The 144,179-nt window shown below is 38.0% G+C and overlaps 2 protein-coding genes across 5 annotated transcripts; one reads left to right on the forward strand and one right to left on the reverse strand.

Annotated features, from left to right (window-relative positions):
• Window positions 1-5,956: 5,956 nt before the first annotated feature.
• LOC139742078 (serine/threonine-protein kinase PAK 1-like) lies at window positions 5,957-86,647 on the reverse strand. 4 transcript variants are annotated; one of them, XM_071652641.1, is made up of 14 exons: window positions 86,576-86,647; window positions 37,590-37,805; window positions 35,747-35,835; window positions 27,568-27,739; window positions 23,176-23,228; window positions 21,583-21,684; window positions 21,056-21,221; window positions 18,400-18,512; window positions 16,548-16,685; window positions 15,590-15,682; window positions 14,899-14,998; window positions 11,233-11,429; window positions 8,524-8,661; window positions 5,957-7,568 (listed from the first exon to the last, which is right to left on the reverse strand). In XM_071652641.1, exons 2-14 carry the CDS (start codon window positions 37,792-37,794, stop codon window positions 7,488-7,490), a joined length of 1,647 nt encoding a protein of 548 aa, XP_071508742.1. In that variant the 5' UTR covers window positions 37,795-37,805; window positions 86,576-86,647; the 3' UTR covers window positions 5,957-7,487. The 4 variants fall into 4 exon arrangements, with proteins under 4 accessions (XP_071508742.1, XP_071508743.1, XP_071508740.1 ...); XM_071652642.1 differs by lacking the exon at window positions 86,576-86,647 and adding an exon at window positions 64,527-64,567; XM_071652639.1 differs by lacking the exon at window positions 86,576-86,647 and adding an exon at window positions 49,932-50,732.
• An 18,044-nt stretch (window positions 86,648-104,691) lies between these two features.
• LOC139742081 (monocarboxylate transporter 3-like) lies at window positions 104,692-118,897 on the forward strand. Its single transcript, XM_071652645.1, has 3 exons — window positions 104,692-104,911; window positions 117,353-118,216; window positions 118,776-118,897. Exons 1-3 carry the CDS (start codon window positions 104,692-104,694, stop codon window positions 118,895-118,897), a joined length of 1,206 nt encoding a protein of 401 aa, XP_071508746.1.
• The last annotated feature ends 25,282 nt before the right edge of the window (window positions 118,898-144,179 follow it).

Here is a 144,179-nt window from a genome sequence, read left to right on the forward strand (position 1 = left end):
GTGACTCCATTTATCACATGATACACATAAAATAGCGTTTTGATCCCATTTCACATCTCTGCGGCAACTTATACATGGGTATTTGACATTATAAGGCATATTATATATATTACTATACATTTGATACACAAGAGATACTAACGATCAGTCTCACATATTTTCGATGTCCAGTGCAGATGAGATTCAGACTCGCTTGGCGTCTTTGTTGAGGGCGAAAATGATGCCGTCTTGTGTCCAGCAGGTCTTCGCCTTTCTGCTATTGACAAGCTTCCTGTAAAGTGCGGCTCGGCTAGCAGTTAGGTCCTCTCTGATGAAGATCTTGGGTCCTTGTATGTCCCTCAGTCGAGTGCGGGCTTTGTAGACATCGCTTCTCGCGTTGTAGCGGCTGAACTTGATGATAATTATAATTATTAATATTAATGTATTATTATACTCCAAACACACACACACACACACACAACACACACACACACACACACACACACACTCACACACACATACGCATAACTTACCAGTCATGCCCATCCCACCAAAGCTTAACACCGGAGGAACCACCCCGAGCCCGGGGCGACAATCCTTGACGGGGCGACAATTATCCGTGTCGCAACAATTTTTTGCCATTGCATCACGGATTGTCGCCTTCGAGGTCAAAAACTGGGAACTGCACAAGCGTCACGGATTGTCGCCAGACGACAATCCGTGTCGGGGGCGACAATCCGTGCCGCCAACTCCGTCACGGATTGTCGCGCCGAGCCGGGGGCGACAATCCGTGTAGGGGCGACAATCCGTGTCGCAACAAACGACTTTTCAACAGGATAAGCGCCCAGGAAATCAATGATTTCTTTGGCATAGTTGCCTTCAATATCCTTTATATAAAATACCTTTTCTACATTCAGCACCTCATGATGCACATCCCCTCCTTTTTAACTACATGTATTTCTTCAAATCTGTAATCATTATGTCAGACAGGAAAAAGACTATTTTAGATGCTCGGTTTACGCATAATTTCTGTGACGAAATTTCCTGAATGACGCAATGAGTTAATTCAAGAAAACCTTTGGGTAAAAATCAAGAAAGAAGAACGAGACAGAAAAAAGGAAGAGTGGTTCCGTTCTTAGCATGGAACGAATCAAATCTCATAATCATCAAATATCAACCTCAGATGGTACCATGTACATGAACTTATATCCAGACATCGCGAAGGCATTTGCTGGACGGTCACAAGACATAAACCCAGACTGTCTTCAGCGAAAACGAAATATCACTCTCAGGTTCATGCTGACTGTAATCGATAAAACAGATTGAAATAACACGAGGGTTATCAATGATCGGAAACGAAGTTCGAGGAGTTAAATTCCGCATCAATATTTGTCATTACTATATAAAGCACAAATGATATGCAAAAAGATGGGGCAATGATATCTATTGTTTCCTTATTATTATTATTTGGTTGTTGTTGCAAATATGTGTATATAAAATGATTATCATCTCTCTATCTCTCCTCTAAACATGATTGGGAATAAAAAGAAATATTTGTATTCCGTTTACTTGAAGGGATGGTATGATATTGGTTGAGGTAAGGATTCAGCTATTAACTCTTCCGCGAGATACCTATAAACCACTTTATGAATTGTTAAAGAGCATACAGTTCTAAAAGGAATTCAAAGTCTATTAGATGAAAAACGTCTCGGTTTTGAAATGGCCGAGATATCCAAAAACATAATAAAACAAAAAGATCCTAATAAAGACGGGTCTCACCTTTTATTAGGATCGCTTTATTTTGGATAACTCGAGCCATTTCAAAGCCATGGCACATCAAATAAACTTTGTATTTGTCTTAGAATTATTCGCTCTTTCACATTTCAAAAGAGGTTTCTCATTATCTAAAAAAAATTATTACAAAAAGAAAGAAATTAAAGAAAAAACACCCTCAACTCAACCGAAACTGTACCATCCCTCTGAATGTCTGTAAATTCTTGCTTCCTATAGACGGTATACCCTAACCCTAATCTTACCACTAACTAGTATTCAGCCGAGGGTAATTGCCCTGATACGGTAGTAGAGATCACCAACTTTGTGTCATTTGTGAACACGATCACTGCAATTTGAGAACACATGAAGCTTGAAAAAACAGACGACTGTCTCATTCTACGTATGATTGTCACAATAGAGGGCTTTATATTTTTGCGACGTGGACGTTCAGAGCAAAAAATACCTCTTTTACGGTTATCGAAATCGCTTATCAAAATCGATCTATCACTACGCTTTTTTTGCAAGCGCTCAATTCAACAACGCAGAGAGCTGTTAGTATTTGATGTCATATGGGGGCGCCATTTCACTTTTTATATGTTACGTCTCTGCGTAATCTAAAGCTGCTTTTCAATACGACGCAGGGAAAGAGGGGAGGAACAGCCAACGCAATCGTCTCAACGTCCGCGTCGTAAATCTAAAGCTCCCCAATAGTGCTCCTGCGGCCCGAATGCGTGCTATCACAACCATCAATCAACACCAACAGGATATGGAGGCAAAATACACACTCCAAGTGGGAAAATATCATGGGAAAAGACAAGGAGACCATTCCAAAAGGTTGAGGGAAGACCATTTTTTATTCAAGTAACTCAGTTTTAATCTCATAATGCTATTTGCTGGTGACACAATCGACGAATGACCTAAGTTTCATGAGCTCTCTAAGTACAGATTGCATTTCTTCTTTTTTTTTTTGTCTTTACAGTGCAAATGTTATCTGGTATTCTGTTTAAAAAGAAACAGAAAGAAATGGTGAATTCAATATATTCAAAATCAGAGACAAATACTGTCCATATATAGCATCATGGGACAGTTGGACAGAGTATGTTTTGTTTTGTTTTGTTTCAATCAGCAAGAGAGCAGTTACTTTTAACTTTATCTCTTTGTCCAAAGCATAGGTACATTTTCATATCCATATCTATCACACTGCTTGCATGATATGAAACTTTGGTGACCGAAGTCAATGCGCACCTATTTGAAAGTATCTGACGGAATTGCAAATATACCCAACTTGATAACAACTCAGGCCGGATGAATACAAAAAATAGTTAGATTCATACACAAAGCAATGTCATGGTCAATTTTTCTCTCCTTTTTTCAGTTTTTTTTCTCGAAGTTCATATGAATGCATCAAAAACCTTGATGCTTTTTCGTTGTTTACATGACACAATGGCTGTATTCATAGTTACACAATACGATCTCCTATGGCATAATATACACTTAACATTCATATAATATACCCAATATGAAAAATAGTTCCATACATCATTCATATTACAATACACCTCAGGAATTCATGATCATCAGTCTTTTGTTTTATAAAGTGGCTTCTGACTCTTCAACATATTTGTCAAATATGAACACTACCAGTATGCAAAGTCCACATATGAACTTTATTCAGCATCGTAATTGGGAATATTCTCATAAGGTTTCCAATACCAGTTTTTTGAAATTTCTCTCTCTCTCTCACACTCCAAATCTTACAAACTTCCTCCAATATTACATTCTTTTTCTCTCTTTCTATCTCTCCCTCTCACTCTCTCTCTCTCTCTTTCTCTCACAATTTTGCTGATAATGATTTGTGAAACCTTGCAACACAATTAATCAATATATGAAGTAAAATCAGTGTATATAAATAAAGTATACACTATCTAGCCTTCACCATCTGTTTGATATAAATGTGTCCTGGTATAACTTTACCAGTGTTCAAGTCATTTTTTTTTCATATTTATTCTTTTGTTCATTTTATACATCATCTCACCTTCTACATCTCTGTAAGTATACACATGCTAATTAATAAAGAATAGAATTAATACATACATAGAGAATCTAGCAGATCCAGACTTCACATGAATATTGTATGATGAATCGCCTGCACTGTTATGTCTGCTGCCGATGAAGTTCGGCAGGAGCGCTTGCGACGAGCAACGGCGAAGTAACACAACCAATTTTGCAAATTGCTTAGCGTTTTTTTTTTCCTTCCCCTCAGACAGCCTTGCAAATTGTTGTTCACAACGTGGTCACAATCTAAAGTTATTACAAAGTGATGAATTTGCTCAGGACTGAAAGTTATAAAACATATATAGCATGATTCTGAGTTCAGCTCAAAAACATGTTATTACACACGCTTTGGAGCTTTTGGCCCGGATGTTCATTTTCGTTGTCATTTACACATGCTCGTAAATTTGTATGAACAGAAAATATTATCTGTAATTTCTTCAGTAAGTAAGGGCATTTTGCCACTTTACAATGTTACTTGCATATGTACGTAAGTCAGTGTGCATACATTGTAATAGCTGGTACCCACAATGCATTTCACCAGAGATTTGAGACACCTCATCATGTGCCAATGATATCAGATTTCACTTCAGTCTTTGCCACATTCTAAAACTTGACAGAACTTTAAAAGAAAATCTCCTTGGAGAAGTGAATGAAGAACCTCTCAGTTGGATGCAAAAATAAAACGCCATGGTCATTGTCCCCTTTTTGTTTCAATAAGCTCGAGCAATTTAACAGAAAGGGAGGAGTTATACGTGTATTACCTGAAATACTTGTCAGACAAAAAGCAACACTTGGGGAGATGTACTACCATACAAGGTAAAGTGGTATTCTTCCATGCAATAGTGTTTTGCTCAACAAAAAAAAAAAAAAAAAAAAATCAAAAAGAGGCATCCCCTCAAATAAAAAAAAATACCAGTAAAAGCCTGTATAATAAGGCCAACTCTGCCAACGCAATCATTCACTTTTCCTTATTCGGAGCATATAACATCTTGAGACAAAGGTTGAACCTCTGTTGAGTTAGTCTCCTCTAGCCAGGATTTATCTTGAGTCATGTTAGCCATTACACACAAAATATTTCACAGCCTGGACACCAGGCTACACGTAACCACCGCTTGTCATCCGCGCATAGATTTATGAATACAGTGAGATGGGCAAACGGACAAGGGACGGTAGTACAGAACCACACATGACTTTCAAGACCGGTTGCATACAAAAAAAAAAAAATACATTTGATATCAAACATGAAAATCAAATTCAAGCTCCAAGATGCAGGATCCTGTAAGATTGTTGACTGCCAAGTGGCATTTAACTTTTTTTTGTATTTGATTTTTAACAGAACATTTTTTGTGAATGGGCTTTGCTGAAATTTGTGTAATTATCTCTTGCCGCCTTAAACACAGTAAAACTTTTTTTTTTCCATGCTCAAAAGAGTTAGATGGCCTGAGGATGCCCTCAATCATCTTAAGATGATTTTTAGACTCTCTCTAAACGTTTTCCCCTGAAAAAAGAAGTATCTGACAGTATGAGGTCCAAATCTCTTGTAACTCCACCTAAACAAAGACAAGGGGCACTACAAATTTCTGAAAGTCTACGACCCGCTTATCGACCGTCACATGATCAAGGTGTAAGTCGGGTTATTCTGCAGATCACTGAAGGCTGTAAGGGTTGAGAGCTGAAAATTTCGGAGGCAAATAGTGTGTACTGAGATAAAAATTTGAACACCAATTTCAAACACTGATGTTGCTTTCTGAGGTGTGGAGGGCACAGGGGATGGGTATAAAACATTCTCCCAAGTCATACAGGTGAAAAACAGGAACGCAGCATATACATATAAAACAAGTTGATTGCAACGTGCAACAAATCATGGATGGTAAAAAGCAATGCATATATTAAATGACAACAAAAGTATGGTACATGTACAGTAATATGAGCCTTTGTAGAGCTCAGTATGGGGCTCCCTCTACAGTCAAGTATTAACTAAGAAAGCTTTGGGCGAATAATAAGGCACGGCGGGAAAATGAACACATCGTGAAACACGCGTGGCAAATATAGTGAAACTGGACGAAGGGAAGAAAGTAACGTAATATAACATTATCATTCAAGGATCATTTTTGCCCCATATTCACCTCTTTTTTTTTTTTTGGTGCAAGGTTCAAGTAAGTCCTCGATTCAGGTCTGGGATAGCTTGAGGTATATGAAGGATATTTATAATAGCAAGGTATATGTAGTGGTCTTAACCCTTTAAAAGAGAAAAGAACCCCAAAACCAGACAAAAAAAAAAAAACAACAAACAAAAACAAAAACAAAACAAGATTGTTGCATAAAGATGCAATAAATGATATGGACACAGAAACAACACAGGAGCATTCTGAACTTGAAATTTCATTCATACAATTTATCCAGCAAACAGAAGAACATCACTTCTGTTTCAAATAAAATATCTCAACCAGTTTCAACTGCCCATGATTAATCAGGTCTGGAAGAAAATTTACATTAAGGACATTAAGGACTTGGTCCTGAAATTCACAATCCAAAATAACTCGAGCCCTGGATGTTGATCAGAGTTGGTAGCAGAGCAGATATGCAGCTCACACTAGCACACATTGCCAACAACCTCACCTACACCAAGCCCATAGAAACCTTGCCACGGGAACAAATAAAAAGTGTCATACAATCTGCTGTACCGTTGCTACGGAAACGGACGGGATCTACATCCTACCGACAGGAAGGGGCTTGTGTTTGCGCTCTGCATGTGCAGCTTGTGCGAGACGGAAAGCGAGACAGAAAGCATGAGAGAAAGACCGGGGATACAAAGTCAGAAGGTCTAATTTTCGATGATGAACTTTGATACTTCTCACTTATTCGTTTCTAACAACCAATGCAACCATGCTTGTCTAAGTATCCACAATCCCTCTGACATACAAAGTGTATGAGTGACATGCAGAGGTATGTACAATGTATGTTCCAAAGTTGACGCTCTTTGATGTGCACAACCCCAGCCAAAGTACCAAGTACACGTATAGGCCTACAGAACATCTTGAACACGACTGACACAATCAAAAAGAAAAAAGGCAAGGTAAAAAAAGCTCAAGAATTAATCTTGATACAAACTTACAGAAAGTGGGCAAATAATAACACATTTACAGAACAGAACAAACTGCACATGTTTAAGGGATAAAATATATATCAAACTCTGGCTTAAAGGACAAAACTTCTCAAACTTTTATTTTCTAAGAGAATCAAATAAGCTGATCATCTCGAAAAACAAGAATAAAACAAAACAGAAATGTACACCTAAAATCCATCATAACTGATATTCAAACACATTGAAATGCACAGGCACAACAAAGGCATAGACTGAGTTCAATTGCTAAATTGTAGTTTCAAAACTGTCGTTTCAAATTCTATTCCTTTTCCTCTATGATTTACGTGATGACAACTAGGCAGAGCTAAAATGCTGGCGAGCATCCTAGTTTTGTTTTGCAAAAGTTTGAGCTAAAAAACTAATCTCCTGGTAAAACTTGCCCCCCCCCCCCTTTCCAAAAAGGGGTTATTCAAATGAAGATAAGATGGGAGAGGGCAATTTCTTTGTTCCCCTTGCAACATGGGTACAGGAATAATGTTTGAATCACACAATATCGGCTCTCTGTCTTGCCGCGTCAACGAGGGCGCTGGTCCCTTTAACGTTTCTGGACGTCCTTCGCGGCAGCAATAAGAGGCCTCAGAGAGCTGAGTGGTTTCGCCATGCTCAGGAATGGGTGCTGTAAATAGCAAAAAAAGAAAAGAAGAAATGAAAAAGTCACATACAACAGATCTCACTAGGAATCCTGCTCTGCATTAAACCACTGCACAGAAAACAAGCCATTTTACCTTCATTACTTCAACAGAATTTGCTTTAAAGATAGTGATCGTTTTCCTTATGAGAAGACAAAACACATCATATCTAACCAAACATATCTCAACTAATTATTTCAGAGCATTGATCTGTATTTTACGGTGAATGGAGAAACCTCAGCAATGAAAATAATTTTCTTGTAAGGGACTCTTGGAAATGAGCATCATTAAAATCAAAACAAAATTGTGTCTCAAGCCTGTGTTTCAACAGAACCTTTCAAACTAGAGTTACCAGAATGATGACAATGTCAGGCCCTGGTTGCATCTGGGTAATCTTTTTTTTACCCTGCCTGATATAACATTCCCCGATAAATGTTGCTTGGACATTGTCGCAGTAACTTTTGTATTTCGCTTTTGTAATCTCCTGTTGTTTTACTGTCCGAGGCGATGAATTTTGTTCTCTGGATGTTGTTGTGATATTGCCGCAGTAAGGTCTGTTAAAACAGGGCTTCACATATCTAAGAATAAAAGTAATTCTTGGTTAAATAGCCTGACCATAAAGCACAAATAAAACATTCAAAATATCTATTCATCCATCCATTCATTAATTAATCTCTCTATCTATCTATTCATCCATCAATCTATATATTCATCTATCAATCAATCCATCTATCAATCCATCAATCTATTCATCTATCTATTTATCCATCTATTCATCTATCTAACCATCCATCTATCCATCCATCCATTAGCTGTCTATCAATCCTTTTATCCATCCATGTATCCATCTATCTATCTAACTTTCCACTCATCCATCTATTGTTTCATCTATTTATCTACTCCACTTGCTCACTCTTTCTCTCTCATCCCCTCCAAGTTTACCTTGAGCAGCGTCTGACCATCTGCCCGCTTGTCCACGTCCGTCTCAAGGCACTGGGAGAGGAAATCTCGGAAGACTGCTGACAACCTCTCCGGGTTGTGGATCTCTGGCGTGCCGTTGGTGGCAATCAGGTACAGAGCCTGGCGGGGGATAAGGTGATGACAAACCACATGGTTAATTGTGACCACAAAGAACTGCTGTACAATGTTTCGCATCAATAGCTTAAAGGGATTGTATACTTTTGGTTGAGACCTAACTTCAGGTTTCTAACATTTTTCTTTTTTTGTGAGATAATGAGAAACCTCTTATGAAATATAAAAGAGCATGTGACTCAATGAATTCAGGGTTTATTTGACAAAAATTGGTTTTGAAATGGCTGAGATATCCAAAACAGAGTGATCCTAATAAAAGGTGGGACCCACCTTTTATTACGACCGTTTTGTTTTTGTTTTTGGATGTCTCAGCAATTCCAAAACTGATTTTCATCAAATAAACTTTGAATACCTCTTAGAATGGTATCCTCCGTACTATTTCATAAGTGGTGTCTTGGTATCTCACAAAAAGTTATAAGCCCAATTCTCATCTCCACCAATACTGTACCATCCCTTTAACAACATGTGATGTCATAGCCATTCATCGCCATGGAAACTGCTTCCACACAATCTCACCTGGAACAAGTGATAATACCCACACCCGGTTCAAACCCGAGCTATGACAAAAGACAGTGACATGTCACATCATCACTTTGGTGCTCTATGATTAGTAGCAGAATCAGGGGAAAAATCCAAATTGCTTGCTTACTCACAAAATGACTTATATTATGCAGCATTCAAGAATCTCATAGAAATGATCTTATTCATGCATATAAAGAAAAGACAAAACATGAATACATCTACTACAATTTCTGAAGGTTGAGTCCCCGGAACATCTGCAGAATACATGCTTACCTGGCTCCTATACCACATAAAGATATAAATTGAGCTTGAGATGGAGGCATATGTTTGACCTTCAAAACTGCCTTTACATATTCACAACTTCAAGATCGGCCTTAGCTGATGGAAGATGTTTACAAATGATGATGTCAATGACGTCAACATTTATTTTTGTCTCTTCAAAAGGATAAAGAATAATCCTCAAGATGTCTGAATGCTACACATCACATAAGGAATGGCCAGCAGCTATATTACCAATCTACTTCCACAGCTTTTCTTTTTTTAATTTTCTTTTTTTTTTGCACTCTATTTCAGAGTAAATTACATCATGTTCATGCATACAGTGTATCTGCAATGGCAGAAGAATAGAATTCTCTGAAACGAATTCCCGATTAAGCACATTGTCAGTTTCTGTCCATTCCACACATTAATACGTGGCAGTGTTACACAGGCAAGATAATATCACATGACCAAAACAGATACTTTGCAGAGATCAAAGTACGCTATATTGATTGATGTCTGAAACTAAAACATGACAGTCTTTTCATTATGCCCAGGTTTTAGCAAATGTGCCCGGATTTGTTGCCTTTGTATCATTCATGTTTTTGGAAATACGGCAATCAATTCGGGGTAATCTCAACTCAAGTTTGGTGTCTATTGAAATCAACCACCCGGCTTTGCCAATAATGGTCTGTAAATTTCGGTATCTGCACAACTGTAACCTTTTATCACTGATTATGAAAAAAAAAAATAGACACACTGTTTGGTCGATTTCTGTAATACATAAAATATTCATCTACAATAAAAGTGGAAGTTTTGTGCATTTGTGCAACATGAAACGAGCGCAAATATATTAAAGGTGTGTGAATTTGTTAGTTGTTATCATGTGAACATCGTTTTATAACTTTGATCTCGACATAGGTACATACATGTATATATTGTAAGGATATAACTGATATATATATTTTTTTCGTGGCTTTCTTCACTTCCTCTAGCATGAGTAACTTTGCTGCTGTATGTGCGGCAAAAACCCTCTTAAATTGCTTGCTAAGTTGTCGCAACTGCCCTTGACATCAAATACGTGCAAAATTTATCTCACCCAGCAAAAGTACACAAAATAAGGCAAGAAAATTTCCACTTTTACAGCATCACATTCGTGTGGAGGGGAAGATCAGAAAACAGACACAATAGCATATCATTCCTGGGGTGACAAGACCTGGTATCTAGACTGGCATCTATTAAAAATCCTCATAAGTTTTGAATATCATAAATACTGATTTTAGTTTTAAAACAGAACATTATAAATGTAATCCAAAACAATGTTCCTACATTATTTGACGTCACTGCTGATGTTTTTTTCAGCACATGTTGCGAAAATGGACATATTATTTTTTTGCTCTCTTAAAAATTCATGACTTTTGAAATATGAGGTCTTGTCACTTTGTGGAAGATATGACACATAACTCGAGTGGGAACAAAGGAAGAGTTTAAATGCAGAAACAGATAATTCCATTTTTATCAATTTGAGGTATATGAGATTAAATCTGCTGAAAATCATGAAAAAATCAAAACATATGTGACAATTTTCAGAGTACCTTCAAAATATTTTTCATTTCTGTAACGAGCGCAATATGATGGAAAGATTTCATTTTTTAAATAATTTTTATCAACGACCTAAGGTGAATATTGAAAATGGCATTAATTGATTTTTGCACTCAAACTCTTCAAGTGAACACATGTAAATCTTTCTGGAAGGTCTCGGCTATGGCCATCACCTACCCTGAGGGGATTCTCGTTCAGGTATGGTGGCTCTCCCTCGATCATCTCTATCGCCATGATCCCCAGCGACCAGATGTCCACCTTTGGGCCGTACTGCTTCCTGGTCACGACCTCCGGAGCCATCCAGTAGGGTGTGCCCACCATGGTGGTTCGCTTGCTCTGCTCCGGGGTGATCTGGGCGCAGAAGCCGAAATCAGCTGCAAGACAGATGAGGAGGGGGTGAGGTGAATGAAAGAACGTACGTGCAGTGACCTGGGGCCTGTTCGTTTTTTTTCTCTGAGTGCCTTTAATGCCCCCAAACGAGATTCTTTTCGCCCGTCGACAGAGAGGCACACAGGTTGGTAATCCAGCTGTGTGAAGGCAGTCAAGCGGTTCTACGGTCCCCCTTTCTACGGTTAACTACATGTGCCCGTGAACAATGGAAATATCGATCGGGTGCGAGGTATGAATAGAGCGTGTGCTGATGAGCTCTCAGAATCTTTTGTTCTACACAAAACCAGGTACCTGAATGAGGTGACTGGGGTCAGCGAACCCGCATTTCTAACTGATCTCAGCCTTGATCATTATGTACATGTTCGTACGAGTTTACTGCAGAACAAGCAAAAACCTAAATCAGGAAAAGGTACATAATACTGTAAAACCCCCTTTATATAAACAGCAGGAGAACAAATCCTGATAGAATAAACTCTGATCTTTTTATCAAACCCACTTTTCTGAGCATTTTAACACAAAGAAACATGAAATTTGGCCACTGAAGCAGGCACCCTTATCTTCATTTTGGGAACCTGGTAAACCAGATTCCCGTATATCAGTTGCTCCCACGGGAACCTGGTAAACCAGGTTCCCGTAAGGAACGGGTTAACTCTACAATCAATCCTCAGTCTAAAGGTCCTGTTTACCTTTGGGAGCAATGATTTGAAAATGTTCAATATATCAATTTTAATGCATAAATGTGTACATCAGTTGTACCACAAAACATCCTACCATATAACATTTTTGCAATAAAGCCTAAAATATAAGGAGATATCACTATTTTTCTCATTAAACCATAACTGTAGATGGTTTAGTCTAGAAATATTTTCATTATAAGTTCTATTGTTCACATTTTGTATATTTAACAATACTTAACATCAAATTTTTACATTAGTTTTTCCTATCCCTAACTCATATTTTAGAACTATTTTGAAGCACAAATGCTGAGTGTTTGTTTCATCTGCAAATGGTAAATTATGTCTTTAATTCAACTGATCTTGGGAAGAATTTGGGATCAAACTGTCCTCACAAGTTAGGAATTGTTTCACCATACAAAGTCATTTGGGAACAAAATCTTGTGCTCACATTGCCATATCCTAGAATACATTGTACAGTTTTAAGGTCTATATACGTATCCTTCCCAGCTAGATCTGGGACCCATTTCATAAAAAGTTGATATGATAGCAAGTCTTGCAGTAATGGCAATTGTCATGGTAATGACAAGAATCCAGCTTCCTGATTGGCTGTTGCTACTGCCTATGGGAAGTTGTCATTCCAGCAAGAGTTGCTGTCCTAACATCTTTTATGGAATGGGACCCAGATCTGGATCTGTCCCAACTTTGGGTTCATTGTTTGGCTCGATGATAGTTCCCTGATCTCTGATTCTTTCTCATACTCTCAATACCATATCATCAGCTGAGAACAAGAAGGGCACTATCACATTCTAAGATTTGAGTATGAATAAAACAGAAGCAATCAATTTTCATGACATAAAAAGTTTACTTAATCAAAAGTGGGTAGATTTATAAGCATCGCTGCAAAATAGCGGGTAAAATAGTGCCCTTGTGATTTAGATGTGTAACATGTTAATGAAAATGAAAATATTCTAAAATTGACATCATAATGTAGAGGAGATGGAGCGCTACAACATGATACCAATAACTCAATACTCCCCAAAATTGCGATAACACCCTTCTGGTTCTGAGCTGACGATGTACACAATCATTTCTTTGGTTTGGGGCTGTATCTTCAATTATCATTTTTCCTATTTATTGTGAGTGTTTCGTACGGTAGTTAAAAAAAGAACTCTTCCAATCGAGCCTTTTCTTATTCAGATGTAATTGTTATATCATTTTTACTATTCACTGTGAGTGTTTCATAAGGTAGTTAAATAAAAAAAGAACTCTTCCATTCGAGCCTTTCCCCATTCAGATGTGATTGTTTGTTATATCATTTTTACTATTTATTGTGAGTGTTTCGTAAGGTAGTTACAAAAAGATCTCTTCCATTTGAGCCTTTTCTGATTCAGATGTAATAATTGTTTGTTTGTTTCGATGGCAACATTTTCAAAAGTCACTTCTTCACCAATTCAAAACTGAATCTGAAAGTGGCAACACAATGTAGAAGACCAAAGTCCCTATTTTTTTCCCTCTCAAATGAGCAAATAGGCAAGATTCCAATGTCATCATCAAGCCAGGCTGAGAGGCAAAAACTGCATATGGGGGCCCCCATATGCATGGGCAAGCATGTAAGCATTACATCCAATGTCCCATGATAGGCAGGGTGGTACATGGTATGCGTACTGTGCACTAGCAATATGCGGTTAATACACATAGAATTTGTTTTTGCCCCTCAGCAATGCAACAATTGATATCACAGAACCTCCTCTAGAGTTGTGAATTCTTTTTCGCCTGATTTTGTGTTGCCAATCTAATGATAATAAGATGATGATTTCTGCACCAACGTTCCCTCTAAGTTGATGAGTTAACTCGTTCACTACCATTTCAAACCAGTTTGAATACACAGTCAGATCATACTTTCAGACCATGGGGGCCAATTGGTCAATGTGGCTAATAGTTACTGAACTCTTGCCAACAGGTTGTAAACATTGCAAGAATGTATACGGAGCAGGAATGCCAACCTTGCAAACAGTGTCACAGAAATGTGAGGGCTGAAAGACTGTATTTTTCTTTTGAGGAAAATGTATTTTTACCTTTCCTGCACTTTGGGAAAAACAGTATTTTCCATGAAACCTATGGTAAAATGTTTGGCAAATAAAAAGAAAGAATAAAATAATGCACAAGAGTGAAAATTGACCTCTTCGACAGTAGCATGCACGGAAAATAAATTGTAGAATAAACTGCACAGTGCACTGTAATGACACAGGCTCTGAAAATTGTTGTAGAGCATTCAGAGTTGACAATGTCCCTGAACCGAGTATCATCAACATTTTACATGGCCTTCACAAAATGCTCTAGGCTCAAATTCATGTCTCATTTGATTTTTTTTTTCTTCTCAAAGGATGACAGGCTGCCTGGCAACACTGATGCTGGCAGTGACATACTGAGTTTAACTGTGCCCTCCATCCTAGGAGATTTTTTTTTTTAAAATCTTGCTTCGTTTTATTTTATTTTGTTTATAAGGATGACAGGTTGCCTGGCAACACTGATGCTGGTAGTGACTCACTGAGTTTAACATAGCCCTCCATCCCAGGGAGGATGTTTTGTTTTTAATCTTGTTTTGTTTTGCCTCGTTCTGTGTTTAAGGATGACAGGTTGCCTAGCAACACTGATGCTGGAAGTGACTCACTGAATTTAACTTTGCTCTCAATTCTAAGGAGGATTTTGTTTTGTTTTGTTTTGTTTTTTTAAGTTGATTGGTTGCCTAGCAACACTGATGCTGGAAGCGACTTACTGAGTTTAACGTTGCCTTCCATCCCAAGGAGGATGTTGTCACTCTTGATGTCTCGATGGATGACATGTCTTTGATGAAGGAACTGCAAGGCTTGAAGACACTGTGAGTAAAAAGAATCCACGAACAAAAACATTATCTTGAGAAGACCAGTAAATTGCAAGCTCTCTTTGGGACATCATTAACCTGTTGAGGACAGGCTGATGTTACTACAACACGCATTTCCAACAGACACACCTGCCCAAGTATACTTGGGACTCGTCCTCAACGGGTTAAGGGCAAAACAGTTTTCACAGGGGCTCTCAATTCATCTTCCACCATTTGACATTTGACATTTGCTTGCAATACATCAAAAAGATCCGGAAGAAACTTGTCTGGATGATGCGATTTACCAGGATAATGAGTAGTTTGGGAGTATTTTCAGATCAAAAGTGTTAAATAAAAAAAGTCGGCGTACCCTACATATCATTCCTGAAGAGTCCTCCTGTTCAGTAGTGGTATGTAGAATGCTGTGTGATGATTGATCATGCCCTAGCAATCATATTTACAAACAGCTGCATGCCATTCACTCTAGTACAGAAGACCATAATCATGACAATTTTGGAAGGAGCTACATCCTTGCCAGAGAAGTCTGAAGAGATTTATGGGGGGAGGGGGAGGGGGAGGGGGAGGGGAAGGAACAAGATAGACTCACCTCTCTACACACACTGGCTATTTGGCCTTCGTCCATGCATGTTTCCGTGACAACGTCAGTTAGCGAGCCTCCTGCTAAGAATTCCATGACCACCTGCACAAGGATTCAATCATGACTTGTTAATGATACAATTCCCAAAAAAAAATGGAGAACTTAATGACCATTCCCACTATTGACCGATTCTGTGACGCGCTATGTGTATTTTTAGCATAGGCGCAGCCATACTGGGTGTATCATCCGACCCCCCCTCCACACTCCCCCACCCCTCTCCCTACATTAGCACGCGCGCAGAATGAAAAACTGCTTTAGCCAATGGGCGTCTCGTACTGAGTGCGCAAATGCTTGCTAGTGCGCGAACCTTTGTTACAAGTGCGTGATAAACATGTTGCCCGGGGGTGGGGGAGAGCAGGGGGGGTCGGCTGATACACACCGATACACCCACTATGGCTGCGCCCTGTGCCGTAAAATGTCTGCTGCCCTCAACGAACCCGAATCGGTCAATAGATACAGAGAAAGAGAAAAAAATGGATAGGCACTTGATGCAATGGAAGAACTATTCAGACCAAATCTCCAAATGATTCATCATTGAAAAAGCCTGTAGACAGAGGAAAGGTAAATGCTTGCTAAATTTTTATCCATACTTCATTGATGTTCCACAAGAATTTGTTATGGAGGCATATACACCCTTTAAGAATTATTTGATCTGATAGAGGCATAAACCTTTAGGGCTGTTAGCAGTCAACTAGCCACTTCAATACAACCTCTTATCAAGATCAGCTACACTGTAAACGATACAGTGCACACCATCGTGATCCACTTTCCAAACGTTAAAGGAAATGGGAACTAGATCAAGCGTTCAAAATAATGTCACCCATAATCACTTCCAATCCTAAGAGAGTTTATTATACCTGCTCTTGAAAAATGGGGGGCATTAGAAAAAAAAGCGAGAAATTTTTACCCAGAGTTCATCTTGGACGAGATAGCTGTCCAGGTAGTTGACGATGTTGAGATGTTTGTTCTCACGCATGACGAGGATCTCATTGATAATCAGCTCCTTCTTCGGCTGCTGCTGCAGGTTCATTTGCTTGATGGCCACCTACAGACGGACAGACAAATGGACAGACAGATTGATAAACAGACACCACAGCAGACAGACAGATAGATATTCAAACAAACAGGACAGACACGAAAGATAGACAGATGAAAGAACAAACAGACAGATAGTGGGATAGAAGGACAGACAAATAGACACAAAAGTAGACAGCCAATCAATACACAGGATAGACAGAAAGACAGACATACAGATGAATAAAATGAGCACAGACAAGAATAGACAGACATGTGAAAGAAAGACACAAAGTTAGGACAGATAGACAGACAATCAAACAAACAGCACAGACAGACAGCAGACAAACAGATGAAACAACAGACAGACAAAGACAAAGGGGTTAGACAAACAGGCACAGAGGCAGACACACAAAGAAAGACAGACAAACAGATGGAAAAAGGACAGATGGATAGACGGAACAGAGAGACAGATGAACAGACACAGAGGGAGAAAGACAATCACACAAACAAACACACACACACACATACATACATAGGGAGAAAGAGAGCATGACAGGAGGATGAGATAAGAAGAGGGACACAAAAGAAAAAAAAGAAAAGAGAGATACTGAGTTAAAAAGGTAATTATATCATCATCATTCCATCACTCTATCATTTGTGTACCAATCACAGCATTCAATCCTAGACAAAAGACCGGTAGAACACTTGAAAAGACAAGCCAAAAGAGTACGTAGTAGAAATAATACAAATAAGAAGCTCTGCAAAGTCAATCATAAAGCTCCCAAGGCCCCCCCCCAACCCACAGTGGCTCAATGTAGAAAATGAATCCCGAAAAATCACTGGAATAGAGGGTCTCTTCAGTATTTTGCCCTGAAATATTTATGATTACAGGTACTTTTCAGATCTTTCCCAAACAATCCTAAAATAGGGTTCTGAAGAGATTAATTTCAAACCCCTGAAAAATTCTGAAATAGGGTTGTTGGGGCTTCTCAGTGTTTGCCCTGATTCTCCTAAATGTGCTCTACTGTGCATGCTTTGCTGAGAATCATGCCAGGTTGGGCCTTCTTCTTGCAGGACATTTCGCCACAGTGCACTGCAGTACATCACGCTATTTTGCTAGCTTTCCTTCCAAAATCCTGTGAGAGGAGGCAATTTTGCTGGCTTCCCTACCAAAAGCCCAGTCATGGAATGACATAATTTGTATAACCTAACTAATTCGTCTCATTTAATAAATGTTACTATAAGAAACTGATGTTGCTTTGATGTTGCTCCATAACAAGTAGTGTGACTTTACAGACAGACATGAGCCCCCATCAGCAAGACCGAATATTCAAATCAATTCAAGTCAATTTGATAGTTTGTTTTAATAGTTCCACCATCAAAAAAGAAGAAGAAAACACAATTCAAAGCAGTACAAGTTGTCGATTTGTTCTTTATTCATCTGGTAAGAACAGTTTCTTTTTTAATGCAATATAAAGTATATGCACGAGTGATGTCATAAAAAAGGAACAATGCACTTTGTCATGGTAACAAAAACAAAGAGTAATCATAACGACGAATAAGGAAGTTCTGTGACGCACAACGAAAGTAAAACACAGTGGGTTTGAATGAAATGTTTCCAGAATGAATGGAACCTACATTGTATATATGTGATGTCAACATATTGGGGGGGGGGGGGGGGGGGGAGGGGTGGGGAAAGTTATCATAAAAACAAAGTGATGGTCAAATAGTTGTGTCCTTACCTCTTGTCCCGTTGCAACCTCAATAGCTGTGTACACCACGCCCGACGCTCCCTGTCCAATCTTCTCGAACTTGCTGTACTTCTTCTTGGGGTCACCTACACTCACAATGGAACCTACATGAAACAGCAAGATGTAAAAACATAAACAAACATACTAACATAAAATCTAACATTATGTCTCAGCAAATCTCAGGATAGATTCACACAAACTAAACACAATTTGATATCTCTTTCTCTCTCTCTCTTACACTATCTTTGAAACCTTGACTAAATATATCTCCCAGATTCAAAAACATTTATTGTCTGATTGAAATACAGAAATTTGCCCTCCACTAGCATACATAATACAAACATAAAATGACGACAAACAGTCAACAAAACATGAATCCGCATAAGACTCCTTCAAAGGTTTAACCTGTGGGTTTTTTTTTCTCCCCTATCACACAAGATTATGCTTCAAACACAGACAGATCACTGCACTCTAAATCTCAAAATCTGTGGCTCTCAGTTCCCGAGCATGACACACACAAATCCATATGCCTGCAACTAAAACTTCTAGAACTTTCCATAAGTACTAAATCTGCAGCTCTCAGTACCCTAGCATTACACACACAATCCACATGCCTGCAACTAAAACTTCTAGAACTTTCCATAAGTACTAAATCTGCAGCTCTCAGTACCCTAGCATTACACACACAATCCACATGCCTGCAACTAAAACTTCTAGAACTTTCCATAAGTACTAAATCTGCAGCTCTCAGTACCCTAGCATTACACACACAATCCACATGCCTGCAACTAAAACTTCTAGAACTTTCCATAAGTACCAAATCTGTAGCTCTCAGTTCCCTAGCATTACACATACAATACATATGTTTGCAACTGAAACTTCTAGAACTGTCCATAAGTATATTATGCAGGGATGCCAGTGGCAAATTGCTCTTGGGCGGAAATTTTTTTTTTGTGAACGAAATTGATGTGCGCGAGCGCGAAGTCCCTTCGGCCGGGGTCCAGGGCCCGCTCAAGGGCCCTGGAAGCTCTGGGGTTCTTAGATGCTCTCTGGTGCAATCTGAGCATTTCTGAGGGCTCTTCTTCCCTCAAATCGAATCCAGAGAAATGAATTTGTAGCAAAAATAAAGAAGTCCTAGTGCCGTAAACTCCGTAGTTTTGCTTCGTTCAGCTGACTCGATCGACTCACCATACTCTCTCAGCGCTGTAGCTATAGCGAGAGCGCAGCATGATCCATGCACCGCACATATAGTACATCGCCTAGAAACACCACATGTTGTTCGATCGCGATCGCACGTGCTGGTATAATGCTTTCCAGACAATAATGTGGTCGTATTCTAGAAAAAAAAAGGAATTTGTAGCAAAAATAAAGAAGTCCTAGTGCCGTAAAATCTGTAGTTTTGCTTCGTTCAGCTGACTCAATCGACTCACCACACCGTCTCAGCGCTGCAGCTATAGCGAGAGCGCAGTATGATTCATGCACCGCGACCGCACATAGTACATCGCATAGAAACACCACACACTGTTCGCAATCGATCGCTATCATCGCACGTGTTGCATAGTCCCAGCTAGCAGCAGCAACATCGCACTAGTTTTGCATGACAGTCGTTTTGTGATATTCTCATGCCGAAGTATATGCGAAACATACTACGGAAATCGTGAAAGTGAATGTCCCCCGTAAGTTTAGATGATCATATTTTTTCGTTTTTCTTTCTTTCTTTCTTTGTTTCTTTCTCGTGTTTTCCGACTTTCCCACACAGACGGAAATAATATCACGAAGCCGGAAATTGGACACCAAAATATGAAAAAGCCGGAATTCCGGCTATTGCCGGAAAACTGGCATCCCTGATTATGCCATAATATGTGACCCGCTACAACAAAAGGATCCTAAAGTCGCTGACGGGTGAGCCGAGAAAATCGAGTTTGAAGTCAGATCATCAAAATCCGTCAAAACGTTCGGATTTCTGTTTTTGACATAATTTTGTAGTCTAATGTATCTTCTATCATCTGCCGAAATTTCGAAGCTACAAACTGTAAATGATCAAAGGAAAGCCAAGGAATCAGCATTTTTCTGGGCCATGATTTTCCGACTTTCACCGTAACAGAAACGTGTCCGAAGATTTGGATTTAGCGTCGCAGCTAGACTCCGCCCCTAGCAACAAGGGAGTGATCTTATTGGTCAATGCGTGGCATCCTGATTACTGATTAGTCGTGCGTAGACCGCTGGTGCTAAGCTTGAATGAACATCGCGGAGGTCAAAGCGGTGAAAAGTGTTTCGCCTCCCCTTGATTATGATAGCATTGGAAGGAAGACTTTGAAGACGTTTTTCTCGAAACAATGATTTCCTCAGTCACTTGACATGCGCTAATAAAATCATCAATATCTCCGCAACCAAGTACTTTTATGAGGTGTGCTGTATTAAACTAGAAGAGTAAGGGAATAATGTCATGCCATTTTCAGAAAATTGTCCTCCCCGACTTTCGGATCCTTCTGTTGTAGCGGGTCACGTATAGTCTCTCACATTCCTTGTTGACTTGCCATTGTGGACATAAAAGAGGAGAGAAAGCAAGAGAGAAAGAAAAAGAGAGAGAGAGAGAGAGAAAAGACAGACAGACAGACAGACAAAGAGACAGAGAAGTGTAACTCACGCAATCTCTCCAGAATCTCTTCGTCCGACATCTTCTTCTTGTTCTTCTTGTCCCTCCTTTCTGCTGCCTGTGTGTTGGCATTGGTGGCGTTGGTAGTGTTGGTCTGAGGCGGGGTCGGGCTCGGAGGGGGTGGTTCCTGGGGTGCTGCTTCTATTCTTGAGTAATACTGTTACAACCCGGTGAAAGAAACAAATCATTGGTTTGTGGTTCGCAAAAACCTCATGAATTGAGGAACACTAGCTGTGGCTAGCTATACATGTACCATTCAGATTAGTCTTCTTTCACTAGTATTTTAAAGTACCTAAATGTTATCACAAGACCAAAATTTGAGTGAGAGAATACCAAGCACCTGTATGTTAATTTAAACCAATACGGATATTGATGTGATAACTGGAGGGTTTGGTCAAAGTGAACTCCAACTGCTTTGGTTATTACCTATCTTTGATTTCCATAATTGCTCTTTTACTCTTACATATAACTTGAAAATATGATAAGCATCTCATGGTAGACATGGAAACAAAGCTCACCCTTGATTGTGAATGGGCGGGGCGGGGTGCTATTGCGGGAGGTGGGGCATCGTCGTCTTCATCGTCATAATCGTCATCTGGTTTAGGTACTGCAGCTGGTTTCTGTGGAAACAATGTATCAAATCAGCCAACATAGTATCAGTGTATTCACTATCAAATATTTGTTGTTGTTGTTACTGCTGCTGTTGTTGTCGTTGATAAAAGGTAATTCTGGACCTGATTACAGTTAGTCTGAAAATGAAAAGTACAATTTTTCATGCACTACAGCAAAAATTTGATCAAAATTGGACAAAAAATCATGGAGTTTTACTAATTTTTATGAAGCGGTTCTGGAAGATTTCACGAATAAGCAATGTGAATTGATGATGTCACTGCCTCATAATTTGCTGTATAGTTTGTACATAAAATCTTGAAATTTCCAGATATCTTGTTGAAATGTAATGATATCCCAGTCTCGAATCCTCATCCTGATACATCGGTCGCTCACTATTTTGAAGTTATTCAGCTAGGGATAACACATGTTTTACACTTTTATAGCAGAAGAATTGAATTTTCTTCATCTTTAATATTTTTCTTTTCTTTTGAGATGATCAATGGAAACTCTGAAGGTGATAACATCATCAGCTGACTAATTTGCACATTCACAGAGTATTAACTGTTTGAGAACTGCTTTGCAAAAATTTACAATTTCTTATGATTTCACAACTTACTTAATTTCTATCTGATTTTGATCAAATTTTCACCGTCATACTTGTTGAAATTGTTTTCTCGTTTCAGACTAACTTTTATAATGGGTCTGGAATTCCCATTTAAGAAAAGAAAAACTCGCTTCTAAATTCTTATCATGAATGTGGGTGACAGAAAAGGCAAAAGAGGAAGGAAAGAGAGACAAAGATGTGCTACTTTTTTCACTTTCAATCACAACCGATGTGTTGGCTCAGTGAGTAGAGCGGCTGCCCTCACAATTGGGAGGTCGTGGGTTCAAACCCCGGCCGCATCATACCAAAAGACGTTAAAAGATGGGAGTTGCTGCTACCTTGTTTGCCGTTCAACAGTTGAAAAGGTTAGAGCAACGTCGATCTGGCGCTGCTCAGTGGCTGCCGGGCCCACGATCAATTGGGCAAAATGAATTTCCTTTCTTGGACAATAAAATTTGGAGTTTATATCCAAAACAATTATTATGGAGTTTATAGTTTATTATTATATCCCTGGTGAGTCATTTATTCAAAAGATTGGAAAAAATCATTCCCAATCAACTGCACCCAAATTCAGATTTGATACTGAACCAAACGATTTGCTATGAAAATCCATATTTATGCACATTTTTGGCTATGAAAACATAATTTCTCCAGCAAAATTCCCTTGAGACTAAACAGGTTAGCAGAATATGATATGGAATTGAAATTAAATGAAATCTTTTACCAAACAATAATATTTTAATATAACAAACATGAAATAGTCAAAATTTTAAGAATACTGCAGTTGGTTAAAAAAGAACCATCAATAGCAAGCAGGCTAGTTGAGGCCAGTCCTTTTAACAATACAATTATATTACATAATTGCAATATTTACAGTTAGAGAATTCTGTCTTACCGGTGTGATGACTGCTTGGTTTTCAAACGAGTCTTCAAATGGAACTTTATTACCTGCAGAAAGTAACATATATATGCAGAAAGTGGGAAAAATGGACATTATTCGCACACGTCAGAAAAATCCGCAAAAAGAAAACCTTATCAACAGCACACTCAAACAAATGGATTTAATAGAACAAACTAGTATAACAGATGAAAAGAAAAGAAAGAATTGAATACTAATTAGGACACGACACAGAGTAGATACTTGAAATTATCAAATTTGCCAGTCGACTGACTTGGGTATGTATTCTATGCATTACAGCAGCACTCGGAATGTAAGTGGACTATCTCACGTAGCATGTAGGCAAGAGAGAGTTTACAAGCTCAGTCTTTCCCTTCACTGGAATCACCTAAATGTGCATGACACATGTGGCATTTGAACAAATGAAGTCGCTCCCACACATACAATGTACGGTCCAAATCTTGACGTATCACATACAAAATATGTTTGATAGCAAAGTGCTTGGGGGCAAAGGGTTGGTTATGAACAGAAGAGCAAGAGAAACAGAGGAAGCCACGCAAGATTTTGTCGCCAGAGAGCTCGACTGCGAAATGAATTTTAAACTGAAATCTGAACAGAATCCTACATGGCCTGACGACAGATCTAATTGGGGACTGTCTGTAAAAACCGTTGTCTTGTAATGCCTGTTTCTTATCGGACGACATTTCCGAAGCTTGCAATTACACATTTGGCTGGGAAATGATAAAACCCTGGCCATTTTTTGTCGTCATGGCGGCAGATTGTTTCCTCCAAGTCGATTTCAGCTTGGCACATGGCGTTTCCATTCTTGGTTAGGTACAAAATGTACAACTCAAAGAGGGAGGACATCATAACATTTTGAGAGCCTGAAAATATCAGGAGCTACATGTAGAACCATTATGTGCATTAATCTTGAGATTACAACCACGACAGTGAGTTCCTACCTGACATTTGCTCCTGCGACAATTTTTTCTGGTCTTATTTTCTCCTCAGGACTTGGGGTTAGGGTTGTGATAGGGTTTTAGGTTTAGTTTGATGTCAGGATTAGGATTAGAGTTAGGGCTATGTTTTGTGGGTAGGTTTTATGTTGGGTTTAGCTTGCAAATATTCCATGGGAGCAACTGTCAACGGAACAAATGTCATGGATCTACAATGTATATGTACCACAAAGAAACTAGTTTAATACTTCGCATAATTGAATGGTGGAATATTTTGCAGTGTAAACATTTATTTTTTCTTTCTTTCACTCAACTTAATCAAAAGAGTGCAAACCTATGAATGCCATGACATATCGGGGAGATAACAAGATATGTACAAAATACTCTACTCTGTAAAATCCTATTAAAACAAGCAATTCTCACTAAACTTGGTCTACGAGAAATGCGAAGCATCAGAGGAGTGATGAGATATGATTCTCATGTTTGAGCTGTGATTCCTGGCAAGATTTCAAGCTGTACATTATTCTCTCTACAAATGTGCAGTGGTATTTTCAAATTAATGAGACTTTCAGGTGTGCATCTGCATGGTGCACAAAGAACTATAAAACCTCAACATGCTATAAAAAGCTGAAACCTGTCGAATCTGTGCAAATTTGATAACGGTCAGAATTAACCAAGACGAAGTATAGAGTACTATCCATAAACCAAATTATGTGCCAGAACAATAGTTTTAACTGCCTTTGATGCTGCAACATTTAATTATTATTCATACTATTCATTGCTATGGTTTCATGAGGTACAGTGATGAAAATGCTCTTCATCATTGCACTCTGTCATTGAGATAAAGTAAAAGTGTTTGTTTCAGCTGCAGATTTAAAAAAAAAAATCAACAACTTTTTAACTACCATACTACAAAATGTTACTTGACTGAAGTTCCTGCTTTTCTCTATCAAATCATCAAACTTCTGCAAATGTCCTCTTGACATTTGTATACTTAATGAATTTAAAAAAAATATATTCTCACTTTTATCCAATACAGGATACAAGGAGAAATTTGGAGGTTCAAATTCAATGATGGTAAGATGCCAATTTCTGCAGCAAATATTCCCCCTGAATAAGACAGGTGAATAGTCGAAGCAAGGCTAACAATGTAGTACTGTGTTACACTGTTTCTCTTTTAAAGAGTGTCCCAAAAATGTGCCCTCGAGATGAGATTATGTCATTCCAAGCCTTTGAAAAGATTACAGGGTATTCCGGGGCAAAGAAGGGGACTCTGAGATAAGCCCACGTGTTGTTTTTCTTTAGTTGTCATAATTCATTAAAACTAACTGATCGGAGATTCCTTGTTTGTATAGCTCTTACAAAATAAACTGTCTGTAGTTACAAGATGGCACTCAAAATACCAAGACGTGAAAAAATTTGTGTTCATTGTTCCTGCTGTCAGACTAAGGTCACATGCCATTACTTGTAAACGCTCATGTGATCATTTGTAAATAAGCGATCAAGAAGTATTTTGGGAGATACTCTAGATCTAATGTTTTGAAATTCAATTCATGCTTTATAGCTCTGATATGGGATATTTGTGAAAGGTGGCAAAATTTTGTGAGGAAAGTGTAACAATTGTACTCAAAATCAAAAGGTTATGTTCATCATTATGAATATCTGAGACAAAACTTGTCATACAGTGTACTCCCATTATAACGAATACTGTATGATTATAATGAAATTCTGGTTACAATGAAGTAAATTTCATGCCACTACATTATCCGCTCTATGTCTTTTATTGTTTATTTGTTCGGTTATAAGGAAATTTTGACATAAGGAAAGAAAAGTGCCGGTCCCGAAGACTTTGTTATAACGGGAGTCCACTGTACACCATTACAGATTTCCACTAGCCTTCATGATAATGTATCATTAATGAATTCATACTCCATGCAGTACGATGCACACTCGTGGCCAGGCTTGAGATGTGGCACATTCTGTAGTATGGCACGGTGGGCTCCTGGCGGGCTGTGGACCGCATTTTCAGGGGGCTGGGTTCATTATGGTATGGAACCAATTGGAACCATCAACATGCTCTCAAGGAACATTTGTGACAGTGACACGACATTTGCTCCTGCAAAAATTGCTCCGGTCTTATTTTCTGCAAGGACTTGGGGTTAGGGTTGGGGTTGTGATAGGGTTTTAGATTTACTTGTAATTTGATGTGAGGATTGGGATTAGGGCTAGGTTTATGTTTGTTGGTAGAATATGTGCTTGGCTATAGAGAGCAGATATTTCATAGGAGCAATTGTCGCAATGAGTACATAAGTCATGGAGCCATTTCTGACACCATACAGCAAGCTATAAAATTGAGTCTGAACACACTTTATAATTTTGTTTATAGAATTCATTTTCATTTGTTTTGCAAGCATGAGGAAAGGGTAGCAAAGGTTCCTCAAGCACAAGCTCTTGAACAAACATAACATGTGACCGCCAGCTAAAAACCCACAAAAAGTGGCAGATCAGGATTTTCTGTAATGGACCAAAATGTGTCATTTGGGTTTACCAACTCAAATTTTAAAGTTTGTTAAACCTGAGAGAGTAATCTTTTCACTGCTGAATGCCAAAATTTTGAAGCTCAAAGGGATGGTACAGTATTGGTGGAGATGAGAATTGGGCTTTTAACTTTTTGCAAGATACCCAGAAAACACTTAAGAAATAGTACAGTGCATATAATTATAGGAGGAATTCAAAGTTTATTTGATGAAAATCGGGTTTGGAGTGACTGAAACATCCAAAAACAAAGTAAAACAAAGCGATCGTAATAAAATGTGGGTCCCACACTTTACTAGAATCGCTCTGTTTTGGATATCTCAGCCATTTCAAAACCAATTTTCATCAAATAAACGCTGAATTCCTCGTGGAATTACATGCTCTTTCATATTTCACAAGAAGTTTCTCATTATCTCACCAAAAAATGTTAGAAACCTGAAACTAGGTCTCAACCAAAACTATACTGTAATCCCTTCAAAACGAAGCCAAAATCGAGATATGTACTCATGTTTTTTAGGGTTTTTTTCTGGCCCATAACTTTTTTTCATTGATACGTCTGCACAGCACGCCCGAGTAATCTTCAAATCATACTTTCCTCCGTTTTCTACAAAACTGTACCTTCTAACTCTTTCTAATTTTGATCACTCTTTGAATGGGTTAGGATGGTCCAATTTTAGCAAGTTATTTAAATCGTTTCTAGGCTTAGAGCTTACTTTTTGATAAACTATGCAGAAAAGTGAGAATTCATTTTGGCCTAATTTTTGTGGGTTTTGAGCTGGGCGGTCACATATGGACTATATAGAGGTCGCACTGGCTTGGTCGTACGGTTGAACTTGTACGAACCACAAATGTACCTTCTCCATCCCGAACAACCACTGACACTTGCCATGACACTCACCCGAACTTAACATAACCTTGTGCTGCGTCATGAATTTGTCGTTGCCAGACTGCGTCATCTGCGAGTCGTCATAGAACTTGAGGGCGTCGAGAACGGCCTGCGGGTTGTTCTGCTGCTCCATCTTGGAGATCTGTGAGGTGGAGAGCAGCTTGGCCCAGTGCTCGGGCATGCCCTGTTTTTGAAGAGGGGTAGGAAAGATGAAGTCAAACATGGAATGAGATGGATGGGACTAATAGCTTGACACATGTACATAGATTAGATTTCATATTACTTGCTGACTGTTCTGTATGATGAAGGTCAAATGGATGGAAACACACTTGAGAATATTAAAATGGAGTTTCTAAAAAGTAATTGCCACTTTCAAGATATATCCAGGAACAATGTTACAATGCAAATAAAAAGTTTTGAGATGGTTTATTCCAACATCTTTCTACACAAAAGTTGAGGTGTGGTGAGAGTGTGGTGCATCCTATCACCCACAGATTTCTCCATTTTTGAAGCACTGAAAAATGATTTTCACAATTTTTTTGTTTTGTTTTGTTTTTATAAACTTAATTTCTATGTGATGCCTCAGACACTATTATGTAGTACTAACAATTAAAGGGATAGTACAGTATTGGTGGAGATGAGAATTGGGCTTTTAACTTTTTGCGAGATACCAAGAAAACATTTACGAAATAGTACAGAGCATACCATTTTAAGAGGAATTCAAAGTTTATTTGATGAAAATTGGGTTTGGAATGACTGAAACATCCAAAAACAAAGTAAAACAAACCGAACGTAATAAAATGTGGGTCCCACACTTTACTAGAATCGCTCTGTTTCAGATATCTCAGCCATTTAAAAACCAATTTTCATCAAATAAATGTTGAATTCCTCATGGAAGTACGTGCTCTTTCATATTTCATAGGAGGTTTCTCATTATCTCACCAAAAAATGTTAGAAACCTGAAATTAGGTCTCAACCAAAACTATGCGATCCCTTTAATTACAACTAAGCAGCTCAGACTTCTGACGCTGTACACAAGTACACAAGTCACATTGTTTTAACAGTGTCTTGGATTGATGAATTTTATAACCACATTACATCTGAAATCTTACTGCAATCTGCTATCACAACAATTACTGAATAAAATCATGGCCAAGCAATCAGCGTGTGGCTTCAATCTATGTATGCTTCATGGAAGTTGTAGCATTAGTTAAAACAGTATTATGTTTCAGGTGTATAATTAGTATTGTCCATAAAACATGCATCTTTGTTTTTTCCCACAAGGCAGACACTACAAACTTTGTGTCACAGATTCTTGTAGGTAGGTATGAGGGTTTTTATTTTGACTTTTATGTTGACATTATCTTGCAATGCATTGATTTTTTAAAGGTTGTTACCTCAGCTTCACATTTGCACTAGTTATTAATTCTCTACAATCAGAAATTCATAAAATTTATGTTCAAATGAGTGTATGAAATTATCTAGATATGTTACAAATATTGACATTCATACTGTAATAGTGTTAAAAAATGCCTGTGTTTATTATATTTTATGTATATAATTACATCCCTTTACTTTGGAAGTTTTTATTCTTGGGTACATACAATGGAACATAGCAAATTAAAATACGAGCTGGTATCTTGAATTGATGAAGACGTGTACATGTGCATGTGCTGCAAATCTTACCTACCAACAAGGTACTGAATGTTGTTGTTGATAAACTACACTGATGAGGCTAACATATATTATACGAGTTAAAAATTTAAAAGAATTATCTTCTAGAATACCATGTTCTCTACTTTAAATGCCATGAATTTTTATCATATAAATGCACAGCATATTGTACGGTGGTTCAACTTTAAGGCAGTACATATGTACGATGTAAAATGCCCAAATTAATTCTGGCAAATAATACAAGTCAGCTTATGTATGATGCAGATGTGGGCATTGTGGTTTTGCTAAGAAATGGACCCCCAAGAGATTAGCGGGAGTCCACGTACAGAATCAGGAAGTCACATTACAGAAAATGTGCTACGTTGTATGCTGAGTGGGAGGAGTATAGGCTGCATGAGAGATGTACACGATGTATATGCTGCAGAGAATGCACACATAAATTTCAGTGGCACAGTACAGTAGGGCATTGTGTCTAGGGCCGAAGGATGAAGGGGGGGGGAGGGAAAGATTTGCTTGATTGATTGCGGATGTGCAGGAATGACTGTCGCTCCGTTCGAGATGGAACATTTCCCCTTGTTCTGGGATGATTCCCCTCCTCTAACCCCCCTCCCCCACAATAACAACCACCCAACATCCCCCTCCCCCCTCCTTCTCCAAGTGTGTTCATACATGATGGCCTAGGATGAGTCATCCTCACTGTAGGTTGGGTACACACACTGTGTAGTGACTCACGGCAAACGTTCACCAAGACTTACAGTCTACACACACACTTTCTTCTCTCGCTCTCTCACACGGACAAACACACACAGACACACACACACAATCTTATACAATAAAATAGATGTGTCCCTCCCTACTATACAAAAGGCAGTAGGCTTCTATAGCAGGGCTACCCTCTTTCTGGTTGGCAAGCAAAATTACATTTGGCAGACACGACAAAACAGCAATTCCCCTGTGCATTTTTGCCCACTGCATCCATTAGACACAACTTGGATTGTTTGTGTTGAATTTGCATCCCTCACATTTCAATAAAGCTGTATGTACAGGAATGGAAATCAGTCCTGAATTGGTGCATTGTGAGAGTAATTTCAATCACCCACAAAACAACAACAACAATTATGCACATTACATTTTACTTTCTGCCAAGTGAGAGCAAGAATGGCAATAACGCTAAATGAGAAGGGAATTCTTTCTGTGGAGAGACTAGTGTAGGCACAGAAGGTTGTTTGATTGGTTGGTTAACTAACATTACAATGTATGTTCTTGTCTGCTGTTTGAGTAGCACAACAAATGTGGCCAGTTTTGTGCCCCTTGAATGTTTTTTAATGTAGAAAACTTTCATATTTGTATCTTACACTCTTCTGGCACTAACACACCCAAACAAATCACACAAACAACTTTTGATTGTTCTGCATTTGTGGCGTACTACACAGCAGAATCAAAGTAATAAATGTGAACTGCTTCAAAAAGCAAGATTTTTGCTGGTAAGCTTTTATTTCTGTCTTTCTTGATATCATCAACGAAAGTTCTATGAAAACTGATCTTGCAAATCATTCTACACCACTAGAATGTGAGTTTTAGGCTTTGTGGACCTTGCCATTACAAATGCATTATTGCATTGGATTTTTATGTATTTATCATTCATGACCATTATCCTGTATATGTATTATAAAATATGAACGTTTAACCCATTGAGGACGGACTGATTTGCCACAACATGCATTTCCCACACACACATGCCCAAGTATACTTGGGACTAGTCCTCAACGGGTTAAGGCAAAAAATATCATATGTGCAGTATATTTATGTCTAGTATGTATGTGCATGTGTATTGGTGTGTCACATGTAGGAGTGTACGAGTGTGTAATGTGAAGAAAATTTTGTGAAGACTTATAACGTACATGTACAGAGTAACGCAAGCCTTGCGGGGTAATGATACACTGTAATCTGCATATGAGGTCTTTTAAATATTACTATAATATTGCTAAAACGTGGAATTTAGAATTCTCCCTATCGCATGAAAATGTAAAAACTCAAACTGTGGTGGCGCTATTTAATTCTATAATGTGTTGACAGCACTGTGCTGGTGCAGAGTGCCAGCTCTATTTGGTTGTACATGAAAAGCTTCAAACACTTTCTCTATTTCCAAACTACCATCATAGTTTTGAAGATTTCTTCACCAGCTGTTACATGTCGGGAAAAGGAATGCTTTAGCTCCAAAAGTATATATGTCTAGTATTATGAGGAAACAAAGTTTTAGTCATGATAAAAGGAGAAACATTAGCTGTGATTTATGCATTTTAGTACACTCTGAGAGTGCATTCAGCACAGTAACTCTGCATTACCAGTAGTGCACAAATAAAACACTGAAATGGAGTGTGTCCCCACTTGACCTCCACATGTTGCGTATGGGTGGGTATCATAAAGATCAACTCATTTATTTGTACAAAGCGTCCAGACTTAACAGCTAGAGACTAAAATTTTTACATCTACATATGATAGAGAGAATTCCACATTTTTCTCCTAGTTTTTAATGTTTTTTATTACCTCTGTTTAATTTTACTTTTTTAAGATACAGTAAATTTTAACATGGTGGGTAATTGGGCTTTAAGCTGGGACAGTTTAACATCCTAAATAAAACAACGGTCAATTTCTTCTGCCTTGACCCCAGGCTATTTGACTGAAACAAGAGCAAAGTGGGAAAAAAAAAGACCATATAGGCATATCAAGTTCCTTATAAGGCAACCTCTCTCATTTTAAGTGGCTCTACTTCCGCCTCAGCCTGGTGGTTTTACCGACAAATATGGTCGATGACAAACGTACACTCATAACGAGAGGGGGCTGCCATTCATAAAACTGCTACGTAAAAGCAAAAGCGGGCAGGGTTCGGCCAGTTCACGAGGAGTTTTGGTTTCACAAGCTTGAAGTCCAATGCAAGAATGACATGTACATGTGTACCACAAGGAATCCCAGTTCACTGAGAGGGTGCTACACTAGGTTTGGCTTGGACTGTGACACTACCACCTCCAGCTTCTGAATTCCTCCTGCTCTAAGAAATATAATCTCAACTAATTGCCTTCACATACCATACAGTAGAAAACACATTGGTATTCATTGCGCATACTAAAGTGTACATGGCATTGGTAGCTTTTTTTTTCGTTATTGTTTTGCATCATCTAACTTGTGTAGTGTAAGTTGCAAATGTTTTCAAACACCTACTGTTTGATTTCAACTTTATGCCACTTTCGTGTGTAGAAAGACAGAAATAGAGGCAAGATGTCACATGTACATGCACATCTTTGCATTCTCCTGTCTTTTTGGTGTGGTGAAATGACTGATTACATTCTATTTCTTATTACAATGTAGTGTACATATCTGTCCTTGACATGGTAAAGTTTTTTTTTATGAAACTACATTTCAGGAGCATCTACTTCTTTGTATTTCAACTGCTCAACTGTGATCTGGAATCTTCCGTACAGCATGTAAAAAAGTAAAGCCAGCTAACATGTTGCTTTATTCAAATTCATGAAATTCTTCCATCGAGGTGTTTTTATTGCAACTAATTGGCAAATTTCCCTACATCGATGTAAATAATTATTTGAATAATTACACAGTACCCGCTGCATGCTGTAAGGATTAGAAACAACACTTGCTGTCGGGCGGAAGCTCGGTGGTCTAGTGGAGATCGTAGGTTCGTAGGTTCGAATCCTGCTTGAGTACGTACGCCCATGATTTTTTTACCATGGCTACTACTAAAACACTGATCAATTTAGTGCTTATTTACACGTACGTCGATGTAGGGCAATTTGTCAATCAGTTGAAACATGTTGCTTTGTTTTGAAGGACATATTAAACTTTGATCTTATTTTTTTTTCAAATAAAGAACATGGCACTTACAATATATTGCAGAAATTTCATCATAACTGAGAAAGATGATTGATCAGACTTCACACTTTCCAATGACAAAAGCCCTTGTACGTTATGAAATAATAAACTAAACAGAAAAATGTGGGGTAGGTCTGTTTTTTAATCATCACCTAAATTCACGCCAAAGCACAGCAAAAGTAGGTACACTTAGGTGGGCATGAATTTTTAAGTTAATCTCAGTGTTGCTAATTGTTGCCAAGTCCCAGCACAACATTTTAACCGCAAGTCTTCATCAATCTTCTAAATTTAGGCCGCACTCCCACGTTAGCTTCCCTTCCCAGAGACGTCACTGCACGTACGTTGCGGGGGAGAGACTCTAATCACCTCACAGTCACCATGGCAACCAGTAAATCACCCTCATCATGATTGGGAACGCATCAATGATCACCTAGGCATAGCGTTATCGCCGGGCAAGTTAGTTGGCAGCCAGGGAGGAACAAAATTATTGAGATTTCCTTTTCAAGCATTCACTTTTATTGCTAAAGCACTCATTTCTAGACTTATCTGCAAGGGTCAGAAAGTTCTTTTCCCCCTCATATTCTCATACTACAGTTTTCAGAAAGATAAAGAGGTCATACTTTCTAGCTTGAACCACACCCGTGAAGGTGATATTTCTAATGTATATTTGCACATAAATACATTTCTGATTTGCACCATCTATGGAGAAATACATCAAAGCATACTGTAAAAGTGGTTTCTTTCGCGTACAGATACTTTCGTGGTTTCCATCGGTGCTGACTTTTTCATGTGTGTTTAAATTCGCGGTCGGCAAAATCTGTGAATTCTCAGTTGGCAAAAACTGTTTTATTTTGCACATGAAAACCCAAACTATAATCCAATTATTCTTTTATTTATTAAATGGAAATTAAAATCAAATGCAGGCTTACCTGAAATCCCGTCTCTCGAGTACTTTATAACATATGTACAGACCGCACGTGTGGGGCACGCGTACAGGAGTTGACCTACATTGCGCGGTATCGCTGTGTGTTGACCATCAATACACTCAATGCGTGGAATCTTCGTGTGTGCATGAGCGCAATAGCGTTGTAACAAGCGGCGAGTTCAAAACATTTCCTTGCGTGGTTAATTTCGCGCGACTTTTCAAAACATTTTCGCGTGATGTTAAATTCGCGGTTCAACCTCAAAGCGTGAAAATGAAACCACCGCCAAAGAAACCACTTTTACGGCATTCTTTTCTTTCATTCTTGTTCTACTGAAATGTACTTTGCCTCCTTTCTTCGTCTACTTTGTATCTCCTCTCCATTCTCCTAGCATGAAAATATACCTCAAAGGAACACAGGTCTGGATCTGAAAGGCAATGAAACTCTAACCCCAGTAATATGCACCATTGCCATTTTCTCTTTTTTTAAAGGGACAGTACAGTATTGGTGGATAGAGGATTAGGCTGTTTACTTTGTGCAAGATACCAAGAATCCACTTATGAACTAATAAAGCGCATACCATAACCAAGATGAAATCAAAGTTAATTTGATGAAAATTGGTTTTGGAATGGCTGAGACGTCCAAAAACAGAGTAAACAAAGTGATCGTAATAAAAGGTGGGTCCCACCTTTTATTAGGATCACTCTGTTTTGGATATCTCAGCCATTACAAAACCAATTTTAATCAAATATATGCGGAATTCCTCTTAAAGGGGAAGGTTAGTAACTGATCAGTGGGAATCAGTGGAAGTGCTGGAGATGATTGTTCCAATCCTTCTGGGATTCATTCAAGAGTTCATTGTATATCTATTGTTGTGTGAAAATGATTTGCTTCAGAACGGTCTCATATTCAAGTAATGTGCAGATTAATGCTCCGTCACTGACCAGGGACGCTAACCTGGAAGCATTAAACTGCACATTACTTGAATATGAGACCATTCTGAAGCAAATCATTTTCACACAACAATAGATATACAATGAACTCTTGAATGAATCCCATAAGGATTGGAACAATCATCTCCCAGCATTTCCACTGATTCCCACTGATCAGTTACTAGCCTTCCCCTTTAAAATTAGATGCTCTTTCAAACTGCATTTGTTTCTCATTATCTCACCAAAAATGTTAGAAACCTGAAGCTAGGTCTCAACCAAAACTATACGATCCCTTTAAGCACTTTGACAGAGACCTTGCTAAATGTACATGTATGACGCCTCTATAGAAGAGTGGTTGTTCCGTAATTATCAATTACCATCATGATTATCATTATCATTATTATTGTCATTACTGTTATCATTCTCATTTTCATTATTATCAACATTACTTCTAACATCATCATCACGATCATTAATTATCATCATTATAATTATCTTTATTATTATGATTAGCTGTAGTAGAAGTTGCAGCATCACCAGCAGTAGTTCCTTTTCGTAGTACCTATCATTATCCTCATTCACAGCATTGCAAAAATACTGCTCCTTCTTGCCCCAAGGTAACTTTACCTTTCCCTAGATATTGAAGTGGGCTAGTGGGTTTATAGCACCCTGCAAGGGTCATATTGATTGTTGGAAGTGCCATAAACAGTTCAACAGATTGGCAAACATTAACTCATGATTGATATTTACAATGCTGCACTGCGAATTTCCTCTTACCGTGAATTCTCCCGTGACATTGTCGAAACCGACGTGGACCGTGTGCTCAAACTTGGTGGGAAGGGAAATCTCTGGTCGCGTCCTCTGTCCTATTGTGGGGAAAATGGGGAGGGGTGGTGAAGCAAGAAATACAAATGATGTACAAAGTAAATACATAAATATGTATTTATAATAATATATACTTCAATGTGAGATACATAGCTACACTCAGGAAACTATCATCATAAAAATTATGATGTTCACAGTTAATGTTTTTTTTTTTCTGCAGTATTCTGTCTTCAGAAAAAATTGAAGAACACGAAGAATGAAAAAAGTGGATGTATGCCACAATGGCAAATTCTACATGAAACTCACGATATTGGATAGATCTGCCACACACACAATGTCTACCAAGCACACAATAATCCTACTTGCTCAGCCAAGTTTAGTTTGTGACTCATCATAATACCCACACACAATCACACACACAAAATACCTTTAATAGCACGAAAACCCCATTAAAAAAAACATGTGACAGCACAGAATTACCAATTTCACCCAAAGCATTCATAGAAGCCCTACACTCTTTGTTCCATATCACAACTAACTGTTGCTCCCATTTGCAATTTACCTGTGTGCCAATGCACAAAATTATCTGTAGTACACAAGCATGTTTTCATAGTGATCCAACCCACAAAATGTTTTTTACATCACTCGTTACACAAAATCAGTGCTGAAATCAAACCAAAATAAAACAGGAGATTCCCATGATGAATTTGCATCATATACAACCGAAATGACGAATACTAGGCAGCTTCAAATCTGCGATGCTATAAATCTTATGATGCTATTAAAGTCCTACGACACACCTTTCAGGCAAAACATGTTGTTCTACGTATACATGAAACAGCTGTTTCTAATCAATCTGCATGTCAGCTATTAAAAAGTTTTTTTTTTTTTCATGTCGCCATTTTAGGGCATTCAAAGATTTGTCACCAATGTGGCTTTGGTCACGTACATGTAGACTGCATATTCTGTTCTGACGTTTCATTTACCATCTGCTTTTGTATGACGCATGACGCAATAGCCTGACTTGCCAAAATGTGACGTCACAATCGAAACTATTTCACATGTTACTCTATTCTTGCATAGGCTGCATCTCTGCGAAATCTAAAGCTACTTTGCAATGCGATACGGGGAGAGAGGAGAACAGACAAGAACGCCGCCTGGGAGGAGGTGCTACATCATCCCACTACACTGCAAAAAGTCCAGTGTTAAATATGAAACACCGAGCTGGTGTTAAATTTCTGGTGCTCATTTGTGGTGTTAGAATAACACCTCCGGGTGTCACTTCAAAATATAAAACTGTTTGTTGAATAGTTTCTTAGTTACTGTTCTTCATGTTAATTTTGAACTTCAACAAGTCCATCAAGAATTTTCTGATAAAGTATTTGATTTTTGTAAAGAAGGTGTGAACACATTTACACCACAGTAACATCAGTTGGTGTGGTCTACTATTAGAAGCTGCACGGGTGTTATACCATTGACACTAACACCAGCAATATCAAATCAACACCTTGTGGTGTCATTGTTGAATTTACATAAACACCAGCACAGTGTCAAAAATATTACCAGCTGCAGTGTCAAATTAACACCATGAAGTGCCAGGTGAACACTTTTGAACACCATCACAACATACTTTCTACACCTGTGGGTGTGGTCCTCTATTTACATGTACACTTGATCAGTGTCAGATTTAACACCCATGGTGTTAAATCTAACACCGATGTTATTACAGTGTAGCATCACGAATCTAAAGCTGCCTTTTATTTTCAAGCAGGGAACATTTCGCAGATGGATGTACCTTTCTCATCATTCTTCTTGCCCGTGAGGATGTTCTTCATCCACTTCGTTCCCTTCTTCTGCTCCTCTGGGGGCGTGTTCGGGAGGGGTTTCGAGCCGGGGTTCATACTATCGTAGCGGTTCTCACGGTCTTTGCTGCTGGAAAATCGTACTGGTGGTGCGGGGGGACTTTCTGTGTTACTCTGGGAGTCGGACCAAGAGCTCATCTTCGGTGGACCTGTGACAAGAATAGGAAGGATCGAAAATGCAAAGAAATTTTCATTACATTGGTTGAGGTATTTTGGATTGTTGAACAATGTCATTTGTTTCTTTTGCTTTGTCTATATATGTTTCTCATCTGTTGTTCCAGTGTTGTTTGTGTTGTACAGTATAGATGGGCTTCTCTTTGAATGTGCCAACTCACTTGTGAGAGGCATTCCTTCAATGGAATCAATGGAGTATCGATTCAAGGTATTGTCATAATGTCACTTTAATGCATTTATTTAACAAACTGTACACACACACACACACATAAACAGACTTACACACAGACATACACACATGATGCATAAGCTACACACCAGCAATAACTTTCCCCACACATCTTTAGCGAAGTGTGACTTGTTGCGACGTAAGAGACTCGAGGTCGCAAGCGATACGATGGCACACCACACTATTCAGCGTGATCACCATAGCGATGTCAGAAGTTCACACCCTTCTAAGGCCTTCCATTATTCACTTACCATGATGGTGATGATGATGATGGTGGTGATACATGATGGACAGCAAGGTCAAAGGTCATTCACACACACACATGCACCTAGACTTTGGAACGCAGTGAGAACCGTTTTGGCAACTGCCGGCGCTACGGAGTTACACTGAAAAAACTCTATCTAGCACATACAGTTGTACAGATATAATTAGACGTTCATTCCTTTCCACTTCAAATGTCGCAAGGCGTCAAGCACTGCCCTGACTGGCTCGAATCCTGCTCTGAAGACGAGTTTGTTTTGTTTTGCGGTGATGGCCGGTCAATGCGTTCTAGGGTACACAAAGCCTGCTTCCTACATCAACAAAGTACTTTCAAATGCTTCACTTCCTGGTTTAACTTCCATATAAGGACAGTGCGTGTAATTCCTGGCTTGCAGTATACCTCACTGTCCATATACATGTACAGTGAGAGTATCCATATTCAATATCACATCATTCAGTGCAATATTGCATTTAATAGAACAGTAAAAGGAGCAAATTGTGCGTTCTCTTGCTTGCTTTTCCACAGGCTTAGGAGGCCATTAGGTAACAGGTATTCGACACTGGACGAGATGAAATGTAAACCGGCATAATGAAGTGTTACTGTTATGAGAGTACTTTCCATAGGAAAGTGTACAGCTGTAGGTCCTACAATAGAGTTATAGCAGACAAGCATGTACTATCCACTGGCGGTCCATTTGAAACAAATTTACACACTGCAAGCATGCACTCGTCAGATTTGTCATTCAAACGTGAGGCAAGCACCGCTGTCTGGGTGATCCAGAATCCATGCTTATTGTCAACGAAGGAGGGAAAAACAGGAAAAATAATCATTCCAAAGCGAATCCTGTAGAATATGTGATGCTCAGTGATGTAACATACTGATCAAAAATAACACAATGAGTCATAATCTTTGGGAATTACATGTACACACACAGACATGACACACACACACTTTTGGGCCGGAAGTGATCAAATATGATAACATTTCGTCGCGCCAGAAATGATATCGAGTGCATGCATGGTGCGTGAAAATCTCTGCAGCAAACGCCGAGGGAGAACACTTTAATGATGCACTGTAGAAAACCACTGCCACACACTGCCTTGGCTAGGCATCTCTAGCTGGTGTTTAGAGAATGGGAAGACAGACACAATATTGCCCACACGAGGGCAGCGTACAACACAAATGCATACTGAGGTATATCTTGCTCTGAAGCCTGGCGGGCAGACACCAGTGTGTGTCTGAATTGACCCATCAAAGCTTCCTCCTCTTCCTATACTGCTTACTATTCTCCCCCTAACCCCCCCCCCCCCCTTCCTCCTCCTCCGTTTCTCGCTGCCTGCGTGATCATGGCCCAGACTAATCAGCAGCCATGTACAGTCATTATGACTGGGTATGCACACATCACTGATGAATGAAAGCGGGGAAAAAAGAACTACAATGTAGAAGCTGTGGGGAGAGAGTTCTAGGGTAAAGGGGGGGGGGGGATAGAGTAGGGAAGAAAACTATGGATTCTCAAGAGAGAAAATAAAGAAAGATTGAGAAAAACACCTACACACACACACACACACACACACACACACACACACACACACAAATAGTAAATATGAATATTATGCAAATTAATGAAATTCTTGTGTAAGTTGTTTTTACTACTGTATTTTAAACTGACTGACAAATTTTCCTACATTGACATCATATGATGACAAACTGTGGATCAGATGCAGTATGACTTCTGTATAAAGCTGTTATTTTCGCATACAGATATTTTCGCTAATGAGGAGATCATGGACATTTTTCATGAGATGCTGTTTTTGCGAACTGACACCAATGCTATCGGAAGTGCACTACTACTCAATGACTGGTGACGTTTTCCCGTGTTGTTAAATTCGCGGTCCAACAGCGATTCGCGAAATCACAATGTTGCTAACGGGAAAAGGGCCCAATCGGCACTTTGACAAAGATAGGGAAAAAGAAAAGAAATAAGAATAAATAAAAATCGGAGTGACAAAAAATTCTAATATTTTGCAGCTCTAGGGCATATGTGTGAAATATATGAAGTACAAATGTAGCCAATATAATACTCAGGTATCAGTACACTTTAAATGAATGAATCCAGTCCAAAGTCCTTTACTTGCACACCTTGTACATGAGGGTGGAAAGGGAAGGTTGGGAATGCTTTTTCTGGCATTTTTTTATTTAAACTTCCTGCTTTCGTTTTTCCTCCAGCTTTCCTCAATCCGTTCTTTCTATAAAAGGTAATGCTGGATCCTGGTTATACAATGAAAAACAAAAACCACAAACACCTCAGAGACAGTTTTACGAAATCTAAAAATATATGCCTACCTATTATCATACACTATCACTCACAGGTCAATAGCTACAGGAACTCAGCTCGACTAAATGCAGGGTGTGGATGGGGTATTGTAGGCCCTATGTTTGTGCAGGTAAACTGCAAGTTGATCCATTAGTATACATGAAGTAGGGTATTCCCCATGATCCAGACACGCGTTAAGAACAAATACACTGAAGATAAAACCCATACACACCCACACACATACAGAATGTGGTATCACCTGAAGAAACAAAATGGCTGTACATCCTTTGTGGTGTTTTTTTATTTTTTTATCATATCATTCTTGGTCACATGACCGTATTCTTCTATTCATGTGGACAAACAAACTTCCATATAGCTACACAGGTATTATAATGGTGTTGCATTGCTACATTTTTTTAAAATGTGTTTTATTGGAATCAAAAGCAAATCAATACATACATGAACGTGTGAATTAGAACAATCATCGGGAAAAAGAGAGAGAGAAAAAAAAAAGCAGCACTACCCATGCAATAGCAAATAGGTCTAGATGTGCTTTAAAGCAGTCACTTTGTCTCATACAAAATATTATCTATGTATATTCTTAAAGAAAATTAAAAGTAGATAATACAAATATAACATAGATTATAAGTTTGTGTTACGTGCAATTGATAAAAGGAAAATAATTATAACATTTCTGATGTGAGCCTCCTACCCATATAATGCATTCTTATGATGAGCCCCCACTCATGCATTCTCATGGTGAGGCTGCTGCCTTGTTCAGCATAATTTGTTTGGGTTTTCAGAGTATTGGTTTCGCTGCTCAAGGACTACTACAATCAATTCCATAAATTTAAACATGGAGCTGTCAATTTATGTATGATATGATGTGAAATTATGAAAACTGCCTGGACTTCCCCTTTAACTCTACTTGTCACTATCAAACTGCTATGAATGAAAACATACAACGTAGGGTACATATTTCATACAAGCACCAAACATCCCCCCCCCCCCCAAGTCATGTCAATGTTGCTGAGCTCTGGGAATCCCCGGTGCTATTCAAAAGATTGTCGCCTGAATTCACGATAAAATTTGTGCTGGTGGCAGACAGAAGGCTGTTAAGTCCTTCTGTGCCAGGACACCTTTGACAGTGTATACAATGTTATGGAGCGTTCTGTGCCAATCAGAAATCAAAGCACACTAAGGTTTATTGAACTCCCAAAACTTCACATTGAACTGCAACCCTCTATTTAACATTTGTCCAATGAAACATGTGTATTCACTTCACCTGTAAAGAATGTTGGCAGGGAAAAGATCTACATTCATTTTTTTTGTTGTTTTTGTTTGGGGGGGATTATTTTTTCGCTTTAATAAGGATCTCTCCCTTGATTTCTTAGAATGATCAGTCCAATGGACTTTGCATGAAAAAAAAAAGAAGAAAAAAAAAACACTCTGAAATCAGCCTAATTGCATAGTTAATGAGGTTGTCTCACTTAAACAAATCCAAGTGACTTATTAACCCTAAAAGTTTGCTCAAAAGAGAGTGGTCAATATTTTCTCTGTCACTTTAGGTATCCAGCTGATAAAGAGCTCTGATACAAATAATTAAGTTTGAAGCACATTTCATACTTAGTGATTTTGTTGTTATGTGTTTGTTTGCCCTTAATGCAGATTTTTATAGAATATTGTAGGCACAAATTGTGTGGTCTTTTTAATAGCATTTAATCATAATTCTTGCCCATCCTTTTGTCCCACCCTTTTATGGTTGTTCTTGATATGTCTTGGTTCCTTCCTTTTGGATATTCTTTTCTTGTCCCTATTTATTGCAAATCCGGTTCTTTTTTATGTGATTTGTGATTTATAAAACAGTGTATAACGACATACAGGGTCAGTTTTAATTTTTATATTTGCTCATGGGATCAGCCTCGAAAGGCCAATGGCCTACTGCTGATTTCCTGCACCATTTATTTCAATTGTTATGTCAATCTTGAACACACACTTTTTAACTTTTAACTGTGATTATGTACTTACCCAAAATAATGTTTGCTTTGTATATGTATATGTTTCATTTGATTGATTGTATATTTATATGTTTTTTAACTGAACTTGTGGAAATAAACTAAACTGATACTAAACTGAGACTGAAATATAGAACTCTGGATCCAGCTTCAGGGAGACATTGGTAGATAGGCAATATCAGCAGTAAAGCATGAGATTGAATAGGATTTTTAGATGTAGTTGATACGTTAAGAAGCCACAATTGCCCCCAAAGGCCGCATATCTCCTTAATAAATGATGAGCATATATGTCTCCATAAAGCTGGATACATACATATAAGTATCATGAAGTATGTCTTGTAGCTCTATTTCTAATTCAAAAAATGATGAAAAGAAATCAAATTTCTCCCGAAGTGTGGTTATGGTGTACGTCTTCTCTAGTGGGATTTTTCTTTTCTCCTTTGCTGGAAAGGATGTTACTTTAAATGGTCATAGTCTGTTTTTGCTTTAATATGAACATAAAGCTTAATGTATGACATGTTGCAATCTCTAGCCCTGCATGGGTTTTGTTTTGAATCACATTACTGTCCTAATATCAAGCAATCATACATGTGCACTACATAAATCTCTCATATACAGGTACCAAAGGTACACTTATTGTAGCTGGTACCAATATACGTACATGTACACATAACGACAACACGTCAGTCCGTCTAACGTTACTAATCACCGTCCTATCCTGGACGAGAAATATCATGGTTTGCCCCATATCCTGCTCAATAGGAAAATGCACCTACCTACTTCCCACTCAACCCCACGTGGGGAGCCGAGATAGCGTTCAATGCATACTAGAAGGTGAAAAGGGTAAAAAGGAAGCTGTACAATGTACACAAAATTACTGCTGAAGTAAAAATGCAATAGTGCCATATATATGTTTCTCTATGACTACAGAGCAGCAATTACCTCATTCTCTCTATCTCTGAGCCAATTTAGTCTTACACTGCAACCAGCCACAATATCCTGTACTCTAAAAAGCCTATTCCAGATGTCAGGGCAGAGCACATTGTAGGCTTAAAATATATTTGTGTCCATGAGTATCTCAAGTTGAAGATATAGAATGATGGGTGGGAAGGGAAATCAAACTCAGAGCACATATCATTGGGAAAAGGGAGCAGATCTTATATAAGATGATACTAAAAGATATAAACAGATACATAGATCTCTAGGTAGCAACATAGATAGATGAATGAATAGATAGATAGATGGATAGAAAGACAGATAGATAGATAGATAGATGAATGAATAGATAGATAGATAGATAGATAGATAGACAGACAGATAGGGAGATAGATTGATAGACATAGATTGATAGATAGATAGATGGATAGAAAGACAGACAGATAGATAGATAGATTGATAGACAGATAGATAGATTGATAGATTGATAGATGGATAGAAAGATAGATAGACAGATAGGGAGATAGATTGATAGACAGATAGATAGATAGAAGATAGACAGATAGATAGATAGAAGATAGACAGATAGAAAGACAAATAGATAGACAGATAGGGAGATAGATTGATAGATAGATAGATTGATAGATAGATAGATGGATAGAAAGACAGATAGATAGATAGCCTGATAGACAGATAGGAAAATTATTATATAGATAGATAGAAAGGGAGATAGATACAACTGTAGATAGATAGATAGATAGATAGATAGAAAGAGAGATAGATAGATAGACAGATAGGGAGATAGATAGATAGACAGATAGATAGATAGATAGATAGACAGATAGGTAGATAGATAGATAGATAGACAGATAGGGAGATAGATAGGTAGATAGATTGATAGGTAGATAGAAAGATTAGATAGATAGGTATAAAATAGGTAGGTAAGTATATAGACAGATAGAAACTGTAGATAGATAGAGAGATGAATATAGATAATATAGATAGATAGATAGAAAGAAAGATAGATAGATAGATAGATAGATATAAAGATATAAAGATAGATAGATAGAAAAGATAGACAAAGATGCATGGATATAGACAGATATAGATAGGCAGATAGATAGATGGACAGATACATAGATGGATAGATAGGCAGAATGATAGCTAGACAGATAGATATAGATGGATATAGATATACTGTAAAAGTGGAAATTTTTGCGGTGTTGAAATTTTCACGCATATCGCGCAACCTGAAACTAGCACGAAAATAAAAGCATGCAAATATTTTTGTTTACCATATGTTCCAGTAGTCGATCTCTTGATTCCGTGGAATTAAAAACATGCGAAACTCTTCTTACCCCACCGAGCGCGAAAAATTAGTCACAAGAAAATATACACTTTTACTGTAGATAGACAGACAGACTGCCTCTTCAGAACATGGGAAAAATTGCAAACAGCCAAATAAACATTAGAGTGAAAATGGTACTTTTAAACTCATTGAAGACTAGTCCTGAGCATACATGTACTTGGGCATGTGTCTATAGCAAATGCATGTTAAAGCAAAACAGGTCCTTTTGCTTGATATTAAAGCACTCATTTTTAATTTCCTACTTCAGAAATGAGTCATTTTCTCTTATGTCCAGTTATGACATAAATAAGAGTGCATAAAACAGTAAAGGAGCTCAAAAAAAGAAAAGAAAAAAGGATTGAACTTTATACATTTCTGTTGAACATTACACTATTCAAAGTCATGAAAACCTTTAACTAAACGCATGCCTCATCACAAGTTCGCTGTACTTTCATCTGAAAAACAGGAATATCAGCTTGTTATCTGAAGAACTAGTTTCAAACAAGCACACACAGAAAGAAAACAAAAACACAGAGATTGAAAATAGCAATGCCAACAGAGAAGGCATGTACAGTGTACTATTGTGTCCATAAAAAGGAGTGAGAGGGATAAATCTATTGGTAAAAGAAAAAAAAAATATGAAAGGAATAAAACATAACATACTTCTGCCCAGCATGTGTGCTTATTTCAAATCTTGTTCACTGGCTTGCAAGCTTTGATTTTGAAGAAAGGGAGCCTATCAACATTCACTGATCATTTTCTGAATAACAGAAAAAGATCCATTCCCAGACTTTTCCTCTGAGAGACTGGCCAATGTGTAAAAAAGACCTTTGATGCATTCGTGCCATAAATGTGCACATTGCACGCGTCAATCCAGGCCGTGTTTTTGAAACCAAAACTCTCTTGAGAGTCTCTCTCAGTTCTCGTCTCATGACGAGACCCCCCGCGCACCCCCGTATTGGCGAGACGCATCACCGCAATGAATCAACGCATCATGTGATAACAGCGCACATTCTCCGCGCTGACTCACATTGAATAATCTCCCCATTTCTCTTCGCCTCTACAGCTCCTCATCAATCGCACGATACTCAGGGCACTCTCAATATTCCTGCCGCCCTATTGCATTAAACAACAGGATTTGGCCATTATGCCATTGATGACATTCAAAGAACACATTACATGTGTGGGAAACCTGTGTCTGTAAATGTATTCTAGTATTGTGCAACACTATGGCAAAATGCAAAAGTACTTTAGTATATCACGTGGAGTTTGGCTCACTCACAGATCCAGAGGACTCAATTAGAAATTTAATAAACATGTAAAGAAAAAACATGAAGAAATGTGCTACTACAGTAGGTACAATGTAAATGTTGTAGCTGGTTTTAACTTAACCCGTTCAAGACTAGTCTTAAGTGTACTAGGGCAGGTGTCTAAGGGAAATGTGTGTTTTAGCAAAATCAGTCTGTCCTCGACGGGTTAAGGTGTGTAAAATGTGACTGAGTCAGTATTGCTAAGCATCATTCAATTTTTCAACATACACTACATACTGTAGTCCACAGAAAAAAATAAAAAAAACCTCTCAAAAACCCTGAAAAAAGTAACAATGCCCCCCCCCCCCCCCCCCCCCAATTGAAAAAAGCAAAAGAACTCATTAGAAGGCCAGGTGATGTACCAACATGCTCTGTATTATGAACTTCAACCTTTCAGCCGAGCCCATGTTCCTGAATGGTTGTGAGTGATTTTTGGTATAAATATACCTGTCAATCATAATGTATAATTAGCACAAACTGGTCGGTTCTAATTCTGCACACATCTGCTTTAAATATATATCCACTCACAAACCTGATGCAGAAAGCTATCTTTCATGTCTATCAGTGTAAAGTACAGTCTGATGTATCATAGAAGAGGCACTATTTTTTTTTAACCTCCTTTTTGGTGGCATACAAAGCTGTAAAGAGGCCAAGCCTATGGGGGGGGGGGGGGGGGGAGGGATGCTAACAACAGCCTTGCAGTATGAGGAAGGCATGCAAATTTACTTGTAATATATATCTTGGCAGGTTGAATACCATTTGCAGACAAAATAGTGTGATGTCGATCGCAATCCAAATACTGAGACTTTTGCACCCATTTAGATGGACAGAAATATCCTGCTAATTGTTGATCGTCAACCAAACTGCGCATGCCCAAAACCTACAGAAATGGTGTGACCCCTGCCCTCTAAGTGTGCTTAAGTGCTGTTTTAATCTGTATTTTGAATGATGCTGAAAAAAAAATTGACATTATTTGTTACAGCATTTACACTCTTAACATAGTGCAATTTCTCAAATTAATGCAGTAGTTGTGAAATAATCGCAAGATTTCTTGGGATTTGAATTGCCATGCTGATCGCACTGTTTAATGAGATTTTTATGTCCACACTGGCCAAAATCCTATAGGACAAGTTCACCTTCATAGACATGTGGATTGAGTAAATGCAGCAATATCAATTGAACACAACAGCAATAGTTTGAGGAAAATTGGACAGTCCGTTTAAAAGTTATGAATTTTGAAGAAGTTTCTGCTCAGTCACTGCTGGATGAGAAGCCTACTACAGCTTGTGATGTCACATGTGTACAAAAATATAAAGAAAATATAAAGAAAATTCAAGATATCTTCACTTTTCTCGCATAATAAAAGTACACTTGACTTCCCTCTTTCAAAAGGCAAGGGGGAATAATATTACCCTTCACATACGTCAGTGACGAGTCGTGACATACGTCAGTGACGAGTCGAGGAAATGAGCACTTTTTTCAAAAAGTAAAATTTTGTGAAATTCTCTTTATATTCTCCTTATATCGTTGTACGCATCTGACATCATACACTGTACTAGTCTTCTCATCCAGCAGTGACTGTGCAGATACTTTAAAAATTCATAACTTTTGAACGGATTGTCCGATTTTCCCCAAACTCTCACTGATGTGTTCTACTTATTTTGCTGCATTCACTCAATCCACATGTCAGCATATGAAGGTGAACTTGTCCTTTAAAGGACAAAAGTACAAGCTATAGCAGTCTTCTCATCCAGCAGTGACTGCGCAGAAACTTATTGTCTCCTTTTGATATTGCTGCATTCTCTCAATACTGTGAACTTGTCCTTTAAAGGTAATGTTTACCTTTGGGAGCAGTGATTTTAAAAATGTTCAAGACATCACTTTTGATGCTTACATGTATGTGTACATGTACAGTAGGTCAGTTGTATCACAAAACATCCTATCATATACAATTTTTGCAATGAAGACTAAAGTATAAGAAGATATCACTATTTTCTCATGAAACCATAACTGTAGACAGTTTAAGTCTGGAAACAGTTTTATTATAACTATTGCTCACATTTTGTATATTTAACAATATTTAGCATCGACTACACTGGTTCAAATTTTGACATTAGTTGTTTCTATCCCTATAACACATTTTAGAGCTATTTTGAAGAACTAATGCTGGGGTTTTTGTTTCATCTGCAATTTATGGTAAATTATGCCTTCAAGGCTTGGATCATCATGCAAATCCCGATTTGTATCCCGAGATTTGTATCCTGCTAATTCGCATCAGTGTGAATCCTACCATTGACTTTGTTTTACCAGGTCAACTTTCAGGCACACATACTGTATACCCAGGGTACGCCAAGCGTGTTCCTCAGTGCACACATTGTGAAAGGCTATACCTCTCTTAGTTTGCATTCTTTGGAGGTTTCCATGGCAACAGAACGTGAAATCACCCACCATTAAACTTTCTTGTAGGACCACGAGCTCTAATCCAAGATGTCCTCTAGTGTCATCTCGGCTACATCTAAATTTTAATGAGTATCATTTTTTCTCCTACCAATCTTTCTCTCATAATCACTTGAGAAAATGAAATTACTTCGGTGTTGGTAGAATAAATAAAACCATAAGGTGATGTTTTGATATCAAAATCTGGGGGGGGGGTCCATCTTATTCATCTTGTTAAGCGCAAACAATTGAGAGGAACTGAAAGCACTGTTGAACTTGTAATAGACGGTAATGTGTAGTACATTATGTGATTTATCATTTACAACACTTGCACATGGATATTGGAACGTACCACATAAAAGGTGAAGTGATATCAAATGACTTTCTAACAGCTACACCTAGAATTATTCCCTCCATCAAATCCCATTATAGTGTTGAGTCATCTAAGCTTTATTCTAAATTTCAACTGAAGATCTAAAGATGATCTTTCTTATTTAATGACAAGGTCAAGAGTTTAAGATAGCTCTACGATTTTATCTGGTATTTCGTTATGCTTTGTTTTGTTTCATTCTAATAAATCATGCATCAAATTACACTTTCCTGACATGACGTACATTTCTCAGTAGTGTACACTGTAATACTATCCGACAAAATCCAGAGCTTGGGGGCTTGCCAAAAAGCTACAAGTATTTCTCATGAGCTCAATAATGTTCGGAGAGTTCAGCATGTGGCATTGGGTTTCCCTTCAAATGGTTTTTGTATCAATGATCAGCAAACAGCATTTCCTCAAAAAAACTGCATGCTGTGCACTGCCCACGGTTACCCATTACTTCCTTAATAGCATACAGACTAAATGAATGCAGTTAACTTCACTGAATGCACCAGATTGATTCAACACGCAAGTGCAGAGCGTATTATGTCTAGTGAGTCACATTTGGCACACAAGAAGAAAAAAATAGGCGGCAAAGACAAATGGGCAGCATTAAAATGATACAAGATGGGGAAAAAGAGCCACTGAATTTCCACGTTCAGCACACCAGAATGAAACAACTCATGCAGGGCATGAGCAGTAAATTGAATGATGAATCATGTTCTAACATACAATATGGTCCGAAGCTGGGATCAAGCTGCACTTACAATGTGTACACACGAAATAAGACAGTCGACAACCGGTACTACATTGATCACCCGTTGAGACGGCTAAGGGTAGGGACATATAACCGTCTATCGGTGGGAAGGGGAAAGGCTTACCGTTCGGACTTGAGGGCGTTTGCGTGAAAAGCTTCCTCAGCGCTTTCTCGATACTCAAACGATGATCCATACTCCTCTGGCACAAGGCTACGTCCAGAGGAAGGTACGGCAAGACAGTATATTCTCTCCGCCAAGGATATGATAGACTCCACTAGATATCTTCCTATAAGAGAGAGCCAGCACTGCTGGGATCAGCTGCAGAAATACTCGCAATAAAAGCCTCTTCCCTCCAAAAAAAATGAGCAGGCTGAAGAGGTTTGGTAGTCCGCTAAGAAAGGAAGGGCAAAACAGGACACGGTGTCTTAATCAGATGGAAATATATTCCAACTCTACTGGAGCTCTGGTGGTGAATAATTCCCCCATTAGCAATTTCGTTTCCCTTCCCCTCTCGCCGTGAGTGTGGAGGGGGAAAAAAACTGTGACTCGTGGCGTCGAAAATGCATTCAATATTCATGTGTTTGTCCCGATTTTCCAGACGGCGATCACCTCAGCTGTTTCCACTCGGGGTTGATTCTTATCAAAGTGATACGATGTGAAACACTCTCCTCAACATGCAAGGTGTGTAAATATGACAGATTCTGGCACATCCGCTAGCCAACGGCGGCGATGAATTTTTCTCACGAAGACATGGATATCCAAACGAGCAATGTTGCTCACAGATTCATAATTATGGACAGTATCAATCGTCGTTTGGAATCCCCATGGGAATCAGCCATCCATTGCCCGTGGCAAACACGTACGTTCTCTGGCTGCCGTGTCTGGGTTGAGAGCTGGGAGGCAGGCGGGAGTCTGCAAATTCGATTTTACGCCACCTTGACCGCGGCGGAGAGAACGCAGGTGAAGCGCGGCAGTGTTTGCGTGGGGACGACTAGACACAGAGTGCACACAGATAAGATAGTTAATAATCGGAACCCCTGCGGACAGACCGATTGAATCTAAAATGAGGCTGTTCAATGTTCTGCATACTATTAGAGGAACCTCTCCCCAACGGGTAAGCTAGGCATCTGAGCAGGAAAGTGGAGTAAAAAGTACAACGCGGGAAAGAGAAGATCAGAGTGAGGGAAACTAACTGCTAAAGGATATCCAACAAGTAGCATCCTCGGTAGATGGGGATCCACCAAAAGTTAGCTCGACACGGGGCCCAGGTGTTTTTTTCTGCGCTAATAGCACTGAAAATAGCAGCACTACCCCCGTTTTTGCGACCGTGTCATTTAACGCTCCTGGGTGCCACGAGTTTTCATTCCAGGCACAGCTTTGGATGCTCCTCTCCATCAAATGATGATTCAAGTTCAAAATGAAACACACACACACACACATGCATGCACACTGTCATGTGCAAGTGAGAGTGATCTGTTGGCACATACCAATGCACACACACAGACCCGGATAGAGAGATAACGTGTGTACACACACACACACACACACACACACACACACACACACACACAACCACTATGAGCCCACTTATCTGGCTGGACTAATCACTGGGAATCATGTAGCAACACACACACACACACACACTCGTCTCTTCTCTGACGTTCTTCCTCTTTCCTGCATAACAGAAGACACGCTTTATATTTCACCAAGTTGCTAGTTTTGCTCTGATCATTTTTTGACCGCATTTGGAACCAGATCGACACGCAACACAGATAAATCCTGCTTTATATCAAATCCTGTCCCAGAAGCATACAGAGGGAGAGAGAGCAAGAAAGAGTGAGAGGGAGCGGGAGAGAGGAAGTGAGAGTAATATATAAAGATAAGAGAAGAACATATATCTATCCATACATCTGTCTACTCACACATAATTTACACCATCACTTCTATAGTTCAAGTACTGGTATGTATATTTCGAAAGTGTGTGTGTCGCAGACAGATTACACAATATATAGACCTGATAGAATATACTGTATCTCTATGTGTGTGCGTGTAAGGATGTGTATAATTTAAACAGACATACATTGTATAATTATGTATGCTTTTTGAAAAACGTAAAAAAAATATGGCCCTTTGTTTTCTGTTTTACTCTGAATGTATGTACTTGCAATGCATGTTTCACAGCTCTCCTACACTGTATACTCAGCACACACATATCAGTCTGCATACAATGTATTACAGTCATCCGATCCACCAGAACTGTGAACTAATTAAATCCACTTCCCTTGGAGCCCGTTCAAGCATTGTTCTGCCCCCGAAAGCCGATTTCCTTTGATTTCCGCTGCCCCCCACCCCCTTTCCTCTGGTCTAATGGGATGTACGACTCATCAGGGCTCAACGTCCCCCTTCGGACAAGGACAGGGTGTCACTCCTAATGACCCTTTTATAGTCCGACAGTACTCTCTCTGCTCTTGCAGACACAATAGTTAATTGTTTACCATTAGTAGAAGTGATTCAAAAAATTTTTAGAGTTTAATATCACATTTGATGCATTGCGTAAGACAGTTGTATCACAAAACATCCTACCATATGAACATTTTGCAATAAGGTTAAACTCTAAGGCAGGGCTGCACACTACCCAATTTTTTCTACTGGTCCGACCGGTCTGTCAGACTAGTAGGCACCCAGTTTTTCTGGGTTTTTTTACTGGTCCATTCCTGAAAAAGTTATACTGGTCTGACAGTGATTTTTACTGGTCAGGGACCGTCATAACACTAGTGCCAATGTGCAGCGCTGTCTAAGGAGATATCACTATTTTTCTCATTAAACGGTTAACCATAACTGTAGATGGTTATTCGAGTAACAATTTTATCAGAACTATTGTTCACATTTTGTATATATATTCAACAATACTTAACACTGAATGTATTGATTACAAACATTTTACATTGGTTGTCTCTATCCCTATAAACTCATATTTTAGAACTATTTTGAAGCACTAAAGCTGGATTTTTTTTTTCATCTGCAAATGGTAAATAATGTCTGCAACAATGGAAAATTGTGGCTATGTCAGGGGAAAGCTTCATTTTTCTGCTGAATTATATCAAAATGTGAATTCTCAACATAAATGACTATATGATGTGCTACAAAGATCAAGATGAATTGCACAGATCAATGCATACAGCAAAACTTTTTTTTTTCTGAATTAGCAATATTGGTAGTACATACACATGTAGTACATGTAGAACAATTACGATGATGATGACAATAACTACACTGTAGGAAAGCACTCGGAGAGCGCAGCTCATTTCTACCAATATTATGCTGGAATTCACCCTTATGTCACAATGACAAAGAAGCCTTTCTGTTGAGTCTCCTGAGTCTACATCAGTAAAAGCTTACTGCACAAAATACAATGTATAAGAGCACTTAAAAATTACTTAAAAATAGATATAATTTTGTGAATAGTACAAGTATATCACTGTCTCTTAAGGTAAGGATGGATGAGATCGAAATCAATATTTGCAAGCAGTTTGCTTGACTAGCATAATGGATTTTGGGCGATATATAGTACCGTGTAGCTTGTAATTCTCTGAGACTATTTTTACCTTCCTTTCTCCAGAAAGGAAGCACAGTGAGAACAGATCTATGAAAGTTATCCCCCAAAATTATTTGAGATAACAGTCCACTACACCACATACCAGGAAGTTTCGTCTGGAAAACCCCTTTACAATGGAAAAATAGGGTAATGTACGGTACATTCTATACTATCATTGGCATTAGAACTAGGTCTTTCATGGTCTGAAAGTGGCATGTGTGTATTGAGAAATCAGAAGTACACCAAATGCTTGTATGACGTGGACATGGATGACAGCTTTTGTGTTTGCCAATGTAAAAAAAAGTCGGTCACAAACACACCCTCATACAAACCCAAGAATGTTTTCACTTTCAAGGCTGATGTAAGATGGTATTTGAGTTCACCAAGCTACGGTATGTGATGTAATCACTTTTCTGAAATAACACCCATTTTGCAATCTCGTCCCGCATCTTTAGTGTGCAAACGAGGATGATTATTGGGCAGGTAAATATTGCTCTTGGCATAATCAGTTTTCTAGTATCACTTTCTCAACCTTGTTGGTCTTACAATTATATCTTGTGAGCTGGAGGTCTAAGATTATTAAACCACTTGCAATAATGTATGACTCTCTTTGTTTTTAATACTTTGTTTTGTTTTCATAATGAATGATTAGATAATTTGTTGATAACATTACTAACTTCACATCACACTTTCGATCTATCTTTCTACAATTGTATGTACATGACGTAATCAACACTGTCTACACATACACTATTTTACAATGCATTCTGTCTTCTTATTTTAGCAAACAGTACATCAAATTACCCAGCTGTGATAAGCTATTAATTACACAGAGATATTTGCTATACAAAGCCATCACATTAGTGTTAAATTGACTACAACTACATATAAAGTCTACACAAAAGTGCTGATCAAAAGGATGAATATGAAATGAATTGTTCTTGAACCTTTAGAATTTATAAAATACTGCATAACTTTTCTGTTTCCAAGTCTGTAATTGTTTGGTCTGTTGGATATGCTTTTTGATATCATTGTCATAAACTTGAATTTTTTTATTTATTCCTATGAATGCCTATCATTTGACATTATTCATAATTTACACTCTGCATAGCATTCTTTATTCTTTTTACAATGAACAATAATCAAACTATTCTCACGACACAGTTACAACAAAGAAAAAGATATTTCAAAAATTGATAACATACAAAGTAATGTGATTTTGTATGAATCCGCAATAAGACATCAATGTACGTGAACTTTATTCTACAAGGAGAGGTCCACCTTTCACACAAAAGGCTTTCTAAATTTCAAGCCGGCAGTAGCCCGAGAAGGAACTGCTCTGCCAATGGCCTGTAATGGGGCTGTGACGTTCGGAAGTTCCTAATTAACACTCCGCTATGACTACTACTCGCCCTGCACCCTTTGCGCTGCCCTAGCTACGGGTACACACACTCACCATAAATAGCCGCACTCCCAACGTTTGCTGTCGCTTGGCTCTTTCTTTGGGTTGGCGATTTATTACCTCACAACACGCAGCTTATATCAACGCTCGTAACATACGACTTGACCAGACAGAAAAGGATTAAACTGTAGACTGAGACACCTCCACCCCCCCCCCCCCCTGCATAAGATATTCCACGATGATATTTTGCAACAGGAACATATCATTATGACTAGACTCATCGACTGACATAGAGAAGATCAAGCACTCAGAGACCAGGGGGGCATTTCATGAAGGAACTTGTCGGATAAAATGTCCGACAAGTCAATTATATGCGACAAGTTTAGAGAAATCAGCCAATCAGACTTAAGAATTTCTCAAAACTTGTCGGATATAATTGACTTGTCAGATATTTTATCCGACAAGTTCCTTCATGAAATGCCCCCCTGGGGGGCATTTCATGAAGCATTTTGGTCGGATATTTTTCTGAAAAACTGTTACAAGCTATTGAAATCCTTGCATCTGATTGGCTGAGAGCCCATTTTGTCCGACAAGTTGTCGGACAAAATGCTTCATGAAATGCCCCCCAGATTCAAGTTGGCTGATAACACTCCCTCCCTAATAACAGTCATTATTGCATGAAAGTCACTTCAAGATTACAACAATTTGTTGTGAAAACTTAGCCTTCTTTTTCTATATCAAGCAAAGAAATTGAGTAAAAAACAGTGTATGGGTTCATAGGAGACTAATGCTGCCTTAATATTGCATTTATCTTGCAACTTAACGGTGTGAATGTGACTTTAACATTGCATCTCTTTTGCAAATTAGCATGAACTAGTCTAACATCACAGTTTTGCGAAAACTCAATTTGAGGATTCTTTACAAGCATTCCTCATCCTAACTCCATCTTTAATGTAACTTTTAGCATTCTGTATATTAGATTTTGAAGGTATGAAAGCCATAATTTTGATCATTTCACTTCATGACTTCAAGATTGAGTGTGTCATGAAAGACCATTTTCTTTTTTTTAAATTAAAGTAACTGAGCACTGTAAAACCAGAAATTTCATATGCATGAAATTTTTGCATATTTTGCAAGTAGACAAGATTCACAATTTAAGTTAAATGCACATTCAGTGTTTGTCTACACAATGCATTGAATGCCAGTGGCAATCTGCAAAAGTTTCATGTTGCTAAAAAGGCAGTTGGCTGACATTTGCATTTCAGGTCTAACGGTATCATCCCCCCCCCCCCCCCCCCACACACACACACAACATCTGTAACATTGGTTGTTGAAATTAACTACAATCAGTCAGGAAAGTTAGCCTTGCTGTGTCTGCTAGCATTCTGTATTCAAAAAGCCTGAAAATCTAGAATCCTTTCAAGCTGGTTGAATGTATGTCATGAGCACATTGTCAGTGTCTTGCTTCAACGCTGGCAAATGTTGTTACATAACTTTCATGTGGCTAAAACTGGATCCTGAAAAGTGGCCTCTCTACTAGCCCGCTTCATAATCTAAAGATGACTGGCTGCAGCAATACTGTTATTTCTCCATCCACATGGCAACAAGCAACACAACCAAACCACTTCATTTGAGGATGTTCTCAGCAGCTACGGGTTGAATGCCTCACTATCATTAGGGAGCTTTAGATTTTGACGCGCGGACGTTTGAGCCGACGCTTGCGCTGGACGTTCTCCTCTCCCTGCGTCGTGTGGAAAAGTAGCTTTAGATTACGCTGGGACGCAACGTATAAAAAATAAAATCGCGCCCCCATATGATCAGTGCATGAAGAAGCTCTCTACATCGCAAACTGTGCGGACGTGAAAATAGCCCAGTACGCGTAGTAAACAACTCAGGCGACGCAAGCTAAAAATAGATTGACTTTACGCGCGCTACTGCGCAAGCTCAGAACATGTTTTTTTCCTTTGAACGTCCGCGCGTCTAAAATCTAAAGCTCCCTATTCTGGTTCTGGTTGAACACTTCATGGGAGTGCTAGACTGATACAATTGCTGCATCCTTTAGGTCTACAATGCTTCCCCCCCCCCCCCCTTCTTCCTGAAGAGCAAAGTATGAGTAGATGTACAGATAATAAAGGTTCAAGAACTTCATTATCTTTGATGAAATCAGCAAAATTTATGTATACATAACATTGCAAAAGGTTGACTGATGTACATATTCCTACGAATTAACTTTTAGCTCAAGATTAAAACAAAATTAAAACAAAAAATACCAAGTGCCAAATGACCAATTTAATGTTTGATGATGATATTGCATATTGTTTCTGTAGAAGTTAACAGTGCAGAGCAGTATAACATTGAAATCCAAACAATCTGGCGATTAGATCTGTTGCAGATATCATTTTGTCTCTGGCATTTGACATCATACCGCAAATGCTGGGTACAAGGGTTGCTAATCAACTGTCGAGCTTAAGACAAGCTGCGGAGATCATACCGTCACGAGAACAAAAATTATCAATAGAGGAAGTATCTAGATGAAAATGAATCATGTACATTGTACTTGGCATGTTTCTTGACCCTGTACTGTTTTACATACATGTACAGGCAATTACAGAAGATGTTTCCCCTGTTTGCTAGAATGGGTCCATTACTGTAAAAATAGATACATTCGCGGCATGAAACTTTGCAAATTGAGCTGACGAACTTTTTTTCGTGGCATGAAACTGTCGCAAACTGCCACTGGCATTCAATGCATTGTGCAGACAAATAGTTTTAAATGCATTTTTAAATACTTTCGTGAATCTTGGCTCTGTGCAAAATTGTGAAGTTTCATGCACACGAAAATTTCTGGTGTTAACAGTGCCCTGAGCGGGCAAGCGCCCCTTCAGACTACTTGCCCCATAGTGAGTTGCAGTTGCCCTACAGAAGCGGGCGGGCAGGCTGGTTTGCAGCCCCCTCGATGTGCAACATGCAACAACATTGCATCAAGGAATGTGATGCAAGAAGGATGTATGTACAGGGTCAATGGGCACATTTCATATGTAAACCCTTGAGCAGTTTCAGAAAGATCCAAGAAAATTTTGCCTGGAATATCACCCCTTTTTTTGCCAGCGTACCATTCCTGAGTGAAATGATAAAATGATTTAACAAATTCCACACTAATTCATATCTAAGACATTCAAAAATGGAGCTCCATATTCCCATATTTTTTTTTTCTCCAGGCAGTTTCATGGTAGAAGATCAAAAAAAAAAATGCTCAAAAAACATGTGGTTGTGATGTCTATTATAAACTTTACATAGATCTTTACATAATGTTGGCAATAATCACCCAAGCAGAAAAGAAATTCCAACATTTTGTCCCAAATATTCTTTCGTTATAAAGCACAATTCAGGGATTTGCACACATTTCCCGACTGCATCCAAAGACAAAAACAAAACACAAACATGAAATAAATGCTAAATGCTAAATGATGAATTAAAGGTTTCCACTTTCAGAGTTTTGGTTCGAAAAAGATGAGAGTATTTGATACGCTGTTTGACATGAGTGTCTGTTGGTTTGTGAAATTTCCTGATGTAATATCACACTGATTGCATTGGACACCTCTTCATGTTGTTGTTACAAGGTTTTTCTTGGCATCAATACCTTGTACGGGTCAAATTCAACCTAATCAAGCTCTTTTAATCTGTGGCAAGAGCATAAACTTTGCACCCTGGCCCCTTTCACCTTACATTCTGCAGAATAAATTTCAGTAGTACGGATGTAATTACGATCAAGTGTAGCCCAAAGTCTATACTGCATTATGCAGCAGGTGGTGCAAAACCTGTATTCATACAACAATTGCTCTCCCCCGTACTGATGACAACATCAGCAGAGAACAGCATAAGCTTTCCCAGTATCGTGTACACGGAATCAACAACTGACAGGAAGGCATTAATATCTCAATCAGCCTGGAACAAAGACTATGGAGGTGAGGAGGAGGAAGGGGGGGGGGGGGGTGGGAAGCAAGCAGAGATGAGTTCTCTTGGATGAGTCATTCTCCGTCTCCAAGGGCCCATGGAAGACAAACCGGGGAAGCGGCATGATGTCATCAAGCAGGACGCACACGCATCATTGGAGCACAAGAGAAAGGATGCTGGGGGGGGGGGGGGGGGGGGGTGGGGATAGATGGACAGAGAGGGGGATGCGAGAGAGAGAGGCTGCTATAGATGTGTACATGTTGAAAGGAGAACGGGAGAATAAAGGGAGAATAAAAGGGGAAAGGAGGGAAAGAAGGAAGAAATTCATTAACCCTTTTTGTGCCACTGAGTCCAATGTGCACAACTCTCACACACAACTCACACACACAACTCTCACACACAACTCTCACACACAACTCACACACAACTCTCACACACAACTCTCACACACAACTCTCACACACAACTCTCACACACAACTCTCACACACAAAGCTATGGGCAGGTAATAATGAGAAAGGGGAAAGACAAACAAACAAACCAACAAACAAATTGACATAATGATAGGCAAAGACAAGAACAAAGAAAGAGAGTAAGGAAGGGAGGGGGAGGGGAGGGGTAGGGGGAAAGAGAGGGGCAGACAGAGAAAGAGGTAGAGACATACATGAAAATCTTGATTGTCCAAGACGCTGTGCAAAATTGCCCACTCAAAGAGGAAGAAGCACCTCCTAAGGAGTCCTCGATCATATACACAGCTTGGAAAAGATGAGCATGTCTCTGAGCTGTACTGTATGTACCCATTATAAAGCTATCATGTACACAACTCTCTGTGTACTTTATAAACTTCCTTGTTTCAGAGCTACAGAGCCTGTTAGAATGAAGAAAAAAAAAGATTACCTATAGATATCTGCCCTGTACTATCACTAACAAATTTCCAGGTGCTGATAGCCTGAACTTTCAGTGACACACACTGCAGACAGGTAAGCCTATACAATGTTTTCAGCAGAAAGGCAAAGAAAAGATAGGTTAATATAAATCTAACATGTTTTGAATGACAGCATACCCTCACACAAGTTTTACACAATGAAAACCTAATACACACACACACACACATGCATAATGTATGAGTGCCATGTTCAAGAGGAAGATACACACGATATACACAGACATAGTGAACAGCGCCCTCTGTGTTCACTAGCAGTAACAAAGCTGACCTAGCACTTTCACTTCATTGTCTAAACAGTATCATACATGGCTAGAAAATAAAACTCACTGCATTTAATTATCCCACTGATTGCTACAATACCTGCAATTATTGCAATCTATAATGCTATATATTTTTTTTTTAAAGACACAGTCAAACCTCCTTTAGCAGTCACCTGTCTACAGCAAGCACCTGCCTATTGCAACCACAAGCAAATCCCCACAGAGACAATGACAATTCACAGCATTTGTTTAGTGCCATATTTATATCTCTGTTTTAATAGTACATTAAAAAGAAAATCTATTAAAGGCACAGACTACTCAAAGAGAGCTTAGTAATTTGAATGTCTGAGTTTTTAGTGATGTTTTGAAGTGCTCCAGGACTTCATTTTCAAAGAGAAAAGATGGGAGGGAAGTTCCAATAGGCAAGAGGCAATGTACAGAGGATAACGCCCGGACTCCCATGTATATCCCCTGATATGTGTAATGGGCATCTGGAGAGTAAGGCCAGATGAATGAAAGATAAGCCGGGCTTGTAGTACTATATATTTGTAATGCCTCACGGTTAGCAATTGAGAAAGTTTTGTGCCATGAAAAATTAAGCTGCTGGCTTGAATGTTCGTGGTAAAATTTCATGCCTTGAATGTTTCTGATTTTACACTTACTGTATATCACGGTGTTTCACAAAACACAGATGATTACATTAGTTACCCATTCCCTTTATCTCTTTGGAATAGCAGATTAATGACATGGTATCAATGATTAAATCAGATTTCACTACTAGTAATAACAATATCCTGAAAAGGACTATTCACTTGTTCCCTCACAGGAGGAAAAGTCATAACACTGAACAGAGTTAGTGATGTTCTAATACTCTCTTAAAGGTAATCTGCCTCCTTCAATCCGTGAGAGATTATCGCAGATATTTGCAATAGCTGAGAGGAACTGATGAATTCAGAACAACAACAAACAAAAGAGGCAAATATTCAATTCATTTGAATGCATACAGTATAAAATACTCCACCCTATAAGTGATATTGTGAGCAGGAATGAAGTGTCTCAGACATCCCAAAATCACCACTCTGTCGTCCATTTGGCTTTTCAGCATGGCAATTTTGTTCTTTGAAATGAAACTTGAAAATTGAAAATTTCTCAACATACAGCTAATCTTTTATTTTTTTTTCTTTCTTTTGCAGGGGTGTCAAAGTCCTAATGGAAATTTGAATGCATCATTATACATGTATATTGTATATTATTCTATTTATATAGAATGTCACAGTTAGAAAAGAATTGTAAGAAGCACTGAAGCCCGATTGATGTCATCACACCTGACTCACCCCCAATCCTGACGGACTGCCCCTACTGTTTCACGTACACGTATGCCTGGGTTGCTGAAGCCAGAGTTGCATTCTTTTTTTACCCCCCGTTACCCAGGAAATACATGCATGCAAGGGAAAGACGTCACTGCTCGCTATCGCGGCAGGTCAGTGCACTACTGCTTCCTAGCGGCAATCAACACATTAGATCCTCGGACGTGATAGTGCCCCAATTCACAAGCATTTTTTAGTTCTAGCGGACCAGCCCACTCCAACTATAGCCCAAATGTCAGCCCCACGTAATTTTCCAAAAAACTAATTCATTCTCGCACACACATGCAATACAAATGTTGACACAGATCTGGACACAAAAGCAGAACTGTACTTTTGTCATGACACAATCAGAATATCGGTACTAAAGTTCTGTCCGACAATTTCTAAATCTGGAAGTGATAGCACATTTCCCAATCTATACGAGGGAGCTAATCCCGAGTATCCAAGTTATCTTGAATAAATGATTGAAATTATTAAAGCAACTGTTGGGCCCTGTTGCGTAAAAGTTGAGATCAAACATATAATTACATAAATCTGAAAATCAAACAAAGCCTCCGAATGCTAAAATCTGATTGGTTGATTCCTGACTATGCTATGTTTGAGTTTATGACTTACAGGTATGTTTGATTGTACATTTTTATGCAAAATAACCCAAGGTCTTGTTGCAAAAAAAAAATGCAATCAAACGTAAGTCAGAAAATCAAACATAAGTTTCTAAATACTCAATTCTGATTGGCCAATTCCTGACTTATGTTTGATTATCTGCCCTAAAGACTGATTGCATATATTTTAATGCAACAGGGCCCATGACAATTCAAGTTTGGGTGACCATATGACATTAAGAAATGACAGGGGAAAGTGAAAGTCTAGTCTATGTGAATAAATCATCTTACATGCATGCCTGTTAAATACATTGTAAGCATTGGCATCTCCATTATCTATAAATGTACAATTGAGTAATTCATCATCACTGTCTTACAGCCATTTTAATTGACTATAAATGTCATCCTGCAGCAGATGAGCAGTTACAAAAGTAATGTATTGGGTTCCTTGAACAAGTCTACATGGAAAAATCCCTCCAGCCCCCCCCCCCCCAAAAAAAAAAAAAGAAGAAGAAGAAGAAGAAGAATCACCCTGTTGGCTTAGTGAAACACTTATGTCTTCAACTCACTTTTTTTCCTTGAATTTACCAGAACTCGTCCTGTCTTGTACTTTTCTGTCATAGTAAATTTGTGCAAAGTAGAGGAGATTGCAGGATTTCTCCCAAACATTGTAACACCCACACAATAGTCTCTGAGACAGCAAGCTTGTACATATGATAGTTTCATGTTATGCAGACATGATAATCAACTATAAAACTCGAAAGTTAGCATGACCTCTCTGTGAATCCCATTTCCTTATAGCTTTCAGGTCAACCTCTAGACTGTATTAATCCAGTACATGTGCATGCAATACATTACTACTGTAAATATCTCGCTAGCCCTTATGTTCCGGTTTTGTGGCTTAATCATCGAGTGGGACTCTCGCTGAATGTTAAATCTTGAAGATAAATGTTGTGTGGATACTCGTAGTTTAAAAGGGTAAGCTCTTATCGTCAATGATCTATCATTGATAATTAGCCTCTATATGAACGAACCTAGTCATTGGTGGAAGCAAATGAAGGTCAAGTTATACACTCTGCCTCATCAAACATGTGTACGGATCAAACATTATACATGCTGATAATGCATACTAATGTCACCTACAAAAATAATCACATTATTGTGCGACTATTCAGCAACTATTGTCCATAACAAATACATCATATAGATATTTGTGAGTATATTTCACGAATTGAGACTTATGAAGATTATTTTGAGAGAGCTTGAATTTGAGATCAACAACCACTTGGACAGAAAGAGAAAGAACCAATATTCCTTTTCAAGATAAGAGAACTTTAATAGCCATTTCACACTTTGGAGAAGATATTATTTTTGCAAGTCTCCAAGTCTGTAAAGTGAATATCAATCCACTCTTAAAACCCACAGACACTATAAAACACTGTATAAATATATGGCATTTTATACAGTAGGCCCTATCTTTTTTCTCCCGACATTAAAGTTTTGTTTGTTTGTTTTTTATTTTATGCAAAAATTTAGTGAATATTTGTGTGTAGTCTGTAGATCTATGCAGACTTACACTATGAAGCAATGACATTATCAAGTCAACTAATTTATATGAACTGATTGTGCCCAATACTAACATGCCATAAAAACATGAAATTCCAAAATGTAGAAATCTAGGTCAAATTTTGATGAAACCCCTCCTCTTCAGCTTGTTCTATTCATAATTTTAATCTTTCAAAGTCAGGTAGTGTGGTACTGTATTCTACAGAGCAAATCAAAGCAAGTGGTCTACCAATCTGTGGTTACTGTAAAACGAGGAATTTTCGCGTGCATTTCAATTTTGCGAATTTCACGAGCGCCAAGATTCGCGAAATTAGAATGCACGCGAAAGTTCTTGTCTACACTATATGCATTGAATGCCAGTGGCAGTTCGCGAAAATTTCATGCCGCAAAAAAGGCCGTCGGCTCCAATTCGTGAAAAATTCATGCCGCGAATATATCATGTTTTACAGTATACAGTAATACTGTGTGGACATGTAGTACACATAATACAAACATCTCCTGCAATTTATTGCACATGGAGTTACAATACCAAGTGCAAACCAGAAAAGCATGGCTTTGATTTATTTATTATTTAGTTATTCAGTTTTCCCATCAGTCATTAGTTTAAGAAAAAAATGGAAGCTAAAATGTGAAGAAAGCTGATATACAGTAGTTTATAAAATGGAACTTTGTTACATAAGAGGCCCTGCAGTCATTACTGCATTAAAATGCCAGCAAGTGTCATACTGGTATCATGGTCCAGTAGGCTGTGATTCTTATAAGACAAGAACCTCAGACTGCTGACAGTGAAGCGTTTGTGGACTTCTCAAGAAGCCTGTAGACAAGTGCACAGAATCAATGCAATTCTGACGGCAGGAAGCCACAAAGCGGCTACATGATACCAACCACGGCTCTTTTGCGGCGAATAAAGAAAATTCCTGGGCCTCATAAAAGGTCACGGTACAAGAAAACAGGTCTTACTGCAGCAACAACAGCATCTGCAACAGTTCACCTACATGTAGCACAGGTTGATAAGAGCTAGACTTACCTCAGATGTATTGTAAACAGTAGGGGCCCTAATGCAATCTACATGTAATTCCTCTTTAAAAATGAACTCGTCGTTCCAGCACGGTCTCTGCTGGCTGTGACGGCAAAGGTTATTAAAACCACCTCTGCTTCCTTGACAAACTTTATAGACGTTCCGGCGACAATGAAACTTCACCTCAAGCCGATGATCAAACATGTATGCACACTGCTGCGTGTACTGTAATGTACGGAGTGCATGCCTGATTAACCACATGTCTCCCTCTCGGGGCAGTACAGTTGGGGAAACCCCCAGACCCATACAGATGCAGTGGAGCGTGTGGCTGATATTCCCCAACTTACCACCTACATTATCAGAGCCGTATTGTAGCCAATGTTGACTGTTCTACCAAAAGCATATCTTATCACTCAATGTGCGTCATACACTACAAACATCCTGCAGCAATATTGAAAACCAACAATTTGCTATATTCTTCTTCTTTTTTTTTTCTTTTTTTTTTGGGGGGGGGGGAAGGTGGCTCAAACATGCTACACACAAAAAGTACAGTGGATCACCTTCGCACCCAACAGGAAATGTTATGTCCATTTTTGGTATATTTCTGTGGAATATATGGAAGAGACAAATATTAGGGATTATATTCCTCACAAACTAATTTGTTCTCTAATTGGTTGAGGGCAGTGAAAGGGACAAAACATACTTCCACCATGAAAATCCTTGTCCCGTCAGAGTCTAACTATTTCCCCAGGGAAACAGTAGAAAAAAAAATATCATGCGTGTGATATTGTGGCGATTTTGCTTCATGAGAGATTTCACAAACAAATGAATGAGTATCGCAGCATCTTCACTTCGCGAGAGATTTCACGTACAAATAAATGGGTATTGCGGCGTCTTCAATTCTAGAGAGATTTAATGTACAAATGAATGGTTATCACGGTGTCTTCAAGTCACGAGAAGACAGGATAGGTTTTCACGTGCAGATGAAGGGGTATTGTGCACCGCAAGAGAATGCACATGCTTGGCGTGTGTAATTTTTTGCGTAGAAGAAATTAACTTGTTTAATTGAGTGATCGGTCAACTTAAGTGATTAAATCCCACTTAACTTGCTGTCCGTCTTGAAATAATTTGTGAGTGATATAAAACAAATATCATATCATCAAATATCAGCTCTCCATGCTACAGAGGCTTCAAAATGCGGCAGCACGCATCATTACACTATCCAAGAAGCACACTCACATCACCCCTATTTTGAGATCACTTCATTGGTTACCAGTCAAAGATCGCATTATCTTTAAGATTTTACTTCTGACTTTTCATTGCATGCAGGGCGCTACTCCTCAGTATAACATTGACTTACTCCATAATTACATCCCTGCTAGATCTCTACGCTCATCCAACTCCGGTTCTCTGATAATTCCAAGATTCACTACAATATGGGGCACACAGTGCCTTTGGCCATGCTGCTCCCACCTTATGGCATAATTTACCTTCAGCCGTAAAAAATTGTTCTACATCAGACTCCTTTAAAAGCAGTCGAAAAACTCACTTGTTTAAAGCCTCAATTTGATTACTCATTACATGTATTTGATATTTGTATGTCCTTTATCTCCTTCACTTTCTCTTCCTTCCACGCCTAGAGCACTCTGCAGAGTGGATTTGGCGCTATATAAATCATATCAATTATCATTATTGTTATACCAGGCCATTGTCCCAGGCACCGGTTACACTATGTGCCTTCGGTGACTTCAACAGTGCATTTTCTTCGGGGCTGTGCCCCTCAGAAAATAGTGCTATTAAAGACATAATTTACCATTTGCAGATGAAACCAAAACCCAGCATTAGTGCTTCAAAATAGTTCTGAAATGTGAGTTAGGGATAGAAACAACCACTGTTAAAATTGCAATTGGTAAAATCGCTGTTAAGTGTTGTTAAATATACAAAATGTGAACAACAATAAAAATGTTTCCAGACTAAACTGTCTACAGTACAGTTTATTGAGAAAAATGCAGATATCTCCTTATTCGGCATTATCGCAAAAATTTTATATGACAGGATGTTTTGTGGTACAACAGACCTACACATTATTATGCATTTCATGTCATATCTTGAAGATTTTTTAAATCACTGTTCCCAAAGGTAAACAGAACCGCAAAGTCACCTCAGACACATAGTTTTAAACCAGAACCTCTTTGACCACATACAAATTTGTATTATATGCATTATTCCTTCGACAGTTACCATATTACTGGATGCCCACTGACATGGTACAAAATTAAGTCAGATTTACACAAGTGTAAATTGTGTAGACCTTGTGCTAAAGAGCACAAAGGGTATAAAATGGATTTTTGCACAGACGGTCCCAAGTGTCAAGTACAATCATTCTCTGGCCAGATAGCAAACAGTCTGTCCTCAGTTATCTGACCGGCCATGTCAGGACCGACGCCCATCTGGATAAGTGATATGGTCAGTAAAGCGAGACATGTCAATTTGTTTACCCAGAGTTGTCCACAACTTGAAATCTGAGCATGCTGCAAGCTCTGAATACGTGAGAATATTGCCAAAATTGTGTGTGAGCAGACTGCACATCACGAGCATGCAGTGCGCAATATTTTGCGACTTATTTTCTGTAGTGCTGCTCTACATTATACGTTCAATGTTCTGTCATATATATTGTGCACAGATTTTCCAAGTAGTTTGACGTTTCTCAAGTTTTGCACATGTTTTTCACATGTTTGATTACATTTTATTTTGAGCATGTCGCAAATTTTCCAGGATGCTGCACAGCATGTTGCTACAGTTGTAGCTTTTGAGGATGTTCACACAAGAATTTGAGCATGTTGCAGCGACATGCTCTAACCCCTCGTGGACCACCCTGATACATCTACTGTACAATGTATGTGTTGCTTGAAGGTTTCCATGGTGATAAAATGAGGAAGAGTGGTTTGCAGTTTAAAGCAGGGGTCGCACTTAACTTCTTTTTTTTTTAACTAGCCAGGCGGACTACTTAGAATAAATTTTGACACTGAAGCAATATTTTGGCTCGCCAGACGGACTAGTTACTTCAGAATTTTATGATTTTTAGCTAGTCCGACATGATTTTGGGTGGCCAATGGCCAGCGGACCATCGCCAATTTCGAACCCTGAAAGGTCTTGCAAGGAGTGCTGTTTGGTGAAAGGAGACCCTAGAAAGAAAGAGTAAAAGAAGGAAATAACACCTATTGTGATCCTGCAGAACAAAACCAACAAAAAGTCGCCAGACATGATTTTTAGTTTTAACAGGGCAGATTCTGAAAGAGCAGACTCAAAGCTTTAAAATGATGTATAACTCAATACACATGGACTTTCTAAAACTATTTAAGTCACGGAAAGAAAATACACACTATGGGAAAAGGCATTTACTCAAAAAGACCGAAAGCTTTGAAGTCCAGGGCCTATTCAAATCTCACCAAGCCGCGCTCTGTGCAATGAATGGAAAAAAACAAAACAAAACAGGATGTACAACTCTGTATCAACCACAATGAGGGACTATCAGACTTTAATAGCTGAAAGTTTCCTCACTCACTGAACACATTCTATTCATGACTACCACCAAATTTATATGTAGTGGCATCATCCTTTCAAAAGTTATTAGAGTTGGAAGAGAAGAGTGTGTGAAGGGTTTTTAAAAAATGGGAAGGGACTTCTAAGGCTTGATAAATTACACTATTCAAGAAAAACGTGTTTCAGAAAAATGGAAAAATTACAATTTCCCTTTTGTTTTATGATTACAAACTTATGAAATTATGTAGAAGAAGTCTGCTCTCTCTAAAAATATCAATACCGGTACTTTAAAATTGACTTGGTTGACCAATTTCACCTACATCAAGTCCTCGCATAAAATTGGGCTGTGCAACTTTTTGTTGGTTTTGTGATGCATGGTCACATAGGGAGAGTGTATTAAGATGAAGGCAAATAGTGAAAGTCAAAGGGCAGTGTTGGGCTGGAAATTGAAGTTGCACTATTGTAGATGAGAGGATGATGATGATGATGATGATGATGATGATGATGATGATGATGATGATGATGATGATGATGATAATAATAATAATAATAATAACAAGAGACCCGCGGGTCTAGCGCTCACCTGAGTATCGCAAGTTCACCTTTCACGCAGTCACTAATCTAAATTATTCACAGCTCTACCAAAATTTGACCAGGCATTCTGAAGTAGAAGATGAAAATGTACAATAAGGGCCCAAATTTTTAAAGATTCCTTAATTTGGGGAATTGGAGGCCCCCTGGGGCCCTCTGGGTGGGGCATGGTGCCCATTTTGATAAATTGAGATCCTGACCCCCTAAGGATGCTACCTGCCAAGTTTGATGAAAATCTATCATGAGGTTTTCAGGAAGAAGATGACAATGTACGATTCAGGCCCCCATTTGGACCTTCCTAACCAACCCCCCCCCCCCACCCCTGCCCCCAAGAGGGGCACCCCTGGATCTCCTATGAACAAACTCGAAACTACAGTCATTAATGTACTCACTCATAGTATTATCTTAGCTGTATAACTTCTGATTCTAGAGAAAATTTTTAATGATTCCTTCATTTGGGGGGTTTGGGCCCCCCTGGGGGCCCCCTGGGTGGGGCATGGTGCCCATTTTAACAAATTGAGATCCTAACCCCTTAGGGATGCTACCTGCCAAGTTTGGTGAAAATGGGTCATGGGGTTCTAAAAAAGAAGATAAAAATTTACAATTTAGGCCCCATTAGGACCCCTCCTCACCTCCCTCCCCTGGGTCCCAAGGGGGGCACCCCTGATTCTGCCATGAACAAACTTGAAACTGCAGTCATCAATGTACTAACTCATAGTATTAACTTAGCTCCATCACTTCTGATTCTAGAGAAGAAGATTTTTAAAGATTCCTTAATTTTGGGGGATTTGGGCCCCCTGGGGGTCCCCTGGGGGCCCCCTGGGTGGGGCATGGTGCCCATTTTAACAAATTGAGTTCCTAACCCCCTAGGGATGCTACCTGCCAAGTTTGGTGAAAATGGGTCATGGGGTTCTCAAGAAGAAGATGAAAATGTACAATTTAGGCCCCATTAGAACCCCTCCCCACCCCCTCCCCTGGGTCCCAAGGGGGGCATCCCTGATTCTGCCATGAACAAACTTGAAACTACAGTCATCAATGAACTAACTCATAGTATTAACTTAGCTCTATCACTTCTGGTTCTAGAGAAGAAGATTTTTAAAGATTCCTCAATTTTGGGGGGTTTGGGCCCCCCTGAGGGCCCCCTGGGTGGGTCATGGTGCCCATTTTAACAAATTGAGTTCCTAACCCCCTAGGGATGCTACCTGCCAAGTTTGATGAAAATCGGTCTTGGGGTTTTCAAGAAGAAGATGAAAATGTAAAAAGTTTACGCACGACGCACGACGGACGACGGACGACGGACGACGGACGACGGACGACGCACGACGGACGAAGGGCGATCGCAATAGCTCACTTGAGCCTTTGGCTCAGGTGAGCTAATAATAATAATAATAATAATAATAATAATAATAGTTCAATAATAATAATAATAATAATTTAACAATAATAATAATAACAATAATAATAATAATAATAATAATAATAATAATAATAATAATAATAATAATAATAATGATAATAATAATAAACTAACATTTTCACCACGCTTAATACAGAGTTTCTAGGTGCCTCACATGTATCATAATCATACCAAAACATTATTATTAAACATAACCACAAACTTTACAATAATTTACGTTACTCAATATACTTTAGCAATAATCGAATGCTGAAATCAACATGCTTAATTACACAAAAAGAAGAAGAAAACGAAGATAGGAGACAGGGTCAGTTGCAAGGAAGAGAAAAGTGAATTCCAATCCTATGATCCTCACTCTCTTCCAGGACCACACATGTTGTATGCATGGTGTTACTGCAAACCACTCTTCCACAATGTAAATTTATGCAACAACTGATGATTTCAAATTCTAGGCTCTGCTTTCTATTTGTCAATTAATAGTGTGGGAATATATTGTAAATTAATATTTAAAAAAAAGTGACAAAGTGAAATTTACTAACACAGCCTGCATCAATACTCATCTTGCTATGAACTCGTGGAGTATCACTTCCACTGAAATTCAGCTCATGCATAACTGAGAGTTCTTACCTGAAGATAGGCCCTGTAGCTCCCTCTATAGTCAAAAGATGAACAGTGATGTTCATCACCCCTACATGACATGATCTATTCTCCACATTTAGGTAGAATGCTGTTCCACAAGTCTCATGTATTATTGTTGTGAGGAAAGGTTTACTATGGGGCAAACCAGTGTATGACACAGGGTGTAGTCTGCGCCCTGAGTATACAGTGTTTTTTTTTTTGTTTTTTTTTCGGTTCACCAAGAAAAGGAAAATGTCATTTAAAGGGACATTTATCTCAGAAATGGTATGTATGCATGAATTCAGTGAAAGTAGAAATAGCAGTATGGTAGTGACATTTGAGGAAACTCTGTCAATTTGTACAAAAGTAATAAAGTTTTGGTTAATGGCATTGTTTACCATTTGCAGATGAAACAAAAACCCAGCTTAAGTGCTTCAAAATAGTTCTGATATGTGAGTTAGGGACAGAAACAACCAGTGTAAAAAAGTTAATCAGTATAATCAATGTTAAGTAAATAATTATTGTCAAATATACAAAATGTGAACAATAGAATACAGTAGTTATGATAAAATTGTTTCTAGAGTAAGTCATCTACAGTTATGGTTTAATGGGACAAATAGTGATCTCCTTATATTTTAGGCTTTATTGCAAAAATTTTTATACAGTAGGATGTTTTGTGATAACTCTAACATTTTATAAATCACTGCTCCCAAAGGTAAACAGTCCCTTCAAGCATCAATAAATTGTGACCTCATAGTACACTGTAGGGGAAAAATTAAACAATAAATAAGAGAATTCACCCAAAATATTATTTTTTTTTAATGAAAATTGCATATTCCTTTGACTTTTCTACTGATAGAAAACAATGCACATTAAGGGTAACATTTCACTTGCCATCTGAAAGAGGTAAAGTCAGATGCTCTTTTAATATACTACAATAATTACTGGTAAAATACAATTTGTATGTTGAATTTCTTTTTTAATACATTTTCTTTATAATCTTGCCATGCTGTGGTATTACAAATTGTTGTAGTCTTCATATCCAGTGACACCAGCAAATGGATTTAACCAAAACTTAGAAATTCCTAACAATGGATTGCCCAATTTTTTCAAGCTCTACAGATTCATTCTACTATATATTTCTGCATTCAGTAAATCTTCCTACAGGCATTTGGGATAAATTCCCCTTTTAGGCTCAAATAAAGGAATAAAATTTGCAAGAGAAGATGCTGGTTTCCAGTATATACCCATGATACATTTTGTATACCAAATATTTATAGCCACAAATACCCACAAAAGATTATGTGAAAGAACCCATTGCATCGTTTCTCTGTATTGTACATCATAATTATGTTTGTAAAGAAATCAGTTTTGTCAGCCATTCATTTCTTACTAATGCTAAAAGTTTGATGTTTGTACGCCAGTGACATTATACATGTCGTTTCTCAACCAAAACATTACTTATGCGTGTGTGTGTGGGTTCCATTATACAGTTTAGTGGTATTTACTCTGTCCAAGGAGGTTTGAGAAATGGAGTAACAACAGTCTCATTCCCTTTGATCCCATGTCTCATGCCGCCACTCAGAAATATTTGAAGTATGTGCTAAACTGGAGCTGCCTCACAGATAGGAAGACAATTGATTCATGTGGCATTGCATCATGACTCGTCACTCTCAGAGGAAGATATGTCTTTATGATGCGATGGTAATTGCTTTTCGCCGTCCCTTCTTAGAAAACAAGCGGAACATTAATAGTATAGCCATGGGGATGTGCGAATAAAAATTGTACAAAAATTGATTAAATGAAAATCAAAATAACTCGTTTTTACATTACTTTACACTAATCTAATATATAAATGAATAAAGAACTATACTCGAAAATTATACCTTATCAGTTTCATTTGTCGCAAGCGATCGGAAAGATGATAAAATCGGCTTTGTAGTGAGAGTACAGTTTCAAAGATTTTCACGACATACAGCTCAGGTTTATATTTTTGCACATAATCTAGGACGGGATTTACCTTTGTTTCATATGCTTTATCATTAAGAGAACATTCATTTTATTTGACAAATAAACAAGCAGAATATAGACGATATAATGTTTGAGTTTAAAATGAATCTTCAGATTGCTCAAAAAGACGGCGGCATGGAACCCTGATCATCAAAGAACACAAATGCACCTGTGGAATTCTTTTGTGCATCAATAGAATATTGGCAGCTGTTTGAATAATTACAGCCAGTTGGAACTCCATCTCTCAAACCTCCTTGCTCTGTCAAAATACAACGTATTTGGCCTACATGTACAGTATATTTGCATATTTGACTCAGATCTATACCGACTGGTTGTGTTTTGCTTCACTGCTGAATTCTAAACTTTTGGTCAAGAAGGGAAATTCACAATGGAGCATGCAAATAAACAGATGAAGGTCATTCCAACTGTAGGCACAATATTTTACGCAATATCACGCACACATAATCTACGCAATGTATTTAAATCCTCTGGAAGTTGTGTCACAGTAATATCACTGAAATGACACTGACAAATAAGTTTGTGAAATAGCTAAAAATCAAAATGTGGTAATCAATTATGATTTTAACACCAATCTAGTTAAAATACATACTGTATATATGCACAGCGTAATGTGATTGTAATATTGTAAACACAGAATTTTATCTAGAAGGTACTATGTAATACAAGTTGTAGTATGGCCACAAAAATGACCACATAATATTTACTGTGTTTTCATCAATTTCTATGAATTAATATTTTAAAACTCTCTTTGGCAGGGAAGGTCTGAAGTGAAAGAAAATATGATCTTAAAGGGATGGCACAGTATTGGTGGAGACGAAAATTGGGCTTTAACTTTTTTCGCGAGATACCAAGAAAACACTTATGAAATAGTACAGAGCATACCATTTTAAGAGGAATTCAAAGTTTATTTGATAAAAATTCAGTTTGGAATAGCTGAAACATCCAAAAACAAAGTAAAACAAAATGATCATAATAAAATGTGGGTCCCACACTTTATTAGAATCACTCTGTTTTGGATATCTTGGCCATTTAAAAAGCAATTTTCATCAAATAAACATTGAATCTCTCTTGGAATTACATGCTATTTCATATCATAAGAGGTTTCTCATTATCTCACCAAAAAATAATAAAAACCTGAAGTTAAGTCTCAACCAACCAAAACTACAATATTTATATGATCCCTTTAAAAAAATTGAGTATAGTCACAAATTGTTTTGAAATCCGACACCATTATGTACCTATATACTAAATGATGAACAAAAAGTATCAGAAAGAACACAAAATCTTGTCGTCATATGAAAAATAAATGAATTAAAAGAAAATGAAATTGAGCAGGCAATTGCCAAAGTCACATGACAAAAATAACTTTATGCAGGATGCCCATATCTGATGTTGACAATAAAAATGTTTGAGTCCTTGGTAATTGTCATATTCTGGGTTTTAAGTAGTCTGTTGCTTTCATACATATGTACATGTATAGCCTGTATGTAATTCTCAAGCTTTTGTAGAAGCAATACACATATATTGACAATGTGCTGTGATCATCATTCATATTCATTCATTCATTTATTCATTCATTCATTCATCACTCACTCATTCACTTCTCATATCATGCGTTAGTTTTTCATTCTTTCATCATTCATTCATTTCTCATTCATTCCTCATTTAGTCTTGATCTTACATTCATCATTTATTTACTTATCATTCATTCATTCATGTTAGTCATTCATTCATTTATTCATTCACTTGTTTATAAGCCATTCATTCGTCATCCATGAATGCAAAGGTCTCCAACCATCACTGTGTGCAGATATATATCTGAATCATGCCCATTTTGAATTTGAGACTGTCAATACAGAATTAAGGCCCAAACACTTTTTTTCAATGTTTGACTTTTTCAAATGTTTTGTGTACCAACCTGTAGGAATTCATTCATCTTTTTTCTTTTCACTTTCTGCCTTGTCTTACTTCAAGACCCACACAAATGTGAAAGATTTCCAAAATTCAAACTTTTTGCCAAAATCTCGACTACAGACAGGCTCACTTTCTTACAGAGAAATGACTGTTGATGTATAACAGGTTAAAATGTTTGATTGGACTACCAGTATGCCATACTATACATATCAATGTGTGCATCCAAGTGGGCACACTTTAGAATATGTACCAAAATGAAAGAGCCTACATTGTACAAGTCACTATAGTGGGGTGGCTTAGTGAAATTATCGTGACACGGCGGACAAAAGCATGATTTTTTCACCAAAGGTACTTCATGATGTACCTTCTCAAAAAATAGGGTGCTCCAAGAAAATTGATGCTGGGAAGGAGGTCAGAGGTCAAAGGTCAATGACCTTTATTTGTGAAATAGGTTTTTTGGCTATTTCTCAGGTCAGGAATATCCAATCTGGATAAAACTTGGCAGGAAGAATATTGAGAACAAGTAAAATATTTTGATTGAATTTGGGGTGAATTTTCCAAAGGTCAAAGGTCAAAGGTCAATGAACTTTTTCTAAAAATCATGTTTTTGTTTATTTCTCCAGGTAGGAAGATTCAATTTTCACAAAATTTGATATGAACGTTATATAGAAGGTACCAAGAGTATAAACCAGGGGTCAAATATAATTGTTGATTTGTGCGTTGCCATGGCAACCCAAAACGAGGGTTTTTGATTGAAGTTAGTTACAGGAGGCTATTTTCCAGTTTGGAAGAGATTCCATTTGAATAGGTACAACTGATCAACGGGATGTATAGAGGTTTGAAATACTTTTCATTAGTGTTAAGTGGTATGTTGCCATGGCAACTACATATATAGATTTTGGTTAAACTTAAAGGAGACTTCAGAACTTATGAATTTGAAGAGATTTCCATCAGGGTTGGTATAATTGATCAACAAAAAAGTCGCCAGACAAAGATTTGTCACCTTTATAGCATGTGGGTTGAGTGAATGCAGCAACAATAGTAGAACACATCAGTGAGAGTTTGAGGAAAATTGGACAATCCGTTCTAAAGTTATGAATTTTTGAAGTTTCTGCTCATGCAGTCGAGGCTGGATGAGAAGACTACTATACCTTGTAATGTCACATGTGTACAACGATATAAAGAATGAATAAAGAAAATTCAACATAAATTATTTTCGCTTACAAAAGGATACTCGACTTCTCTTTCAGAAGGCAGGGGGAATAATTTTACCCTTGACATACGTAAGTAGCAAGTCAAAGAAACTATGTGAACTTTATTCAAAAAGTATGGTTTTGTGAAATTCTCATTTCATTTTCCTTAGAATGTGTGCATGTGACATCATACACTGTGGTAGTCTTTTCATCCAGCCGCGACTGTGCAGATACCTTAAAAAATCATAACTTTTGAACGGATTGTACGATTTTTTCCAAGCTTTCTGTGATGTGTCCTACTAATATTGTTGTATTCACTGAATCCACGTGCGCATGAAAGTGGACTTGTCCTTTAAGGACAGATTCTGAAAGAGCAGACTGTAAGCTTTAAAATGATGTATCACACAATTCAAAGGGATTCCCCTAACCTATCTAAATAATAATACCGGTACTGGAAAGAAAGCACACACTCTGGATAAGTATGAACTGAGAAAAGAGGCTGCATTGTCTATTTTAGCGTTTAATCTTTACCAAGCTGTCTCATGTCATTATGTTCATCTTTTCTTCCCCCCTCCAATTTTCATTTGAGTTTGCCATTATTAATTTTTGATGATAAGAACGATGCCACAAGGCATTGTTTCTTAAAAATGCTTCAACTGCTCCTTCAGGTCCAAAATCTACATCAATATATATTATTTTCCTGATCTCCTCAACATTTTCCAAAAATAAAGCATACACCTTTTATGCACTGAGTCCTCCTTTTTGTGGATAATTAAAGGCAAAAACCCAAAATTAGTGCTTGAAAATTATTCTTAAGTGTAAGTTACGGATACAAAGAACCTCTGTAAAAAATGAATCTGTATAATCAATGTTAAGTATTGTTAATAACACAAAATGTGAACAATATTTCTATGATAACATGTTTCCAGACTAAACCGTCCGCATTTATGCTTTAATGAGAAAAATACTGATATCTCTTTATATGTTTGCTTTGATTGCAAAAACTGTATATGGTAGGATGTCTTGTGATACAACTGGGGGGCATTTCATGAAGCGTTTTGTCAGATATTTCGTCTGACAAAATGTTAAAAGCTACTGAAATCCTTGCATCTGATTGGCTGAGAGCATTTTTGTCCGACAAGTTGTCGGACAAAAATGCTTCATGAAATGCCCCCCAGGGGGGCATTTCATGAAGCAGTTTGGTCAGATATTTTTCTGACAAACTGTTACAAACTACAGAAATCCTTGCATCTGATTGGCAGAGAGCAAATTTGTCCGACAACTTGTCGGACAAAATGCTTCATGAAATGCCCCCAGACCTACACATATTATGCATAAAATGTGATATCCTGAACATTTTTTTTTTCAAGTCACTCTCCCAAAAGTGTATAATATAGGACCTTTAAGTTTTTCTTGTGTTTGTTCCTGGCAGATTACTAGTACACAAATGCTCCAATCCATGATGACCTAACGGAAATTAAGGAAATTAAAATGAATATACTGAAAACCAAAACTACAAATACTAATAACTTACTTCATTCTTCTCTCCCCACCCCACCCCACCCCTTCTTTTTGGTTTCTTGATATACTCGTAGATCTAGCTGACTTTGATAATTGTCATTATGTAACATCATCTTCAATTGACAAGGCGATAAAACTTAACAATCATTTCATTATGCTGCTCGACTAATGGGGTTAGTTGAACTATATTGTTTTTAATGTACTATACTTTTTCCTCCTATCAATCACATGTATTTTGGGTGGAATGTATTTTGACATAAAGCATCATAGAATCAACCGCCTTTGGGGTCGGGAATTTTGTCATATCATATTGTGATTTAGATTCTGCTCTATGCCGATTTTGTTTTATTTCTATCAACTTTTTAAACTTCCCCATAGACTTTGTTCACCAGCCAACTACATCCCACCCTCTTTGGATAATGTGAACCAATCAAACATTGCTTTTACTTTTTAATAACATGTCTATACATAGCTATCAGACCAAAAATATTCAAACCGCTTTAAGTCTTTATGAGTGAAATTACAAATATCAATATATTTTTAAAAATATTCAAATTGTCTAAATTCAACTTCATCTATGAAAATAGACTTTTAACCTTTTTAAACATTTGAATAACCCCCACAAGAAATAAGAAACATATAAAGAGGGGAGGTGCGGACTATAAAAATTGCTTACGGGAACCAGGTAATCCCTGCGCTAAACCTATGGAATTCACACAATCTTGGAGGAAACGGGTTAAATTTGTTAGGAAATATGTAGGTCAATACCCAAAACCTTAAGTTCTCAATGGAATATGCAGCTCTTCTACTGGTAAACTAGTAGTTCTGGGAGAAAAAATGAACTGTGACATAGTCCTACACCTGGCTCAGTCATTGCCCAAGATTTAAAGTATCTGAGCCAGAGTCACATGTCACTCTTTGCCATTTCTCTACAGGAGGTAGACAGTACTAAAAAAATCCTTTACCAGAAATTATAGGAAATTATTTAATGAAAAGGTGCTTAAGAAAACTGGACTATTCCAACACACCTCCCTCAGGTCTGCAACACAGACTAACCACCTGTTACCATAGGAAAACCAGTAAAAATGGTGTATTACTGTAAACATGCACACAATATGTCGTATTATGGGTCTGAATTTTAAGACTAGCAACCATGTACATTGCATTGCATTGTACAGAAACCTGGCGAATGCCCTGTGTATAGTCTTTGAATTCAGACACTATTGTTATGTACAAATTAAGGGCATTTTCTCATCTTTTCTGTTAGCGGATTTCTTGGAGCACCCCCTAATTTTGATCCTCATATATATACAAATGTCTGAGGAAAAAATGACACTTTTGTCCGGCGTGTCACGATTATCAGTATATTTGTCACTAAGCCACCCCACTACTAGTGCACACATGCTGTAGGTGCTACAAAGAAGCGTTGTGCAACGAAAGCAAAAGCTCTAAACTAAAATCTGCCCGCCAAACTGTTTACAATGAACGTTGTAAATTACCTTCCAAACTGCTCTACGTTTCGTGCCCCGTACGAAACTACTGGCTTCACAGTTTCATAATGTTGACAACATCTGTGATTTACTAGCTATAGTACTTAGCAACTTGGCTTTTAAAGGTTGTTAATCCCTTTTTCAAATATCACAAAATTTTGCATGGTTAAAGAATAATGTCTCATAACATCATAATATTAAAGCTTGGCGTAAAAAAAAAAACAAAACAAAACAAAGAACAAAAAACAAAATCTAACCCCATATCACTCCAGAATATGCTCCTCTTCTGTATCAATCACTAGAATATTGGATACTTTGGGAGTCTGAATAAATTCACTTAAAATCTATAGTATTGTTTCCCCCTCCACCAAAAAGAAGTTTCTCATTTTATTATTCTGAGGAGAGACCCAGTCTACAGTACTTACCTTGTCATACAAAATTTCCGCTCATGTATGGAATCAAATTTTCAGGGACGCAAAAGGACACATAAACTTTAAAACTGATCACTGAATTCCTCCACACTACAAGGCCCATGTGAGTGGGCGTACCCAAGATCTAGGCCATTTGAACACACATCATTATGTACACCAACTGATGGCTTTTATGCACAGTAATAGCTACTTAAAACTGATGGCATGGGGCTCTTTGTTTGATATCCTGTACAAAATTTTCTAAATTGCTTTTCTGTATCTCCAAATATTCAATACATACTTCTCCAAGACATTAATTAAAACAAAAAATGCTCTGATACACACAGAGGTCCCTTCACTTCTACTTATGAAGTGCAATGTATGGTTCTTCTCTTCATATGGCACAATAAAGAGAGTGGGTAAGTGAGCTCACAATGCGTACAAGTGTAAATGCACTTGACTTTCTGACCTTCAGTAGTAATAACCTCCACATTCTGTATGAATTCACTTCCCAGCAGGGAGCAATCTAGGGTGTGTGTGCAGTGTACATTGTATGTTGTGTCTCCCCATGCAGGAAAGTATCGGCACCTAAAACTGCCTCAATTCTCCATTGTGTGGCAGGGCTAGTGATACAGTGCACTCCCGTTACAACGAACACGGTTATAACGAAATTTCGCTGTACCGAAGTAAATCTTCTGGTCCCAAATTTATCACCATTAAAGTCTATGGTACAAAATTCGCTTATAACCAACATGGTTATAGCGAAATTTCTGTTATAACAAAGTCTTTTCCGAGCGCCACTGACAAAGAAAAACAAAAGAATGTGCTCCGTTATAACGAAATGCGAATTGCTTTCGAAAGTACGTAGCGGAAAGAGCATTTATAGCGTCTCTGCATGGGTGAACGCTTCACACCACTGTGTGTTCGCTCCTTGTGTCGCGCACAGTTTCTGAGGGGAACTTGCGTTTATTATTGTAATACAGTTATCCCATCGCATTTCACATAGCTTTCTAGTGTATGATGAGTATTCAGCAAACATAATAAGATATATTTATATACAGACTGTACGTGGTTCCTTGTTTTCGTTATATATTGTATTTGTTCGGTTATAATGAAATTTCGTTATAACGAAACAAAACTGCCGGTCCCGAGCATTTCGTTATAACGGGAGTGCACTGTATCCTCTTGGTTCCCGTCTGAAGTTTGATGAAAAATTCTTGCTACACAGCAGGGTACAACTGACTGCGTCAGCTCTCAGGGGGCTCTCTTTGGATCGGAAACTGCAAAGTCTTGTCAAATCATAAGATTCAAACCGATTTTGATTGAACTGCAAACTACAGAGTAGTCAGTGTAATTACAGTGTAACTGATGCCACAAATTGCAAGGAGAAACAATGACTTTAATATAGAATTCCAACACGAACAATATGTTAATAATAAATGTATATCAAATGAGCTTTTAAAAGTATAATGATCATTTTATACAATGTATATTAATCTATAAAGTGCAAAACCTACAGTTGTACATATTATATTCTGTGCTGCAAAAGATTCTGATGTACTTGATGATAATAGACAGTTAAATGAAAAGATGTGTTTTGAGTCATGATTTAAAGACTGCTACAGTTGGGGATTTCCTGACTTCTAATGGTACAATGTAGGTCACTCCAGAGTTTGGGAGCTGCGCAGGCAAATGCTCGGTCTCTGAATGATGTTATTTTTGTTATGCGTGTTGGAATTTGTAAGGGAAGAGTGTCCTTAAAAATGTGCAGATTATGAGTGTGTTTGTGAGATTTAAAGGCATAATTTACCATTTACAGATGAAATGAAAGCCCAGCATTTTTAGTGCTTTAAATTTTTTTAAAATGTGAGTTAGGGATTGAAACAACCACTGTACAAATTTGAATCAGTAAAATTGAATGTTATGCATTGTTAAATATACAAAATGAAAACAATAGTTACAATATAAATGTTTCCAGACTAAACCATCTACAGTTACTGTTTATTGAGAAAAATACAGATCTCCTTATAAATGTTTTAGGCTTTATCGCGAAAATGTTATATGATCTATAGGATGTTTTGTGGTACAACAGACCAGGGAGGTGGGACACCTCCCTGGTAAGACCTTTGTCTATATTCATGCATTATGTCAAACTCATATTTTGAAAAAAACAAATTTAAATCACTGTTCCCAAAGGTAAACAGGACCTTTAAGTGTTAATAATTCAGAAATTGTGTAACTGGGCGCTAGAGCGATGACTGACTTCAATACATCAACACTTAGAACTACAATGATATTGTATATGCTGTACATGCAGTTGAAAATAAATATCACATCTTGATATCTGATTCACAGCTACAGCTGTACATGTAGTGGGCTATCTGTTATTTATGAGACATACATTAACGTACGAACAAGCCTTGTGCATTTGTGTCAGTTTCTATTGTCTATACCTGTAAGAACACAAATGCACACACACACATACAACACTGATACACACAAACACAAATATGAACACTATCTGAATACCATGGTACGAATCAGTCGCCCTCTCCATGGTTGTAGTCATAGCAAAACAATGGATGAAAAATACTGTGTGGGTGCATTCAGGGTCTAGACCTTAAAATAACACGAGGAGGAAACTATGGGGGAGGGGTGGGGGAGAACAGTTATGACCAATCACTTTCTCAAGGCTGGACGCCAGAGACTCCAACTCTCCCGTTTTCGACGGGAGATCTCCCGCCGAAAACCCATTTTTGCAAAATCTCCCGTTCTCCCGTTTGAGATTTAATTTCTCCCGCCCTGGCTCAATGTCTCCAGTTGGAAAGGATTTCTTACTTATTGCTATCATATGTTGCAAAAATAAGCCTTAGATAGCACCAGAGAGCATCTATAACCCTAGGAACTTCACGCTTCGCACACATAAACTTGGGTCTCCCGTTTGCTGGGGGTTTCAGGCGGGAGAATCTCCAGATCAGAAGGTACTTGGGGTTGGAGTCTCTGGGACGCTCACTCTTGACCTTCCCATCCGAAGATGACCTCAAGTGTGGGTCACATGGCTGTGACAGCACTGCACTCCAGGGCTTGTTATTAGAGGTACAGTCTACCAAGATTGGGAGTGCTCACAGATTTAAAAAAATGTTCGAGTTATCACATTTGATGCACATGTGTGCACGTAAGTGAGTTGCATTTGTTTCCTGAATTATTTGCAAAACTTCAAAATGGCATAACTTCTTTATTTTCATCCGATTTTGATTGTTTTTGCTGGAAAATTGTACTCCTTTTCAGACAAACTTTCAACTGGAATGGAATTCCCCTTTAAAGGCCTTTGAAGATCACAAACAGAGCTACCAAGTCTCAAGCATTTAGGGCCTGTCTCACGATCTCACGCAGGCCAGGGCACCCATTTTTCTCACGCATGGGTTGAAGTCTGCAATTTGTGTCAAAAATAAGCGCATAGCTCAAAGGATTCAAGTGATAGTTGCAATTGAAGGTATATTTCCCTTTTGTCTTTCAAAATTAGTAAAAAATAGTCACTTACAGTGTAAGTATGCACCAGATCGCACTATTAAGAGCTAATGATTAAACAAAGTTCCCTACCATGAGAGTGCTCACAGATTTAAAAAAATGTTCGAGTTATCACATTTGATGCACATGTGTGCACGTAAGTGAGTTGCATTTGTTTCCTGAATTATTTGCAAAACTTCAAAATGGCATAACTTCTTTATTTTCATCCGATTTTGATTGTTTTTGCTGGAAAATTGTACTCCTTTTCAGACAAACTTTCAACTGGAATGGAATTCCCCTTTAAAGGCCTTTGAAGATCACAAACAGAGCTACCAAGTCTCAAGCATTTAGGGCCTGTCTCACGATCTCACGCAGGCCAGGGCACCCATTTTTCTCACGCATCGGGTGAAGTCTGCAAATTTGTGTCAAAAATAAGCGCATAGCTCAAAGGATTCAAGTGATAGTTGCAATTGAAGGTATATTTCCCTTTTGTCTTTCAAAATTAGTAAAAAATAGTCACTTACAGTGTAAGTATGCACCAGATCGCACTATTAAGAGCTAATAATTAAAAAAAGTTCCCTACCATGGGAGGGGTGACACCCTCCTCATTCGCGCGCATGCGCGCGAACGCCGAAATACCGAGTCATGAAAATCTCACTCATAAAAGTTTTTTGAACTTGGCATCTCTGCACAAATTACTACAACACTGTAGTGACTCAATCTCTCTAAACATTGATCGTCTGTGGTGACAATTCACACAAATTTCAAAATGACTCATTGAGCGTCCGGAAAACTGTGCTCATGCAGCAAATGATGCAGTTGACCATACTTTACTGTTTACAGTGGCAGATCCAGGGGGGGCACACACTGGGCGCCCGCCCCCTCTGATTTTTTTGTTTTTTTAACAAAAGAAATAAAGACTAGATCTGTCGTCTTTGGGACATGATACATATATGGTAGGCCTATAAGTTTGAAATTGATAGGCAGAGGACTTTCTGAGCTAACCTCTACACAACTTTTGAGGAGAAATAAAGAAATAAATAAAGAAGAAGAAAGAATCTGTACAGATACAGAAGGTGATCTGAGAGGATACTCGGATCACCTAATTAAAACAAAGGGACGGGGGCTCTAGCGCTCCCTTTAATTTTGTAAAGGGGCCTCCCCATTACGAAATTCCTGGATCCGCCCCAGGTTTAGTATCAATGTCAGCATCACCCAAGCTACACAACCAAATCAGAACCAAAAGTATTATGCATACAGAGCCTTTCCTGGTGATAGTTTTGTATGTCTTGTTCACCTTTTCTGTCTTTTGACTTAAGTTCAGTACCTTACTTATGACAGCATTTTATTTTTCTTTTCCAAAGTTTTTTTTTTTTTTTTTTTTCAAGGCTGACTTTTTAGTTTCAAGTTTCCTCAAATATTGAGCAATAATCATGGATCAGAAAATGAAGTAAACACTAGTATAGCAAAGTACCATCTAAAAACACGCAAGAAAGTGAACCTGGGTCCTGTTGCATAAAAAGTTGCAATCAAACATAAGTCGGAAAAATCAAATATACAATGTCAGTCAGGTATCAGCCAATCGGAATTGAGTATTACTATTAAGAGACTTATGTTTGATTTTTTTATTTATGTTTGATCTCTACTTCTATGCAACATAGCTCAGGTGATTTTACACCTACTGTTTGTAGCCAGCTGTGCATCAATGAATTACAGTCATATGACCATGTATTTTTTTTTTTTTTTAGCAAACCATTGTACATTAATAGCTACACTGTATAGATTACCTGGTATCAAACTGACTTTTAGCCAAAGTTCTGTGACCTACATTATAATCAGGACAATATCACCATTCTTAAATGCCTCTAAAATTGTATGCACCTTTCAAATACTGTCTTTTAATAGTATTCTTACAATGACGTGACCACATGGGTTTTCTCTTCCATTTATTTCTTGGAGAATACCTGACTGATGTTGCTATCACATAACTTCCATTGCTCTAGACACCTGTCCTTGGAAGTATTCTCAGGAATAGTCTTCAACAGGTTAACGTCACTGGTCACATGATAGTTTGCTCAAATTATACATTCAGCGCTTCCTGAGCAGCAACATCAAGCAAATTTTAAAAAAAGCAAATCCATCAAAGCAAATTAAAATTCATTCTTGTCCCTAAGAGTGGCATCTGAGTCTGTGGCATTATATCCAGAATTATATCCTCCTCTATCTACTTAGTCACACACAGGAACTGCACCAGAACCTAGCTACACTGTGTTGACAGTAAAGAGAGATTTTAAGTGGTAATACTTACTGTAATACGTTGTAGACTGGGTATTATTGAATGAATATTAATGAACACTAACAATTTCGTTGTGTGAACATTCAGCAGAATTTGTTGTCAATCACAAGACTCAAGTCATCGTCATACTCGTCATAGATTTTGTGACTTTGGCCGTCTTGTAAAAATTGTATACTGCAATGCTTGATATCAGCATCATATAATAAGTTGTCTGCTTCGGTTTAACTGATGAGGTCTACGTTCAGTACAACTGTACATCTCTGAAATACATACATTGTGCTTCCATTGAACTACAAATATATCAGATTTTGCACACTGTCCTATAAAAGGGGGTGGAGAGACAGCTACAGAGACTCTGCATAAAGTTAGATGTAGGCCTATAAGATAGTGTGAGCTCCAAGTACAATGTAGCTGAAATTACTTAAATACTGTAACAAAAGTGGATATTTAGTGTAACTTTTCGCGCTTGGCTGGGTAAGATGATTTCGCATGGTTTTTATTCTGTAGAATCAGGATGCCAACTCTACTGGAACATAGATATAGATCTATATCATGATGGCGTGCAAAAATATTCGCGTGCTTTTATTTTCGCGGTAGCTTCAATTGCGCGAAATGTGTGAAAATTTCAACATCGCGAAAATTTCCACTTTTACAGTACATTGCAACACACGAGTTATTGTACTGTATGATACTAGCACAGCCCTTCCCTGTCGCTGTACACAACTTGCTTGTGACGTTGTGTCATGCATGCACGGCGTCTGGTCGGGCTAGAGACTAGAGTTGCTGGTTCTTTGACTTTGTGATGAATTGTTCTGTAGTGTTACAGTAATACCAATCGACATTGTTTTGTTCCAGCCTCATCAATCTTAATAATGCATTTCTGTTGCATAGATCTGTCTATAGATTCTAGAGTAGTACTCAGTAGGCCTAATGTTACAATAATGTATAAATTTACATTTTGCAGGACATCATCCATGTATGTACAAATGAAATGGTCTCAGAGTTCAAATGTAAATTTTATTGATAATGTTGAAATGTAGCAGCCAGAGCAGAGGTATGGCATAGATGATAGAGAGCATTGAAAACAAAAATATACACTCTAATTATACAGCCAGCAGGAGGCGTGTACGACGCAGCTTCAGACAGCGAGTGAAAGGGCACGGAACGTAAAGCTAAGAACGGTGGCCGTTCGTTTTTAATCGCCGCTTTGTTGGGCGAGTTGTTGATGTCAGTGTGTAGAGTATGCGGCTGCAGCACCCCATCGAACGCGATCGAGCGAGTCCAGTAACTTCTCTGTGGCCAAATTTACGGGGCCTGGTTACTTCCGTGTTGCGAGAAAGTCAGCTTCATACATAATATGCATGCCACACACACGAGATACAGAAGTATCAAGACACTCAGATCATTTGCACGACATGCTTTCGCTTTACGAAAAAAATCCGTCACACACTTCATTCTTCAGCATTCTTCGACATCATCACACGTAAAACAACATGGCAGCTACTTAAAATATCAACTCACACTTACCTTCAGGTGAAAATCCAACTAAAAACTTTCCAACTCTGACAAGAAGGAAGTTCAGTTTCCGGAAGTTGCCCTGAGAAGTAAGTTTCAGCAATGTGAACGTAGATGGCGGTAAATAACCTACTTACTTCGCCACATCGTTATCCGTGCCCACGTGGATTTCTGCTATTAAAGTGCCGTGCCTTGGATACACTGACGTTATTGACAATGACCACCACAACAGCACATTATTTTATACAGCACAGGTAATGAGCAGCGAGATCTTGGGAGTTCTGCAGTTTGTCCTTTTTTTGGGGGGGGGGGGGGTGGGGGTGGGAGGGGTTATGTCCTATTTGAATTTTCAAACAAGACTACCAAGCGGGTTGATAACAAACTGATTGTGATTTGTAATGCGAAAGATATTTATTGTCAAAAAGATACATCTTAGACCTATCTTTAATAGGCTATAGACCTGCATAAAAATTTGACATTTGTGCACTGCCCTCAGTCCAATTCAATTCAATTTAATTCAATTCCTACTTTTTATTTCGTTTTCGACAAGAATCGTTCCAAAAAGTCATCAATAGTCCGTCAATTTTGTTGGCGAATCATGATGAATGTAGCCAGATGAAAAAAAAAAAAAACCAACAACAACAACAACATAATAATTATGTGTGACAGGTAGATCGCACTGGAGCAATCATTCTACCCGGTGGACGTCCCGTGATCAAATATTTCTCCTCTATATTTCACTAGGCCCTATATAATATAGTGAAAAATAAACGAGAAATATTTCAGTCCCCTAAAACAGTATTTTTTTTTGTACATACAAAGAAAACTAAATAAATGAACTTCCGATATGATAAAGGCAATGTAAACATGGTCAAAAAGGTACATTTCTTTAACAACTTTCCCATCTTAAGTCAGAAATGCAATATTATTTCTCTATTATTTGAGGATATTTTTATTCTAATGACAACCTGAAATTCACAGCCAGATGCACTTTAGTGATAGGAAAGACTTACTCCGCTGCGTTGCTCTAAGGACTCTCTTTAATTGATAAGATGATAATTCAGGAAATTTCCATCTCTTTACTGATACAACTAATTTTTGGCTCTCAAGACAACAACATTAAGAATGGATGTCAACCCCTGGATTATACACAAAACGTGTGTAGCGACTCTGCGGTACTTTCCAGTACCAGAGTACTTCCAGTCACGGCACTGTTTCAGTCCTTTATAGGACGCCCTCTTCAGATTTCGTGTGCACATTCTACCAACTGAGTCAAACGCTTCGATTTGGGCATTTTGTGTGTGTGTGTGTGTTTTGTTTTGTTTTGTTTTGGGGGTTTGTTTGTTTTTTTTTTCCCGTTCCGACCTACGTTACTTGATAATGAGAATTTACCGCTTTCTGCCTGTTTATATTTCACTTTTTCTGCTATTCAATTCAACTGATTTTTCTTTTTTTCAAATCATTTTTTCAAATGATTTTTCTTATCATTCATTCAAATGATTTTTCTTATCATTCATTCATTTCATTTATCTATTTAGTCATGTTTTATTTCTGTCATCTCCAACTCGGTTCTACTTCCTTAATATTATTTTAGGTTTTCCCTCTCAATTTCATCGGATTCACATTCGAATCAATGAAAAGGCGTTTGAATTCATGCAATTTGGGTCACTTAATCTGATACCACGGTTCATGTGAACATTCAAAGTCGTTTCATCCTTTTAGATTCTATTTCAGAGGGAAGTTCATTCAATTTAACGACTCAAAGTTGCCATTCAATTTCATGGCTGCTGGATAGACGTGAGAGGTACTGTTTACCTTTGGGAACAGTGATTTGATTTCTTTTTTAAGATATGCCATTTAATGCATGTGTGTAGGTTTGTTGTACCACAAAACATCCTATAATATGAAATTTTCGCGATAAAGCCTAAAATACGAAGATATATTTGTATTTTTCTCAATAAACCGTAACTGTAGACGGTTTAGTCTTAAAACATTCTTATTATAACTATTGTTCAAATTTTCTATAATAATACTTATAATTTTTAACATCGATTTTACCGATTCAAGTTTTTACAGTGGTTTCTATCCCTAACTCACATTTGAGAACTATTTTAAGCACTAATGCTGGGTTTTTGTTTCATCTGCAAAATGTTTATTAAATTTTGTCCGAAGTACGAATTTTAATTTCATTTAGAGGAACACAACTTTGGACTTTGAACGTTCAAATTCAATTCACATATAAACGCGTTTTCATCGGTCCTTTTTCCCCCTGTAATATACTGGATTATATCATTTCATTTCCATTTCAAAGTTTCATTTAATCTTTTAATTCGAATTGAATTGTGTACTTTCCTGTCTACCTTCATTCCACACTCAATCATCCCCTATCAGGATGGATTTAACATTATTTAGTAGGGAATTGCCATATCTATATAAGATATTTGTTTTCAGTATGATTATGGTAATGGCGCTGCCATAAGTGTGACGGCATAATATTATGACGGTTACAGCTCGTTATTCCGAAGGTTCGTTTTTCCGAAGGTTCTTTAGTCCGGAGGTTCGTTATTCCGAAGATTCGTTATTCCGAAGGTTCGTTAATCCGAAAATGTGATGAGGTTCGTTATTCCGAAGGTTCATTAATCCGAAAATGAAATAAGGTTCGTTATTCCGAAGGTTCGTTAATCCGAAAATGAAACAAAGCTCCTTATTCCGAAGGTTCATTACGAACCCTATATCATTTCGGTTCAACGAACCTTCGGAATAGCGAACCCTATTTCATTCTAATACGCTTATTCATATGTTAAACTTGTTCAGTCCTGGATTCATGCCAACAAGTTATCACTAAACATTGATAAAACATATTATATGTGTTACGACCAAAATCACTCTGAGAATGATCGCAAAAAGAAACAATCAACTAATGTTCAGGCGGTTTATTAACAGTGATATTGTTAATACAGACTCGTAATCAGTCTTCACATCAGTACAATAATGATCAATAGAATCAATTCCAAAGCGGTAATGGAATCACGTACATGCATCCAAATCTTAAATCACAGAGTTCCTATAGTCCCCTGATGATGTCCAAATACGATGTTCGATGCACAGATGAATGGTCCTTGATGCACCGATGAATGATACCTCCGATGTAAATCCAGAGGCGCAGGTTACAATACTCCACGGTATAAATCCAGGGTATATGTCCACGTTATAGGTCCACGGTATAATGTTCACAGCGAAATGTGCAGAATCCAATGTTATGACGACCACGTCCAGTCGATGCGTTGAATGAGATTGAATTATTGTCCAGCTAGGAATCCAGCCCGTCACAGCTTTGCTCTAGCAATGTCCGTTGACATTAAAATGGAGTCTATCTCCAATGTAGGCAAATTAATTATCTGCAGGCAAAATGTCTCCCAGGCATTATCTCCACAAACATAACAGGTCAGCAGGTAACACAGGACTGACTATAACAAGTCGCTTCAGAGCCAGAAGTGACGTAACTCTCAGAGCAGAGGTGTTGGGTACTCTGCCTACTGCAGAATTTCTCTGGCTTATATACTATCCGTTCACCCCCTTCTAGCACATTCTGTAACTCTCTCCAACCTGGGGCCACACACCTGAACATACTAGCAAGTCCTAGTTCCAGGAATCCTGGATGACTCATAGCATAACATCATTGCCAAAATTAACTACCAATCACATTGGGCTACAGGGACAGTGCCTCACTCAGCCAAACATGTAAGCACTTCCTAGAACATTCTGGAATGGGTGAAATCATTCTAGATTGAGTGAGCTATAATGTATTTCCTGTTACATGCATGTACTGTAAAGCTACATTGTATACCACCTAGAAAATTCTCCACTGATCTGGTCAGCCTGTATGTACTATATCTATACCACATAGAATGTTCTCCATTACTCTGGTCAACCTGTGTACATACACATTAAAACAGCCATGCATACAGTACATCATACATACATGTATGTACATAACTACTAGTGTTAACATTTGTGACATATGCTGTTCAGTAACTCTTTGCAATTTATTCCTGGTCATGTCCAAATTAATGGCATTAATTTAACGAAGGTTGATAGTATAAAGTTTTTAGGACTGTATGTTGATAGTGATTTATCTTGGAAGTCTCATATCAACTTTTTAACCAAAGTTTTATCTAGGAATGCAGGAATTCTAAACAAACTGAAAGATTACTTCTCCACCAATATATTGCAAATTTATATACTCGACTATGATTTCCCCTTACCTCAACTACGGAATACTGGCATGGGGTAACACGTCCCAGTCTTTGCTTGACTCGCTCTTTCTCTTACAAAAGCGCGCTATTACAATAATTAATAAGACTGGGTATTTATCTCATACAGATGAATTTTTCCATAAGAACACAATTTTGAAATTGTCAGATTTGTTTTATTACAATTTGGGGATATTCATGTATAAATTATCCAAAAATGATCTTCCTGATATATTTTTTTTTTTTTGCATATGTTTAAAAGAGATTACTCTATTTATAAGTATCCCACCTAGTCCATGGGCCAAGACCCGAAAAATGGGTTGTTGGTACCACCTGAGGTGGCAAAACCTTTTTGGTGTCATTTTGTTTGTCGGGCAAAGGTGGTACCAATATCTGGCCTGGCCCATGGAGTAAACCGCCAACGTGACGATTATCACCTACCACGTACCCGAACCATTTTTGCGAAAAAAACCAACAATTATGTATACAGGGCCGAAATACTGGAACGATCTCCCCATAGAACTCGCAGGTTGTTTGTCTTTGTCGACCTTCAAATGCAAATTAAGACAGAATTTATTGAATAATTACATTGCGTAAGTCCATTGAAATTTCCTTCTTTCTTGTTTATGTGCCTTTTCCTGCTGTGTTGGTTGTTGTCATTCAAATCAGTTAAGCCTCTCTGTTTGCGCTCTTAAATTCCTTCACACCAGTATCCCTTTTCGTACCCTAAGACTTCGGAACGCGTAAACAGCTGGCTTGTTGTATTCCCCTCAGTGCTATACTGGCTGGTAATTCTAATTCTAATTCTAATTCTTCTTTGAATGTTTAGTACTTGTATGTTCACTCTTTAGGTTTCTCGTATCTCCTCCGAGGACTCGCATGTCGAGTTGTTCTCTTTTCACCATTATTCAAATCATATTATTAAACTATTGTCAACATTGTTAAATCAACTGTTCTTACATCTGCAGAATGTGGTTGTCTGTATATCACTATTAATGTATTGAGAAGATTCTGTTAGTGCCCCAGGTATTTTTGCCTTTCATTTTTGTTTCTCTTTATTTTGGTCCTACGTTGCATCCGTGCTCCTCATCTTACACTCTGTTCAGAACTTGGGACCTACGCTTAACAAGCTCGCTTTTAAGTAGGTTCCATCATATTTCTTTAGCGTTGTACATAGAACCAAACGTACGATGATTGACCGCTATATCCAACATGCTTAAATTGATTTACTGTACATCCAAGCCGGATATTATGATTCACTATGTTTTTATTATATTTGATGTACATTCCTTCATTGAGAAGTATGAAAATAAATTGAATTGAAATTGAATTGAATTTTCGGATTAACGAACCTTCGGAATAACAAACCCTTTTTCATTTTCAGATAAACGAGCCTTCGGAATAGCGAACCCTACTTCATTTTCAGATTAACGAACATTCGGAATAACGAACCTTCGGAATAAGGCCACAATTGATGTTCGGATTAACGAGCCCTTTTTCCTTTTCGGATTAACGAACATCTAGGTATAGGGAATCTGTGTGTTTCGGATTAACGAACCTTCGGAATAACGAACCTTCGGAATACCGAACCTTCGAAATAACGAACAGCACCCATTATGACGACTCGAACTCCTTTCTTTAGCGTTAATTGCGTTGGTTCGCTTGACTCCTCCGTTCGCAAAAAGCGATAAGTCCATATTTGCCAAATGAAGATATTTGCGATTAAAGGTCAAGAAAAATAAAGAGAATGAAAAGAAAATATTTGCTTCTTTTGACCATAACTTCAAAAATGTACCTATGTAGTGTCCAATATATCATTTAAAAGGTATTATTTTGTACTTTATGAGAGAGACCGTACTTCAAAATCTTCAAAAATGGACTTTTTGTTTTTTGCGAACAAACTCTTCATATATTTTCCATGTGTAATGCACAGTGGTAATGCAATATTCCCCATTCTTCACTAACTTTACAAATTTTGAGTATGAGTGTATGTCGAAGATCGAGTGTAAGACTTTCATAGATTGCAATGGTGCGGATGGTCGTAAATTTTTTCAATTTTTATGTTTCATAATGATCCCCAAACATTACAAATGATAACAGGGGTTAATAACGAACTTACTGCAATTTTTGAATGGTTATTATCAGTAAATATAAGTAAAGCACATTAATATCTTTTTATGATATTCACCAACAGAAATGTTTATGTAATGATGTAACTATAGATTATATTTAGCAGGATCTGATTAAACATGAGGTGTCTGAAATATTTAGGAATCACAATTGGTAATAGATTGATTTGGAAAGATCACATAAATATCAAATGCAATAAGATTTTAAAAAAAAAATATTGGGATACTTCTTCAAATTGAATCTCTACCCACAGTTGCTCTTTAAATGATATACAATACAATTGTATTTTGAAGAAGTTCTTGAGTGGTCCACAATCTACAAGCATTGCTTTTTAGTGGGCCTCTCAGTTCTCTTTTTCTGCTCTAAACATAACTTTGTATTTTCCGGTATGTATGCATAATTTATCTTTATTAGTTTGTTGAATATTGTTTATTTTTCATACTTTGTATAAATATGGGTGAAAACGTTGAACGATGTACAATTGGGCAAATCAGGGGTCAAAATTGAAAAACGTGACTCACTGATATAAATATATCTCAGTCAAATGTCATTGATATCAGCTTTCTTCCAAACCCAATTATACTGGGATATCTCCAAGGGTGTTGTTTTTATTCAAGGGTAGATAGAACTGTGACATATTGGCAAACGTCTCTGACTAAAATAAACATTGTTTTAGTGAAAATTAAAATGAAGGTGGAAAAACATTCAAATGCATATATTTTCATCTTGTTCGTGCTTTTGAAGACTGTGTTAATTTGTTCTTAAAATATTGTTTACCTCCTGTGAAGTTTACAAAAGCTAATACACACGGAAGTTAAAGTAAAAGTGGAGTTTTTGTCATTTAAGCAGAGATTTTTATATTCTTATCTTCACTTTCATCTCATTTGAACAAAACATAGCAGGGGTCTCATTTGTTTAAATGTTAATGTTCAGTAGATACTAATAATGAATTTAGTGCATTTCGTTTGGTCAAATCCCCATAAAAGTCCTTTACAGATGCTGAAAGTAAACCATGTTTTCATCAGAGACGTTCAGGTTTCACTCATAGACGTTCCTCAGACATAGACAATAAAAACGATGTCCTTGATCCATAATTACGAGGTTTGTGAACAAACAACATTATTCTTTTATTAAACACATGTTTATCTTTTGTCAACAATTCAGAATGGTAATTTTAAACTTGAATCATTTTTCATAATAACCAATTGTAACTACAAACCTCCAAACTGTAAGAGGAATTTCGATTTCTACACCAAAAATCAACAACAAACCTGTCCTTGTTATATTGTTCATATCTTACAACACTTTTGAATGACAGACAAATAAAAATTACATGAAATACTTGCAATTTTGACTACCTTAGCTAAATTATTTGTTTATATCAGAGACATTTGCTTTTCCATCAGGGACGTTTCGGCTGTAAGTTATCACTAGAATTAAACACCAAACTCCGTATTTTAAAAGATGCTCATAACTCAACATTCCACATTCATTGAGAAATCATTTACCTAGGCATATATGTCAAGAATTGTTTTTGTTTATGATGACCACTACTTTGTATTTCACCTTCCGGTGTATACGAAGATGTGCCCACATGCTATCAATATTGTATATGTTTTCTTTCCAATGTAGTTCAAATCTATAACAAAGGTAAACACGAATTTACTAATACTATTTTAATTTGACCACTATACCTCAAATATGATTGTATGTGTATGCCAGACCAGTTCGGATTTTTATTAGGGACCGTACCTGGGCCACTGTTATGTCGTCTCAGAAAGCTGTAATTAACCTATACTCATCCTAGAAGCATCAAATTCCGCTGTGCTTTTTTGTATACTATGGCAGATATAAATTGTAAACGCCAAACTCAAAAGAATATCAACGGTGTGGTACAGCAAACGTTTGACCAAAAATGAACTGAAAACCTCTTTCAAGAGGTTGACAATGATAACATTACAATATCACATTTTACCTGTCACATCGGTGGGGGATTATCAATCCTTCTTTCTACTCGAAGGCGATACATAGCCCAAGTAGTGTTGTAGAGGAAACTAAGTAAAGGGACATTCTAATAAACGTTTTCTTGTTTCATCACAGATGTTAGTATTTATTCTTTTCTCATGTATTTGGCTTACAAACCTCAAAAATGATACCACTAGAATATCTCACCTTACTTCTAAGAGAAAAAGATTCATTACAGGGGAAATTCAGCCCAAATATGAGCTAGCCGCTGATAAAGAATAAAATCTTACGGGCTCAAGAAAAATAAGGAAGTTATGACGTTTTGAAGTTTCGCAAATTTTTCAGGAAACAGTTTTTGAACGGTCATTATGAATATGCAAATGGCAAATTGAGCTTGTCATTCCCTCACAACTTGCCATAATGTTTGCACATAAACACTTTGAAATATTCAGTTTTTCATTCAAACATAATTATGCCCGAGGCTTAAATCCGGGTATATCTAACTGATCAGTATTCTGAAGGTAATCAACCAGGAATAGCATCATGTTTTAGATTTCAAAGACAGAAAAATTTAATTTTCGTAATTTTTTTGACAAGATTCAATGGAAAATTGTGAGGTTATGACGTGGTTAGCTCACTCATTTGCATATTCTTATCAACTGTACGAGAACTTGTTTGCAGAAATTAGCAAATCTTCAAAAAGGCAGTTAATTAAGGATGCAATTAACACAATTAAGGGTGCAAGTATGCACCGCAGGTGTGCTGCTATTGTTACAAATTAGGTGCAAATTTGAAAATTTATTTCTTAGCGTGTAAGCCTCAGATTTTACAGGCTCAAAAGCAAACGTGGTGATGTGCATTGAATACAGAGTCCGCATTATAACATTGAATTTTATTTCCCCTCCACTTGGTATTCCATGTCCTCAATCAGTGCGTGGTACCGACTGCGTCGCTTGCTACCTGAAACAGGGTTTGGGATAGTCATTATTTTGTAAACAGATGGCACCTCCAAGATGTTCGTCCAGTCTTGCCAGTACCACGGCCGTTGTCTGGAACTTGTAGGCTCCATGAACATGAATGAGCCTAAAGATCCTGAGCAGGATGAAATTCTAATATTCGGAGCATTTAAAATCCATCCGGTCTTCCCATCTTGCTCTAAGGAAAAAAAATAGAGTTAAAATGATAATAAAATAGATTTATCATGCACTGTAAGAACAATGTGCGCACAAATGAACGTCTCTGATCAAAATTATAAAATCAACATTGTTTTTAGATTGCGTAAATTACCTAGAACGATGTATGTATACGAGGGCCATATACTGTGGAATAATGAAAGATCTACTCCTTATTGTAGTAGTTGAAAATGTGTAAAACGTTCAGTGTAACGTCTCTGACGTAAACATATTTGCTGATCAGTACTTTATGGGTTTGATTTTTACAAGATATTGGCATTATATTTGGATTGAGGAACCTATGTGCTACAAACATAGGCACCAATTCGCCATGATGGGTCATTGATATTGGTTTGAGAGCAGATCCTATTTGTTCAGAGAACGTCTCTGACCTAAACCTGTTTTTCTTACATTTCTGCCTCTCTCACAAAAAATACGTAAACTAAAGTGACTACTTCTTAATAATCATAGAATATTGACCTATTACTAGTCATAAAACATAGTTTCTGACCTGGCAATGTGTTTACACTTGCTCAATCAACAGAAAATCTTAAATTTGAAACTCTTTTACATATTTTCAACATCTTTCAGGAAGCTTTATTTTTCTTAATATTATAACACGCCCGTGTTAGCTTGGTTCTACTTGTTCCTTTTATACCCACTGAGCCCATCCAGACATAAATTTACTTTAATGTTCTCTTAATTTGTATAGTGGATGTCTTTATTTCATGAAACAGTAATTTTCAGAGACGTTTTTCATTTTGCTCAGAGACGTGCGGTCTTTGATCTTCGTGCAGATTCTTACATATCTACTGTCTATCCTTTTTTTAATTTACCTCTAATCCAAAGATTAAAATACATATTTTCACAAATGATACTGATTGGCAAATCTACGGAATAATAATTCTAATAAATCGGCACAAACACCAGGAAAGTTTTTGTTATTACTCACATTTTCAAGATTTGTGGGCATATCTGTCGTTTAACTGTGCTGACTCGATTCCAGGATGGCTCATCAGTGTGTAAAATAAGCACGCAAATAAAGTATCATGCAGTGCGAAAGTGTCAGATGAGGGAATATCCCTTTAGAGACTTTCAATCAGGGACATTCGTTTTGATCAGAGACATTCGCCAATTCGGGTTTTCAACCAGAACTCATTTTTGTGGACAGTATGCTACTAAAGCTGCCAATCATCATAGTCACCTGGCTCACACTGACATACTGATAGCCACTTTTTATCTCAAGCATAATCCACTTTCATTAATGACACCATTAAACAACTGAACATCTCTGATGGTTATTCAGTATAAAATTTCTTTGATGAGCCACCACACGATTATTTTACACAGCTCACTCACAAATTTTGATGGAATGGTAGTATGGATAAGACGCTAAATAAATATGGCCTTACATGTTTTCATAGTCATCCTGAATTTTTGGCGTCAAGGAAAAGATAATTCATTCAGAGACGTTCTTTTTCAGACATAAGTGAATTCAACGTTTCCTGATAAGATAAATAATACACACGTTCATGGCAGAAGTACTTGATTAAATAGTTGAAGTGTGTGGGCTTACTCACAAGGAAAAACAAAGCTGTAGAATTGCATTAGAACAAAAATTAAGACGTGTGATTCTGGGATTTTTTCCCAAAATATGCATTTTTGTCAATTTTTTCAGCTTCAAGGCATTATCTTTTAAAGAAAATATAGTAAGAACATTACAAAGTATATATTTTCTGAAAGGTACAACCCTCCCCTACCAAATGATACCTAAAACCATGAAAAACATCCCCAGGTGACAATTTTATAAGGGTTTGAATGTCGAAAAGCCCGAAAATGGCCAATTGTACATCGTTCAACGTTTTCACCCATATGTATATATGCTTGAATATGACAGAATTCCTGATTTACGTTGTGATATATGTTTTTGTTGGAAGCAAAATGAGAATGAAATAAATGAATCGAATTGAATTGAATTGAATTAAATTGAATTGAACTGAATTATTGCGCCCTTTTCAGAATAATGCTATGGTCTTTCTGTTTTGGGATGTGTCGCAAATATTATATTTAGACAGACTTTTTAAAAATATACTAAAAGCGTGCAATGAGAGTGATTAACCATTCAACTCACTTAACTCACACTTCATGAAATTTTTTATACTCAATGTCATGCACCAACAGAACATCCGTCAGCACCGACATAACACATGTCATACACCGACAAAACATTCTTGGATCAGCACCGAATGACTGCAGCTGTTCACGCCATGTTTGCCAACTCGAACTCTCATGTCCCGAATGGACCCTTTTATTCCACCCCACCCTGGTTTCACCAAGGCACATCACGGTTCTCCGTCACACTCAAAAGATTTTAACGTTGTATGATAGATATAAGTATTTATCAGGTAATCTCATGCTTTTATGGCACAGAAAATTTTTACCCAATTCTCTGCTGCATTATTTCACTTTAAATTGCCATATTTATCCCTATACCGTACCAGAAACGCTGAGAATTTTCACATGCCCAAAGTAAGAACATTATTATTTCAGAAATCTGTGTTTCATCAAGGCCCGCTTATAATATTATGGAATTCAATGCCAGACGATATTCGTAAAGCTACCTCTTTCTATGTATTCAAACGTTTACTCAACAACACCTTAACAAAATTATTATTCAACTGTGTTCAAAACTTGTCGACATGCTTGACTGGCATTATTTCATCTGATTATGATTCACTTTGTTTTTGTAATGTCTCTGAAATGTAAATATAATAGTGCTCGTGTAACATTGCTGTAGATTTGTTTGTGTGTGTGTTCTGTTCTTTTATCTGTAAATTTGTTCATCTCTTTGTTTGAAAGATATGAAAATGATTATAGCTAATGCATTATTTTATATCATTGCTTACCTGGGTCGGCCATATATTTCAAGGAAACTTTTTAATATCTCGTTGGCTGCTTCCCTTCAGCTTATCATAATATATTCGTCTTTACTCCGTGCTCTGTCATGACTGTTTATCATTGTCATTCTTTGATGGTTAATGCTGTACAAATAAATTCAATTCAGTTCAATTCAATTCTGGTCATTGGCTAGTAGGCCTACTGTCAGTGACTAAAAGTTATGTTTCTGTAACTAACAAAAAATGTATGATCATTGTTTTATATAGCTGCCGTACTATAGGGCAGAAAGTATTCATAGTTTCATGTTTTGTTAATGGTTTCAATCATGCAGTCAACGTACGCTTCTTATCTATAGAGAAAATCTGGAAGTATTATCGTTCTTACATCCTTGTTGATTTAAACCTACACTGCAAAAACATCGGTGTTAGATTTAACACCACGGGTGTTAAATCTAAAACCGATCAAACATATTCGCCCCCGGCGCCTCCCTCGCAAAATCTCCAGCATATACATCGCAGCTCTATACTCACCCCCAAATAGTGGTACTGAAGAACAGATGATCGATCATGTCGTTCAGTCAATCGATGACCTGCGATTGAGACATCCATCTAGCGGGCTGGTTGTGCTGGGTGACTTTAATCGGCTAGATACAGATGTCATTTGTGCCAATTGCTCTCTTCGACAGGTAGTGGACAAACCCACAAGATCTGGCTCAATCCTGGATAAGATCTTAACAAACCTCGGGGACTTCTACAAACAAGTTGCCATACTTTCCCCCCTCGGCAAAAGTGACCACAACGTGGTAACCTGGTTTCCCAAGGAAGTATTTCCCCGAGAGCCCAATGTGTTGACTAGGCGTGTCTTGAGACCTATCCGTGACTCTGACGCAAGATGTTTTGGTAGGTGGATCTCAAATCAGTCCTGGTCTAGTGTTCATGATGCCCCAGATACCCAGACTAAATGTGATGAGTTCTACTCCATCCTTCACCAAGCCCTGAACACATTCTTCCCTCAGAAGGAGCTACGAGCCCACAACAGAGACAAACCATGGATCACCCCTGAAGTGAAATCGCTGATAAGTAAACGACAACATCTCTTTGTGAACGGCCCCATAAGTGCTTGGAAATCCTGTCGCAATAAAATCTGCAGGAGCATTCACCGAGCGAAGAAAGAATTCTATCATGATCGTGTTGCCAAATTGAAGAATGATGATCCTGCGTCATGGTACAAAAACATTAAGCTCATGACGTCACGTAGCCAGTTAAACGAGATAATCCCCATGTTCCGGATGTTGATCAGTCGAAAGCAGACGTTGTCGCTGAAACCATCAATTCCCATTTCATAAGCGTCTCAAGCGGTATCGCACCCCTTGACATGTCCAAACTCCCACCGTTGACGTCTGATACCCCACCACTTCCAAGACTTGAACAATGGGAAGTGATGCGAGAGTTGCAAAAAGTGAGTCCAGGGAAGTCTTGTGGACCTGATGGAATCCCGGCGAGAGTGATAAGGATGTTTTCACTTGAATTAAGCTCCCCGTTATGTCACATTCTGAACAGTTCCTATACTGAACGTGTTGTGCCACATCAGTGGAAGCAAGCAATAGTAGTTCCTGTCCCGAAAGAGAAACCAGCCAGAATCGATAAGCTTAGACCAATAGCACTCACAGATCATTTTGCAAAACTTGCTGAGTTGTTTATCACTAAGTGGTTGGTGTCTGCCATTGATCCCTCCCTTGACAGTAAACAATTTGGTAGTAGAGCTGGTATGTCATGTACGCACTGCTTAGTGGATATTGTCAACTTTTTATCCAAAAACGCCGACAAGCTAGGTACTACGTCCGTGGTAGTTACAACAGATTTCTCCAAAGCTTTTGATAGAGTAGACCACTCAATAATCATGTCAAAATTGGTTGAATTACAAGTCCATCCTTCTCTCATATCTTGGATTGCCAACTTCCTCACTGACCGATCCCAGCGTGTTCGCTACCGTGGTTGTCTGTCCTCAAGTAGATCTCTCTATGCGGGAGTACCACAAGGAACACGTTTGGGCTCAGTGTTATTCCTGATTCTCATTAACGACGCCTTGATGCCATCCAGTATTGAACATTGCAAATATGTAGACGACATGACGATAGCGGAAGCAACACAACGAGGATCGGTCGGTGAAATGCAAGGTACCCTTCAGAAATTAGACAGATGGTGCACTACAAATAACATGCAACTGAATGCTTCTAAATGTCATGTAATGAGGGTTGATTTTGGTAAAACCCAGTTGCCTTCTACACAATGTAGTCTAAATGGCCAGACTTTGGCTGAAGTGGATGTGGAAAAAATTCTAGGTGTATTGGTGCAGTCTAACCTCAAGTGGGACAGCTACGTGAGTGTCATGCTGTCAAAGGTTAGTAAGAGATTGTTCATGTTAAGATCATTGAAATCTTTTAAACTTCCAATGAAAGATTTGTTAAAAGTGTACACAGGTTACATCAGACCCCTGGTTGAATACGCTGTCCCGGTGTGGCATCCGGGTCTTACACAACAGCTGTCACTCCAAATTGAAAGGGTGCAAAAACGAGCCCTACGAATGATCTTAGGCGAATCCTATGGCACTTATCTCAATGCTCTCGAAATAACACAACTTCAGTCTCTTGAGGCTCGCAGGCATGATGTATGCTGCAAATTTGCTAAGTCACTGCTAAAGTCACAACAATTCAGGCACTGGTTACCAGCACCTCGACAGACCAGGTACTCTTCATCTTTAAGAAGGTCAACACAATATCCCACGGTGAGGTGTAGAACAGAAAGGTACAAGAGAAGCCCAATTCCATATCTTATTGGGTTATTGAATACTTCACAATAAATAGGGAAATAGTTGTATGATATATATATTTTTTATAGGCAATTGTGAAGTAACTGAAATTAAAGTTGGTGTACATTGCGGTATTGAAATATGAATGTGAAAGGTATGATTATTTAGTTGGTCACGAAAAGCGTTGTCATGGCAAACATTTTTTTTTAAATTGATTTCAAACCTGTTATGTATATCAATGACCTGAGGTGTAATTATGTTACTTGAGAGAATATTTCGGGCCGTGAAGTCAAAGGTCAAAGGTTAAACGTCAAGTGAAAATATATATATATTTTCTTTTTTTTCATATATCTGGGAAATGGTGCAAGGAATTTTCATTGAACTAAGTGAATATGTATGTATTGATGGGCAAAAATTGTTTTGGAAATATCAGGGTTAAAGGTCAAACATAAAGTGAAAATTTTATAATTTTTTTCCCTCATACCCGGAAATGGTTTGAGGTACAATGTACATTTATGTAACTTAATGAATATTTATGTTTATGTTATGTTATATATATTTAAAATTTTGGGGTTAAAGATGAAGGCCAAATGTACATTTTTTCTTCTTTGTTTTTCCCATGCTTGTGCAATGCTGGAAGGTATATTTTGAAACTTAGTGTGTATTCGTATTACTTAATGTTTTTTTTTTCCGGGGGGGGGGGGGGCTTGAGGTCAAAGGTCAAACGCCAAGTGAAAATAATTTTGTTTATATATATTCGGGAAATGGTTCAAGGAACTTTCATGGAATTAAATGAATATGTATGTATTGGTGGGCAGAAATTGTTTTGGAAATATTACGGTTAAAGTTCAAACATAAAGTGAAAATGTGATAATTATGATGGTTTTTTTTTTGTCTCATACCCGGTAATGGTTTAAGGTATAATGTAATTTTATGGAATTTAATGAATATTCATGTACTGATTGGCAGTGATTATCTTGGAAACTTTAGGGTCAATGATCCATGTCAATTCAAATTGTCATTATTTCTTGTGTATGTAGTGTCTGAGAGTTTCTTTCTTGTTCGAATTGTTCTTGTTTTGTGTGAGCCTGCGTGTCATTTTGATTTTGTAATTTCACATTTGTATATTTATGTAATACTGTGTATGTATATTCTCACTTTTGTAAAATCATTTGTAATTCAGCCTCAGGCTGCGATCAATGATTTGTTGAATAAAGATACCATTAATAAAAAAAAATAAAAAAAAACTTCAATAAAGGACCACACCCACAGGTGTTAAAAATGCACTGTGATGGTGTTGAAAAGTGTTCACCTGACACTTCGTGGTGTTAATTTGACACTGTACCTGGTGTTATTTTGACACTGTACTGGTGTTAATTAAAAAATGACACCACATGGTGTTGATTTGATATTTGTTGGTGTTAATATCAATGGTTTAACACCCGTCCAGCTTCAATAAGAGACCACACCAGCTGGTGTTACTTCGGTGTAAATTTATTTTCACATTTTTTCAAAAATCTAGTATTTTAATGTAAAATTCTCGATCGTCTTGTTTAAATTAAAAATCAACAAGAAGTGCAGTTACTAAGAAACTCTTCAAAAAACAGTTTAAAATTTGGAAATAACACCCGGAGGTGTTAATTTAACACCATAAATGAGCACCAAAAATTTAACACCAGCTCGGTGTTCACTATTTAACACCGGACTTTTTGCAGTGTAACCTTTGGGAGTAAGAGTATGAGTATGCAACGTACTTTCAGGTCCATATTTTGGTTTCGTTCATATTTGGTAATCATGAAGATCAGCAGGTCATGCTATACATAGGCACTGATAGGTGTACTATGCTGAATAGTGCTGAATATAAATGACACAATGTATATGTTGGATAAAAGTCGTTAAGGCGCTTTGCTTGGGGTCGTCCCACTAGACTGACTCTCACGAGTCATACGGCCCACGAGTTCGACATTAAAGAAGGTCCATGAGTCAAACAGCCCAAGAGTTTGACGCTACGCAAAAACGGCCCACAAGACCGACACTACAACATGGAGTTTAATGTGTCACTCTTTTGAGAGTCTGCTTTTTAAAATTGTTGAAAACACATGAGCTGTATTTTTGTGGGCTGAATAACTCGTGCACTGTATGACTCGTGGGCTGCATGACTCGTAGGTGTCGAACTCGTGACGTGCTCCCCTTTGCTTAGGTATGAGGGATGGCATTGATGGTCCTTCATTCACAGACGCCAGGGATTTTCTTTGGACCACATTTTGAGAAGGCGGGGGGGGGGGGGGGGTTCTGTCTGCAGTCTACTATAGTATCATCATAATTGCAAGGTTTTTTAACAAAGAACACTGTATAGACCGGGCATAATCTTTTCTGACGAGTGTGAGCATGAGCTGCGCATGAATTGGTTTACCCAAGGCTGACAACGAGGGCGAGATTCGCAGCTCTTTGATTACCAAAAGTGATAGTACAGAAAGCACATAAGACATATTAATTATGTTTGGGCTTTGAATAGTATAGAACACAATACCTTATAACACAGACTGTGACAGTCTGTGTTATAAGGTATTGTGTTCTATATTATTCAAAGTCCAAACATAGCCTTGTCGTCCCCCGGTGCAATGCTAATCGTCAAGTAGACAGAAAAATCCGTCTGTCCGGAGGAGTCTTATATTTTATTACCTTTATCGGCTCTACTCTGTGAAGGAGGGGATTCCGTGAAGCCAGACGCAGTCGCTGCGAAACATAGCCCCGATGACCAGACACAGACCGATCTTTCTGTCAAGTCGTCACGAAGCTCGCTTGACGTTGGCGAAACGAACACCACTGTACCAGAGAGGTCGCCTCCTTGATTGTACGGGGTGTCCGGGGGAGTGTCATAACTAAAAGAGGAGTAACAAGAATGGCCACCAACAACGCAGGAGTGAACCGCTTCGGGAGAGATAGTAGACATCGTTGGAGATACGTCGTCATTCTCAGCAAATTCACACTGCTCTTCCTTGACGCCGGTCTTGCAAAATCCTTCGGGGTTCTCCTGCCGGAGATGGTGGCTCGCTTTAACAGTGATCATCGAACGATGGGATTCATATGCAGTTTGCCATCTTCCCTAATGTTTCTTCTTGGTGAGTTCAGATTCAAGAGCTCCGTAATATACACACTAAGAAAACAAGGGTCTATAAGGGAGCTAGAAGGGTTCGGAGTCGAGGAAATGGGTGCAAACTACACGATTTGCGAAAATGGTGGAACTTTGCTTCTTATAAGGTACATTTGGGGTTCGATCTTGCCACTGTCATTGACGGTGCAATGGCCGAATGCATAAAACAAGCAATTGCTTGTAAGCAATTGCTTCAAGCCAAAGCACAAGCTCGTCTACCAAAAGATCTAGCTCAAGCAATTGTTTCAATTTTCAATTTGAATTTCAATTCATTTACTTTCATTCTTCTTTTTTTTTTCAACAAAAACACAACACAAGATAAATCAGGTTTTACATCATAAACAAAGAACATTTGCCTTTGCAATTAATAAATGGTATCAATAAACATAAGAGCGCATTCTGGCAAAAAAAGATAATAATACAAAGTCATGCTTCAGTTGAAAAAAAAAGGAAGAAAGATTAGAGAGGTCCACTACAAAGCAAAGCTTGTAGATTGTGAACCACTCATAAAACTTATGAATTACTTATTTACAAACACTTGTGACAAATATAAACGACAGGATGGGACAAAACAGAAGAAGCACAACAACATGACACAACGTGCCAGAATAAATTAAAAGTATGGAAGGAAAGAAAGAAAAAGAAAGAATGAGAGAATGCCTACACGCTTAACAAGGGAAATGGAACAGGGGATGGTAGAGAATGTGCTTCATAGACTTGGTGCTGCATGCAGCTGAGCAAGGATTGTGATGGCTACTTCTTTACGTAATAATGAATTCAGTGACTGAATGATTGGTGGGTGGATGATGAACCCTGGGTTAACGAAACCTATATATAGCTAAGGAAAAAAAAAAACATATCAGGGAGGATTTGATAAAAAGGATTTCAACTTGCGCTTAAAAGAATACAAACATGGGGAATTTTTTATTTCACAGCTCAGTGAGTTCCAAAATCTAGGACCGGTGTACATAAATGTATTCTGAGCCAATAAAGTTCTCAGGAGGGGTAAATGAAACTCATTAGATTGTCTAGTGGGATAATCATGAAAAGACTGGTTCCGTGGGAACATTGAATTGAAAATACTGGGAAGTGCATTTACATTGTAATTAAACATAAACTGACCAAGTTGAAAAAAAAATACAAATCTTTAATTTTCAAAATCTTATGTTTAGTAAATAATGGCTCTGTATGGGAACGTGGCGGGACGCCATAAATAATACGAATAACCTTTTTTGTAATAAAAGTAATTTATCTAATAAGTTTTGATGGGCACTACCCCACGCTATGAGTCCGTAATTAAGATAAGGTAAAATTAGAGAAAAATACAACGTCAACAAAGAGGACAATGGAATATGAAACTTGAGTCTATTAATATCATACCAATATTGCGTGAAATTATTATACTAATGTTTGTAATATGCGGCCTCCGAGAAAGTTTATCATCCACTGTGATACCAAGGAATTTTATTTGAGAAACTACTTCTAACAAAGTGTCATCAAAAGCAATACCTGTGCCTAAATCTTCTAAAGAATTACTAAAGCATAAAGATCTACTTAGTTTTCTGAAGATTAAGAGATTAGCTCTTATCCACTGAGTTACTTTTTTTTTTCAATTCGGAATTAACGATGCGTACAAGAGTATCTGGATTTTGGTGAGAAAAGAAAATATTTGAATCGTCAGCAAAAAGTATAAATGAGAGTATGTCAGATGATCTTCAAAAGTCATTAATATAAATGATAAGAAGTAAAGGTCCTAATAAACTACCCTGTGGGACGCCACATTCAATAAATTCTAAACTCGAGCTGTACTCGTTCAGAGAAACATATTGTTTTCGCTTTTGTAGGTAACTCCTGAACAATGCACTCCAAGGCCTTCCCGCGTATTCCATAATGAGACAGTTTATAAAGTAATATTTCATGATTAATTGTATCGAAGGCCTTGTAGTCCAGCGGATATAGAGCACATATAGGGTGAATCATGCACATTATGGTAAAAGCACCATACTTGGTACACGTGTACATGATGCCAATACAAGTCATTTCTGATATGGAAGCCACTCTGATTCAGCCTGTGGCGGCCGTGGCGGCCATTATTCAAAATGGCCGCCATGTGATATAGCAATGCTGTGTATTTTGGAAACTACAAGTGCGATTGTCGTGATTCTTGTACCAAAGTATAGGTTTTGAGGGTCAAGGATTCCAATGAAATAATTTTTGAGTGGATAAAACCATGGCAACCTACTTATTAGCGGCCATTTTGAAAAAAAAAAGCATGGCTGCCGCTCTACATTCTATTCATATATCTTTAAAACCAATGGATGCATCTTTATGATTCTGGTACAAAAATATGTTTTTGAGGTTCAATTATTTAAATGGATACATCTTTTCGTGTACAACCATCACATCCTATATTTTGGCTGCCATTTTAAAACATGGCCACCGCAATATATACTATACTGTATGTCTTTGAAACTAATGGGGTCAATGATTTTAAACAAGCATTTGCTGATGAATAGAACTAACACATCTCGTTTTCAGGTCCATTTCGATAAATATGACTGCCGCACTACATAGAGTATGCATACACATTCACACACACACACACGCACACACACACATTATATACAGTGTGGCCTAGAATTAATGGAAACGCGAGTTTTTGCAAATAATTTGCACATTTGCATTACTTTATGCAAAAATGAATGACATAAAGTTATAGAGAATCTATCTAGAAGAAGAATGACACCAAAATCATCCTATTTGGTTGAGTATTTTTTATTCTACAGATGTTTTTGTAAAGACGGGTCGAGCGTAAATTTCTTAGCTCAATTCAACAAATTTCAGCATCGAACAAAAGCCACTGCCTTGGGAGACTAACAAAGAATTGAGGCCGCATATCACAATGCGGAATCCTTGAATAGGATTATTGTCGAAAATTCACCTTCAATTGTTGGGTAGTCTCCGTTGCTGAGCTTTGATGAAATAAAGTAAGAAATTAATGATCAACAAAAACATGTCTAGAAAGAAAAGTACTCGACCAAATTGGACAATTTCGTTTTGGTTTTGAAGAAAATATTCGTTTCCGTTTTCTGAGGGGTCACCATATATATATATATAATCATACACCCTCACTTGCCATATGTATTGTCCCATTGACAAGAATCGTTCACCTATTATTGGTAAATGAACCTCCTTTGTTGGTGCAGCGCTTAGTTCTTTATTGTTCATTGAATGTTGTTGATTGACCATACCTCTATCACATTCACTATTCAAGTATAGGTATTGAACATCAAATAAGTACAATTGTTGCATACCTGGAATACTATAAAGATAATTATGTTGAATATCAGTTAGGTAGAGTAAATGGTGAGAATGGAATAGAAGACTTTCCCCCCAATTTTGGATGCATATAGACAGGAGGGTACAATAAGTGTACTGTCATAGTTTTCAGCCACAAAAACATGATTATTGCAGTCTTATAAGACCTATTGATTTCTAAAGTTCTCAGTTCCTGTTCATTATTTCATAGACTATGACCTTGTCAAAACTGTTACACAAAATTATAAGGAATCATATAAAGGAATCAAATGAGCTCTGACAATCCAAAACAATTATTGTTCCTGATCATCCATTCATGAGCGGTGATGAACGTTAATGCATAATTATGTAGATGCAGGTGCGCTTTAGAGAACGTCTTCAGTATTTCTAGTGGTGCCGGTAAGTAGAAAGATCGATATACTGAATATTTTATTCTGCAGTTTTATCTTCCAATAATTATGAACCCCAAAATTTGTATTTCTTTGAGGTTCTCCTCAAATTCATAAATTAGCATAATTTTTCTTGTAGTTTATATTTTGGATGGGCGCTGTTACGTTATAAAATTGCGTTGAAATACCCACCGTCCATTTACCTGTAGAAGTTGCTTTTGAATTATGAAACCTTAATCCTTATTCCATATGAGAATGGCAAATGCATCAAATATATATTTGTATAATTTCTTTGGGGTTAGGGTAGGGTAAAATTCAGTTCAAGAGGCTGCAATCATTGATAAAAATTAATGCATAAATCAACTATAACAAGTAATGTATTCAGAGTAGAACTACACACAGAAACAGATAATTTGATATTTCCTTGTTCTTGTTCTTTACAAATACATCAACAGGTCAAATTCACAAGCACAAATCCATTTAACAAAAATTTTTGTCACATTTCTAGAAAAAAATATACACATAAGTTTTTTGCTTTACCTCTGTGAAGCACATTTACATAAAATGTTATCTTTTTAAGTAATTGGTAATTGGGTTTATTTGTAGGATAACATGGCTTCAAAAGCAAAAGCATTTCAACCGAGAAAACAGCTCCCAGGAAAGAAACAGATTGGACCAGGTACATCATATTCATATGTCAAGATGATGACACAAAAAAACCTATCATGTCCAGCTTTGTCTTTAAGAAATGATGTTGGTATAGGATACAAAACTTTGGCAGAAGATCTGACTTGTTTTCATGAGGCCGATTCTTTACCCACTACGCTGCAAATTACAATAGATGTCAACCTATAAAGATGTATCGTATAATACCTATCATATTTACTTTATCATTTGATGTATAACATTCAGTGTAGTTGTAAGTATCAGAACAGCCTGGTCAATCATGGATTTTACAGACACACATAATTGTAGTGTGTTTACATTTGATGTATGAAAGTGACCCAATAAGTTTTAGAAGTTTTCTCACACTTAGTGTCATATTTCCAAAGAAAACAGATGTACTATATTATTGGTTGGAAACTATGATTTTCATTCCATGGTCCAGGGACCAGAGAATGCGAGAGTCTATATTTCTAGAAACCGTATAATCTTGAGAAATATGTACTTCAGACATGAAATCGTGAAGATCATGTTTTTCACATACTGTACACACAGAAATCCTATAAAGGAAGTTGAGCATATTTTCCAAAATGCTTCCAAAGTCAACTATGCCCAGATGTTCCACATTAGAATACTGAAAATGAGTGAACAAGTAATTGTTGAACTCTAAAACAAACGTTTACACCAGAATCAATCCACAATGGGCATCCCGCTTTCATAACACTCGTACGCTATATAACTGGAGGGAGGCCGTATTTATCAAATGGCCGCCAAAACAAAGGATGTGAAGAACCTATTCACTTTGCTAAAACATCATTAAATTGAAAACCTTCACCCCAAAACTATACTTTTACACTTGAATCGTGATTATATATCTTTTGAGTTCGAAGATATACAATATTCATTTTCTGTTGTATGGCAGCCATATTCATTAAAACGGCCGCCAAAACGTAGGATGAAGCGATTCATATTCACTTACAGTTGAATTTATGGGAATCCTTGACCCAAAAACATATAAGTTGGTACCAGAGTCATGACCCTTTGTCCATACGTTTTAAGGATATGTTTTTATCTAACATGGTGGCCATATTTTTTTCAAAATGGCCACCAAGAAGTAGGTTGCCATGGTTTTATCCTCTCAAAAATTATTTTATTGGAATCCTTGACCCTCAAAACCTATACTTTGGTACAAGAATCACGACAATCGGACTTATAGTTTCCAAAATACACTGCATTGCTATATCACATGGCGGCCATTTTGAAAAATGGCCGCCACGGCCGCCAAAGGGAGAATCAGAGTGGCTTCCATATCAGAAATGACTTATATTGGCATCATGTACATGTGTACCAAGTATGGTGCTTTTACCATAAAGTGCATGATTTTTTTCTATATCCGCTGGACTATTGGAGAAGTCCAGGAAGATAAATCCATATGCATAACCTTTTGCTTGTGCTTATACCTTTTGGTTGTCCCTCACAAGCAATTGCTTGCGTTTTCTACAAAAGGGACGTCGCGCCTGTGCGAACTTAAGAACAAAGGCGAGTGTGGAAGCATGTATTTGAAAGGGCGTGTGTGTGCGGAAACATTTCCTGACATAGCAGAAGAGCTATGAAATGACATTCATAAATGCACACACGGACGCACACACACATCTAATCATACACACGTACTGAGTATTACATGCTGATTCCCATCACTGCTTACAGTAGCCCAGATCTGCCAGATCGCATGTGGAGAGAGGTCTCCTTGCTCTCCACCGAAGTGAGACATCCTATCTGTTTTTCATCACATTTTGCGTGCTAACCACAGGACATTCCCGTTGTTGAAATTAAAGAAAAAAAATCTTACACTACTTAGGAGAAATTTCTTGTAGATTTATACCACTCCTGTACAAGTGTGGTCTTTCTTTCATTAATGTATGAAAATGATAATTAAAAGGGAACATCCCAGTTAAGCAAAAGCTCAAACTCATTTTACAGAGCTTGGAAAATCGTGAGCAATTGCTAGCAAGTACTAGCAAAAGTCTTGTTTCATGCATACGTTTTTAAGCAAATGCTTGGTCTCCGCCAGCATTTGCTTGTGCTTGCTAGCAAAAGCTTCTGCTCCCAAGAAATTGCTTGTTTTTATGCATACGGATTCGAGTAAAAGGCTAGCACAAGCAATTGCTAGCGTTTATGCATCCGGCCCAATATTGCGCCCCAACTAGTCTCAAGCAAAGACCTCCTATGGTGTTGCTCGACACTAAATGCAACATTACATATCATCGCGCTGGCATTATGAAAATATATTTTTTGATATCAAGAAACTTAATTTTCTTTCATATCCTATAATCATTCATCAAAAGTATTTTTCAATTTAAGTTGAGTCCATGATGAAAAGGGTCTACGATAAAACTAAAGCAGAATACCTGATTGCTTGTCTGGTATTGACCAATCACATTGTATGCATAACCCAGGAGGTTTAACAGATGAAGTTCCAACTGGCTGTAATTATTCAAATAGTCGTCAGTTTTCTGTTGCTGTACAAAACAATTCCACAGTAGGCCATGGGGTGAAGCTAAAAAGAGGCTTAGAAAATGGGTTTCGTTCCAGCAACACTGGCACTACTTTCTGAATGCGGATATGTGATGTTTTGTACATCCTAAATATACTGTAAAAAGTTCTCCTCGAAATATCCTGTAGTTTTTGCGAAAATCCATATAAACTGCGACCAGCAGCCCAATACACATATCGTAATGGGGCTGCGGATTGTAGCATTTAGGATCATGACAGGGTAGTATCACGACAAATGTCAACCTTAAATCGAAAGAAAATTCTTCAATTTGAAGACTTACAAGTAAGGTTGAAGTATTGACAACAGGGTTCGTGCAAGGTTTGGTTCTACATAATAGTCATTTTCTGTTCGAATTGATGACTTAATATGACTAGGTCGAGAGGAATCTGGGAGAGCTACGCTGAATTGACGGTCAGCGCAGGCGCACTCATCACTGCGCACAAATTTCGAATCCATTGACTGGATAAGATGTCTGTGTGCGCATGCGCTGGCCGTCAATGCAGTGTAGCTCTCCCCCTTTCCTCTCGACCGAGTCACATTATTTTAGTCATCAATTTGAACAGAAAGGAACTATTTGCAGAAGCAAACCTTGCACGAACTCTGTTATCAATAATTCAAATTAATTAATAAGTCTTCAAATTGAAGAATTTTTTTCCGATTTTAAGTTGATATTTGTCCGCGATATTACTCCGTCATGATCCTGTATGCTATAGTTCACTGCCCCATGACGCTATATATGCGTATGGGGCTGCTGGCCGCAGTTATGCGTATGGGGCTGCTAGCCGCAGTTATTAAGTTCCCATCCTAGTGTTTCTAAGCTGAAATTATACACATTTGTAAAGCACTGCTTTTAGCCATATACCTAGAAAAAAGGTGAAGTTTTGGTTTAATAGTTGCATTATATCTCATGTTTCAGCTTTTCCTGATGCTGGCTATGCAAAGGAGGACAAGAGCAAAGTGGTTCGAGACCATGAGAGAGAGCACTGACTGACCGTCAGAGGTCAAGGCAAATGCCTTATATTCAGTTCAAAGAGATGTTATTAATCAAATGACTAATCATTCAAGGCAAAAAAAAGAAGAAAAATTTTAGTGCGTTTGTTTGTGTGTGTGTCCGCGTGCATGTGGGAAAATCTTATTGTACACACACACACAACCTCACATGCACACACACATACGCACACACATAGTTATGAAGATTCAATATACCCAACTGTATTAAAATATTATTCTACATGCCTTGGCCATTATCACATCAGCATCATAAAAAAGATTATCATAAACATGAACACACACAATGATATAATACATGTATTGATCAGTGCATTACACATACACAGGTGCATACCAAACTCTGACATATATACACTCACACGCACACATACAAACTCATTTACACACATGAGACATTACTATTAAACAGATCATATTGTTTATCAGTAAACATGTTTTTCTTTTCTTCTTCTTCTTCTTCTTCTTAAGAAGCTTTCATATATTTAGATCACATAGCAATCACGTTGTTCATGAAATATTATACAGTACTTTAGAAAATGTAATCTTCATCAAATTTCCTGAAGTTTTCATTGCTATCATTAGGTTACAAGATGGTGGGACACTACCTCCTCTCATGTAAGATAGCTCAAAATGATAATCAGTCAAATTTTCTAGTTTTAATAAATTTCTTGGAACATTCCATGGTCCAAATATCCTTGAAAGGGTGTAAAAGTTTTGAAAAATGCCAATATATAAAATAAAGGCAAAATTATAGTTTACCCATTCATGAGTGAAAACTGTTGGATTCTGTATTGGAGGCAATATGTACCTGAAAATCTTGGAGATAATAAAACAGGTTTGTCATTAAAAATTATGATAACATTGTAATTAACTTCCAATATCAGAGGATCTGTACAAACCTGACTCAACTTATGCACAATTTTCATTTGGCTGGTACATGTACTAGTTTTAGCAAACTGATTTTGTACTCACACCTACATTGTACTGACCTTTCTACATGAACATTCTGTTTCAGTATCAATAATAGTTTTTTTTTTTCCAGAGTGGGAGAAACAAATTTTAATTGTAGTCATTCAGTTTTATGAAAAAAAAAACCACATTTAGGAAAACATCTTTGTTCTTAGAATAATTTAACCCTAATCAAATTATAATAGTGGGCAGAAATGTTTGCTACAGGGCGAACAATCACATACTGAGGCAAGGAGTCAAAACATGTTGCATAAACATTGGCATTCAAAATACAGGAAACAATCTGTATTACAAAGACATTTATCATGCGCAACTTTGGTAGATGTCAATTCTTGAATATTAATCACATTGACCAAAGCATTGGTCAGAGTACAGTACATTCTGTTGTTTCTGAACTTTGCACTAACGTTCTTTGTGTATTATGTGTGTGAATGTTTCAGTGGTGTATATATATATATATATATATATATATATATTGCTCCATTTTATCATGGACAACTTATAGTAACATGACAATGTTTTCATGCTTCAATATTAATCATATTGACCTATTTCCCTTGGCAAGTAATGAGCAGGCTGACTCTGTTGCAAATGATGCATTTTACAGGCAACACAGCAGAACCTGAAGAGCTTCCAGAAGAAAATCTTGATCTTGATGTGAGCGTCTTAGGGGAGGAAACAGATGCTCCTGCTGACGGACCAGGCTCCTTCTTCAGCTTTCGTTTCCTAGCGAGATTCAGGCGTTTGCTATCTATAAATCTCTTGTAGCACGTTTCATGGAATCCTATATAATACACTGGAGAAATGAATAGCAATGATTAGCCGTTGGATTTTGTTAGGGTGAAAAAAGGCTAAACGCTAGGGGGAGGGGTTGAACATTACACTCAATATATTATTAAATGTACGGTAGACTATTGACTGCCAATATTTGAATCTTGTAATTACCAATGGGCCCTAGTAATATGTCAGCAATCAGATTAACCATAGCAAATTAATCATTAAAAACTCATGATCATTGTCATCATCAACTACTTCAACTTGTACTTGTAGTGCAATTACTGATTTTAAATTACATCTTCAGCTTCCAGCACCTGATCACAATTTCAATAATCACAATTATGAATACAACTGCCTTATCATCATTAATACTAGTAATCCTTGGCCTTTCACTATCACCACCACCCACTGCTTTATAATTTGGCACAACATAATGGTAATCATATGTTTTAGGGAGTTAATTGTTGAAATTATGTTATTGTCATTGTTGGTTTTTTAGACCTATTTATATAAAATATTAATAAGATGATTTAATGAGATGCTAAATGTGTGTTTTGAGGGGGGATTCGCAAATTTCGGGATGAGAGAGATAGGATGGATTTTTAATACACTGTATTGATACTCCATGGCCATGATTATGAAAATATAGATTTACATGCAGTTTAGACCTTTTTCAATCCAGTCCTGTGTGTCAAGACTTTTGTTTTGCATCACAACACTTGCAAGCTGACGGCGTTGGGTTTGCACACACACACACACACACACACACACACACACACACACACACAAACGAACATTTCCCCTAAATTATGCAGACGGATCTACACTGACATTTCAGGTAATCTTGTTATGTTCTCCAGCACCTGCAGTCATGGTTCTGTTACGCGTGATACAAAGGAGAGTCCTAGCGGTGCTTGGCGGGCTTCTGTGCGGTGTATCGCTGCTGCTAGTTCCGCTGGTTTACGAAGTATACCTTCTTGCTGCACTGTTGACTGTCACGGGTAAGTATCAAATAGATGGTATGCATGATCGTGAATGCGATGATAATGACGATGATGATAATGAAGAGAATAATGATGGAATAATAATGATGAGAAGATGAATAAGATTTATATTTACCATTGTGAAAATCATTGTCAATTATACATAGGTACCCCTACCTATGGTCATAATTATACTATAGGGCAAATTAAGAGGGAAATGAATAATACTGCTTCGTCTAAGTCCAACCATAATTCGGGATGCCAATACTCAATAGTCAATACTCAATAGCCCTGGAACATGTACCTGTATATCTCGCTCGCCAGACCGATGCGCCAACACATTTCGTTTAAAAGAAACAAAAACCCAAAGAGAAATGTGGATTGAGTGAAAGCAGCAACATTAGTAGTTCTAAAACATCAGTGGAAGTTTGAGGAAAATCGAACAATCGATGCAAAAGTTATAAAAATTTTTTAAAGTTTTGGTGTTGTCCATACAATGATGTCATAAACTCAAGTAGTCTCCTTATCCAGTGGTTCCAATACCAAAACTTGAAAAATGCATAACTTTTGCATCGGTTGTCCGATTTTCCTCTAACTTTTATTAATGTCTTCTAATCAGTGTTGCTGCTTTCACTCAATCCACATTTCTCTTTGGATTTTGGTTTCCTTTAATTGTGACCGGAATGAGTCTGGGAAGAAGCACGGCGCGTTTACGTGCAGGGCCTGCTCCGAGAGCTTGTCAACCAATCAAACCATTAATATTAATCATTGTCATCCAGGCAGGGGGCGGTTCCAGGAATTCCGTAAAGAGGGTCGCCTTTACAAAATTATAGGGGGCGCACGCACTCCCTTTTTATATCGTTTGTCTTAACAAAAAAAAAAAAAAATAAGGGGGGAGCGCCCGATGCGCTCCCCCTGTATCCGCCATTGCAGAAGTATTTTTGAAAATCAAATCATCGTTTGCAATCCTCGTTTGACGAAGAAAAAAAAAGTCAAATATAGAAACCTTTGAACTTCTTTTATGACACATTCAAATCCACGAAAAGAGGGAGAGTAATGAAAGAAATGCAGGCACTGATTGTATTACATTACGTGGATGAAGATGCGAGCTAGGGAATCGAAAGCAACCGACCTATCCCACAATTCATCCACCTGTGACAGGCTCTGCAATGGTGCTTTGTATTTTGGCGGTAACGCGAATCGTTACCCGGATATTTACCAGAGAGGATTTTAAAGCATAGAACTTGCCCACATACAGACCAAAACAAACTCAAGCCTTTGTGTGCGTGCATGTGCGTGTGTATATATGTGTGCGTGTACTTAAACTCTAAAAGCATTCAGACAGTAAAATGGCATTACTCATGTTGATGTTAGTGATCATTTTACTTTTTAATAAAGCAAAAGTACAAAGCCATGCAGTCCTAACATATGCTCACAGTGCAAATTGTAGAAAATAATACGAAAACTAAAGAGGAAGCGCTTGACTTTGATGCTAGTCAGCCCCAATAAATCGAAAAGAACCATGATCATACTTCTTCTGACGAAATGTAAAGATTATTTTTTAACCAAAAAAAAAAAACCCACCAAACAAACAAAAGAAACAACCGACCAAAAGAAACGCTCATGAGCAACTAGTCTATTATGAAATATTGAGAAATGGAAGCATAACATCTTTTTTTCGTATTTATGATGTTGTTTCAAAGGTACATTCTGTATTTGTAATTCTACATTATAATTTTTGAAAGGTTTGGGACTGGCGCTAACGTGTTACCCTGCTTTCGTGGCGCTCCAAGAACACTGCCCAGAGACGTTCGTCTTCTACAACGCGGTGAGTCAGTACGGAACCACACTCGGCGCCGTGTGCATGCCGGTCATTATAGAAAGGAGTATGGAGGCGTATGGGTACGGCGGTGCTTTCACGATCCTCGGCGCCATCTGCCTGAATGCCTTAGTATGCGGGGCTACGCTCAGACCTCCCATGGACTACAACTCCATAACTGGAGAACCTTCTCCCTCAGAAGACTCGAATAATCTAGAGTGGCATTCCCACTCTGAGGAAGAAACAGTCGATTCTAGCTCGTCCGATGTTTCTGACACCCAGTCATCAAATGGAAGAACTAAGCACTCATCACTGTTGACGAGACTTCAGTTGGTAGTAAGTAACGCTGAGCCCCTGTTCATTTTCGTGTCACCAGCCTTATTTCTCTGCTGCTACGTGTTGTATGCCTGGATGCTTCTTCTCGTCCCCCATGCCACGGAGTTAGGTATCGACATCTCAAACGCCGTATTTCTGTCAAGTATCGCCGGCTTTGGAGGAATCTTCGGTAGACTCGCCTTTCTTATTCTTCTCCGCTTCGACTGTAATTTCATCCTCTTCATGAGCTCTTGCGTTCTAGGCGCCGTGTCATTCTTTGTCAACTCGCTGACGGACGCTTACGCGTTCCAAGCGCTGCTTGCCTTCATTCAAGGCCTCGTGATATTTATCCTCGACGCCTCCGTCATAACGACGATGAACATGACAGTACGCAATGAAGCAAACATTCCCACAGCTCTAGCTGTGTCTTCTTTCCTTATAGGAGCTGGAGCTATTGCAGGCGACACGTCATCAGGTATTGTTAATTGAATTGATTACAGTAAAAAGTAGTATTTATGAGCCATCTCCAGACAATGAGGAAGATGATATGAACAGACGGAGGAAAAATCACCCTGTCATCAAGTAACAGCAACAACAACTAAAAAATCAATAAGAAACCATCCTTCCAAATGCGCTCATCCTCTTAAAAAAGGGTGTGGATCAGAAAATATGTTGCATGTCATTCCAATCTGAGACCAAGATGAGATCAAATTGTCACGTGATCCACACAATTTTCATCGCGATAGCACTAAAACCTCGAAACAAAAAGTGAAAAGCCTTATATCACTTACTAATGTGCTGCTTCAGTGGGGGTCAATTCTACTTTACTGTGACCTGAGTGAGGCTTATCTGTATTAAACACAGTAGTTTAAAAAAATCCAAACCTTTGCACAAAGTGGGTAAACTTAACAGGTAATACATATCCAGTGCAGTTGCATCAAAAGACAAGAGAAACCATTGTAGTGTAAGAGTAGGGCCTATATAAAGTTAATTCATATTGACCTCTCCTTCCTAAAATCAATTGTTCCTTTCAGGTCGCCTGTATGACGTCACGAACTCATTTTCGATAGTCTTCATCTCACTCGGTTTCATCCTCATCTTCGCTTTCATCAACTTCTTGGCGACCTACATCATCCACCGACGTCTGTCACAGTAGTAGATTGAGCTGTCCCACCTTAAATGTAGAATGAGCCGATCACAACTTTCACACTGTGACCTGCTTAGAGTTTATTAGCCCACATTTGTAAACCTGCAGCAATTGGTCTCATAGTTAGCATGGAGTTTGGGTATGATTGCAGTAACACCTGTGCAAAATTTCGTTCCAATTAGTTCATTACTTTCATAAAAATAAATGAAAATGCAGCGTATGCATGCGTATAACACTCGCTAGCTCCGGTCCACGTATACGTACTACATGCATGCGATACATGTGTAAGTTACATGTAAGTAGCTAGCCCGCGCTCGTAATTCGATTTTGGGTCGGGTTGACCCGGTTTGAAAATTGATTTTAAAACGATGATTTTCTCTCTTTTATCGAATGGTATAGACAAAGAGCAATAAGTGAGGTATGTTACTGTTATAACTTGTACTTAGCAGGGTTCCCACTTAGCCGAGTTACAGTGCGAGCTTTGGCGAGTTGTGGCGAGTTGCCTCAAAGGGGCACTCGTAGTCAATCTGCAAAACTCCCCGTGAACTCGCGAATGGTTCATAAATTTTTGAACATGTTCAAAATTTCCCCTAACTCGAAGTAACTCGTGTTGAACTCTTTTAAACTCGTAATATACTCGTACTACTCGTAACAAACTCTCAATACTCGGACGAAGCTCGCGATGAACTCTTCGTAACTCGCCACCTTCAAGTATTATACGCGAGTTCTGCTCGAGTTTTGAAGAGTGCAATACGAGCACTACGACCCTACACAAGTATGTGTAAGGGCTAGTTGCCCTCGAGCTAAGCGCGAGTTTCGATCGAGCTCTGCGACTTACGAGATTTGTGTTCGTTTATTCAGAGTGCATTGAACTGACCTATTGATATGGAATTATTCACATTTCACAGGGATTGCGCGAACTCATAACGGACTCGTAACGGGTTCGTAACGGGCTCGTAACAAGCTCATTATAACTCGATGAAAGCTCGATTTAAGTCGTACACAGGTCATCACAACTCGCCCCAATATCGGTGTGACTCGTATCACGCTCGGATCACTCGTACCGCTATCGTAGTAAAGTCGATATTGCCTCGTAGATCACTCATGCGCCGCTCATTAAAACTGACAAATTTCACGCGAGTTCACGCGAGTTCACGCGAGTTCACGCGAGTTCAAGCTCGCCCAACTCGGCACAACTCTGGACTCCAACTCGGCTAAGTGGGTACCGCATAGGCCTGGCCCATTCTCATAAAAAAACAAAAAACAAACAAACAAACTTTGACGGAAGCACACAATTGCAAGAATTAGAAAAGATTAAGGTGTCTATGAAAAATCCTTCGATCGAGCCTGAAATGATTTTTCGTCGGACTGGCGCAGTGTAGCGTACTAATGCGTAAGCATTGGCGTGTAAAGTGTTGCGTGGTATTTCGTAGGCATGCATGACGTACAATAGCGTAGTGTCGCGTAGACTTGAATAAACTGCGTCCATGTTCTCCGCCGAAAGTACGCGGCAAAAAACAACAACAACAACTAATAAAACAAAAACAGCAGCAACAACAAACAAACAAACAAACAAAAAATATTTGTTTTTCGTAACCCGTGTAACCCTTTGACCCGTATGCATTTATACGTAGGACGGCGCAGGGTAGGGTACTAGCGTAAGCTTGGCGTGGTCGACGCAACACTAAATACGCAACTCTTCGCAAGCCCGGAGTGAAAGCGAAATGTATTGGACACATGAAGACAACTTGTGCAGCTGAGCAATTAGAAGATATAAAGGGAAAGAGAGCAAGAGGTGAAGAATCAGGGAGGAGTCTTATAGAAAGATCACAGTGCCTTGCCCCTTATGTGCAATTGAGATGATTTTTGACAGGGCTGACCTATTGGTTAATTCTTTCAATGCGGTACCACCTGAACCGAATGCAGAGTGTTTTAAAAGCTGTTTTAGATTTGCAGGGGGAAGGTACAGAACTCACTACCAAGTCTTTAAAAGAATATAGTCACTATCAGCTATTAAAGCATTATATATGAGAATATACCTTTACTGATTTCTTTAACGCCCCATGTATGATTATGTAATATGATTACTTTATTTTTGTCACATGCACTGTATTACCTAAGCTTATCTTGCGTGGCACTTTTGTGCGGGAGTGCTTGAATGTGTGGTATGGGTATACAAGTTATTATTTTTGTTTTATCGTTGGAGTTTTAATGGGCATGACTGTATGTACTGTATGCTATCCATTGTCGACTCTTGAATCATAGGCATCTATATTTGTGTTTTTATCATTATTGCGGGATTATGAATTCAAGTTCCCGCTGGAAGAGTTTGTAAGCTCATTATTTCATTGTACGCTAATGGTTTGATTGTATATACATAAAACCATTATTTAATTGCTGTTTCAATACACCTTTTTTATCACATTGTTTTGTCATATCCTACATCCGGTTATTACTGATTTCAACAGTTCGTCGTGCTCCTTCAAACTTCATTTGATTGTTGTTTTTATATTAAGGAGAATTTATATTCATGATACTGAGATTGTACAAGACCTTGATGTAGAACAGCACTCACCAGCTGATCTTGTTATTCTGGAAAAATATGTTGAAATAAAATAATAATACATTATAAATGCAATAGAAAGAGAAAGAGGACAGTTACTCGAGATATTTTGTAGGACAGCTTACGCTGTTTCAATTAAAATTTTGATGACATGCATGTACAACTGACAGTTTTTTTGTTGAATCCATTTTATGTACAAGCTGAAATGAGTAGTAAGAGTAAAATAAGTTTCACTGTAATTAGGCAAAAGACAAAAAAGTCACAAAATTCTAACGTTTTGCATGTTTTGTTTAAAAATTCAAAGATAGATTAAACTCATGAGGTCGATTATGTAATTTGGAAGAAATTACAATGTCATGCATCGGAAGTCATCTTGACTGGCACTTTCGCTTTTTTGAAAAAGAAATGTTGACGTTTTAGATGAAAAATATTTCAGAAAAAGCATTTATAATTCTAATATAAGAAGTATAGTAGCTGAGTTGTAGACACAAAGAAAGAATAATTATTTTCAACGCTGCTACGTCTCTTGCTCAAACCATACATGTGTTGTGAGCTCTTGTCATTGTAGAACTATCGAACCAGCGAAGGTGACAATACTAACGACTGTTTGAAGTATTCTTATTTTCATTTCAAAGGTTTGATAAGTTTTTACTATGCGTTGAGAAGAGCATATAGAATAATAGTCTGACCTTCTGTTTGCAAAATTTTCATTCCAAGGTTTTACTACTTTATAATTTGTCACAAGATGTATGCATTTAATCTATCAGCAAACAGTTTTGTTAGTTTAGACAACTGACAGTTACTATCAAATGTTTCTGAATCATGTGTCGTGCTACACAAAACTCCCCGCCGTGGGACAACATTCCACCGCTCCCTCGCAAAATCATACCTCCGCGAAATCTACTGGATTTCATCATCCCAATGTTGGCAACTCTGTATATATGACATAAAGTGAAATGAAAACACAAATCTATCTCGTCTGTCAGATATACTAGGTAAATGACTGTTTGAAGCATTTTCTATACTTCAAATAAATGTTTGGTTAGTGTATTTTTTGTTGTTATACCATGTATAGATAAAATAAACTTCACCATGTTATAAAGCATAGAAACAAGTCTATTCCGTCCAGAAGTAACATGGGAAAAGGCTAAATCTGTTGTGCTTTGTTTGGTTCCGTAATGTTAATTTAGCAATGAGTTGTATCTCCCTTTTAGTAATGTCTTTGCAGCAGATGATCTGTTTCATGTCCTTTCAACACATTTCACAAAAACACGATATCTTGAAAGAAAAGGGATAATAAGCAACACGCTGGCCGAGATAAAATGGCACTAAACACATCGTCACTATTTCGATAACCTCAACCCAACTGATAATAGCCGTACCTACCTCTTTATCGAGGAATATTGACCTATACACTGTGTATTTTCGATCAATTAATTCCATTTGATTTTAGGGCAGAACAAATACACATTATATATATCTATATATATCTATATATAATACACACACACACAAGCGTTTAGTTAAAAGGAAACAAAGAATAACCCCACCCTATCCCCTCAAAAAACAAAACAAAACAAAACAAAACGATACACCCACTTCCAGCACAAGTTATCATGGTTTTGGGTGGGCAAAGGAATGTTCCAAATCAGTCGAAACACACAGTGTTGTTGTAGTGTTTCCGTACATAAGAGCTATAAACAGCCCATGACTTGAATGTTGAATATGAATTTTCCTTTTCCCGGACCTATTTTCATAGGAAAAGTTGGGGTAAACGGACCATGAAACAGTATTAAAATATCCCAAGATTTTTCCCTTTTTTTCCAGGTAAAACAGGATATAGGTCTACATCGAAACTACAATGATCTTCAGTGACTTTCTTTCGGAATCACTCGATTTTCCTGGTAAAATGGTGATATGTAATGTATATACTATGTGTATAATACTCGGTTTACGTATGTATATATTTCTCTTTTCTGAGGGAAGGTCCATTTTACTGTTTTAACCGTTATTTAAGTCATTTTTTTGACATTCACTGTGATTTTTGTTTGAGGGATTTACCCGTTTGCAGTTTTGTTAGAGCTCCCGTAGTATTAATAGTTTGTAATGAAACAGCGTGAGTTATAAAGAGACTTTTGTAAAAAGAAAGGAGAACATTAGATGCAGACATTATTTTAGTTCGGAGGGGGGAAAGCGGTATATTAGAAAAAAAAATACAGCCAAAAAAAAAAATGAAATGCAGACATACAAAGTGAAAAACAAGACCGGAGGATATCATTGCAGGCTTAAGCACTTGTTAAGCTGTAGCTACGAAGGGAGAAAACTTAAAATCTGAAATATCTTTGTCTTGAATGTATAAATATTCATGCTCTGTGTAATGAGGTTTATATTTAATGCTGAAATATACGTACAACATGCCATCACTAAACGCGTCTTGTCTGCAGCGTTGTTATCCAACTTTCATTTAGGCAAAAGGGATCCATGAGTTCATTTTGCCCAACAGATAAAAAGGTCATACCAGTCTCGCCAGACAACGACATTTTATGAAATACCGCTCTCTCATTGATCCTTGATAAAGCACTAAAAGCGAATTCATACATCTCTCATGAAGCATTCATGCTTGGCAACAAACGACCCGAAAATCGCAAAAGTCAGAAAAACAACTCACAAAAATTACCGCTGGGGTATAAAGTCCATAGAAGAACAACAGATATTCTCCATTTTGAATTTTTCACTGTTGTGACTGTGGATAGGTTGGAAGCGACATAATACAAGGCTGGAGGAGTACAGTAATATTTCAAAAATTGTCAGAGATTGTACAGCGTTGGCATCTGGTACGTCTGGTGCATTTGACCTGTCTCAGTATTCCCGGAACTCGATTTGACCAACTATACACTCACAGCGAAGTGGATTTTATAGACAAGAGACATAAAGTAAGTATCACATTGTCAAGTATAACAGTTTTCAAAGGAACACTACAGTCCGATGTCAAATTAACTTGCTAGAAATTCCAAACAGAAGTCATTTACATTGATCAAAGAATAGACTTCTATGCACTTTGTACGTAATATACGTGTAGCTAGGGCCCTACCTTTCATTTTGTTACCCCGTCTTTTTTATAATTGTTGATTACGTTAGTAAGTATGAATTTCCACATTTTTCTTTGATTTTTAGTTTTACTTTTGCATATAGAGACTTATGATATCATGCATTTCTAAGAACTAATTATTATGATTATCTGAAAAAAATTGTCCTACACCGACAAACTTTACCGAAACGTACAATCACGCAAGATCTGAAGAAGGTCGTGACCAAGATGCTTCGTAAGCATGATAAGGCTAATGCGTTTAAACGTCTACTGTTGTTTAACGCCTTACTGTGATATTGAAGCAACCCTCAAATGTCAAATTACAATTAAACAGTATTATGCAGAAACACATAAATTTGATGTAAATTTACGACAACTTTTACTCATAACATCATATTATGTCCTATAGTTTGTTCCTAAGCATACGGAGTACAGTATGTCCCCCCATGAAATTACAATTAAATTTTCGCACTGATAACACCCAGTATGATTAAACTGTCTAAATGCTACTTCAGGGTCTTAAAATGTAACATCTTAGCTCTATTTTACAGAAACCCGATTCAAACTGGTTGAGCGGTCACATAGAAACGTGAAAAGTTATAAACATATCATTAGTCTGATTCTTCCAAGATTAGCACTTCGATGCTTTTGTGTGTGAATACAATAGACAGAACTCGGAGGGAAGAGATTCCTGACATGCTCTACAAAATTCCTCATTTCTTTTTGACCACTGAAGCAAATCGAATTGGGTTTTATGTAAGATGTGGGCAATGAGTTGTAGTTTCATATCCTGAATTTGCATCTTGATGGATTCACTGTTTTTAAAGATATCGTTGGAGAGGGTCCCGTAGTATCCTTTTTTTTTGGGGGGGGGGGGACATACGGTACTGTGCATATAGAGATTAAATCATACCAACTTTTACAGGATGGTGTTGCGCTTTATTGTTTGAGTGTGACTTCAGTGACATAAACGTGACCGTGCATGACTCTATTGGTTTGGTTTGGTTTGGTTTGATTTGGTTTGGTTTATTTCTGCATTTTCTTTCTCAAAATACAGTTGCAAATGAAAACAGAGTGATACAGAGTATGCAACAATAAAAAAGAGAGTTAACGTACAAATCAATACAAAAAAAAAAATCATTTGCGTAACAACATCAGTCTGTAGTAACATATGAATCAAAATAACATATTAAGGCATACTGTATCTATGAACAAAGAAGAAATGAATACAGGGGACCGTCATCATAAGCAGAGCTTGACGTGGATGAGGCCCTATATATATATATATATATATATATATATATATATATATATATAATACAAATATAATACAACACCAATTATATATGTACTCATAAAACTCTTAATCTTGATTCACGAAACACATTTTGCGGAAAAAAAACGGAAAAGAAAAACAGTGACTTGACGTTTAAAAAAAAAGCACGAGGCAATATTGACTACTGCATGGTATAGTAGACAATAGAAATGTAGGTGTGTGCGAGTGACAGTGCAAGAGAGAATGAATGCTATATAGCATGCCTATTTTTGGGGTAAGGTATGTGCTTTACGGAGGGTATGCAATATACAAATAAGTGCCCCTGTAAAGTCAAAGAAATGAATGTCATCATTTCTAGAAGAAATACAGATTAAATATCAATACTACCGTATAAATCGATAGGATACGAATGATTCAATCTATCCTTTCTTTTGTTGAATTAAGCATTAATAAGTTTTATTGAAAAATCACATTAAAAGTGACTTGCTCGTGACACCTATGGGGCCTGTTTTCGAAGTGATATACCACACGCAAAATATACAAAACTTCCACTGTTGTACTGAAGTGAATATGTAAATGCAAACTGGAAAGCATTAGGTGATGTAAATCTTATTTTCTTTTGTTTAAATTGTTAGGATTCTACCCACAGACTGCATTCCCCCCCCCCCCCCCCGAAGTTTCAGGTACGGCTATGCAATGGGCTTGTAACTTTCAGAACAAGCCTGTGTTCATTTGATAATTGAGACACGAACAATTTTAATGTTCCTCTCCATGTAAAAACATCGTAATCAATATTTAGTACGCCAGCTTCATCTTTGTGTGTGTGTGTGTGTGTATTTTGATGTTATGACCCTTTACAAGGATTGGCTTCGAAACACTTTGCTGTCCCGCACCATGTCTCACGGCAGTCTCTCTGTTACATTCCTCAATACAGCACGACTATACACCTGTGGTACCCGACACTTCAACAAAGGCCATTGATTTGAAAAGCCGTCGCCAAGGACGTTGGACATTTCAGAAAGATGGTAAGCAAATTCTCACTTCAGGGAGGGAAAATAGTTTGTAAACTTGTTAAAGGGATTGTATGGATTCGGTTGAGATGGGGGTTCAGGTTTCAACGTTTTTTTATGAAAGCATTTTTTTTTTGGAGGATATACATGTATAATGAGAGACGTCTTATGAAACATGTATAAGAGCGTACATTTCGAAAGAGGAATGATTCAAAGTTTATTTGATGAAAATTGGTTTTGAAATGGCTGAGATACCTAAAAGTCACCAATCCTAATAAAAGGTGGGACACTCATTTTGTATTTGGATGGGTCTATTTTACTTTACTATTTCAGATAAGTCAGTCATCCCAAAACTGATTTTCATCAACTTTATTGAAATTTAAATTCCTTCTAGAATTGTTTCCTCCTTAACATTTCCCAAGGAGATTTCTATGTATCCTGCAAAAAGTTAAAGGCCAGAAAACCTCATCTCAACCAAAACTACAATCTCCCTTTAATTTGTCACTTTGTGTAGATGAAATCTTCCTATTCATTTGTCTCTTAGGTGAAATTGGCCTATTCATTGGAAAGGCGCGTTCCAACTGAATTCGTTTATTATGTAGAGTTACAATGTAAATAAACGAAGTCGGTGAAACTCGGTTAAAGGACACGGCCATGACAAAAGTGAAGCATGAATAAAAAGCAGAAACTAAAGAACAAAATGAGCCAGCTAAAGGGAACATACCGAATAAAACGACCTTTTTTGTGTGTTCCATGGGCTGCAGACCGTGCGCTTAGTGTGTGTTTGTGTGTGTGTGCGTGTGTTCTTCTTTTTCCCCTAAGTTTTCCCCCATCTCCAAATCACCATCGTCGCTGCTATCAAAAATGCGATGTCTTAATCTGAATTTCATCTGCGTGGTCAGATGAAGAATTTTAGCAATACATTGGACTCCCGTTATACCGAAGTCCTCGAGACCGGCAAATTTTCTTTAATGTATCGAAGTTTTGTTAAAACCGGAAAAAAACAAACAAACAAACAAACAAACATAGAGCGGATAATGTTGCGGCCTGACGTATTACTTCGTTGTAACCGGAATTTCGTTATAACTGGAGTGCACTGTAAAAGTTTTGATTATTATCACAGAAAGCTGTCTTCTCACTTTTGTCTTGTTCTATTTGTCGGTTCTGCTTGGCCGTGCGTTTTTTTTCTCTCGTTTTCTATTTTGACTTTGGGTGTTTTTCAGTTGATTCAATATCCATCTCCCTACGATTAGCAATAACTTACTCTTCCTGGTGTTGAAAACGTCATGTCACAAGTCTTCGGTTTTCCAGGAACCATCTTTGGTCACTGTCGGTGCTGCAGTTTCAGCAATCTTGATCGTTTTCTAATTGTTCGAATATCTTTTTTTATCTAGTTTATATGAATGAGTGAATGAATGAATGAATAAATAAATTTATTATCCAATGCAATAACAATCATTGTGCATATTTATATGCATTGACTTCGTATGAAATGTCTAAAATTTTGCAAGATTATGAAAACTATTGAAATATTTCATCTAAAACGTATGGATTGAAAGTTATCATTGTGTATTGGTGTTGGTTTCATGAAACAGACTTGCATAGTTCAATTCCAATGACTAAGACAACGTTCATGAAAATTTTTCTGCATTGAATATATTTGATTATTATCCATACAGAGGATTTTTAGAGCCCAAATACAAGTGTTATTTTGTCGACGAACATCATAACCTCCTACCCACTTAGAAAGTGTGTTGAACTCGACCAATATTTTTTTTTGCCGAGGCGACCAATATTTAAAATATTGGACGGCAAGAGGGGGATTCCCCACAGTTTTTTTATAAACTGCACCGTGATTGGCTGAGATATATACAAGATGACCTGAAATATGAAGTAAAAACGTCTGTGATTGGTCAATCACGAATTAACTAAAACATCATTTTTTTCTTAAATTCTGTGCTTATACAAACAAATTTCATATATCAATTAGTTGAAATTGTTTTGCATACAATTTTTCAAAATATCACTTTCATACCAGGAAATTAAATTTAGTTTTGATGAAAACAAAGGCGACGACTGATCAGCTCAGCGCTACTGCTAGATAGCCCGCGCGCGATATACAAATACATGTAGCCGGCCACCGCCGCTTGCATTTGCATGCATGTTACTTAGTACGTTATGTCTATACTAAGTACAGTAGGCCATAGGACTACAGTACAGTGTACGAGTAATTCGATCTTTCACGATCTACGGAAGATGTGGCGTGAATTGTGTCTCAGATCTCGGATACAAGAACATCTAATTCTGGTGTAAATTAGCTAGATCTCGGCCTAACAGTAACATGACTGCTACCATGGATACATAGATCACTGTTTTATCAGGGAATGAAGTAGATTAACTAACACTGAGGAGTGTACCATACCCCATGTCAGGATCAAGTACAGTAGCTAAGTAGGAGACCATACAGCACTCTGAAACAGAAAGGGTAAGTGAAAATATTCTTTGCTAAAATCCTCTGTAGGATAATAATGATGATATTAAATGTCCTATTTTCGATTAATACAAGGAAATATAGGACTCGCTAAGCAAAATATTTGTGCATAGCTCGTCCAATATTTCCTTGTATTAATCTCAAGGCCATCCAATATTATATAAATATTCCTTCAATGATTCTCGCAAAATTGTATCTTCCAGGGGGAGCCAAGTGAATCAACAAAGGACGTGATAATCGAAACTGTGATGACGTCAGAGGAAGGATTTCGATTTGTACGCGACATTCTGGGTGTGGCGTCACCCGAAGAAAAGATTACCTCTGATCCAAAAGGGCTCTTAGATGATATTGTGCTTTATTGGCAACAAATCATCCCGTATCAAACAATTCGCAGCATAGCCACACCCAACAAAGAAAGGCACCGGCCTACACTCTTGAAAATCAAGCACGATATATGGGCAAAATATGGTGGTCGCTGCTACCATATAGCAGAGACTCCAACTCTCCCGTTTTCGACGGGAGATCTCCCGCCGAAAACCAATTTTTGCAAAATCTCCCGTTCTCCCGCTTGAGATTTAATTTCTCCCGCCCTGGCTCTGTGTCTCTCATTGGAAAGGATTTCTTACTTATTGCTTTTGTATGTTAAAAAAAAGCCTTTAATAGCACCAGAGAGCATCAAGAACCCTAGGAACTTCGCGCTTCGCACACATCAACTTGGAGTCTCCCGTTTGCTAGGGGTTTCAGGCGGGAGAATCTCCAGATCAGAAGGTGCTTTGGATTGGAGTCTCTGCCATAGTAATGTAGGGTGTTTCATGGTGATAAGAGCTCTTGGCTACCAGGCAACTCTTGTACCAGGTGACTTCCTTGGGGTAATAGGCAAACACGTGGTTATTTTAGTATACAATCTTTCTGGGGAAGGTAGTAAGCACCTGGCGGATGTGGGCACAGGAGGCTGGCCGACATTCCAGCTGATCCCGCTGGATTTTGAGAAGGAATCTCCCGAGTACCACGAGTCTTTCTTGATCTACAAGTTTGTGCGACTAGGTGATCTCATCTTACGTCAACACAACGCGGAAAGCGACCCGGTGGGGGCAGCTTTCTTCAAGAAAACCTTAAAGGACGGGTGGTACACCTATGCCGAGATCCATGATGAAATGCCCGTAGACGTCTCTCATTTCGATGACGCGATGTCGATGTTGTATACTGACATATCTGTGGAACCACTCCTCTGTAACATATGGTGTATGACATTTCCCAATCGGCGACTCCTTTCAATCAGAAATACCACTCTCTTAATAGAGAACGAGGAGGGTCAGGTAGAAAAATCGTACTTCCGGTCACGTGAAGAGATGATCGAAACTTTCTCTCGCTTCTTTCCTCAGTTCAGTGAAGATGTGTTGAATGCTGCTGTTGTGGACAGAATAAAGTATGAGTTCGTGATAAGTTCAGCATTGATTGTGACGTCATAGGCGGGCTTGTGAAGCAGAAAATTGGGTATCGGCTTGTGGGGGCGCTATAAAGGTGTGCTGCTAATTTCGAGTTCCGAAACTTTCGTTGCCCAGAGATGCCATTGATTTTGCTCAGATTTCGTTACAAGCCCAATGATGTAAGTAGAAATGAGTATGATTGTATGAAGTTTGAGGTTTCATTTATCTTTTTAGCCATTTGGCTTAATGAATGACGAAGTATAAATGATATAAATGAGGCAACAAAATATAGTGTAGTGTGTGAATGAGTTGCCCATGTGGAGTGGTTGAATAGGTGAAAGTACACAGTCGAAGGTGCACGTTGCATATACGTAATGGATTACCTACACAGTATAACGTAGTGATGATGCACGATGAATAAGGCCCGATGGGCTCTGTATAATCTGAGCATTTACAGATCTACGTTAGATATACCGCAGATGATTATAATAGTGTATGAAGAGTACTGTGGTTCAATTGAGGTAATTATGGAAGAGATAATGCCTATGTAAGATGTATAACAAGGGCAGATTAATGAAAGGTACAGTGTGAGGTTGATATGTGTAAGAAGGCATGTCAAGGTCATGCATGGCCAAGGTCAATGATAAATGCAACTGTATGTTAGTGCAGGTAGACAGTGCCCTTGCACATGTATTATGCTAGTCAATATCAAAGAAAGTTCACTCATCACACTATGGGTTATACAGGCAAATAAGAAGACACTACATACAGGTGATGTTTGGTGGAAAACATTTATTGATGGCAAGTAGCCTTATGCAAAGGTACATTACTGTATACCAATAAGTCAGAGTGATTACTCCTTTGGTTCATGTAGTGTAAGAGTTGATTATGTTTTATATTAAATTGCAGATTGAACCTGCTGCCATGCACGGTATCTCTTCATGGGTGTCGCCCTGTGTGGTTCTTGACGTCATCGATGGTGTCTGGGGGTCATACGTCACAGCTGCTATGGATGATGAGAACGTGACACTGAACTTCGACCGGAAGTAGCGTTCTAGTATGTTCTGAATGATTGATATCTATGCTGTCAAATCACTCAATGATAAAGCTTTCTATGTACAGTTAACCCCATTAAGCCCAAGCTATTTTGACCCCTCGCAGGCCCAGGGGGGGGGGGGGGGGGGGGGGCACATTGTGCCCCCTATATAACTTTTTTAAAAATTATTATTCGATGTATAATCGTCATATTTGGCACATGGGTAGAGTAACTCATACTCTACACGACCGTACATTTGAATTTTCCCAACGTCACCCATGCCTATTATTTGCATAATAGTGGAATTTCAAGATTGCAAATTGATAATATAAGCTGATGGTATTAGAGGCGTAACTTAGGTGAGGAAATCAAAATAACACCAAATAGAAGGGCATAATCTTTAGAAAATATTGTTGTTTTCAATTATCTCTATCAAATCTATTGTTTTATGCATTTGTCACATAATAACAAAGGAAATAATAAGAAAAACTTTTCTAGGACCATAGTTACTTCAAATTTTTCTCCTTCAACAAATTTCAGCCAAGAAACACCCATTTCATTCACTGTAATGCTATTGAATAAAATGGAAGCAGAAAAAAGATGCAAAATCTGACTGACATGGTTGTCAGTTTATGGTTGCCATGGCAACCAGCAACATCAAATATAGCTAACAATTATATATCAAAATGTTTGCAATAAGATTATAGGAAGAGTAACTAAGTTTGTTTTAAATCGGTTAAAGGGTGAAGGAGTGGCAAATGAAAATCTTGGGCTTTATAGGGTTAGGCCTAATATATGGTACGCCTAGTTCTCTTGACCTAAAGAAAGGATGACCTAAATCAACTGAATCATCGCAACAGATTTGAAACGAAATCATGATTTTCATCATATTGCAAAAAGAAAATGAGTGTAAGCCAGCCACTGAATCATTAAATTCATTTTATATGCCTTCACAAAACTTTCATATCAGTATATGAACCAGTCACTTTGAAGGAAATTTGCTTAGGCGATAGTGTACTTGTCTCTACACAATCTTTTCGTTTCAAATACTTGTAAATCTTCACAGAATGTCAGTACTTCACCTGGAATTATTTCATTCAACGTTCGAATGAGTGCATGTTATCTTTCGGTTCTTTTTACTGTTGCTTTGATTTTAGAAAGATAATTCTGGATAGAGAAGATTTACTTGCATCTTTTGTGTAGATACTGTTTTTTCTATATTGAGGGCGCAATTGCGATGGCCCAATATCTAGATTTATTTTGAATGTAATCAACATTCATGGGCAAAATCTTATAACTTTTCCCTTCTGAAATTTGCAAAACCATCGAAGAACCCCTGTGAAAAACAGCTCTTAGCTGACCAGGGCTATCCGTCCCATGAGTGGAGAACAAATAAATAAAAAAAATAAAAATGAAAAAAAGAAGTGGCATATTACACAGCCATTTTGAAAAAATGACTGCCATAGACGTTGAGGGCGCAATTAACAATGGCAAAATACTTGAATTCATTTTGAATGTAATTTCCCATTTGTTTGCTAAATCTTACTGGCTTTCCCTTTTGAAGTTGGCAAATATTTGTTAAGAATGACATTTATGGCGGCCATTTTGAAAAATGGCTGCAATGGCCGTTGAGAGCGCTATATCCGATGGCCTGATATCTAGATTTATTTTGAATGTTTTCCCATTTGTAACCAAAATCTTATTGATTTCTCTCTCCTAAAATTAGCAAATTTTACGAAAACATGGCATTTATGGCAGCTATTTTGAAAAATGGCTGCCATGGACGTTGAGGGCGCTATTTATGATGGCCCAATATCTGAATTTATTTTGAATGTAATTTCCCACTTGTTTGCAAAATTTTACTGGCTTTCCCTTTTGAAGTTAGCAAATGTTTTGTAAACATGAAATATTATGATGGCCATTTTGAAAAATGGCTACCATGGCCGTTGAGGGCGATATATCCGATTGCCCGATATCTAGATTTATTTTGGATGTAATTTCCCATTTGTAACCAAAATCTTATTGACTTTTCTCCCCTAAAATTAACAAATTTTACGAAAACATAGCATTTATGGCGGCCATTTTGAAAAATGGCTGTCATGGACGTTGAGGGCGCTATTTACGATGGCTCAATATCTAAATTTAATTTGAACATGATTGTCAAACTGCTTCATCGTCCCGGCCAGAGTTACTTGTTCCCTGGTTTCTGTGCATGTTGCCGAACTAGTTGGTGTGTCCACTTCCCCGATATATGAATTGAAAGATACAATATAGACCTACACCGCGTTAATAAAACAATGTCATTGCTACTTTAATTTGATAAACAGAACACGGCATTACATGACGTGACTCCTCACTTAGAACAAGCCTGAAAACATACTGAAGAGATTTTGACCTAACAGTTATATTCAACGTTAGAACAAATTTCCTTATTGCATGTACTAGTAGACGGTATAGACCTTACCCCGGGGCGCTCCTTGTACACAGTTATCTTTGCGTTCGGCGTTTGGGCTAAGTTTCGGAGTAAGTAGACTCTATTTTTAATAGGCATAGAAATGTCTAAACGTTACATGCATACCTAACAGGCTAGCTAAGTAACTTAGCCCGGCCCAGTCGCTGTAAAAACGTGACAGCCATGCTCCGGCCCCGCACGGCGTCAGTTCGGACTAGCCCATGAGCCACTGCTATGCCAAATTTCTAATTGTAAAGTGTCAGGCCTAACATGAGTTTGTTAGATCTGGATCTACTGTACCTGGTAAACATTACACAAGATAGCAGCTTCGATCAAATTAGATCTAACATTAGGATCTAGCTAACCGTTAACGTTAAAGACCTAATAAAATGCTTGCAAAATGTTTTAATATGCAAAAGAAATGTAAAATATATGTCATGATTATCAATGTAAATATGTTGTCAGTGTCGTTCCGGTTTTTATCGCTTCTAGAAACTCCCCCAAATATCACATTTTTGGAGGACCCCGTTGCAGCTTTTGCGAAAAAGATAGTCACGTGACCAACACCCCTGAACCGATTGATGACGTATAAGCACGGAGTTGTGCTCAGTTAGCAGACGCCGCTCAGCACAAGCACTCAGATTACTAGCTTTGTACACGATAGCTAGCCCGGCCAGGCCCGGGCCCCGCGGGATGTGCGCTCCCGGTCGACCCACTGACTGTCGACATGTACGCATTACCACGTACATTATCATTAAGTTAGCTTGCACAGATACCTGGTACCTCGAGCATAATGTCTTCCCCTATATGGGTAAACTTCGACATTGATGATGATGATGAAGACTGCAGCTCTGACGATAGCGGAGAAGAAGAGGAGGCACATGAAGTTGAAGGGGAAGATGGGGAGGGAGAGGCAGCCGATGAACCAGAACGTTATCGTGGGGCTGCACCTTACCGATATGAACCAGCTGCATCTCCCCCGCTGCCAGTGCAAGAGCGTATGAACATGGCACCAAGCCCGAGAATAGACCTCACGGAAACGATCGCCTGGGAAATACAGAGTGGTATGTCTGGTATGCCCCCATATAGTTTAACCTTAGAAAGGATATACTGTATTCTACATGATTGACATTGTAAGTTGTAACTGTTTGTCTAGTAAGTAGATTAGAAGAACAGGCCCAGCTCGCTCACAAAGTGAGCGGCTACTTCGGCCGCAGCAAGCAAGCGGGAGCGTCCCGGCCGTGGCCTGGCCCGTCGGCCGGCGCTTACAAGTTAAACTACCAGTAGTAGTCTAGTAGTAGATCTAGTAGCAGTCTACTAGTAGTTATAGTAGTCTACTAGTAGTAGTAGTCTACTAGTAGTAGTACTATTACCACTACGGCACTAGGTCTAGTAGACTAGTAAGTAGCAATAGCAGAATCTTTGGTAGTAGTACAGAGGCTACACTCTAACGCCTAACGGTTAGGGGGATATGTTGTTACAGGGTGGGTCGTGGCTCAAAAAAAAAAGAAAAAAAAAGGCCTAACCAGTTTCCCATAGTCAGTTTCTGCAATATTTGTTATCAGTAATTTAGATGCGCCATTTTCTAAGAAAAGCGATACCAAGAATTATCGTCAATTTTGGTCGAGTAGTTTTTGTTTTATGCTAAAAATCATACTGTGGAAGGAAGCCCAAACGCCGTGCTTATCTACCGATGAATGCCACGGTGGGGCTGGATTCACGAGTAGGTCTAGGCCTAAAAGCAGGCGAGTCGCCGTAGTATTAGTACAGACACGCAGTGGTGGTGGGGCTATCGTGAAATAGGCCCCACCGCAGTGCGCGTGCACCGTACCCGTGCGTTTATAGCAAGCAAGGGTAGGTCCTCCTTGGGTTTAGGGTTAGGTAGGGTTGTATTTATGGTTAAATTGACCGTTAAATTAGTCGAGGGCCATATTATGAAGTCATTTTCGCCGCATTCACGAGTATTCACTGTGGAAGGCAGCCCCACCGCCGTGCTTACCTACCGAGATGGTCGCCACACGGTGGGGCTGAAACAGGCGAGTCGCCGTAGTATTACTACAGACACGCAGTGGTGGGGCCTATTTCACGAGTTTGCCGAAAATAATGGATATCCAAGCGTACCACAGTAAGTAATCTGTATTATTGGCAGTATTAAATCCGATACAGTTCATTAAATATTCTTTTGTCTAAAGGCTTAGCCAATGACAATAGTGCAGCGCAGCACGTGCTATGTTTATGCGCTCGCTAGCTCGCTCCCCCGCCAGCGCTAGCCAGTGCAGCCGCCGGCCGGCTGTCGCTGCGCTGCGCTAGCATAGCCTTGCCAGCTCGCTGGCTACGGCTAGACTGGCCGTGAACGACTCCGTTCTTAGACGTCATCACAATTTAGAAGTGATAGTGCGCCGCATGCGGTGAAAGTATAGCAAGTTTCCAAAACCGAGGAAATTGCATCCATTATGTTAACAAATATAGAACAAAATTCAGAACAGTAAAAAACCCCGCACAACCATAGAATTACTTAGAATTTAACATTTGATATTATTACATCATTGAGAAAAAAATGCCTAAACCATTTTATTAGGTCTTTAAAGGTTAATCACTGACTGAAAACGAAAACTGAGTGATGAATCTAACACGTAACATTCTAACTTGATTTTGTACCAACGTATGTCATCTAAAAATGAGATAAAACCACATTAAAACTAAAAATCTTACCTCTTCTCCTAAATTGTGATGACTGCCATGGCGAAAATGGAATTGACAGTGACACGTTTCCAGTCCACTTTGTCAAAATTAATGTCTAACGTTACGGGGTGCCGTTCGTTATGGGTGTGATGTGTTTATGTCTAAGTGTCTACACTAGCCGTCTGCTGCTCAGCTGCATGCATGGGTATTGCATTGGCACTCTGCCGCTATGTGGTGGTAGGTTTCAGGCGCAGGCAGGCAGCACAGGGCTAGTCTACATAATAGCCGCGGCGCGTGCCGCCGCAGTTACATAGTCCTACAGTGCAGTACTAGTATGTATACGTTTACGCGTACGCATATCTGATCGAGTGCTAAAATTGGATGGTGGCAGCTGTCAGTTGGCAAGCAGCCAAGAGAAGTCATTGATGTGATGGATCACAGTATGCTGTCATTGAACTATAGAGGGCCTCTGTCAATTTTGTTGGGGCACCTCTCCCATTATTTTATACAGGTGAGTGCGTCCGTTATGTGGAACTCCGTCATTTTTCATGAAATACCAGTTTATGGCACAATGTCATGCAGTATCCATTATGTCATATTATACATACATATTTCAGGTTTGGAAGTGTTATTGTTGGATTGTATAATGTTATTCTAAAGATGGATAATTTGGTGTTAGGAGTACGGTTTACACTTGGCTTGATGCAACACCTAGTATCTATAGTACGCACGTCTATGCCACAGTCGTAATGTGTGTAAATTAGCCTGTGGATATGTGTGTTGCGTATAGGCGCATTGAGTCACTGCGGTCGTAGGTTTGTACGTATGATATACTGCAGTATGCACAGACTGTAGGCCTAAGTGGGGTTGGAGTACACGGTCAATTCAAGATGCGTTGGATAAGCGTAGTGAGTCAGTGTGCTATGAATAAAGAAAGAATGCTTAGTGTGATAGGAAGATTGGATGGTGTTTATTGACTATCGTTACTTAATTAATTAGCAGCTATGTAATATGATTTTGGTGGAACAGTTTAGAGATAGAGTCAGAGATGTACAGTACAGTGTAGGAACAATGTTGTGGGTTTATAATGTAATACCACTGAAGTTGTAAGAGGGAATATTATTCCTTTTGCTTCCCCTAATAGAGTAAGATTCTGTATTGATAGGAGGGACCAGGGTGTTTTGTAAATGTGTTGTCTAGCAAGAGATTTAAAGAAGTATTTACCTGAGTATCGATCATAATAGTTTTGACACACACAATGAAGGAGTTAAGAATACAGGTGTATAGCACTGCCATTACCATCATTTAAGGTTTGTCATGATGAGACATTGTGTAGATTTGCGTTTGTTTTTTATAGTTGGTGTACCCTGTGATCTGAAGTTGTAAGATCCGCAGTAGTTTGGTATAATGTAATTTTTCAGCATTATCATACCCCTGTCCTACCTTGCTGACATTCCAGATTTGATGTAGTACTAGTAGAACCTATATGGATCAGATGTGTGATTGTAATTGTTTTGAGTAATACTAATAGTTAGATTTGATTGTGACGAAGTGACCTTTATGTGTTAGGAATGGTTGGTGGAAGAGAGGATTTCTCCATATGATATCACATGATTTTCATTAAAGAGCAAATGTGATCTTAGAAAGGTTATGTGAAGGTGCTAATAATAGATGCATTTACGTTTGGGCAAAACTGTTCAGCAATTTAGATCAGTGAAGAGAGAACTGCTGTCTCATTTGTTTTTATTATTCAAACAAAATAGCATAGTTTGAGTCGGATCTTTGTTGGATTCTAAAGCAAAACAGGTATTATTCTTTTCACAAATAATGATGAATGAGATATGTATTGTATATTTTATATTCAAGGACTGGTAGTCACAGATGTAAAAAGCCTTTATCCTACTACATGTATATGGAGTCTGACATTACACTAACAGAGTGGACATGACACTGGCTGCTTTTGTCATGAAGAGTGGAGAGTATGATTTTATTCCGTAGAGTGAGCCTTCTATGTGAATAGGCATTACAGTGTTGTAACATACAAAATGTATAAGTCTCAAAAAGCAGATATTGTTGTAACACATTTACATTGTATCAGATGGTTCCACAATACAACATTTGTATCCAGCCACTTACAGTCTGTTTAATGTATTATAAATGGTTTTTAACAGTCATGATTAGTGAAACAACAGAGAGAAAGAGAGATTTATGACACATACAGCTGATGATATGGCAGATGCTTTCACTAGTTATGATATTATTATTGATACTCTCCTGTGGATTTACATGGTTTAAAGGATGATAACTCACTTAGTATTTGTGTGTTACTATATGACTAAGATGGTTTTGGTGTTAAACATGTACGGATTTTATGATACAGTGTATATCGTACACTACAGTGTTTCGAGAGTTAGTGTGTTTCAAGTGCATTTCAAGGCATGTATTTGTGTTGGACAAAGATGTTTGTTCGTAATGATATTATCATTACATGTACAATCATATTAATAAAGACCTCTCCCATTGTTTTATACAGGCAGATTCGTCTCCCACTCGGTCATCTTTCATGGTGCCTCGTGTTCGCCCCTTACCCACTGGATCGCCATAAGAACCCCGCAACAGAACCAGTAGGGCGTACTCACACACCTAGCACCCCATCACACTTCTAGTAAATCATCCAGTTCAACACACATACACCCACACCCCGCCATAATCCCCTGAGAGGACACCACCACCTCCCCCACTACATTAGTCTACGATAAAAACAATATGTACTTTTTACTATCACAGCAGTAGAAACACATACAATATTTTTGTACCAATACCACAGTTTTGGTGATTCTTACATCTGGCATTCGAATATAAATTGGCATCACTCTGCGACTACATGCAAAAGTCTTTTGCAGAGCTCAAGTCAATCACAATCTCGACGATAATCCATCGTAGACAGGCCCCGCAGACAATTTCCTGGAAGACCCATCGCGTAAACGCTGACCTAAAACTTCTGGCCAATCAGCGAGCATGGAACATCATTGACAACGACTGCATAGATACCAATACCCATATCGCCGTAGATGGCGTACATCTAAACGCACACGGGATAAAAGTCTTCGCGCAAAACCTTGTCCAGCACATCAGGACGACAATCAGCGATGATGCATCGCCTTTTCGCAGACGGCAAGACTGGCATCGCAGGAAGAAGACTCCGAAGGGCAGAGTTTTTCCGCGAGATTGGATGGACTGCCTGCAGACCGCGAAAACACTGCTAGCTCAGCAGAATCAGTGAATTATGTCGCGAATGAAGAAAACGTAGAAGAGATACAACGCAATGAAAGAGAATCTGTGGAGAACAAAAACAGCTATCACGAACTCATTGATGGTATAATTCCTAACGTTTGTTATTCCGGGTTAAAGATATGTCATGTTAACATAAACTCTCTTCCGAATAAAATAGATGAGTTGAGTTTGTTGTTAGATAATGATCCCTTTGATATTGTAGCTATTAGTGAAACTCATTGTGATGCAACAATTTCAGATACGGATTTATTTATAGACAATTTTACTGTAATACGTAAAGATCGATCAAGATATGGGGGAGGAGTCGCACTCTATGTAAGAAAAAGCTTAAATTTCTGTGAAATAGATATTTGTGGAAATGATTTGGAGGTCATCTGGATTAAAGTTGAATTAAAACGAATAAATCCAGTGTTTGTATGTGTAATCTACCGACCTCCTAACTCATCCAATGATTTTTTTGTAACATTATCAAACATGCTTCACTGTATAAGCGAAAACAAAGGAGAAATCATAATAGTTGGTGATCTAAACTGTGATCTTCTTCCCGATAATCACAACTCACAGTCTCGCAGTCTTCTATCAGTCATGAATACTAATCTCCTACATCAGCTTATTGATGTACCAACTCGCGTAACGCCCAACTCTAAGTCATTGATCGATCACATGTACTCATCCAACCCCGAAGAACATCAGGTGACTGGGGTCTTTCAGACACACATAAGTGACCATTATTTGACTTTTACTGTTTTTTGGTACTGCGAAGGTGGAGACCAAGCAGTTTGATAATGTAATTGAGTATAGATGTTACAGACAATTTTCACACGAGAATTTTATCAATATGTTACGAAACTTATCTTTTTTAGATATTGTAGATGATACCGATCCGAATCACGCTATAAAAAGGTGGTATAAATTGTATATGACAGCTGTCAATGAACACGCTCCCCTGAAGAGGAAGCGCCTTAGGTCAAAGCTATGTCCGTGGGTGACTGGTGACTTAATAGACACCATGAATAAGCGTGACTGGTACTACACGATGTCTAAAAAAGCAAGCAGCCCACAAAACTCTCATTTCTGGCTCATGTATAAATCCCTGAGGAATGAAATTTCCACTAACATGAAGGAAGCCAAAAATGATTACATAAATGCTTTATTATGGGAAAATGGTGGTACTCCGAATGCCATGTGGAAAACATTAAAGCTCATTTCATCATCGAAGAATGAAAATCAAATAAAGCTTGAGTTAAATGGTGAAGAAGTGTCTGATGCAGAAGAAATAGCTCAGCAATTCAATGATTACTTTGTAAATTCTGTTGATATGTTGTTTAATCCAACAAACTTTGATATCCGTGAAAATAGCGGTGGTATTAATGAGTTTTGTAATGAAAGGGCTGTTGGTTATGTTCCCCCTGACATCTCATTTGATCTCCCTGATGTGACAGATGATTTTATTGTTAATGAAATCAACCGTATTCCAGTAAAAAAAGCCGCTGGTCCTGACGATGTTTCTACAAAATTATTGAAATATGCTTGCAATGCCCCGAATGTAATTCAAAGCTTAACGCATATTCTTAATTTTTCTTTGGACCAGGGTGAATTTTTGGAAGATTGGAAAATTGCACGAGTCCAACCCATACACAAAGCCGGAAGTAAATCAAGTGTTGAAAATTATCGACCTGTTTCATTATTATCAATATTGTCTAAGATACTAGAAAAAATTGTTAATGCATCATTTCAAGATTATTTGATCGGAGACAAGGTATTATCAGATAGACAGTTCGGTTTCCGACCTAATCATTCGTGTGAAACCGCCTCTCTTTGTATGGTTGATCAGTGGTCTCGGAATGTAGATCACGGATACGTAAATGGTGTTGCATTTATTGACATGAGAAAAGCTTTTGATGCAGTAAACCACGAAATATTGTTACTGAAATTGAAGTCTGTAGGTTGCACAAATAGAAGTGTACGATGGTTTACTTCATATTTGAAAGGTAGAAGTCAATTTGTATCTGTAAAAGGGAAAAAATCATCCATTAGAGTAATACAACACGGAGTTCCACAGGGTTCAGTGTTAGCGCCAATACTTTTCTCCATATTCATTAATTATTTACCCATGAGTATCCACAACGGAGAAATGTTTCTTTTCGCAGACGACGCGACTTTATCTGTGCGAGGTGTAAGCGTGGATGAAATTCAGTCAAAACTGAACCATGCTCTTGAGGAGGTTTACATATGGACCCCCCCCCCCAAAAAAATAAACTGCTTCTGAATATTAATAAAACTAAAGTAATGGTAATTGGGTCTAGGCAAAAAGTTCAAACTTTAAATGTCAGCAGATTATATGTACAGATAAGATCAACCCCAGTTGAATGTGTTTCTCAGTATAAGTGTCTTGGAATTGAGATTGACGATAATTTGCAGTTCAACAAGCATGTTGATAGAGTCGCCCTGCAAGTAAAGCAAAAATTAGGTATTCTTAGAAGGCTCAAGGGAGCGTTCAACACTCACTATCTCAGCCTATTATACTGGGGTTATATCCTCCCACATGCCTTGTATTGATGCAATGTATGGACCAATAGGTCACAACAAAACTACGAAACCATCAACAGGTTACACAAGCGAGCCGCTTACATTATAGCTGGCTGTTCATGGGAAACCCCATCCGCGCAAGTGCTCAATCAGCTTAATTGGCCAACGTTACAAACATTGTATTCAAAAGCAATTAATGGCATGCATGACATTTAAATGTGTGCACCATCTTGCACCCTTTTTACTCGCAAATAAGTTTGTTATGCATGATGCAGTAGCCCAACGCGTCACACGCAACTCGGGGCAGTGCAAACTTGAGATCCCGAGATGTAATACCGAATTTTACAGGAGATCATTTGTGTGCACAGCGGTATCTCACTGGAATAATTTGCCATTAGAGACACGATGTTCCCCCAACTTAGGTCTGTTCAAAAGCAGATTATGATATGTGTGAATCTTAAAGACACGATGTTCCCCCAAGTTAGAATTGTTCAAAGGAGCCTAAGATATGTGTGTTTTATTATCGAGATTTTTTTTTTTAAATCAATGACTAACGCGGTCTTTCACAGTTTTATCGGTTGTTTGAATTGTGCAATAAATGTTATTGTTGTAGTTTCTCCCAATTCATTTTTGTTCATTTAGAAACGTTGTAGTATTTACATGTCTTTGAAATTGTTCTATAAGCGTTATATGTTTGATTTTGATTGTATTGAATGTACATAATATTTTTTTTTCTATGTCTGTTGTTTGGTAAATGTAATTCTGGAATGTTTTATGTGTTGTGTTTTTAAAGGGCCCCGATGAAAACCAGCAAGTGCTGACTTGGGCTACCCTTTTTAAATATGTGAAATAAATAAATAAAATAAATAAAATATACAGCAAGGGGAAAAATGAAAGTGGACCTAAAGATATTGTTTGACCTGCAGGAGTACCACAAATAACACTCGGGGACTGGATCGCATACTAGGGAGCTTTAGATTTTAGACGCGCGGACGTTCAGAGGGAAAAAACATGTTCTGAGCGTGCGCAGAAGCGTGCGCCAACTTGACCCGCGCTTCTGCGCACGCTCAAAACATGTTTTTTCCCTCTGAACGTCCGCGCGTCTAAAATCTAAAGCTCCCTACTAGCAAATGGTGACGAACGGAACCATTTCGATTGGGAACCATTTATAGGTGCTCATCGGAACCATTTTGCGAGAACCATCTGATGAGAACCATTTTGGAGCCGACGAGAACCATTTGAGAACCTTTTTTTCTTAGAGTGTAGGCTTTCGTATGGTTCGCCTGGGTATGTATGCTATTTTATATAACACATAGTGCATGACATCTTATTGCACTATAACAAGTACCAAGCACCTCCAAATTCTGAATTTGCCCTCAGGCAGTTATATTCAATTCGGCCTGCGGCCTCATTGAATATAACTGACCTTCTGGGCAAATTCAG

Source organism: Diadema antillarum, unplaced genomic scaffold (genome assembly GCF_040938485.1).
Source record: "Diadema antillarum isolate AM-2024a unplaced genomic scaffold, OU_Dant_1.0 seq00000979_RagTag, whole genome shotgun sequence".
Classification (NCBI taxonomy): domain Eukaryota; kingdom Metazoa; phylum Echinodermata; class Echinoidea; order Diadematoida; family Diadematidae; genus Diadema; species Diadema antillarum.

Excerpts from the sequence above, each read along its gene's own strand:
- LOC139742081 (XM_071652645.1), top strand. The coding sequence starts at position 104,692 with ATGGCCACCAACAACGCAGGAGTGAACCGCTTCGGGAGAGATAGTAGA. Across the intron at positions 104,912-117,352 it reads TTCCCTAATGTTTCTTCTTG|GTTTGGGACTGGCGCTAACG; the intron begins GTGAGTTCAGAT and ends AATTTTTGAAAG. Across the intron at positions 118,217-118,775 it reads TGCAGGCGACACGTCATCAG|GTCGCCTGTATGACGTCACG; the intron begins GTATTGTTAATT and ends TGTTCCTTTCAG.
- LOC139742078 (XM_071652639.1), bottom strand. The coding sequence starts at position 50,001 with ATGGATCATCGTTTGAGTATCGAGAAAGCGCTGAGGAAGCTTTTCACG. Across the intron at positions 37,806-49,931 it reads AACGCCCTCAAGTCCGAACG|GTCCACCGAAGATGAGCTCT; the intron begins GTAAGCCTTTCC and ends TTCTTGTCACAG. Across the intron at positions 21,222-21,582 it reads CCGCCCATTCACAATCAAGG|TATTACTCAAGAATAGAAGC; the intron begins GTGAGCTTTGTT and ends GGGTTGTAACAG.